Below are 121,896 nucleotides of genomic sequence, written 5' to 3' on the forward strand. Positions count from 1 at the left end.
AACGTTATAAATAAATTTATTGGTGTGCTGGGATGGCGTGTTACTGGTTACTTAAACAAAAATAAACTGTACTGAGTCATCCACTTACTCTCACTTCCTGTATCGTTTTGCTTCCTCTGGCATTATTTTTCTCTAGTGGTTTAATACTTCCTCCAAGAATGTTCCAACAAAGTATTTGTTTGGTAAACTTTGAAAGGTCTTGGATGCTAAGAATATTTTTATTTCAGTATCATTCAAATGATAGTTTATTGGTATAAAATTCTAGCTTCAGAGTTTCTTTTTTGCTTCCACACAACCACAGTATTACCCATTATCATCTCATATCTAATAATCCTGTTGAAAGACCTTTAATAATATGGTCTTCGTACTTTTGTGGTTCTGCTTGTCTTCTAACAATGTGTTTCAGTTTTCTCTGTGTATCTGATCATCTGACGTTTCGTGACAATGTGATTAAATGTGATTTCATTTTTCATATCTCTCCCGCTTAGTGCTTTATGCACCTTAATTTTGAATCTCCCATCTTCCTTTAGTTCTAGAAAATGTCAGTTAATATTTCTTCAGATATTCCCTCCCTTCCTTTTGTTTTGTCCTGCCTAAGAGGGCCTATTCTATTATATGGACACTTCTTTTTTAATCTTCCAAGCCTCTCAAATTTTTAAAAATTTATTCTTATCTGTTTATTATTTTCTGGGGCTTTGTGGGTGGTTCCCTGATTGGACTAACGGGTTTCCTAGTTCATTTCTCAGCAGAACTCTTTCAGTCATCCAGCCCCTGTGTGGGGTTCTTTAACTATTCAGTCTTTTATTACCTCAACTCCCTAATTGGCTCTTTTTCTATTTTATATTTCTAATATGTCTTATTTTCTCTTTGCCTATTATAATTTTTATTATGTTTAATCTATTAATTCTTATTCCCCTGGAATGACTGTGCAGTTGTCATTCATTTCTAAAACTTGCACTCTGCAGAATATTTCTACGTTTCCCTCTGATCTCACAGTGTCATGACTTGTAGGGAGTACCTGGGGGGTTGGGAGGAGGGGAAAAGCCCAGGTCCTAGCCTATGCTCTTTGCAGAGGTATGGGTGGGTAGAGGGTAGAGAAGGCTCTGGGACTGGCCTGCCCATCTCTTCCTAAATCAGGCTGTAGTGCTGCCTTGATGTTTCTCTGCCACTGCCTATTCCAGGGGCCCTGCGGTTTTTACTGTCCCATGTATTTTGCAGGAAAGAGAAAGCAGTATAACTGAAACATTCCTTGCAGTCTAACATGAGCTTTCCTTTCTAACCTATCCTCTTTCCATAGCTGTCTTCCCATTACACATGGCTGTGTGCTGCTTGAGTGTGCATTCCTCTTACCTCCTCCAAAACCAATCCCCTAGCCACCTTCTGCTGCTTCAAGAGTTTCTCAAAGGTGTGTTTCTTTTTTTTTTCTTACTATTTTTGGTGTATGCATCAGTACTGGGATTATTTGAAATGCATGTCAAATCTGTAACATCTCTAGGTTTGGCTTTAAGAGAGGAAGACAGGCCCTCATGCCAAGCTGCCATCTTATCTGACACTTGCAATTCTGCTTTAGTTGTGTATCTTAAGACCGAGCTCGTGGCTGTGAAAATGGGATCCAGGAATGGGTGTGGAGTGTGCTCCAGACAACCCCAGAATGTTCAAGGGGCGGGTCTCATGTTTTCTATTTTGATGTCTCAGAAACTGCCATGAGCTACTAGAGGCTTCTGTTCTCTTTTCTCTAATTTTCTCCACTGTCAGCTGTAACCCTGTTGATTTCTATGGATATCTACATTGTCCTATCCAGAGTGACTCTAGAACTACCCATGTGTGACAAATACATCACATAAGCAGTAGGAGTCTCCTCTGGGTGTGCATAGGTCCTCTTTTGACACCAACTTTCTCTTTAGCTTCTCAATTAAGAGCATCAAATGTATGGCATTCAGGTCATGATCATTCTAAAACTTGTGTTCATTGAACGCCATCAGTACTTAACCTTCGATTCTTGCTAGATTTTTCTATATCATGAAAAAGAAGCTAATGAATGCTAATGAAGCTAATTAATGAATTAAAAGAGGAATGAATAAGTGCATTAATAAAATGCTATTTGCAGTAGTATTTCTTCCCAGAGGATTATATCATTATATGAATCGTTGGTTATAACCTTAAAACCCAAGGAAAATTTCACTCTCATCCTGGAACATGCTCCTCCAAGATGGTCCATAAGTTGCCCGTGGAGCATCTGCACCCTTTTCTTGATTTTAAAATGTTTAGTTCATTTAATCATGAATTCAGTATTCAGCATTTTCTCAGTGAACATATAATGATGGCAACTCTTTATGTTTTTGTTCACTCCATTCTCTTTATTTGGGTCCCCCTCTACTTCTCAGAGTTCATCCAGAATCCCCCATTTTCTGAGGCTGGCACATAATCCCCTTGGGGCGAGATGTTCAGTAACACAGGGGACTGTCGAGTCCCCAAGCCGCTCTGTGTTCCCAGGAGCCCTCCATATGCCAGGGCAGGAGTGGAGAGCTGGCCACGTCCTCTTCTCTGTTATTCTTTGCTTTAAGCACACAAAAACAGTTCTGCTTCGTCTATTTCTTGCTGGGAGTTCAGAGCCATATATTCCCATTTAACATCTCTCAGCCTCCTTATAATTCAGATAAATCCAAGTGAGAGTCATCGTGCTATACTCCATTCATCCATTTATCCATTCCAGAAACCACTTACTGAACCTTCTAGATGTTAGCCATTGGGTCAGCTCTATAGGATACAATGATGATACAGTAGACAGTGTCAAAAATAAATAAATAAATAAAAAAGACAAAGACAAAAGAGAGCGATACAGAGAGCAGATGAGGGCTGCCCAGCCTTGGAAGGGGGGAATTTGTCCTGGACAGAGCTCTGTGTATCTATGGTGAGGAGGCCAGACCTGGAGCAGCTTTTCCACAGGGTTTATTTAGATGATAGATGGGTATGAGTGACAGGATTGAAATGAGACCCCAAGGAACACATATGGCACTCCAAAATATCAACAGTACTATAAATATATGTATGTGTGTGTGTTAACTAGAATTAAAGCATTAAAATTAATTAAAATTAAAACTTCTAATGAACTATTTCAAAATTCTAAAGGAAGGAGTGTGGTAGTAATAGCCATTGAGGTATCTACAAGTATCAAATGCTGTGTTTATATAAATGAGAGAGGGCATGGGTATTGACAAGATATGCATTGATAATAATTATCCATTGAGAGCTAGGAATTGAAAAAATAATGTGAAACTTTCTTGAGAATCTCAAAAAAGCAATAATTCCTAAAGAATTGTTGAGGTGACATTTTTTTAAAAAGATAGTTTTGTGTAGCTGGGGACCTGTAAGGCTCAATGAAATATACAAGACAATCATGATATCACTAAGGAAAACATGAGTTCAGAGTCCTTCTGCCCTCTCTCCTTCCTTCCTTTCTTTTGTACATGATAGAATTAGTGAATTGGAGAATTCAATCCACGCTTTGGGAAGTACTTTTTATAAATGTGTTAATTAAATAGTGGGTAAAGGCACGTATAGAACTAAGTAAACGTTGTCGTGTGGACTTTTAACACTCTCGCCATGCTGGTCATGTTCAGCACTGGCCACGCTCTGACCAATACCCACATGGTATCTTTGTTGCTCCCTTTCCTAATCAGAATCCCGTTACATTGCTGAATATATTTGTTGGACAAATGGAGTCCATCTTTTCATTGTATCACTCTTATAAAAAGCAGCCTGGTTCTACAACAACATTCTAAACATAATTAACATAATAATTATGGCAACAATATAGTCGAATGAGAATTGATCCTGTATAAGGTCATTTTCAGCGCTTCTTTTTATTAATTTTTTGTAGCCCTTCTCTTGCTGTATCTCTCCTGAGTCCCTCATTCTTCAAGAGCTATGACTGTGTTGTCTGCTCACTCTAGTGTCTCCTCCAAACAATTTACAACATTGTCCTGAGACACAAAAACAACAAGCCCTGTTGAGGACCTCAGGGTTGCTGTTTATGAAGCAGCTCCAGCAGCCCTGGGCCTTTCTCTCTTGCTTGCTTCCTCACATCTCATCAAGACTCACCCGTGGGCCAGGCGCGGTGGCTCACGCCTGTAATCCCAGCACTCTGGGAGGCCAAGGCAGGCGGATCATGAGGTCAGGAGATTGAGACCATCCTGGCTAACACGGCGAAACCTCATCTCTACTAAAATACAAAAAATTATCTGGGCGTGGTGGCACACGCCTGTAGTTCCAGCTACTCGGGAGGCTGAGGCAGGAGAATCACTTGAACCTGGGAGGTAGAGGTTGCAGTGAGCCGAGATTGCACCACCATACTCCAGCCTGGGTGATACAGCAAGACTCTGTCAAAAACCAACCAAACAAACAAACTCACTTGCTGTCTGTCTATGTCTTGATGGGCAGCAAAATGACTAAAGACAATCTCACAAATTAGTCCATAGTGGGGAGATAGTGATTGCATCTGTCACACTTCTTTCACAATGAAAGTATACTTTACTTTTAAATAAAGTCCTTCTATGCTTTCAGTGAGAAGTGGTGGGGATTTTAAGCAATTCCAAAGTTCACTGGGGGCACTCAGATCCCACCCCTTAGGCTGCCATATGCTCACTGGAAGGATCACATTGAGGACCCCGAAGAGCCTGAAGAGGAATTGCATACCTTCTATTATTGCTGTTCGCTGTGGATTGAAGTGCGTCTCTCCAAAATCCGTATGTTGAAGCACTAACCCCCAATGTGACTGTATTTGGAGATCAGCCCTTTAAGATGGTAAGTAAGTTTAAATAAGATCACAAGAGTGGAGCCCTAATCCAAAAGGACTGGTGTCTTTTTTTTTTGGTAGGTTTTGCCATGTTGCCCAGGCTGGTCTCAAACTCCTGGCCCCAAGGGATCCATTTGCCTAGGCCTCCCAAAGTGCTAAGATGACAGGCATGAGCCACTGCACCCGCCTTAGGATTGGCGTCTTTATAAGAAGAAGAAAAGGACACCAGTAGTGTGCATGCACAGAAGAAAGCCATGTGATGACACAGTAAGAAGGTGGCTGACCACAATCCAGGAAGAGACGGAAGAGAGGCTTCCCCAGATTTCAACCTTGCCCACACATTGATCTTGGACTTCCAGCCTTCACAGCTTGTTAGAAAATGAATGTCTGTTGTTCAAGCTACCCGGTCCGTGGTACTCCACTATGGCAGCCTGAGCAGACTAATATACTCGCCATTTTGAAAACAAACTTTCACGTAGATTAAAAATGTATTTTAAAAGTTTAGATCATTAAATTAATTCAAATTATTAATTAATTAATTAATTTTAAGCTTTTACATTTATATAGGGAAATTTGGGGGTTTAAGTCTCTCACAAAAAGCCCTTTAGAAAACTTGTTATCACAAACTGCTAAGAGTGATCCGGGCCTCGGGAATAATTGGCAATGATTGATTTATCATTAATTAGGTTGTTGAATCAACAGGCAATGACTTGGTGTTTTCTTTTTTGTGTAAGACTGGAGCTGACATTCACACCGTAGGCTGGGTCTCCCAGTTATGACTGCTTTGCTGTCCCACTTACTGCACATTGTCCCATCCTTCTGGATGTGTGGCAATCCTCTCCACGTGGCAAGGGCACAGCTGGCTAAACTGGCAGCTATGCTTTGGAGCTCATAACAGATGTCTATTGAGAGTAAAGATGCGGAGATTTATTAGAAAACTATCAAGATTTTGGAGTATGTTGGTCACTTTGGGAAGCCTTGAAAGGTCTAGCCTGACTCTCCCTCCCCAGGGTCAGAAGCAGAGCCCTAGAGAAAAGCCAGCGAGCCTAAGCGGGGCGGGTGTTAATGGTAGAAGCCCTCACATCTGTGCCAGGCTCAGGTTCAGAGACCAAGACACAAAATGCTATAGGCTTTTTATACTTTCCCTAGAAATTAAAGCCAAAATGTTTAGCAGCCCAGTTGGGTTTCAAGGAAGCTGCTTTGCTGAAGAACCTTGTATTAGTCTGTTCTCACACTGCCAATAAAGACATACCTGAGACTGGGTAATTTAAAAAGGAAAGAGGTTTGATGGACTCACATTTCCATATGTCTGGGGAGGCCTCACAATCATGGCGGAAGGTGAAAGGCATGCCTTACATGGTGGCAGCAGGCAAAGAGAGAATGAGAGATAAGTAAAAAGGGAAAGCCCTTATAAAACCATCAGATCTCGTGAGACCTATTCACTAACATAAGAACAGTATGGGGGAACCACCCCCATGATTTAATTATCTCCCACCAGGTCCCTCTCACAATGCATGGGAATTAAGAAAGCTACAATTCAAGATGAGATTTGGGTGGGGACACAGCCAAACCATATCAAACATTTACTAGGCCTGAGAAAAAGTGGCTTATATTTGCTGACTCCCTCATGTGGGTCCTGATCACACAAGCTACCAACAACAGAGAATGGGCTTCCAAGCCTGCGCAAGCTTCAAAAGAGAAAAACCTCCTGAGTGCTGTTCCCACACATGACCATGGCAGGAATATGTAAGGCACAGACTTCTCGGGCTGCTAGATGGGTTAACCAGGATGCTCGTCCACATGCCTGGATCGGGGACCTCCCAACTCTATTCCTGTCTTTGACATCAGATCAATGTGGGTAGAAATTAAGAAGTCTCCATGCAAAACAAAATGTATACATTTGAAATTAAAACATTAAATCATAAATGAGTGTAATTTATTGAAAGAATAGCACAATATGAGGGAATCTATTAATATGATTTGAAATATTAAAAAAAAGGCAATCATATAATCCTCTCTTTGGTCCCTTAAATAATGCATCTGAAGAAATTCAATATCCATTCATAATTAAAGCACTTTTCTGGGAATTTAAATATAGGAGGAATATTTCTTTTTAAATTTTTTTTTTTTTGAGATAGAGTCCCGCTCTGTCACCCAGGCTGTAGTGCAGTGGTGCCATCTCAGCTCACTGCAACCTCCACCTCCTGGGTTCAAGCAATTCTCTTGTCTCAGCCTCCCAAGTAGCTGAGATTACACACATGCACCACCATGCCGGGCTAATTTTTAGTCTGTATTTTTAGTAGAGATGGAGTCTCACCACGTTGCCCAGGCTGGTCTCAAACCCCAGAGCTCAGGCGATCCACTCACCTTGGCCTCCCAAAGTGCTAGGATTACAGGTGTGCGCCACTGCACCCAACAGGGATGAATATTAATCTTAAGTATGCCTTACTCACTTTCTACCAGAGAAACAGAACCGACAGGACGCACACACACACATACACACACACACACACACACACACACACACACTGAAAAACCTTTGGATTATGTGATTGCTGGGGGTGACTGGGCATATCTGGTACGTCTGAGCCAGGGAACGGAAGGCTGGAAACTCTTGGGCAGGATCGGATCCTGCAATCCACAGGCAGAATTTTGTCTTCCTTGGGGAAACTTCAGTTTTGCCCATAAGATCTTTCAATTTATTGGATGAGTCCTATTCCAGTTATCAACAATAACCTCTTTTACTTAATATCAACTGATTGTGGATGTTGATCACATCTGCAAAACATCTTCTTAGCAACATGAAGGTTAGTATTTGTATGAATAGCTGGGTAGTATGGCCTAGCCTGTCATCAAAATGTGAGGCACTTTGAGCTTTAAATAACAAAGGACTTTCAAAATATCTTTTCCTTTTGCTGAACTGAGAAGCCTAAAGAGGCTCATTCTGCCTAAGAAAACAGCAGTCAGAGCCTGAGTGATCTCAGGTGAGAGAAGAGGTATGATTATGGGGCCAGAAAGCTGCAGTGGCTGTGGTCAATGCTAGAGGTAGGAAAAAGGAGAAAATGTTGCACCTGCCTTGGGAGGGTTTTGAGACAGGGATTTTAACAAGGAGTTTGAAGAAGCTTTGCTATGTGATAAGTGAGGCACCATCTCTGCTCCAGCTTCACAAAAAAACCTTTCAAGTTGGGCATGGTGGCTCACGCCTGTAATCTGAGCACTTTGGGAGGCCAGGGCGGGTGGATCACTTGAGGTCAGGAGATCGAGACCAGGCTGGCCAACATGGTGAAACCCCGTCTCTACTAAAATTACAAAAAAATTTAGCCAGGCGTGGTGGCATGCGCCTATAATCCCAGCTACTTGGGAGGCTGAGGCAGGAGAATCACTTGAACCCGGGAGGTGAAGGTTATAGTGAGCCGAGATCGTTCCACTCCACTCCAGTCTGGGAGTCACAGTGAGATTCTGTCTCAAAAAAAAAAAATAAAATAAAAGTAAAAATAAAAAAACCAAAAACTTCAGTACGCATCTCTCATAGTCTCCAGCACTCTTGGAGTGGGACTTCACTGTTCATTTACTGACAGTCTGGTTGTGTGTCACTGTGGTAAGGCAAGATCGGGGTAGCCCCAGGGCAATTACATTAGAGTTGCACAGGTTTATAGGAGTCAATGAATGAAGACCAGTATTGGAAACACTCATGATTGCTATGTCTGGATTGCTGTATTATAGTCAAGTTTAGGTGGCAGTAAATTGAGAGGATGCTGATACCAGGGTACACACAGTCTGGAACAAAGACTAACAGCAAATAATAGATGCTTTTCCTTAAGGGATGATCCAGAGTCTTGGTCACTTGACCTGAAGGTTCCAATTCAATCCTAATTATATTACCTCCTTCAGCACCTATAATTTTATTTTTACAATTCCCCAATAGTAGAACACAGAAGTATATATTGTCTTGATTCTTAAAGCAAAACTTTCTTAAAGTTAATTTTGAAGCAAAATAGGATGATCCTTTTGTTCATCTTATTTTCAGAATGACATAAATTTGGATTTGTTAACTTTAAAATTGCCAAACCAGCTGGGGATGTGAATGTATTTTCACTTCCATGCAGCACTGAGAAGCAAAATACTAACAGTAGGGTCAGAGTCCTCCGGGTCAGACTCCTCTGGCCTCCAGTCAATGTTAATTAGGGACTTTCAACAGCTGCAGGAAGTCAACAATTTAATAAGAAACATCACAAATACCTAATTTGCTCAGCATGACCACAACACTAAATTCCCACATCAACAGAGAGACAAATACTGATTCAAGCAATGTGAATCAAAGCAGATGCTAGCTGGCCTCCTCCTATTAAATTGATTCAGAAATGTAGGACATAGTTCTAAGACGAGGCTACTCTTGGTCGCATATCAATTTAGTTAGGTGTTAAGAGGGAAATTTATGGCACTAAATGCCCACATCAGAAAGTGGGAAAGATCTGAAATCAACAGCCTAACATCACAATCAAAAGAACTAGAGAAGCAAGAGCAAACAAATCCAAAAGCTAGCAGAAGACAAGAAATAACTAAGATCAGAGCAGAACTGAAAGAGATAGAGATACAAAAAACCCTTCAAAAAATCAATGAATTCAGGAGCTTTTTTTTTTGAAAAAAATTAACAAAATAGATAGACCACTAGCTCGACTAATAAAGAAGAAAAGAGAGAAGAATCAAATAGACACAATAAAAAATGCTCAAGGGGATATCACCACTGACCCCATAGAAATACAAACTACCATCAGAGAATGCTATAAACACCTCTATGAAATAAACTAGAAAATCTAGAAGAAATGGATAAATTCCTGGACACACACACTTTCCCCAGACTAAACCAGGAAGAAGTCGAATCCCTGAATAGACCAATAACAAGTTCTGAAATTGAATCAGTAATTAATAGCTTACCAACCAAAAAAAGCCCAGGACCAGATGGATTCACAGCCAAATTCAACCAGAGGTACAAAGAGGAGCTGGTACCATTCCTTCTGAAACTATTCCAAACAATTGAAATTGTTCCTTTCTAACTCATTTTATGAGGCCAGCATCATCCTGATACCAAAACCTGGCAGAGACACAACAAAAAAAGGAAACTTCAGGCCAATATCCCTGATGAACATTGATGAGAAAATCCTCAATGAAATACTGGCAAACCAAATCTAGTAGCACATCAAAAAGCTTATCCACCACGATCAAGTCAGCTTCATCCCTGGGATGCAAGGCTGGCTCAACATATGCAAATCACTAAACGTAATCCATCACGTAAACAGGACCAATGACAAAAACCACACGATTATCTCAATATATGCAGAAAAGGCCTTCAATAAAATTCAACATTCCCTCATGTTAAAAACTCTCAATAAACTAGATATTGATGGAACATATCTCAAAATAATAAGAGCTATTTACGACAAACCTATAGCCAATATCATATTGAATGGGCAAAAGCTGGAAGCATTCCCTTTGAAAACCGGCACAAGACAAGGATGCCCTCTCTCACCACTCCTATTCAACATAGTATTGGAAGTTCTGGCCAGCACAATTAGGCAAGAGAAAAAAATACAGGGTATTCGAATAGGAAGAGAGGAAGTAAAATTGCCTCTGTCTGCAGATGACATGATTCTGTATTTAGAAAACCCCATTTTCTCAGCCCCAAAACTCTTTAACCTGATAAGCAACTTCAGCAAGATCTCAGGATACAAAATCAACGTGCAAAAATCACAAGCATTCCTATACACCAACAGTCAACAAGCAAAGAGCCAAATCATGAATGAACTCCTATTCACAATTGCTATAAAGAGAATAAAATACCTAAGAATACAGCTTACAAAGGAACTGAAGAACCTCTTCAACGAGAACTACAAACCACTGCTCAAGGAAATAAGAAAAGACAGAAACAAATGGAAAAACATTCCATGTTCATGGATAGGAAGAATCAATATCATGAAAATGGTCATACTGCCCAAAGTAATTTATAGATTCAATGCCATTCCCATCAAGCTACTATTGACATTCTTCACAGAACTAGAAAAAAGTACTTTAAATTTCATATGGAACCAAAAAAGAGCCTGTATAGCCAAGACAATCCTAAGCAAAAGAACAAAGCTGGAGGCATCACACTACCTGACTTAAAACTATACTACAAGGCTATGGTAACTAAACCAGCATGGTACTGGTACCAAAACAGAAATACGGACCAATGGAACAGAACAGAAACCTCAGAAATAACACCACACTTCTAAACCATCTGATCATCAACAAACCTGACAAAATCAACCCATGGGGAAAGGAGTCCCTATTTAATAAATGGTGCTGGGAAAACCAGCTAGTCATATGCAGAAAATTGAAACTGGACCCCTTCCTTACACCTTATACAAAAATTAACTCAAGATAGATTGAAGACTTAAATATAAAACCCCAAACCATGAAAACCCTAGAAGAAAACCTAGGCAATGCCATTCAGGACATAGGTATGGGCAAAGAATTCATGACCGAAACACCAAAAGCAATTGCGACAGAAGCCAAAATTGACAAATGGGATCTAGTTAAAACAAAGAGCTTCTGCACAGCAAAAGAAACTATCAGAGTGAACAGACAACCTAGAGAATTGGAAAACATTTTTGCAATCTACCCATCTGACAAAGGTCTAATATCCAGAATCTACAAGGAACTTAAACAAATTTACAAGAAAAAAACAAACAACCCCATCAAAAAGCAGGCAAAGGATATGAACAGACACTTCTCAAAAGAAGACATTTATGTGCCAACAAACATATAAAAAAAACTCGTCATCACTGATCATTAGAGAAATTCAAATCAAAACCACAATGAGATACCATCTCATGCCAGTCAGAATGGCAATTATTAAAAAGTCAAGAAACAATAGATGCTGGCGAGGCTATGGAGAAATAAGAACACTTTTACAGTGTTGGTGGGAATGTAAATTCCTTCAACCACTGTGGAAGATAGTGTGGTGATTCCTCTAGGATCTAGAACTAGAAATACCATTTGACCCAGCAATCCCATTACTGGATATATACTCAAAGGAATATAAATCCTTCTACTATGAAGACACATGCATTTGTGTGTTTATTGCAGCACTATTTACAATAGCAAACACTTGAAACCAACCAAAATGCCCATCAATAATAGACTGGATAAAGAAAATGTGGTACATATACACCATGGAATACTATGCAGCCATAAAAAAGAATGAGTTCATGTCCTTTGCAGGGACATGGATGAAGCTGGAAGGCATCATCCTTAGCAAACTAACACAGGAATAGAAACCCAAACACCGCATGTTCTCACTCATAAGTGGGAGTTGAACAATGAGAAAACCTTGACACAGGGAGGGGAACAACACACTCCAGGACCTGTCTGGGGGTGGGGGGCACGGGGATGGAGAGCATTAGGACAAATACCTAATGCACGTGGGGCTTAAAGCCTAGATGACAGGTTGATAGGTACAGCAAACCACCATGGCACATGTATGCCTTTGTAACAAACCTGCACATTCTCCACATGTATCCTGGAACTTAAAGTAAAATAAAATTTTTAAAAAAGGACATCAACAACAGACATTGCTAAGAACAAAAATAAGTATGTGAATTTCTTGATTGGTAGAAATGGATTTTTTGGAATTCTATATAATTGTTAACAACAGATTCCTTTCATAAAAAATATTCAAGTAGAAAGGGAATAATCAATCTTTTCCACTTTATCATTATTCAAGAATTGCTAGAAAGGTTCACATGCATATCAAAGATGATGAAATAAAATATTATTTGCCTCTATATTGATTCTCTGATTGGGGAACATTGTGGTTTTTTTTGAAACAGGCTATTTCTGTTTCATGTTATATATCTGAGTTCCTCACACTTTACTTAGATCCAAGGAGGGAAAAACAAGTACAAATTATTACAAGGACATTTCTTCCACAGATTAAAGGCATGCCTACAAGCTGTATCATGCCAGCTCTGGAGATCTTTCTCATGATTATATTAGATACCTAAAATATCTATATTATCATAGCTGTCTAGGAATAGCTGTCTAGGAAATGTGTTATAAATGGCACATATGTAATCTCAATTAATTTATCTGGAGGGGAGTGTAGTTAGGAGGGAAAAAATCGCTTGATAAATTATAAAATTCTTCTTTAACTTTGTATCTCTTTTCTGTTTCTTTTTCACAGTTTGTTCTTACCAGATGAATTAGTAAAGATCACACACACACAAATGCACACACACACACACACACACACACACACACACACACAAACACATCTGTGTTTATCTCCTGGCATGTACACATGTAATATGTAATGTTACTTCTGTGAACCAAGTGTCAAATTTCACTCACTGGGTACTCTTCACTGTTATGGGTCATATTCTATTTTAGAAAGAAGAATTTATTAAAGAAGTGACTTTTGCTACAGTACACCTGTTGGCTGCCCATTCTCACATAGGCCTTTCTTTCCAATTGCTACTCCCAAAATAGCCTCATCTAATGTAATGCAGTATCCTGTGTACAACTGAAGCTCTCTGATCTCTGCTTGGCTCTGCATACTAACTCCATTTCCTAAAATTGCCTTTCTTTCTGACTCTGGAGCCATATCTGTGGACAACTCCAAGCTTTCACCTCCTTAGCTTAACTATCACAAAGGAAATGGAATCCTGCTTCAATTCTTAATACCGGAGTGCTGAATCTAGGTATCCTTTCTTGGGTCACAGGCTCACTGCTTTGGACCAACTCCTGGAGAGAGAGGGATGAAGTTCATGATTGTCTCATCTTGCCAGGATCAAATAGAACACCACAGTTGTCATGGAGGAGATGAAATTCCTTCTAGAAAAAGGGCATGGTTAAAGAATAAAGGGGAGGCTGGATGTGGTAGCTCATGCCTGTAATCCCAGCACTTTCGGATGTTGAGGCGGGAGGATGGCTTCAGCCTGAAAGTTCAAGACCAGCCTGGGCAACATAGTGAGACCCTGTCTCTATAAAAAAAGAAAAGAATAAAGGGAAAAGAGATGCTAAGAAACTAAAAGTAACAGCTGTCTACTACTGAATATTTGTCTTACTTAAGTTTCAAATATCTTAAACTTAAGCCATTGCAAAAAAATGGTAAATATTCATGACCTAAAAGACAAAATCATAATACTCTTTTAGGAAGGAACCTAGAAATTTTTAATGGGTTTTAAATACTTAACTAAATAATAGATGTCGATAGTTTAATACCTAGATTTATATTTTACCGAAAAATAAAGTTTTTCTATAAACCACTAACACAGTCTAGGACAAAACCATTAAAACCAAAAGAACTAGTTTAACACTTGATCATGCTAATGTGAACACATTATTCCAAAATAAATGAAAGGCCAAATTCTTGATGAAGCTGACACAATACTTAAGTCATGTAAGTGTAGACAAAGATCAAAAGTTTAATTAGAAAAAAGAAAATACACGCAATTTATCCCTAGCACCTCTAATGTCTAAAATATGTCCCCCAGTGATCAGGGTTCATTGACGTTCATGCTCTCAGGAAAACCAGCTATTAAAACTGTTCTTTGTCTAATTACATCATAGTATGGGTTATGCTTATTATGAGCCTTAGACTGTTTCAATTTCAATCTACATTTTAAATGTCATAATTCAAACAAGTAGTAATCGAAGTGACTGTGTTGTATCAAAACGCGATGTCTGTAGAGGAAAGAGAGAGATGAATAGGTGGAGCATAGAGGATTCTTAGGGCAGTGAAACTATTCCGTATGATATTGTAATGGGGAATATACACTTAAAAACATAGAATGTACAACACCAAGAGTGAACCCTAATGTAAACTATGGACTCTGGTGATCATGAGGTGTCAATGTCAGTTCATCAGTTGTAAAAAATGGGCCACTCTGGTGGGGGATGTGGATGATGGGGGAGGCTGTGCATGTGTGGGGAAGGGAGGGGAAAGGGAAATTTCTTACCTTTCTGCATAATTTTGCTGTGAACCTAAAACGGCCCTTAAAAATATGGTTTATCAAAACATAAAAATAAAACAGTAAAACTGTCCACTATATCTGGTTTGGAAGGGATTATTTTCAAAGGTACACACAGTTTGCAAATTATATCCACTGGTACAGTTAACAGGAGATGCTGCACTCCTGGGTCACCCTAGCTAATTTCTCTCTCATCTGTATATCCCAATAGACGCCATGTTTAAATTTGTGCCCATGTATTGCTGAAGTCCTTTAGGCCTGAAGAATTCCAGTGATGGGGAATTCCCTATAAATTTGCATTTTGGGAGTAGAAGGTAGGGGTCTACACATGGCAGAGGGTGTGAGCCATTGGGGATATCAGGGCCGGAGATGCTGGCAGGTAAAGATTGGCAACATGCCAGGTCAACATGCCCAGACAGGAAGTGATGCTGCTTGAGCTGCCTTTTCAGAGCAGTCAAGACTGGAATATCCCCAACTAACCAAACAACCCTGAAAAATCACATCAGACTTACCTAAAGAGGCTAGGAAGAAGAATGAATGGCAAAGCTTAATGACGTCAGTGGTAAGAATTTATCACTAAGAAGCAGAAGCAAACCACTCATGTGGAGAACAGATGTTGTGGACTTGATTTAAGTGGTACCAAGTGAGGGTGAAAGCTTGCAGGAAGACATATTCAGGACCAGTCTATTACAAATGCAGTTTTAGTCCCAATACATCCCTTCACTTGTCTTGCCTTTTTCTCTCTGTTATTCCCCAGCCACATTGCATGAACATTAGTGGTCCAAACAAGGGGTGTTGTGAAGGGTCAACCCACTGACCAAAAATTGTCCTGTTATTTGCCTTGCCCCCTGCCCCAAAGTGTTAAGCTGAGTGTGGAGAACCATTCTAGGCCAAGTTTCCTTTTCAAATGTGCTCTTGTTAGCTCTTTTTTTTTTTTTCAGGAATTCTTCAGTTTCTGGTACACCATGCTCACTATACGGCTGTTTTGCCATAATCTCTGAAGATTAGAGTGGGTGGGGGGAGGATGCATTTATCTTGAAACATAAATCTTCTATTTAATTTGAGATAGTAAATAACAAGGGAATGAAGAATCAGCCTCTTATTTCTCTTCTTTGCTCTCCATGCTCAAAAGACTCACTGCCAACTGAAGTAGCTTCTCTGCAGGGATTCTCTTGCTTTCTGCTCCAGGCTCATTGTGGACAACTCCATACTTTGCTCATGACTTAGAATTCTACCTTGTTATATTATGCTTCCTCATTACAAGCTTTAGGGGAGATGCACATTGGTTACGGGCAGATCACATATTTCTTACTTTTCTTCTCTTTATTCCCCCAAAGACTCCTCATAAAGACTTTACTGAACAGTAGGGGTAACCAAGGAAAAAGGCCCCATTATCCTGTGTAAGCAAAATCCTGAGCATGCGTAGGAAAGATTCTTCAAGTCATCCCAGGATAGGGTGGTGAAAACTGGATTTACTACATGACAAAGTCTCAAAACAAGCAAAGGATAAAATGCATTTAATTGCTTTTTTTAAAGCTAGTTTATGTAAGAATCCAAGTGATTTATTTTTCTTTCAGCACTTATCAAAGATGTTTTATAGTTCAAATCTGAGCTTTTTCTGATGTATAAAGGCACAAAATAAGTTATATCAAGTCCTTAATGACATGACTACTGAGTTTCCCAGTTGAAATAAGTTAAAAGCAAATACTGTTGTGAAGATTTTCTTTCATTTGTTTATAATATTTAATCCAAAGTTGGTGAAACCTTAGATCTCCCTCTTGACCTTGACCTTAGCTCTACTTGGCAAATTATTCAAATTGTAGAGTATTTCTTTTTGAGGAAAGCATTCAATGTTTGGCTCAAAAATGTACAGGCACTGCAACATTTGGACTTAAAAGAGAAAAGCTCCAGAATACAGCTTAAATAGAAACATGGAATCCAATCACATTTTTGGTGTTCTGGAGAGTCTCAACTCTGTATCACTGTTGTCATTAAGAGAGGCTCAGGACTAGAAGAACAAGGTGGCCATCAACCTTGTCAACATACAGGAAGTTATTTGAAATATTTGTAATGTCTCAAAAGCAACCAACAAAATGGTTTATGAATAAAACAAAGTAGATAAAACCCATTATTTCCAGAGGCCTTTGGTCATGATGTTGGGAACTTTCAATTAATCTAAGGAATTGGTCACCAGCATATGATTTTTAAAATTCTTCTTTCTATCATTAAAAAAATAAGAGTATTAAACTAGAAAAGTTTCTGAGATGAGAATCCTATAGCAAGTGGCTTTGTTTTGGTTCAGGATATGTTTTTGGGTAAGAAAGAAAATCTTTCATGCAGTCTGAATATTTAAATATTTAAATTTAAGATTGATAATAATTGATGCATACCAAGAAGAGTATGGAGATCCTGGAGTAGTGACCAAAACAAACAAACAAATAAACAAATAAACACACAGAAAAGAACAAGAAACTCCTATGATAAATTTGATTCTGTTTGTCATCGAGCGATTTTTCTCTTCTATACACTTCCACAGCTGTTCATCTTCCAGATGTTCTCTCTTGTGAAGCCTTGTCTTTTAACGGGTTCATGTTCCTTCAAGATAAATCATTCTTTTCCATTCCCCAAAGTATTACTTGCTCAAAACAAGCCATTCTTCTAATCCTCATTTAAACTTTTGTAAATTTAGCACAACTCTTTTGGACACTAAACTGAACAATTTATGAACTTGAAGTCTTGGTGGAGGGCAAAAACTGTCCACTTTGGCAGCCAAATGGAAGGAAGCCAGTCTTCTTTCTTGCCTTCCCCTGTTAACCTGGAGTCAGGCAGGTTACTCAAGCCCAACTAATAAGATGCTCCTGCTCAAGTCTTTGGAACCAGAGGAGGGGAGCCAAAGATAAAAGATGGTAGAGATTATTCACAATAGCAAAGAAATGGAATCAACCCAAATGCCCATCAATGATAGACTGGATAAAGAAAATGTGGTACATATACACCATGGAATACTATGCAGCCATAAAAGGAATGAGATCATGTCCTTTGCAGGGACATGGATGGAGCTGGAAGCCAGTATCCTCAGCAAACTAACACAGGAACAGAAAACTAAACACCACATGTTCTCACTTATAAGTGGGAACTGAACAATGAGAACACATGAACACAGGGTGGGGAACATCACACACTCGGGCCTGTCAGGGAGTTGGGTGGGAGGAGGAAGAGCATTGGGAAAAATAGCTAATGAATACTGGGCTTAATATCTAGGTGATGGGTTGATAGGTACAGCAAACCACCATGGCATATATCTACCTATGTAACAAACATGCACATCCTGCACATGTATCCTGGAATGTAAAATTAAAAAAACAAAAAATGGTAGAGATACCATTTCATGGTGTCCATATTGAGAGCCCAGCAGCAATGACAGCTTTGAGAATTCAGTGGCCGCATTCAACGCTGTTGGCGTTGACAATCCTGCGGTAGTTGTCTGGCACTCTGACTGTGAAACAGATTGTCCCTGCAGTGTGACATGAGTTGTATTTTCCCAATTATCTGGATTCTAGTAGTTCTTGACCACGTTTTGAGGCTAAGCCTATAGCTTTCCCAACATTCCTGTGAACTCTCCATTTCTTTACAATAAAGCCTTTAACAGCTGGCAGATTTGACTCCTATTATTTCAACCAAGATTGTTACACTATCTAGAAAGTAGTTCTTCGAGGCTTTGGCTTATGAGTGGGACCCTTCTTGTGTTTCTGGCTTTGGCACAGAGGCATATATGTATGTATTCATGGGTCATTATGTAGAATAGTTGGCTTCTTTTTGCAGAAAGTTGGCAGAGAGAAAAGGAGATTCAACGTGTCAGTGCACTTTGCTTTCTTGATTCAGATTCTTTTTCTATAAACTGCACTATGTAGATTAAGGGAATCAGGAAGGCAGAGGGTTATGTGTGCCCACCGACCCTTGTTGGTGCCTGTCTCCAACGAGGAACTCTTCTGATTTAGACATTCTTGTGCTTTTCTTTTCCCAATGGGTATATTTTCATACCATGTGCTGTTCCAAATTCCTGAGTTCCTGGTGAGAACCACATGTTGCCTTGTTCTGTGTGTCTTCACTGGGTGTATTTTTACGGTGCATGCCCATCACTATCCAACCCTTTGCTCCTGTTGCTCAGACAGTCATGATTTGTAATAAGCAACTCTGTTCCTCAATCCCAATTGCCCCAGAGCGACATGAAAAACAAGGTTGAGTTGGAGCTGAGGGAGAGAGAAAACCCTAGGTAATGAGTCATGGGATAGGGCAAAACAGGCACGCAGATTATCGCTGGCTTCTTAGGGGCTTCTTCTTCAGATGCTAGGCTGCTGCTTCTTCTCCCCAGCATCTTTTTGCTTTGGAGGTCAGATGGCAATTTTGGTGGAGATTATACTCTGGATACTGTGCTTGTAAGACTCCTTCCTTCTCCTGCATGAGCTATGTGTGAGTTGAGAAATGCCTTCATGGAACCGGCAAGTTCTCAAATAGCTCACATTTTTCTAGGCTATCATGGGTATCTCCCATGCATTCATAGGTTTGTAGACAGTCAGGTATGTATGGAGAGTTAAGTTTCTCAGATTTTCTATGCTTGTGGACATCCATGTTTCCTCCATTAAATTTCTTACTGGTCTGCTTACTGCTCTGAATTGCATTCCCTGCCTCCAGTTGTAGAGCTGTGGGTCTTTGCTGCCAGCTTCAATCTGGCATTACCATCTCTCCCCACCTGTAATGATGCAGGTTCTGAAGACTGAGTGTGTTGGAAAGGACGAGAACAGCTCCAGGAAAGAAGACCACATACTCACCACTACTATACCAGATACAGCAGCACCATTTCAAGAGGAAAATCTTCACAATTTCTTGTCTCTCATTTTTTTTTTTTGTTGGTCATTTTTTTCAGTACCTCAAAATAATTGTTTTAAATAATTTAGTCCAGTTTTGTGCTTGTTTTCTAGGAATAGGAATTATCTGACCTCATGCTGCCTTTACTGGAAATAGTCTTATAATTGTTCTGGGAAAGAAGACAAATGAATTTTTATGGGACTCTCAGTTCTCATATATGAGTGTTTATTTCTCACGGAAAAAATAAAGTTGCTTTTGATAGCATGTCACCACTATGGAGTTATTTTCTGGCCTACCTACAGGGGCTGTTTTTTAAAATTTCTTTTTTGTTTTGTGGAATGTTCCAGACTGATACAGCTCTCTCTCTAGAGGTCTTTTGCAGCTGTAGTATTTTCAAGGGTTCATTTGTTATTAAATCTGGCTGGCCAGAGTAGGTTAATTCCTTTGAGATACAGCTGCAGCCATTTTTAATGGCAAAAGACACTATTTTCTTTTAAAATCATTTGTACAAATGGAGTATCATTTTATATGTTCCTAAATTTTTCTCCATCCGTTTCCTCCTCTCATTATGTGTTTTCTTGGTATTGTTGCTGTTTTAGTTTTTTTTTTTTTTTTGTCATTTTACCGTTGTCCCAATAGTTTGGTTGTATTTTTTTTAAATAAGCTATTTGAACTTCTTTTTATCAATATGAGAGGGTGTGAATAAAAAAATGAGAACACTATATTTAATAATTCAATCATTTTCTTTTGAAATTCTTCCACGTTTACGCTAAAAGGCACATTCATTATATGGGGCAACTAAGAGCTGTGGAATAACCCACAATCTGCTTTCTGCATCTGATACTTACAAAAATCTCAGGAGAGTAATGGAGAAGGAGCAAATAAACCCCTCAACCTGTGTTTCCCAGTCTTTTAAAATCTGAGATCCCTTTAAATGAGAAAACATACTCTAATTGTGCTATTGGTGTTATGTGAAATGTACAACAAAATATAACAACCTCAGTTAATTTGAGAATACCCTAATCTATAAGTTTAACAGTTTAACCTTTGTTTTTTTTTATTGACAATGTCTTACTCTGTTGTGCAGGCTGGAGTGCAATGGTGCAATCTCAGCTCACTGTAGCCTCAAACTCCTGGGCTCAATCCATTCTCCCACCTCAGCCTCCTCAGTAGCTGGGACCACAAGCATGCACCACTATGCCCAGCTAATTCTTGTTATTTTTTGTAGAGATGTGGTTTTGCCATGTTGCCCAGGCTCATCTCAAACTCCTGAGCTCAAGTCGTCTGCCCACCTTGGCATCCCAAAGTGCGGGGATTATAAGCATGAGCCACCATGCCTGGCCCAGCTTAATATCTTTGAACCCCAATGGAGGAGGAGGTTAGAGTTCTAATATTGCCTCTTGGAACGTTGCTCTACTTCTATTTTAATTCACAAATGTAATTAGATGTTCTGAAAAAGAAATGTAGCTAATTTGATTTAATGGCATCAAAGTCTCAAATGCAACATGAATGCATTGGGAGGGGCTAAGAACCCAGATCCTTACCTGCTCAAGTGACCTGTTAGATTACTACCAACTCTAGGCTGGGCACGGTGGCTTATGCCTGTAATTTCAGCACTTCGGGAGGCCGAGGCGGGCGGATCACCTGAGGGCAGGAGTTCGAGGCCAGTCTGGCCAACATGGTGAAACTTCGTCTCTACTAAAAATACAAAATTAGCCAGGCGTGGTGGCGTGTGCCTGTAATCAGCTACTTGGGAGGCTGAGGCAGGAGAATCACTTGAACCCCGGAGGCAGAAGTTGCAGTGAGCCGAGATTGTGCCCTTTAACTCCAGCCTGGGCAAAAAGAGTGAAACTCCGTCTCGAAAAAACAAAAAAACAAACAACAACAACAAAAAACAACCAAAAAACCAAAAGATCACTACCAGCTCTATACTTACCAATACTCTATACTCTATACTTACTTACTTACTGTTATTGCCATCAAAAAGTAAGGAAACGATTTCAGACTAAGTGCTTACCAATTCCTTATCCAGAAACCTTTGGAGTATACACTTAAGCAGCATGGTTTAATAAAAACACAAATAAAAGCAGCATTACTTTTGGAGTCTGGGTCATCAGAAGTAACTTGCATAGTGGTTTTGAGTGGAGAAGAAATAATGCTATTGTGGTTTTACCTTAAATTGGAATATTTATGTTAATTGCATCATTAGCTGTTCGTCGGTAGCATTAGAGCTTCTAATAGCTTAATAGGTTTTTCCTGCTTCTTTAAATTCAAACTTCTCAAACTTTTGTTCTTCTAGAGAGCTCTGGCAAGTTTTTGTTGTGACTCAAAATGGCAGCCAGTCAGCTCCTTCCCTCTCCAGCCTGGGATCCTTTAGCCCCATCCTGTCATCCCAGGGCTCATTTTCTTCCTTTCTGGGTTCTTTGCCAACATTCTTTTTCTGCCCTGCTGGGATTTCTTAAAGGAGCCAGGTTTTTTCACCTTTCTGAACTGCAGAATCCCTATTTCCTGAGACACAACAATATTGAGATTAGACCAGATAATAACCCAAATAATAATCTTATAGGGTGCAAGATTGGATTCAGGAACAACAGGGTGGAGGCTAATGCAGAAATCTGGGTGCCAGATGATGGCAGTTTGGACTAGGGTGGTAGCAGCAGATAAAAAGAAGTAAATATGTTTAGGATACCTCTTGAAAGCAGTCAACAGTACCATTGGATCACCCGAGGGGAATGGGGGAGAGAGAAGTAAAGAAGAGTCCGTAGCTTGACAACTAGGGTGTTTCTATTTACTGAGATGGAGAAGACAAAGAAATGTTAAGATTTCTATTTTTGACGCATTTTCTTTGAGATGCCAACTAGATATTCAACAGGAAAAAACATCCAAGTGGTTGGATATATGAGCGAGGCTCGAAAGAAAGGTCTGTCTGGTATTTGAAAGTTTTGCTTTAAGAGATTGGATTTCAACATTTCTCCCGCCCCCTCTTCCTGTGTGCTTTCCAGTATTGCAGAGGCCTGGAATTTAAGGTGCTACAAAGCCTCCTTTCCTTAGTTTCAGAACCACCACAACCATTCCAGGGAGTCAGGTTTCAAATCAAAGCCAAAATAATCAGAACTTCTAGCATTTGCTATGTTTTACCCTCAGTAGTTCTCTGACTGGTGGTAGCAAAACAACTTCAGCCAAGTTAGAACTTGGATACATGCAGCCGGGCATGGTGGCTCACGTCTGTAATCCCAACACTTTGGAAGACCAAGGTGGGCGGATCACCTGAGGTCATGAGTTCGAGACAAGTTTGGACAACATGGTGAAACTCTGTCTCTACTACAAATACAAAAATTAGCTGGGCGTGGTGGTGCATGCCTGTAGTCCCAGCTACTCGGGAGGCTGAGGCAGGTGAATTGCTTGAACCCAGGAGGCAGAAGTTGCAGTGAGCCAAGATTGTGCCAGTGCACTCCAGCCTGGGTGACAGACTGAGACCCTCATCAAAAAAAAAAAAGGACTTGGATACACGCTACCTCTCAATCCCAGCAGCAAGACTTCAATCACTCAGGCTCCCAAAGGCTAAACTCTCAACTCCAGAACGTCTATTTAGTTTATGGGTAGACCTTGTTTTATTGCACTTCCCAGATACTGTTTTTTACAAATTGAAGTTTTGTGGCAACTCTGTGTAGAGCAAGTCTATCAACACCATTTTTCCAATTGCGTAGGCTCACTTCATGTCTCTGTCTCACATTTTGGTAATTCTAGCAATATTTTAAACTTTTAAATTATTATTATATCTGTTATGATGATCTGTGAAGAGTGATCTTTGGTGTTACTATTGCAATTGTTTTGGGCCACTATAGACCATAGCCATGTAAGATAGCAAACTTAATGAATAAATTTGTGTATTCTGACTGCTCCACTGACAGGCTGTTTCCCTATCTCTCTCCTTCTCGTTGGGCCTCCCCATTCCCTGAGACACAACAATATTGGGAGTAGGCCAGATAATAACCCTACATGACATCTAAGTGTTTAAGTTAATGGAAAAGTCACACGTTTCTCATTTTAATCATAAGATTAGTGAAGAAGTCATATTGAAAGCTGAGACAGGTTGAAAGCTAGGCCTCTTGTGCCAAACAGCAAATTTGTGAATGCAAAGGAAAAGTTCTTGAAGGAAATTGAAAGTGCTACTTCACTGAACGTATGAATATGTAAGCAAAACAGCCTTATTACCAATATGGAGAAGGTTTTAGGGGTCTGGATAGAAGACAAAACCAGCCACAACATACTCTGAAACCAAAGCCTAATCCAGAGCAAGGCCCTAATTCTCTGTAGTTCTGTGAAGGCTGAGACAGGTGAGGAAGCTACAGAAGTAAAATTGGAAGCTAGCAGAAGTTGGTTCATGAGGTTTAAGGAAAGAAGCCATCTCCATAACATAAAAGTGCAAGGTGAAACAGCAAGTGCTGACATAGAAGCTGCAGCAAGTTATCCAGAAGATCTAGCTAAGATAATTGATGAAGATAGCTACACTAAACAATAGTTTTTCAATGTAGATGAAACAGCCTTATATTGGAAGAAGCTGCCATCTAGGACTTTTCCCACAGCTAGAGAATAAAAGCTATTACCTGGCTTCAAAGTTTCAGAGGACAGGCTGACTCTCTTTTTAGGTGATAAAAATGTCGCTGGTAGCTTAAGTTGAAGCCAGTGTTCAATTACCATTCAAAAAAATCCTCAGGCCCTCAAGAATGATGCTAAATTTACTCTGCCTGTACTCCATAAATGGAAAAAGAAAGCCTGCATGGCAGAACATCTGTTGACGGCACGGTTCACTGAATATTTTAAGCCCACTGTTGAGATCTACTACTCAGAAAAAAAAGATTCTTTTCAAAATACTGCTGCTGATTGGCAATGCACTTAGTCAGTCAAGAGCTCTGTTTGAGATACACAAAAAGATGAATGTTGTTTCCATGCCTGCTAACACAGCATCTATTTGGCAGCCCATGGATCAAGAAGAATTTCAGCTTCATGTCTTGTTAGTTAAGAAAGACATTTCGTAATGCTATAGCTACCATAGATAATTTTTCTTCTGAGGGAGCTTGGCAAAGTAAATGAAAACCTTCTGGAAAGGACCCATCATTCTAGATTAATTACATTTACTAATTACATTAATAATATTTGTGATTCATGGGAGGAGGTCAAAATATCAACATTATCAGGAGCTTAGAAGAAGTTGATTCCAACTGTCATGGATGACTTTGAGGCGGTTCAAGACTTTGGTGGAGGAAGTTACTGCAGATGTGGTGAAAATAGCAAGAGAACTAGAATTATAAGTGAAGCCTGAGGATGTGACTGAATTGCTGCAATATCATGATAAAGCTTGAATGGACAAGGAGAGTTGCTTCTTATAGATGATGAAGAAGTGGTTTCTTGAAGAGGAATTTACTCCTGTTGAGGATATTGTGAATGTAGTTGAAGTGACACAAAGATTTAGAATATTATATAAATGTAACTGACAAAACAGCAGCAGGGTTGGAGATGATTGAGTCTAATTTTGAAAGAAATTCTACTGTGGGTAAAATGCTATCAAACGTTACTGTATGAGACAGAGAAATCTTCTGTGAAAGGAAGAGTCAATTGATGCAGCAAATTTCATTGTTGTCTTATTTTAAGAAATTGCAACAGCTCCCCAATCTTCAGCAATCATCACCCTGATCAGTCATAGCCATAAATATTGAGGCAAGGCCTCCTACCAGCAAAAAGATTATGATTTGCGAAAGGATCAGATGATTGTTAGCGTTTTCTTTTTAGCAATAAAGTGCTTTTTCATTAGGATATGTGCATTTTTTTGCACATAATGCTATTGCACACTCAATAAACTAGAGTGTGAACATAACTTTCATATGCACTGGGAAACAAAAGAAATTGTGTGACTTGCTTTATTTTGATATTAACTTTATTGAGGTGATCTGGAATGAAACCTACAGTATCTTCGAGGTCTGCCTGTAGGTCTCATCTATGTTTTTCTTAGTTGTGAGGAGAAGGATCAGGACACAAATTTTAAATTATAAAAAAAAAAAAGAGTAAGGATATTCTGGAATTTATAGAAAGAACATTAAGCCTCTCATCTTTCAAAATCTTGCTATTTGTCCTCTACTGTGTGGTGGTGATGGTTTAATTTCTTTCCTCAATCCTTTCACAGCTGGGAATGGTCTCTTTATTGAGGGAGAAAAAGGATGTCTCTTGAGACACTCAGTTCCCACCATTTAAAGACACTGCTTATCTTCCCTGTTCTCTTTAGCATCTCTTGTTCAAGGTATTTCTTGGCCTCTCTGGGATCTTAGATGATTATACATATTTTTTTAATTGCAGGAAAAATCCTCCCCTATAGTTTTAATTCAATAAAGTCTTTAAAAGACTTCGTTGAAATTTGAAATTTGCATAGGCCTAGAGAGAAGGAGAGGTAAGAAAGCAGAAAAGCAGGTTTAAAGCACAGAAACTGGAATAAGCAGGAGCCCAGGACAGAGAGACAGAAACCATATTTCCTTGACCCTAGTTTACCTGGTCGAAAAGTGAAGAGTTGGCCAGGCACAGTGGCTCATGCTTGTAATCCCAGCACTTTGGGAGGCTGAGGCGGGCTGATCACCTGAGGTCAGGAGTTGGAGACCAGCCTGACCAAAATGGAGAAACCCTGTTTCTACTAAAAATACAAAAAAAATGAGCTGGGTGTGGTGGCACATGCCTTTAATCCCAGCTACTCGGGAGGCTGAGGCAGGAGGCGGAAGTTGCGGTGAGCAGAGATCGCGCCATTGCACTCCAGCCTGGGCAACAAGAGCGAAACTCCGTCTCAAAAAAAAAAAAAAAAAAAAAGAAAAAGAAAAGAAAAAAGAAAAGTGAAGAGTTGGTTCATTAGGCATCAGAATTGTTTCTTCCATGCCAATAAATTAATTTTAATTGAATGTCTTTCAAATACAATTTAGTATAGTGTCTACACAACCAGAGTAAAAAGAAAACAAAGAAAAGTTAAAATAATTTTATAGACTATGAGAAGAAAAAGAAGGATGGTATAAGATTGGCTATAAGAAGCAAAAGGAATTACCTTTCATGCAGCAATATGTTTCCTGCCTTTTGTGGCCTATAAATATAGCTAGTTACGACATGTTGGGAGTAATATAATGTTTTCAGTTCCAGGTTTTCTCACTGGCCTCTGAAATGTAAATATCTGCCGGTCAGTCATCAACTTTTTACAGTTCACCATGCTCTGTGTGGTTCTAGGTTTGTAATAATGGATTTCGTTTGCAGATATATCAGGTGACATCAGCACCAGATCTTGGACTCACATAAAGCCACGTGAAGAGTTGGGCAGGCTTTTCCTTGCAAAAGAGCAGGTACAAAACATAAGCTCATTTGACACAGTTGTCAGTCTCATTTTCCCAAAAATGTGGTTGTCTGTGGTATCGATGCTAGTTGGATCCATAGGCTGAATAAAAATCCTTTTTGGTGCTGAAACTCTGCCTGCCCTGGGATGTCTCTCCCACTGACCTCCCAAGTACTTTCAGATAACGAAGATTGAGCTAGTTTGTACTGTTTCTTTGGATGACAGCATGGATTCTTCTATTGAAATAAATTTGTTTAGTGCATTATTTGCAGACATCTCAGTTGGTCCTTGGGAAATGAAGTAAAAAAAAAAAAGAAAGAAAAAACAGGTACATTTTGATATGTCACTGAAGAATTGAGGGAATAGAAGCAGGAAGGGAACCATCCAGGATGTGAGAGAACTTGGAGTTCTGAGAACAGCCAGGCAGCTGCTTGGTGCTGGTATTGCTTTTGTCATTTTTGGTTGCTATGGTCACCCTCTGAAGTGGGTACTGATATTTCCATTTTCCGGGTAATGAAACAAAGTCTATGTAGATGATAAATGGCAGATCCCAGATTAAATTTAGGTCAAGATCTTAATCACTGTGCCATTCAGCAGCGTTTACTGTAGGAAGAAAGTGAATTTTAGTCATCTATTGTTTCCCAGAAGGAAAGGTGTGCACAAAACTGGCAAAACTGGCAGAGAGAAAGCTCAGACAATCATCTCCCTGACTCAGAAAATCTTGCTTAATTATATTTTACACATGTAGATAATCATGTATCTTGTACTTTTAGAGGATTGTTCTAAGAAGTGTTTCGGCTTTCCACCACTTTTTACTGCCTTAATCATGATGTGGTGTTTTCTTTGTTTACATTTTGGTAGAAGATTGATTAAACCGGCAAGCTAGCTCTAATTGTGTACTTATAAATATTCTTTAATCTTCCCAAGTGTTTACATTTTCTCTTCCTAATTTGATTACAAGCATTTCAAAAAGCAGAACTATATCCAATTCATATTGAGTTCTCTAAAAAGTGTTTAATAAATGCTTGGAAGCAAAATGGGCTAATGGAAACTTTATGAACTTCAGGCTTAAGAGAGAATCCACTTGGTTCTGCCTCTTAGAGAATGTATATGGCAATGATATAATTTTACTATTATTGATCCTAAATAACCTCAAGATACAGTAGAAACTGTGGTCTTATTTTTACAAAGAATAGTCAATGCAAATTTCAAAATTTGACAGACTCAAATACACACCAGTGTTAAATGCTAGTTTAACACACACCACACACACACACACACACGTATAGTATTTTAAGATTCACTGTCCATATGATATCCATACTATTCAAGATAGTGATATTAGAATTTAAACCAGTAAAAGTTTAGCTCTTTTGAAATAGGTATAAATCTTATCAGTATATAAGAAGGATTTATGACTCTGGGATAACATATTCGAAGTGCTGAAAGAAAAAAAAGAAACTGTGAATCAGACACTTGATATCCAACCTACCTACTATTCAAATGTGAAATTGGAAAAAACTACATTTTCAGATAAATGGAAACTGAAATAATAATTTATTGCCAGTAGACCTGCTATAAAACAAAACAAAAACTTAAAGGACATTATTTCATCTGAAGGTAAATGAGACTAGATGGCATTTCAGTTCTTTAGGGAGAAACAAAGAACACCAGGCATTGTAAAAATATAAGCAAATAAAATAACTGATGCATATTTTCTTTGTTTTCTTAATTTTGTTGATATAATATGGCTTTTTAAAGCAAAACATATAACATTATATTGATGGTTTTTATAATGTACATAGTTGAGATATGTAACAAAATGTGGTTCAAGGATGGGAATAAATTGAAATATACTATCTTAGAGGTTCTTTATTATGCAAGAAGAAAGTCACTATCAACTCTATATAGATTAGCATAAATTTAATATGTGTTGTAATTCCCAGAGCAACCACTAAAATGTATGCGAAGAGAAGCTGCTAGAAAGCCAATAGAAAAATTAAAATTGAATGCCAGTAAAAGGCAAGATAGGAAAAAAACAAGGCACTAGTAATAACTACAATATCTGAAAAAAGAGACACAAATATTAAATGATACAATCCTGTCAATAACTACATTAAATGTAAATGAACTTAACATTCAGATCAGGACATGTTAAAGCCTCATACTTGATACAAAAGCAAGAACTAAGTATATGCTGTGTACAAGAGATACATTTGAACTATAAAGACACAAATAGACTAAAGGTAAACACATGGAAAAAGATATACCATGAACAAGATAGCCAGGAGAAAGCTGCAGTAACTATGTTAATATTAAAAATAGACTTCAAGATAAGGAGGGACACTACAGATGATAAAAGGGTCTGTGCATTAGGAAGATATAACAATTTTAAATGTATATTTGCCTAATAACATTGTGAAAATATGTGAGACACAATCTATGACAGAAAAATAAGGATAAGCAGATAAATCCACAAACGTGGATGGAGACTTTAACACACTCTCTAAGTAGCTGACAGAATAATCAGATCTAAAAAGAGATATAGAAAGTCCAAATGACTGTCAATGACTTTATCCCAATTGACATTTACAGAACACTAAAACAACAACAGCGGAACACACATTTTAAAAAGTGCATCTATATAGATACGCATAGTTAACACCCAGTATTTGCACTCTGAGATGCCTAGTGAGGTCTATTTACATACAAATTAAATAATGCAAACAATGGTGAGAGGACGGAATTATCAGCAAAGGGTGTGAGAGAACTTTTGTTGCAAATGGCAAAGTTGTATACCACAATTGCGGTATTGGATGATATATATATAAATTATATATATACACACACACAATTTGATGAGTTTTGACAAATGCATATATTTGTCAAGTGCATATATTTGTCAAAAAAATATATCTGTGTGTTTGTCAAAACTCATCAAATTATACATTTAAAATTGCTGACTTATTGTATATAAATTACACTGTAATAAAAATACTCATCCCCTAAAACCCAATGATGAACTCTTCTGAATGTTAAAAATGGCTACAATTTATTTCTACAAAAATATCATCATCCTTTATTTAGCACATAACGCATACATACATAGCTTCCATTTTCAATAATTGCTTTATAGATATTTTTAATGATACTGAGTAGCCATTACTCTTAACCTTCTCTCAATGTACTTTGCCATCAATAAGAATAGTCGTTCTTATTCTTAACAATTTTAAGAAGGTCGTATTGATTATAGAGTATTGCATTTTTACTTGATATTCACAAAAGGAGCTATGAGCTATAATCTAGTGGTTCTCAAATTTAGCATGCATCAGCGTTACCTGGAGGGCTTGTTAAATACAGATTGCTGGGTCCCATCTCCATAGTTACTAATTCAGTAATTCTGTGTGAACCTCTGGATTTTGCATTTTTAGCAAGTTCCCACATATGGTGATGATATTGGCACATGAACTATATTTTGAGAACCAATATTATGAAGACTATGGAGAATAAAGGTGATCATCAGTTTTTCACGTGCGTTCAAGAGAGCAATTTGAATCTATACATGGGGGGCAGCACACAAAGCACAGATAAATTTTTTTTTAGTCCAAGGAGCTCCAGAGTCACTCACTTATTTGAGAGAGACTGTTAGCCAAAATATATTGTTGTTACATTAAGTATTTAATTATGTGCCTTTTCCAGGAATGACTCAACAAAGGAATAAACTTCTTTGCTCAAGAAATACATGCAATTATATTAATTTCAACATTTTTTCATAGTCTGGATGAAAACCCCACTAACATAAAAACCATGTCTTCTTGTTTAGCTTAGTAATACAACTAGAGTAAGCAATCCTGACTATCAATGGTGAATTACCCTATATATTAATGCTCTTCAGTTTTTCTTACTTGGAATGTTGTTGTTCTTTTTTCCCCTTATGAATTCAATGTTTTCTTTAAAATGAAGGTTAAATTCCTTTTCACTCATAAAAATCTTCATTAGATAGCCTTAGTTCAAAATGGATCTTCTTAATTTTTGTAGACAGCGCCTTTGTTGATAGCATGCCATGTAACATTTGATTATCGTTATCTTTTTGCTTTCTACTAAGTATGTGTAATTTCACTTCTGATTAAATTGTAAGCACATCAAGAAGCTTCCGGGTTTTCTATGTCCACTGCCTTCTGAATTAAGTTATGAATAAGTGCTTGAGTCAGCTTGAGTTAGTGGGAAAAACATGGGCTTTGGTATCAGATGTTGTTGAATGCTGGATGGGCTAATTACCAGTTGAGTGATCTTGGTTAAGTTACTTATCCTCTTTGAACACAGATTTGCATATCTAAAAATGAGAGAGGTTTAATTCCTGTGAAATCCACCCCAACTAGCAGCAATGGAGTACACTAAGGCTTGACAGGGTTGTAGGATTTACTCCAAATGCATATCTAAAAAATAAGACCTATATTTCTTGGGATTCCAAATCCCAGCATATTTCTGTATAACACAAAAGTTGAATTAGATAGGCAAACTTAAGCCCAAGCAAATAGAAATATGATTATTCTTTTCTACGTTAACTGTCTGGTTTTATGGTTGTAAACATGAAGGAGTGCAGTACCAGGAAGTATGTGGAGTTGGTGTTTCATTATTATACTTGGTAAACAAGGATAATAATTATGCTAATATCACAAACTTGGCCTAAATATTAGTTTAGTAGAAAATCCTATTATGATGGTCTTAAAGTCCAGTAATTATGCTTATATTAGAAAATATCTTTAATGAAATTTAAAAGTAGGAGGCCACCGAGTTAAGAAAAAGACACATGAAATAGAAAACATATTTCAAAACTACATATATGAGATTTATTTCACATTTTCTACCTACTCAGTCATGTGACTTGTTGCTACATCTGTGAACTTTCTGAAACCAAGTGACAAATATCCACAAAAGATTTTTACAATGTAGACATCACTAAAGTCTAGATTTAAAAGTCCAATGAAAATGGCACACAGTTGGCTTACAGAAATAAAAACGTACAATATATTTGAAATAGGTTTTTGGTTTTCCATTTATGCCTACATCATGGTGTTACCTGTGGATATGTTATCAACTATATTGATATCGGATACTATGACCTATGACATTTAGTATTTTTAGCAATAAGAAGCACACTTAAATCTATTTCAAAAAGTATGACATGTTAAATTCTTAGGAAAATATCAACTTTACAAAGTGTAAAACACCCAGAAGAGTAAACATATGAATTTCTCAGTCTAGGTTAGAAAAAAAGTGTTTTAAGATTTTTATTAAAAAATTTAAACAAAATTTGTTTATCATATCTAGAAACTTATACGATCATATAAAAGTTAATTTATTTATTCGGTATTATACAGAACAATGGAACCAGGGTGGCCTGCAGAGATACAGAGGCTGTGAGAGGAGGTTGGCTTAGTCAAATGCCTCTGTCCACACTGACATGGCACTTACCCAGCACCTGCACCTTCTCCTCCCACCACACGAAGAACCATTTCTGTACTTATAATATAGTTTCTAAAAATAGAACATTGATGCTATAAAAATAAAAGTATTAAAAAAAAAACCACGGGTTTAAAAAGGAACACAGAATTTGGGGTTTTAAGGCTCTTCCTGGGGGAGGAGCTTCCACTTCACCGAGGGATCAAAATCCTCCTCAAAATCACCCAGCTGCTGCTCCTTGGAGAGCTCCAGGAAAACCTGAAAGGGAGGAAAGAAATAAAGAGAGGAGAACAATGCCATACTGCCTCTGCAGCTCCAAGGGAATGCATTATACACATATATCATGGATGATACGAATCACTAAAAATGACCCACCTGCTCCAGGGTAGACTGTGAGAGGCTGTACTCCTCTAGGTCAAAGCTCTGTTTAACTGCATAGGGATGAACACGTATTAGTTCATATATTTCATATCTAGAGGTCTCATAAATCAGCATATAGTACAAATGATATATTTTAAAAAAATCTTAAATAGGTTAAGGTAATATTCATTCATGTCTTAAGTACATCGTTCAGTTAAGAATACACCAATGCATTTACTTAGGTTTGGGAAAAAAAGTGCTTGAATTATGCTTGTATGTTGTGCAGTTTTTGCGAACTGTATTTAAAGGAGAAAATGGTACTGAGTAAGCTTCCTTTCTTGCCTGTGAGCCAGTGGGTTTTGCACATTCAACACAGAAAGAGGTGGAAGACAGACACATTTTGAAAAGGCTTGCATCAGAAGATTATAGGGAAGGATTTGTGAGCTTTTTTAGAGAGCAGGTATCTTCACGGACCTCTATCCAAAAACCATTGCAGCTTCCCCTAATTGGGTTAGAAACTGTTCTTATTGACCAAAATAGACTGGGAGAGGCAGTTAGAGCTCTAATAGGAGCTCAGCAGATTGGAAATATGCCACCAAAAGTTTCAGGTCAGTACTGGGCTTGATGCCAACCTGAAGAGTGCTGTGAATGACCACATGGCCCAGAAAGTTGGAGAGTTCAGTTATATCAGAGAATGAAAAGGAGATGCATTACTGTGACCACAGATGCTCTCAAGGAGAGAATCAGACAATTCCTGATGCTCTAGGAAGTTAGACAATTCCTCTAGAACCAGAAGATCTGAATCTCTTCCTTAGGGCAAGGGATAAACAAGCAAAGATATATCACTGAGCAGTGACAATGAAAACAGTATAGCGAGGGAGTTCTGACCAGCACAGTTCAGAGTAGCAGAGTTAATGAGCTAAAATTGCAAGGAAAACATGAACCTGTGAAGACAGATGCAGGGCAGTTAGTTTTAAAATGTGACAGATGCGAGGAGATTGTTTCAACGACGAGACAGGAGTCAGTTTCTTAATATACAGCCTAAGACAGTAAAAATATGCCAGTCCATGGAAAATTTAATTTTAAATATGTATGCGTAGATGTTTCAAAAGAAAATTTTCTTAAATGCATATATAACTGAGTTTTCACTTAGGTTGTACCAACATATGTGCAAAAATACATGACAAAACCCCACAAACCAAAAGTGAAAAAAATCACTCTCATTATCCCCTTGCACAGACACAGAGAATCCCTCTATCTCCTTGGTTTGGGTCTTCCTAAAATTCAATTTGAGACTGTAACTTTAAAATGTAATGCATTTTGTCACATTTCATTTTTGTCATAAAGATGATTATTTTATGATTTGAAATTATCTTCTTTCCAGGGTCTTACTTCAAAGTCATACTTCTTACCCTTCTCTAATTTGAAGAAAGCTTGGGCTAAAGGTTGCACATCTTCCACTGGCAACTTATAAACCATCAGAGAGGAGTACCTGAGAGAAAAGGAGAGGAAAGAAGAGTGATACCACCTGTGCCAGATGTGAACTGATGGCGATCATCTCTCTGGTCTTTTTTTTTCTTTTAAAAAATGGTGTTAGGAACATTTAACATGAGATCTACCCTGTTAAATTTTTAAGTGAACAATCCAGTACTGTTGACTATGAGTATGTAGGGTCCCCCAGTTTCCTTCACATTTTTCTGTGTTCTGACCAAAAATCAGAGGGTCTTGACTGCTCTGTGATCTGGCCAACAGAAGGTCTTTCCCAGCTGGTTTGAACCCAAGCTAGGGCCTTGAACATTCCCAGGAACTGATAAAGCTATTCGGATTGTTGTCCAAAACAACTAACCCCTACCCTGTGCCAAATTCCTTAAACCTTCATAAAAACTCCATAACCTGACCCCTCACTGTAGACATGCCTAGGTAGAACACCCCTTTTCTCTCACCGTTCATCTCGAAAATTGCTGCAGCCCACTCTGTAAGGAAGTTCCCCTGATAAATGATTTGGACTGATCACCATGGATTTAGTTCTCTTTTTGGAATCCCAACTGGCCCCATCTTGGGACAGTTTGGGGAACCGTCTTGTGGAAACTCCCCTGCCACTGCTTTTGGGGTGATTCCAGCTGCAGGTTCAGTGGGACAAAAGAGAGTATAACGATGTACAGAAGATCTCTAGAGCTTATTCGTCTTGCTTAACTAAAATTTTACATCTATGATGAGTAACTTTTTATATTCATCTCTCCCCAGCCCCTAGTACTCTTTGATTCTACGAATTTGACTATTTTAGATATCTTATAAGTAGAAACATGCAGAGTTTGTCTTTATGTGACTGATTTCCTTCACTCAGCATAAAGTCCTCAGGGTTCATCTGTGCTGTCACATGTTGCAGAATTTCTTTTTCAAAGTCAGATAGTATTTCATTCCATGTACCTAATACATTTACTTTATCCATTTATCTCTCAGTCAACACTTAGATTGTTTATACATCTTGGCTATTAAGAATAGTGCTGCAATGAAAATGTGGGTGCAGGTATCTCTTTGAGATCCTGATTTCAGTTCTTTCGGATATATACCCAGAAATGCAATTGCTAGGACATAAGATAGTTCTATTTTTGATATTTTGAGAATCTACCATATTGTTTTCCATAGTGGCTGCACCATTTTGCGTTTCTGCCAACAGTGTGCAAGCATTCCAATTTCTCCACCTCCTTAGCAACAGTTATTTTTTTGTGGGGGGAATAGCCATCCACCTTAGTCCAGTTTTTTGTTGCTATGACACTATACCACAGACTGGGCAATTTATAACAAAAATAATTTATTTCTTATTATTCTGGATGCTGGGAAGTTCCAGATTGAGGGGATACATCTGGTGAGGGTTTTCTTGTTGTGTCATAACTTGGCAGATGGCATTATAGGGTGAGAGGGGCACTCAAGAGAGAGCCAAACTGACTTTTATAACAGACCCACTCCCAAGATAACTAACTTACTCCCGAGATAACCCATCAATCCTTGAATAGATTAATCCACTCATGAGGGCAGAGCTTTCATGACCTAATAATCTCTTAAAGGTCCCACCTGGTCCTACCTTTTAATACCATCAAAATGGTAATTAAATTCCGACATGAGTTTTGGAGGGGACACTCAAACCATAGCACCATCCTAACAGATGTGAGGTGATATCTTATTGTGGTTTTGATTTGCATTTCCCTGATGACTAATGACATATAACAGTTTTTCATATACATGTTCATTTGCATATCTTCTTTGGAGAAATGTCTATTCAAGTCCTTAGCCCATTCTTAATTGGGTTATTAGTTTTTTTTGCTACTGGAGTTTAGGAATTTCCTATATACAGTCATGGACCACATAATGATGTCATAATCAATAATGGACTACATATATGACAGTGACCCCGTAAGCTTATAATGGAGCTGAAAAATTCTATTGCTTAGAGATATCATAGCCATGATGACATTATAGCATAACATATTACTCATGTGTTTGTCGGGATGCTGGTGTAACCAAACTTACTGTGCTGCCAATCATAAAAAAGTATGCAATTATCTATAGTACATAATACTTGATAATGATAAATGACTATGTTACTAGTTTATGTATATACTATACTATACCATACTATACTTTTTATCATTATTTTAGAGTGTACTACTTCTACTTATAAAAAAAGTTAACTGTAAAAAAGACTCAGGCAGGTCCTTCAGGGGGTGTTTCAGAAGAAGGCATTGCTATCACAGGAGTTGACAGCTCCACATGTGTCATTGCCCCGAAGACCTTCCAGTGGGACAAGATGTAGAGATGGAAGACAGTGATGTTGATAATCCTGACTCTGTGTAGGCCTCGGCTAATGTGTGTGTTTGTGTCTTCGTTTTTAATAAAAAATATTAAGTAGAAAAAATAAACAAATGAATAATTTTAGAAATAGAAAATAGCTTATAGAATATGGATATGAAAAAAGAAAATATTTTTGTACAGCCATACAATGTGTTTGTATTTTAAGTTATGTGTTATTATAAAAAAGTTAAAAAGTTGAAAAAATTTTAGAAGTTTATAAAGTTACAGAACACTAAGGTTAATTTATTATTAAATAAATTTTAAAAGTAAATTTAGTGTAGCCTAAGTGTACAGTGTTTATAAAGTCATGTACAGTAATGTCCCAGGTCTTCACATTCACTCACCACTTTCTCACTGACAGTCACCCAGAGCTACATCCAGACTTGCAAGCTCCGTTCATGATAAGTGCCCTATATAGGTATATCATTTTTAATCTTTTATGCCTATTTTTACTCTATCTTTTGCTATGTTTAGATACACAAGTTCTTATTGTGTTACAATTGCCTACAGTATTCCCTGCAGTCACATGCTGTACAGGTTTGTAGCCTAGGAACAATAGGATATACCAGGTAGCCTAGGTTTGCAGTAAGCTACACCATCTAGGTTTGTGTAAGTTCACTCTGTGATATTCACACAATGATGAAATTGCTTAACGACCCATTTCTCTGAAAGTATCCCTGTTGTTCAGCAGTGCATGACTGTATTTTGGACATTAACCCTGTGTCATATATATAATTTGCAAATAATCCTCCCATTCCATAGGTTGCCTTTCACTTTGTCAATTGTTTCTTTTGCTGTATGGAAGCTTTCTAGTTTTATATCATCCCGCTTGTTTATTTTTGTTTTTATTGCCTATGCTTTTGTTGTCATATCCATGAACTCATTGCCAAGACCAGTGTCATGAAGCTTTCCTCCTATGTTTTCTTCTAGGAGTTCAACAATTTCAGGTCTTATGTTTATGTCTTTCATCCATTTTGAGTTGATTTTTGTGTATGGCATAAGATGGGGTCTAGTTTCATTCTTCTGCATGTGGATATCCTGTTTTCCCAACACAATTGGTTGAAGAGACTATCCCTTCCCCATCATGTATTCTTGGCAAGCTTTTTGAAGATCAATTGGCCATATATTCAGGGATTTATTTCTGGGCTGTCTATTCTGTTCCTTTGATCTATCTATATGTTGGTCTTTACACTAGTGCCATATTGTTTTGATTTGTGTAGCTTTGTATATGGGTTGTTATTTCTATAAATGAGAGTCAGTTTTGTGTAGGAAAAAAGGGTAGAGTGAATCGATAATAATCAAAAGGAAGCAGTTCACAAGAGAACTGGGGGAAGGGAGTGTAATACTAAGACAGTTTAGTATTGTTGGCCCCTTGGATGGAAGTGAGTCGGGGCTGTCCAGATGATATTTCAAGATTTGCCAAAGTCATGTTCCACCTTATTTTCTAACTGAATACTTATTTTCTAATCTTCAACTTCATCCTTCAAGAAGGAATTTATACTGCATAGTTTCTTAAAGTTCCTCAAATAGGGTAGAAATCTAGATATATTTCCCACAAGTCACATATCTCTCCTCCTCCATCCTACTCAAACTGCCTTCCTAATATAGGATAATGTAATTGAGCCTCTGGTTAGAAGAGCAGGAATTCAGCACCAAATAATGTAGGCAACAACATTTTTTAATATTTTGTTTCTCAGATAAATGTTTGTCTTTTCATCATTTGAAAATTAGGAAGATTTACATTTCATTTCACAAGACATCATTACATATATTTATGGTGCAGTCATTCTCACCTATTTCGCTTATTCCCTGTGGCTTCATGATGTATTTCTATACAGCCATGAGCTGGACATTGAATTATAGCATTGCTTTTCCATTTATATTACACTGTAGAAATATATTTTCCCACATTGTTATTATGACTTATTTCTCCTTGTTATCATTTTTCTCACCTAACTCCTGAATTATCTATCATCTGCTATAAATTCTAGGTGTTGAAAATGATCTTAAGGCTACTCTTTCATTTTTTTCTATCTATGAAAATAAATACATCAGGATGATGCTGTTACCAGAATTTACATAAAATTGGAAATGTTAATTGATTTGAAATAAAATAATTAGGTTTACCTCTTGGTTCTGCCACTTGTTAACTCCTCATGTGACCTAACCTGTCTCTTAGCCAATTTCTCTTCATAAAGATAATAATCAATTTCATTTACGAAGGATACTCACAATCCTTTTTTGAAGTCTACTCATTTTTTTACTGGAATAGCTATGTCTACACTGAAAAGTCTCTGTAAGTTTTGGATAGGATAACACAATACCAGGACAGCCCCTGGCGCATAGTGGAACCATGACATTTTCTATATCAGCTCTTACATCTGCTCTCTCTTCTCTAGTTTAATTCCTGCAGAATCCAACAAATAATCTCTTTCTTTTAGGTTTTCCTTTTGAATGACTATCACTCAACGCAAATGACAAGTAACAGTGAACATTTGGTACCATTTCCAAAATAGCAACCATGTTTACCTTTCCTGCCGAGCAGCCTGGGGGAAAACCCTCAGGATCTCTGCATGGAGGGGCTCCACTTGTGCCAGGTTCTTCACCTTCATCTCCAGCAGGTAATCTTTGCCAAATTTGCTTTTCAGGTGTTGGATGGAACCGATACATCTGGAGGATGAGGTCATATGAGAAAGGAGAAAAAAAAACCATTCAGTATATTGTTTGAGAACCTTGATTTGCTGCTAGCATTGTCTCAAGGTCCCTGTTGTTAGACCTAGGCACAGTCATTGCAGCTGTTTTCAGTAATCTCTCCCTGCCCACAGACAAAATTTCCAGCAATGCACCTTGGGCTCAAGTGTGGGTCCAGGACAGGCACTCACCTCAACCTCCCGGACACCATGATGGCCACTCGGTCACACACGGCCTCAGCCTCTGCCATGTAGTGGGTGGTCAGGAGGGCACCCCTTTCCGTGTTTCTAAAGGTGGCCCGGATGGCCTGCCTATAATGTCAAGAGATTATTTGCAATTTAGGAAATCCTCTAATTAATCAGAAAGAGATAGAGAAAAGAATTTTTAACTGGCAAGCATGTGAATAATTAGCAAAAAGAGATTAAGCAAAAGAGCGTTCTTAGTAGGACAGGTAGGATGAGGAAGGACAAGCTAGGTGAGAGCTGTTAAACTGGAATCATGCATTGCAAGAGGGACGTTTACAGAACACAACATTCATTATAGGGTTGTGTTCAAAGAGAAGTGATAAGCAAAGACAGGCTTGTTTATGAGAAGTCTGTGTGAAGGGGAACAGAATGACATAAAATTTAACAACAGCATCTCACAACCTAGTGAGAAGAAAATAAATGTACAGTAAACGCACACAATGACAACCAACCATGTTTACACCTTAATGAGAACTACTGTTCTCATGCTAAGTACGGAACACTACGTGATTATGGTCCAGAAATGCACCTAAAAGATAAACTGAGCACTTATGAAACTCAAGAGCGAGACCTATGGGCCCTAACAATGGTAATTCTTTCTTCAGTATGAAAGGGTTGTAAAATATCATCAGGGAAAGATTTTTTTTTTTTTTTTTGCAAAGTATTGGTTTTACAAGTGACATTGATAGTTTTTTTCGTTTTCCACAAAAGAGTTTAAGGGACAATTTTTACATAAGAAAAATGGTTCACAAACTCCATGCAAGTCATCCATGTTGTCCCTGACCGTGGTAATGTTCCTCACCACATTTGCTGCTGCCCCTCAGGGTCCATCCCGGTCGACGGCTCATCCAGAAGCACTACTGACGGGTTCCCCAGGATGCTCAGGACAAAGCACAGCTGCAACGGGAGGAACAGCCCATCTGGTTCCCATCTACGGCACTTGCAGAACAACACCAAGCCCTGCCCGTACCTTTCTCTTTATTCCCTCTGACAAGGTCTTCACAGGAGACTTCAGCTGGTCCTGCAGCTTGAGCGCATCCACTAACCTGAAGGAAACAGGAGAGCTGTACAGTCTTCTTGACAAGACGAAGTAGATAAGAGGATAATCCAAGCAAGGGTGGAGAAGCAGAACTCAAAAATGCAGTTCTGGAAATACATGTGGTGGGGGGGGCGGGGAAGGAGGGGTGATATTACTGGCTGACTTGCTCCCCAACAAAAGATAATGTTGCCTTTTGAAGAGATAGAAGGACATGACATGATATTCAAATAGTTGTTCTATGACAGTCCAAATTTTAGCATTTTCTATACATTTTAGCAATGAATAATTACTTTTTAAATTTTAAATTTTATTATTATTTTTTTTTTGAGACAAGGTCTGACTCTATCCCTGAGGCTGGAGTGCGGTGGTATAATCTTGGCTCACTGCAGCCTCTGCCTCCTGGCTCAAGCCATCCTCCCACCTCAGTCTCCCAAGTAGCTGGGACCACAGGTGTGCACCACCATGCCCGGCTAATTTTTGTATTTTTGTATTTTTTAATTTTTTATTTAGAGATGGGGTTTCACCAAGTTGCCTAGTCTGGTCTGAAACTCATGAGCTCAAGCGATGCGATCCACCAGCCTCAGCCTCCCAAAGTGCTGGGATTAGAGGCATGAGCCGCTGCGGCCAGCCTTTTAAAATTTTCTTATTTAATATGAGAAAGAAACTTAACACTTTGATATCCAGGAAAGGAGTTTCTAGTTATAAATCTACCCAGTGTGACCTGGGTCAGCATTTAGAGTCTCCCATCCTGAATTTCCTGTGAGGGTTGTCACTCCCAACCTTCTCCTCCACTCCTCCCTTGGGTATAGAACAGAGGTGGCTCCTCTGTGTACCGTGTGATGGCAACCTCAGCATCTCCTTTCCTCAGCCCTTTCACGGCGGCGTACACCTCCAGGTGCTGCCTCACTGTCAGGTTGGGCCACAGCGCGTTCTCCTGAGGGCAGTACCCCAGGAACTCCAGGGCATCCCCTCCACTGCTCCCTTTCAGTAGCACCTGCAGACGAAAGTTCTCTCTCAGAACCTACCTTTTGCACTGCTTCTTTGAGTATTTCCATGATATCATTCTCTTCACAAACCTAGAAAAACTAGAGAAACTCTAAACTTCATTGGGTTTAATAATCTGTAATCATTTTGCATTGGAGAAAGGTTGTCAGAGAGTAAGTACAGGAAAATAAGTGTGTCCACAGCCGACAATCCAATCTCAGCTGAAAAATCCAATATCCCATAAATGTGGTGCCTGTCCATACTGGCCAACAGTTTATATCAATTTTTTTAAAAATCACTGTCAAAATGAAGCATATTGATTGAATTACTATTTAACTTCACTCATGGATCAACATCTTTTGAGTACCTCCTAGGTAACAAGTGCTGTGTTGCCTGTGGCTACGGTGGAGGGTGGAATAACTAGTGCTTCGTTATCTGGAGTTTTCATTCTACTGAATGAATCAGGCAATAAACAAGTAAAGAAATGAATATGCGGAATAAAGATAGATCAAAAGTGGTGCTGTTATGGAAATTCAGGAGGCTGGGGTAAGAATAACTGGGGAAGTGGCAGTAGGTAGGGTAATTAGAAAGAGCCTGTCTGCTGAGGGGCCATTTCAACAAAGAGGAGAAGATGCTAGTCATGGAAAAAAGGCAAGAGGCAAAGAATCTGGGGCAGAGCAAGAGCGAGACCAAAGCCCTGTGTGGGGATGAAGCTTGATGTGGAAGCTTGACGGGGAGGACAAATATGTGGCAAGAGGGGCAGGGAAGCCAGTTCCTGCAGCTGCCTGCAAGACAAGGAGGGATGTGTCCTTCCAGCCATAGAGCAGCAAGCGTTCACTGAAAGTATTTAATCAGGAGAATGCATGGATTAAAAAAAACTCACACTGGCTGATCCAATTAAGCTTATTTTGTGACACCCAAATGGCTGGCTTTCTATTTCAGACCAGACTTACCTTTTAAAAGATTTCATTCCAATGTGTTAATGAGCAGTTATTTCCTTTCCTCCCATGCCTAATGAGAAATAAAATACTGACTTCGGGCCCAGGTGGTGACTGAGTTGGAGGGTGTCCATGATTGAAGTTAAGGACTAAATTAGAGTTGGCCAAGCCACCAGCAGAGAGGAACCTTCATGAACATCTGCTCTCACAGTGGCTACAGAGGGATTGTGAATGTCGGTTTTCTCTTCTTTCATTAGTGGAGTATTTTTCAATAGCATTCCGAGCTGTCTTTTCCTTTCTTGGCTTGACTACTAGCCCCTTTCCCACGGTACAGTTTCACAGGCATCTGCCTTATATTCTGTTCTGTACTTCCCTAGGACATTCTTTGTAAAAGAGTTCTTAAGGTTTTCTATCTTCTGCCATAGAATTTAGGAGAAAATGTTTGATCTCTACCCTATGATGTCTCTCTTAGATAAACCTGAGCTCTTTTTCTGTTTGCCTAGCCACCTTATACAACTAAATTACAAGTACAATTAAAGTCAATTTCACCTCCTTGTATCTCATTTTTGATCTGTTTCTTGAAAACACTCCCAAGAAATCGTTGCATTTGCACAAAAATGTATGTTCCAATAACTAAGCACTTTGTGAAGGACAACTGTCTAATACAGTTTTTTTAAAAACAGTTTTATTAAAGATTAAATATTATATACTGGAAAGACAATGCTCACTAAAAGTGCAAATCCATGTGACTGATGGCAGTATAAATAGGATGTGTGTGAATTCTGGCATTAATTTCAGCTCTGATGCTGGACATTCTGTCTTAATGCCTTTAATAATTACCCCTTGATGGTGGCTGCAGCCCATCTGCATCCGTTACAGCGAAGATGCCAGCTGCAGCAAGGGAGATGTCTTAATGCCTTTAATAATTACTCCTTGATGGCAGTGGCAGCCTGTCTGGAGCCACCACAGCAAAGATGCTGGCTGTAGCAGGGGAGGTGTGACTGGGGCTGTGTACTCTGGGGGACTGGCAGGGGCCAGAAACAGGTAAGAGCCCTGCCCTTTACTGAATTGGAGCATCCTTTACTGAATCTCAGGGGCTGTTGCATGCTCCAATTTTGGAGCAAAGTTGTGGCCAATCCCAGGTGCTGTTGCAACCCTGCTGGGTGTGTACGTGCCCAGGGTGGAACTGCCATGCCAGCCTCCTGCCACCTCAGCTCCCTCTGGATTTTGGGCCCTGACAAGTGTGGGAGGGAGTCCGGGGGGGTGCTGAGGGCAGCTCAGCACGGACTTTCAGGTGCACCTCAGCACAAACCACCTGGATGCCATAGATGGCATGTTGATGGCAGCAGGCAGACAGGTTCCTGGATAGAAAGGGGTGGTTCTCTGGTGAAACCCCACCTTCAAGCCAGGGACGGCCTGAAGCCTGGGTGCCAGTTTGCCGGTTCTAGGTGGAGTCTGTGACCCAGAGTGAGAACTTATGATGCTTTTTCCAGGCCTGCCCATGGCCACTCATGGACCAATTGGCACACACTTCCTCCTTTCTGAGCCCATAAAAATCCCAGACTCAGCCAGATTCACACAGACATAGGGACTACCAGCTGCAGAAAGGAGCTACCCACTTTGGGTCTCCTCTCCATTAAGGGCTGGACACTCATTGAGATGACCTGCCTGCAAATAGGAGACCCACTTTGGGTCTCCTGAGAGCTATTCTGTCACTCAGTGAAGATCCTCACCTCCAGTTGTTCACATACCTCATTCTTCCTGGACATGGGACAAGAGCTCAGGACCTGCCAAATGGTGGGACTAAAAAAGCTGTAACACAAACAGGGCTGAAACATGCCCCCCGCTTGCCATGTTGTAGGCAATGAGAAGCAGAGAAGAGCTTCAGCCCTTCGGGGATTCCAGACTTAGGGGCTCCCCGAGCCAGGGCTGTGACACCCTTTTTAGGGCTCTGTGGTTTCTGGCACCTCCAAGCTTCTGGGTGCCACCACGTTTTTTGGTGCCTGCAGTGGAAGCTGCTTGCAGTATGCCTGGTCCTGCCACAGCCTTACATGGAGCTGGTGCCTGTGCCAGTGCCTGGAGCTGCCTGCCCTGCCACAACCAGCATGCCTGGCTGTGTGCAGCAGCCAGACCCCATGCTTGCTCACACACCCATCACTGCTCTGCACCTGGCTCACTCTTGGCAGGCTTGGGATCCAGGCTGGTGGCATGAACAGAGTGCAGCCTGCTGAGCTGAGTGGACAGAAAGAGCCCAGCGGGTCTGAGCCAAACTTGGGCAAAGGCGCCACCAGCTCCAGAGGTTTTGACTGGAAAAGCGACACTCCAAGGATTCTGTGACACCCTTTCAGTGCTTAACTTTTGTGTGCATTTATGTGATAATTCGTGAATTTATTCTCTTGTGTAGTTCATTAATCACTTCAGTTATCTAAGGATTAAGTGACATTTGTTGTTTTTAAGGTCATCAAATCTTATAAATCTATTTCACCATTAGATAACATATCTTCCACATAATTCACCTACCTGTCCAGCAGTTGGTTTTGTGTCTCCAGTTATCATCTTAATGGATGTGCTTTTACCAGCTCCATTGTGTCCTAATAGTCCTAAAACTTCACCTGAAAAAAAGGTTGCACTTAATAATCTATTTTAATGGTAACATTAAGAGTAAAACATAGTTGAAGTCTCACTATGTGACAAGCATTTGCTATTAGTTGTCATTTAATTGTCACAACCACCCTGAGAAGTTGTTATTGTAGCCCCTTCTTTTGTAGTTGGGGCAGAAGCTCTCAATGATGGGGTTACCTGTGCAAAGTCACACTGATGGGAAGTGGCAAAACCACTCTTGGAAGCCAAGTGTGTCAGATTCTGTCTCCTGTGATCCTAACCTTGGTGCAATAGTGGCACAAACTGAGGTCATCTAACACTTGCTGGCCAAGCCTTCAGAGTGTGCTAGCACATCTTGTCAGTTCTCTTGTGAAAAACAATGAACATTAGGAAATCAATTGTGTTCATTTAACAGAAATGTTATTACTTAAAAGTTCATCTTATTAGAGAGCTTATGGTTTAATGTAGATGTGACTAGGCTCCTCTTCGTGAGGTGAGTTAATTTAAGTTAGAAATGAAACATATAAAGGAAGCTGTCATTGTCATTCTCCTCTGGGTCTGCATGTGAACCAAGAGGTGGTGTCCAGAATAATGCTTATTAGGAACCAGGAACCTCTAAGGAGGGCTCTGAGCCAGCAGTGGAAGATCCCCATGGCCAACCTTTTCTAACACAGAAGGAGACATTTCTCGTGGCTATCTTATTCTTCCTCTTGGAAAAACAGCCTTTCCTCTTCCCTGCATACTCCTTGCGTAGACAGCTGGCAATGATGACTGGCTTCTGTGAATGACAAGAAGTTATGTCAGACCTTAATTCTCTCCATTAGCTTTGAAACAAAATTCCATCTTCCCATTGGTTGGACCCTTTGTTGCCCCAGCCATGCATCAAAGAAGATCTTCTATTTGGTGACATGCACCTTGGCCATGCCCCTATCCTAACACTTGGTTTTAGAGAGGAGAGACTGTGATTTTCCTCTCCTACAAAGGCAGTTTTTTCAGGAGCACAGTATTTTATACAGCTTGCCTGTCCTTTCAGAACAAACAGGGGCAATGAAACTTAGAGAAGCACTGATTATCCTCAAACAACAAAACAAATGCTGTGGGCTGAACCTGACCCTGAATTTGTACTGTGCACTTTCTCCAACAAGCGATGATGTTTGCTGCTTAGCTCAGTTTCTGAAATTATTTCTTGGCTTTAATAATTTCTATTGCACTCTATTTTTAATTTATTCTAAGAACAAAAGAGTTAACATGACTTTTAGTCTGCTCATTTAATTGTAAAAATGGCGATTACCTACTAAAATAGTGATCCTCATTTGTAAGGAATAGAGAAACTCAAAATCATTAGAGAATTAGACTGGTAGGTTGACTAATAAAAAAAACCTTTGTGTTATGTTTTACCTCATCAAAATTAGTAGAATTCAAGGCATTTGCTGTTCTCACTCTTTCCATCTGAACATCTTCATCTTCTCCTTCTGGTTCTTCTGGATTTTGACACACATCACTACTTCTTGGAGAAATTCTAGAGTCAAAACCATCCATTAATATTGATTTCTGGCTTTCATCTTTGTATCAAAAGTTGCATTCTTTAATGCATATGTTTGAGTAGTAAGAGCAATTAACAAACCATCATAATCTCCCTTCACAACTCCCATCCCCTTACAACCCCCTTGCTTATCTTATCTATAGAAATATGTTTTTTTTGATATCAACTTGAAACCTAATAGCTGACAAAGAATTTTTATATCATAACTCAATGAAGTAATTTTTCTGGGAACCCTAGCTTTGACACCACCATGTTGACATCATTATGTTTTCATGCGGAAAATGGGCCAGAATATTTGTAATCAGGAGTTTCTAGCAAAATACAAGTTAAATGCTTGATCTCTCGTTTCTTTGGAATATGTGGCATATTGACTTTTCCTCTCCTTTCTAAGTCTGATCATATCCAGGATATACTTATTCTAGTCTCTCTTCCCTTGATTGCCTCCTTCATACTGATCTCAGAAGATTTATTAAAGGTCTGCTTTCATCTTGGCAGTCTCCCATCCAACTTTCAGTAATAGCAAAAGATGAAATTGATGTGGTATGGGAGACACAGAGGGAGCAAGATGCTTATGGTCACTCTTCTTTGTATGGTGCCAAAAATAGTCTCAGCTTTTAAGCCCCATTGACAACTGAACCAGTCTGTGATCCACACTGGCTGGGATGCTCATTACCAGGAAAAGAACACAGCTATTGCTGTCCTTGGCCAGTGGATCATTCTGTTCCTTCCTCCTGGATGAATGGCATTTATTCAACTGGCAATGTATTGTTTGTTAGATGGGACCGGCCACATTTAACTTTCCCCAGTGCTCCACTGTGGATAGTGTCAGATAGAGCCTTAATACTCCATGTTTCAGGTCTGTTTCTTCCACTAGATCATAATCTTCTTGGGTTTAGGTATCTGGATCTATATTATTTGTATGGGCACATGGTTCCTACTCCAGCCTATCCTAGCACAACGGCACCTCTTTGTTAATGAATTGATTTATGCATGAAAAATAATTTACAATATTGATCAACAAAATAAAAATCTGATTTGTTTTTTCCAACCTAAAGAAAGGATCCTTTCTCATTGATTTCTTTCCAAACTTCCATTCCAGACATCGAAGAGTAAAAAGAAAAATGATAAAATGAAGGAAAGGCTAGGAATAAAGAAAGATGCACAATTAGAAACATAGAAAGATAATTGTTCAATATCAGAGATGTACTAATAATAACTGAACTTCTACAAGAGTACATTCAGTGAAATAATTACAAACTCCTAATAACCTATCCAGCAAATTATGAAACTATCAAGTTCATTATTTTCTTTTTTTTCCTTTTTTTATTTTTTATTATACTTTAAGTTTTAGAGTACATGTGCACAATGTGCAGGTTAGTTACATATGTGTACATGTGCCATGTTGGTATGCTGTGCCCATTAACTCGTCATTTAACATTAGGTATATCTCCAAATGCTATCCCTCCACTCTCCCCCCACCCCACAACATGCCCCGGTGTGTGATGTTCCCCTTCCTGTGTCCATGTGTTCTCATTGTTCAATTCCCACCTATGAAGACTTGGAACCAACCCAAATGTCCAACAATGATAGACTGGATTAAGAAAAAGTGGCACATATACACCATGGAATACTATGCAGCCATAAAAAATTATGAGTTCATGTCCTTTGTAGGGACATGGATGAAGCTGGAAACCATCATTCTCAAGTTCATTTTCAATCTTTTTTATAGAAACATAGGAAACAACTATAGTTATGTGATATTATTACTTTCTCATCTCCTCTAACAGATGTACAGAATCCTTAAAATTTGGGAGGCACATTACCTAGTCATTTGATCTTTGTAAAAATAATTCTTCCAGATTTTACAAGCATTGTATCTCCTTGGGCTATAGATACCTATATCTCTACCTTAATAAAAAAAATTTTCACAGTGTGTACAGAAACAAAAATTATTAAATTTAGTAAAAAGTGATAATTTTTAAAGAAGAGTGTGTTCTTACAATTAGGAATACCAGAAATGGCTGTACATCCATTCGTTCTTCAGAAAAGAGAGAAGAAAAGAGAAGCTGCAAAAGAAAAGACAATTGCTAAACAGGGAGTTTGTTGTTTCCTGAGTTTTGTCCACATATGTGTGAATTGGCCCTAAACAGCCCTGCTAACATTTGACCATGAATATCACCTAAGTGTCCTTTCTAAAGTGTATAGCAAGAGGCTGTCTTCCTTCCTCCCAAGGTCTATGAGCTTTTGTTTGAAGCAACAGGATTTATCAATTACTAATCACCTGGCGAGAGAATCCTGGAGATCCGTGCTAACCTCCCCAAACAGTGAGAGACAGCGTTTATTCTTCTCACACAGAACTTCACACACCTTCCTCTGCCCATTGTTTCTCTTTGTGGGGCCCCTTCTCTTCCTTTCCCCTTCCCATAGATACCTCTTCACTCATGTACTGTAGCTTCCTTCCTTTTGCAGAACTATAGGTATCAGTCAGCCAGAAAAAAGGACTTTGTTTATATTGGGTGCTTCTTTAGAACTCTGAAATCCCAAAGATTAGGGAAATTTCGTTTGCTTCCTTCTAAAGCCGAGCATATCAAGGAGGAAATAAGGCCCCACATGAGTATAAGGACTACTCTGTTTCCCATCACCCCTTACCCTTCCTTCCCATATATTAACCAGGACCAAATTTTCCATTACCAGTCAGCTGGAACATATTGGTTTATCTGGAAGAAAATCAACTGGATTCCATGAGGTAGAAATCTTTGAACCCCATGCACTTTAAACATGTTATAGTAGACCTTCAACATTGGGCAAAGCTTCACAATTGGTCATGAGTTTCAGGGGACTGAGACAAACTGTGTCATTACTTACATGAGAAGATAAGAACAAACAGCCAATCATTGTGGCAGGTGGTATTAAAAAAGTGAAGATAAATGGAATATCACTTTCAAAGATATTGAACGCAAATCCAGCTACAGAGAATACAGTGATCTAAAAAAAGCAAATATGAAGGTTAATCACTCTGAATTTCAGTGTAAGTTCCAAATCGAGATGGCTCATCTTGAAGATATTACTAATTTCAACTCCAGTCTCGCAAACCAAACTGAAATCATCTCCACTAACAATTTATTTTAGTGACTCAGCCAAATTCCTTTGGCCTAGAGTTTCACAAATGAGGTATCACTTGATAAATCTAGGATGGGATAGTATAATTTTTTTCTCTGTTTTTTTTTTTTTTCTTTTTTGAGATGGAGTCTTGCTCTGTTGCCCAGGTAGAAGTGCAGTAGCGTGATCATGGCTCACTGCAGCCTCAAACTCCTGGGCTCAAGTGATCTTCCTCCCTCAGACTCTCGGATATCTGGGGCTACAGGTGCATGCCAACATACCCAGCTAATATTTTTGTATTTTTAGTAGAGATGGGGTTTCACCATGTTGCTCAGGCTGGTCTTGAACTCTTGGACTCAAGTAATCCACTGACCTAGGCCTTCCAAAGTGCTAGGTTACAGGTATAAGACACACCCAGCACCCATAGATATAATATTTTAATTAAAGTAAATAAACTTTAAAAAATAAAAGTAGATGAGCAAAAATCAAAGAAAAAATTGAAATTGATATCTAACAGAAATAAAACAACAAAAATGAAAGGTAAGACTTTTGGTAACTATACCAATGGGGAAATAGAAGCATTTAACAACATGGAATGGCTTAAGCAGAAGTACTAAAATACAAAATTCAGGGATAACAGAAAGTGACAGGTACACTGGAAGCCCTCATATTTTACCTTCTAATACACTGCAATGACTGCTTTAAAGTTTTTGTACTTCTAATTTCTCTGTCTTCCAAACCAACATTTTTATGGCTATCAAAGTATTCTTCCTGCAAGTTTATCTCCAATCCTATTTCTGTTCTGCACTATAAGCTTTTAAATTCTTGAGAACATCATTTAAGGGCAGCCATGATTTTATTTTTTGCCATAACTAGGACCATGGCCATTGTGCACCTTGTTTTTTGTCTATATCTAGGAGAGATTATTACCAGTTCCTAGGATCAGCTCGGACTTTTCCTCTGCTAGGTCGCTGTTCGTTATCTCTATTTGCACCTCATACTTCTCTCAGCTGAAATCTTACTCTTTTTCAGATTTCATCTTTTAAAAGAAATCTCTGCTTTCATTTTCACAAATCAATCTCTCCCTTATCTGTTTTTCATGGATCTCTTTATTATTCAGTTGTATAATAGACTCTTAAGATGGAAAATAACTCGTGACTGTTTAAATAAGTGGCTGCTTACTCATCTGTTTGTCTTTTGAGAGCTCTTTCAGGATTGAAACTGTCCATTTAATCTGTTTCCTCCCATTATCAGTCTTAACTTGGACACACTGCAGAAGTCAACAATTATTTATTGAATTAATAATTTACTTTTTGGCATCCTGAAATCATAGGAAATTAGAATAGACACTCTTAAATTATACACATGTTTCCTCCTAATTTAGACAAAAGAAGAGAGGCTTTATGGAATTAATTCTTATTAAGGAGTTTGGTGAAGTAATTTCTAGTTTTAACCATGTCAGTAACTGAATTTGTAATCTTGTGTTTATTATAGACCATAATATTATCATCCTACAGAAGGCAAAATTTAAAGGATTAGCTCAGAATTGTATATTAAATATATACAGTATACATCCACAAGAAATATACTTACAACATAGAAACAAAATGACCAAATGCCACTATTTTTTCTCCCCTTGCGAAAGATGAAGGAAATCACGTATGTCATGAAGATGAGGGAAAAGGAATAACCAACAGCACATGGGATCTAAAATCAACAGGAATGTGAAGCTTAGTTAAATATAAATGCAATCAAGGAAAACATTTAGGATTCAAAAGATTGTCATAGCCCAGGATTTTATAGTTCTTTAATTTATGACCATATAAATATTGATAGAAATGTTTCAAAATTTCAAATTAAATCACACAATGATATTGTGAATATTGTCACTTACTTGAATATTGTCACTTACTTGAATAATATGAATTATTGTAAGTAGCATGTCTTCGAAGTTCGAAATGTAGCTCATTAAATATATAAAAACGAAGACCAAGAAGTACAGGGAAACATCCACCAGCGCCTGCCCAAACCAGTAAGCAGATGGCGAGAGTCCGGAAATCCGTAGCTGGGATCGAGCTCTGTTCTAATTAGGAGACAACAAAGATACAAAGTTTGTGGCTTAAGAAAATGTGGATTATGCAAGGAACTATTCAAGCAAAATCTTTATTTGTAACAATTCTAGATTATGTCTACAAATGTAATCTGGACTAAGGGATGTGGATAGTTACAAACATAAATAACCAGTCTGCTGCTTTAATGAACTACATTGATGTTCATCACACACCTGGAAGAAATATGTAAAAGAAGACCTTAGAATGATCAAAGCATGAACACTGCAGCAAACAAAACAGTGATTTCATGACTTACAGGGGGGTAGGGGTGAATGGGATGGACAGTTTATTCCCTTAAACAACTACCTTCTCATCACAGTGATTCCTCTCTCTCTCTTTTCTCTCCTCCATATATATATATATATATATATATATATATATATATATATATGGATATATATACACACACGTATATGGATATATATATGGAGTGTGTATACATGTGTGTTTATTTTATATATACACATATATACACACATATATACACACTCCATATATATATACACACACACATATATAATTGCTTTATCCTTTAATTGGAATAAAAGAAATTGGGTTGTTCTGCCATAGTCCAAATTCAAATATTTATCACTGATTCAAATATTTATGTGTATCTACATAAATATAAATACATTTATAAATGTAAATGTATTTTACATTATTTGTCATTCCCTAAATAAACATACCAAATTACATGTTTTAAAACTACTTATGAAGTGATGTGGTTTTCAGTATAATCAATAGGTTTGTATATTAAACTATTCTAACAGTTGTGAATTTTTTTCTTTTTAAAAATACTTAAATTCATTTGTTGATGGGCTTTGATGAGCTAAATGATGCTCCTGCCTGAGACATAATTTGACCTAAAGATTCATATCAGAGCCTCACAACATCAGACACAGGTCTATGCAGGTAGTTGAATTGGTAAGGAATTGATGATTGACTAAACATATTAGAGGCAAGAGAAGAATTGAGGATGATTTTTGGATCTTTAGGAAATGACTGAGCATGTGGTGCTGCTATATATGGAGAAAGTAGCGAGGGGGGAATACATTCAAGTAGCTCTACGTTCAGTTCAGTTTTGGAAGCATGAAACTTGAGACATCTGTGCTGCTTACTGTGGAAATGCTGAGAAGGGAGTTTGTATCAACATTGGAGGTCAAATTAGATACAATTAGAGATCTGGGGTAGAGTCAGATCTGGGAGTGACTAGCTGGTAGAGGGGATTCAAAGCCATAGAGCTAGATGGGTTTGACTAAGACAGAATGGTATCTAACATGAGAAGACAGCCAACGGCCAATATCTCAGGACTTCCGAAATTTAAATATTCCATAGAGGAATGAGAATCTCCAAAGGAGACAAACAATGGACAGTCTTAGGATAAACATGGTGAAATTGTGGCATCACAAAAGCCAAAGTAAGTGTTCATGTTTCCCGCAGAGGAAGTTTTAAAGTTTGGATTATGTTAACACCAGAAAGACTTAGAGTTACATCAAACTAGTAAATAGAATTTCTTGAGATTCCTGCATGTTCCACATGAAAAGGGAACATTACATAAATCATACACTCTTTTTGTGGGCAATAGAGAGAGAGAAAAAATGAAACAGATGAAGATGACACAGTAGAGATGCTTACACAAGGTTTCATAGACTTTTCCCATAAAGTCACAAAAATGGGAGTTGGCCTGGGTTATTAATCATATAAATTCACTGCCTAAGATTGCCACTCAAAATCTGGCTCCACTGCAGAACTACTGAATTGGAATCATCTTTTAAACAAGACGCTAAGGTAATTTGTAAACACATTACAGATTTGTTTGGATTAATGAGTGTCTGTAAATAAACATTTGTAAGTTGTCAGTTCAATATTGAATTTTTCTCTTTATCTTTTCAAGATCTTGCATTTCTAAAAATATCATTTCCTTTTATTTCTTTTTTTATGTTTAAATTTTATTTAAAAATAAGAACATCATAATTCTTTTTTTAATTATTTATTTTTTTAATTTTTATTTTATTTATTTATTTATTTATTTATTTATTATTATTATACTTTAGGTTTTAGGGTACATGTGTGCAATGTGCAGGTTAGTTACATATGTATACATGTGCCATGCTGGTGCGCTGCACCCACTAACTCGTCATCTAGCATTAGGTATATCTCCCAATGCTATCCCTCCCCCCTCCCCCCACCCCACAACAGTCCCCAGAGTGTGATGTTCCCCTTCAATATCTTTTTAATTTTGGGGGGTATAATTCTCAAACAAGAAAAAGTACCCATATTAAGTATATAGTTGAATGAGGTCTGATGAATGCATATGTTTCTGTACCACAATCACAAGCAAGGTGTAGAACAACCCCTGAAGTTTCCCATGATCCTTTGCAGTCAATAGCCTTTACCACTGGTTACAAGTGACCCCCCACACCCCGAGCCTGCCTTCTGTCACTATAGATTAATTTTACCTTTCTAAGAATTTTACATAAATTAAATCATCCTAATTAAAAGTACCTAATTATTTGTGGTTATCATTCCCTCAGTGTAATGGTTCTGAGACTCACCTGTGTTGGTGCATTTATTAGTTGTTCCTTCTGTTATACTGCTGAATAGTATTCCATTGTATGGCTATATCAGAATTTGTTTATCAATTCACTGATACTTGGGGGGACACTTGGGTTGTTTCAAGTTGTTGGCTGTTATGATTAATGCTATTCAGAACATTAATGCTCAAGTGTTTATGTGGAAAGATGTTTTTTCTTCTTTTGAGTAAATACTTAGAAGAAGAATTGCTAGGTTATAACAATAAGCATATTTTTAACTTTATAAGAAACAGCCAAATTATTTTGCAAAGTGATTGTACAATTTACAATCCCACCCACAATGCATGAGAGTTCCGGTTTCTCCACATCCTCATAAACTCTTGATAGTGTTGGTCATTCTAACATTATTAGTTTTATTGAGTATGTAGAGCTCTCACTGAGGCTATTTTCCTGATTGCTCATGACATTAACCATCTTTTCATGGGAGTATTTTCCATCTGTACATCTTCTTTGGTAAAGTATATATACAAATACTTTGTCCATTTTAAAAATTAGGTTATCCTCTATTACAGAGGAATGAGAGTTCTTTACATATTCTTGATACAAATCTTTGTCACATATATAAGTGTAGTTAATATTTTTCTCCCAGCCTGTGGCTTGCCTTTTATTTTATTTTTAAATTAGTTAATTAATTTATTTTTTGAGATGGAGTCTCGGTCTCTTGCCCAGGCTGGAGTGCAGTGGCGCAATCTCAGCTCACTGCAACCTCAGCAGTCCAGGTTCAAGCGATTCTCCTGCCTCAGCCTCCTGAGTAGCTGAGATCACAGGCATGCACCACCACACCCATCTAATTTTTGTATTTTTAGTAGAGACGGGTTTTTGCCATGTTGGCCAGGCTGGTGTCAAACTCCTGATCTCAGGTGATCCGCCCACCTCGGTTTCCCAAAGTGCTGAGATTACAGGTGTGAGCCACCAAGCTCGGCCGCCTTTTATTTTTTATTGGTGTTTTACAAAGAGCAGAAGCTTTTAACTTTGATGAAGTTCAAGTTATCTTTTTTAAAATAGCATATGCTTCTTCTTCCCCATCTGAAAAATATTGCCTATCACAAGATCTGTGATTCATTACAAATTAATTTTGTGCATGTGACAGATGTTAAGAACATTTTTCTTTTCAGAATGATACCAACTTGTTCCACCACAATTTGTTGAAAAGTCTTATCTTACCCCCATTTAAGTTATTTGGTAATTTTATTGAAAATCAGTTGATATATGTGTGGGTTTATTTCTGAAATGTCTGTTTCTTTTAAAATATCTACATAATTATTCTTAATTAATACAACACATTCTTAATTACTACAAGTTTGTAGTGAGCCTTGAAGTCAGAAGCATATTTTCCAGCTTTGCTTTTTTTTTTCAGAGTTGGTTTGTCTATTCTAGCTTGTTGGAATATCCAGATAAAGTTCAGAATAATTCTCTATTACCTATTTATCTATATATTTCAACTTATAAAACTTTCTTTTATTTTTATAACTTAGAATTTATGTCTGAATTGGCTGTTCAATTAAGCATGTAGAAATATTCTTATGAAAAATCCTGTAAAATTATCTTCTGCTTTCAATTATGCAAAATAATGGAAGTTGCAGTTACTCATTATTACCTTATAATCATCGATGCTGCTCATGGCAATGTAAGGTGGGCAACTCGATGTTAAAACCAGCCAGAACATGACATATGCCAGGAATCCGATTGGATTGTCCTGTCCATTCTGAAAAACCCAAAGAATACAATGAACTGAATGATGAAATTTAAAGTTAATTTTCCAGAATACATTTTTTAAATTTTAGACTAAGTTTACATAATTCTGCCTTAGGTCCCTTTTGAGATTCCCAGACTCCTTCATTATCCTTCCAGTTTTGACACTTTACTTTTGGCTTTATACTCAAATTTACAGATAAGTGATTGAAAAGACGAATGCACTGATAACATTTGGAAAATAAGAAGAACAAGATTTTTCTCTTTTCTTGCCTTATGATTCTAAAATTTATTTTGGTGCTAAATAATAAATTATAATTCACAGTTGACACATTCAATTTCTTAGCTGATCTTTATCTCAAATGTGACAGCTTGACTCAAAAAATATCCGACATTTTATGGGTACAGTGATAATAAGTTAGTTTTTTAGGTACATCATGAGACCAGATAAATATTGGTTGAGGATGCAAAAGTAGAGATGAAGTACTAGAAGGGAGAGCAAAATCACCAAGAAAATCTTTGCCCTAGTTCCATCAGTTGTTACTCCTGTTTGTAAAAATCTTTAAGGATAAAAGATCACAAACTCTCTTGAAAGCCAGTCCCATGTTATTTTCATGATTCACATAGTTGCTTCTTTGATTAAACACGTTACTGAAGAAAGTTCTAACCAGAGCCTGGTGGTCTTCAGCTTGGTCACCAGAAAGACACTTGCTAACCATAGATGGTAAGGTTATAGCTTATTGTCTGGATGCTTCCAGAATGTCCTGAGTATTGGGTAGGGTCAATACTTAGTGGCCAATCTATTGACTTTGGGCAGGATAGAAGCAAGTTGTGAAAATCTGGGAAACTCTGACTTTGGGGGCAATGAGCAGGTAAAGTAGAATAGAGAACAAAATGAGTTTCTGGGGATATTGGTTAAAGTGACTGCACTGGGCACATAAATACAAAGTCAGCTGAGCTGGTTGGTATCTAATTCTAGTTGAAACAGGATATCTTGATAGATAGAAGTCTGAGGCAATTTTCCCAATTATTGTATACTGCTCTCAGAAACCAGAAAATTAAAAGGTCTTCACAGTCACAAAATGTTAATGAAGTGAACCATAGCATATATTCCAAAATTAATTAATACTTGCTGGGTCCCTAAAATCATTTACTTTAATGATTCAGTTTCTCGCACATCCTTAATGAAAGGAAGTTTTACTTCCTGAGTACACAGTGAGATATGGTGTGAGAAGGAAACTGCAGATCTTGCTGGACCATATGAAAATAATAATGGCAGCTGGGTGCAGTGACTCACACCTGTAATCCCAGCACTTTGGGAGGCCAACATCGGAAGATCTCTTGAGCCCTGGAGTTCGAGGTTACAGTGAGCTATGATCCCGCCACTGCACTCCGGCCGGGTGGCAGAGCGAGACCCTGACTCTAAAAATAAATTTAAAAGAATGACAGATACGTGATATATTTTATGTATACATGAGTATATGATTATTGGCCATATATATTATTATAAAACCCTAAAATGAGATGTAGATAATTTGATGACCCTAACACTCACTTATGTATTTAACATTAAGTTGTTTCATGTTTATCATGTTACAGGTTTTTTCCTACGTACAAAGTATTTATAAAGTGTTAAAAATACATGATCTATGTGCTCAAAGAACTCTCTGAAAGGGAGAAATGTATGTATTCAATAATTAAAAAGGAATCATTACAATAGTTATTCTGGTTCTAAACTTAAAGGGCTGTATACATTCCGATCACTTGGACCTTTGTTTAAGAATAGACTCCCTCCTTTCACCACCCCCATGAGGAAAAGTGGTTTGATTGGTCTGGAGTAGGCCAGGGGGATTAATATTTTTGACAAGAATCTGCAGTAATTCTAATGTAGACAGTCTGAAATTCTAGCCTGAACTTTGTCTTGAATTTCTTTTGTAAAATTTCTAAAAGTAATAATAAAGCCCTTCCCTTCATTTGTTCTTTCCTTCCTTCATTCCTTCCTTCCTTCCTTCCTTCATTCTTTCCTTCCTTTCTCCTCTGTTTCATTTGCTCACTATTCTTGTGCTGGTCACAGTGCTGTAAGATTTCATTTTTATTGCTTCATATTCTCTTTGAAAAATGTTTTGTTCGTTTTATTTTACTTTAAACAAATTGAAGCTCTGAAAAGGTATTGATTTTCCAAAGTCACAGAACTAGAATGAGTCCAAATGTTAATTTATTATGCAGTGGTTTACTCAATAAAAACAAGATTCCAGCACTTAAAAGGGTGATCTGGGAGATTCCTCATAGAGGAGAGTCAGGAATTGTAAGATTATATATATTTACCTCCAAAAATGTACTTCTTTCAGTTCGGATATGTACTGATGGTTTAACCATTCCAAGTAGCCCATTACTAACAACGTCCATAAGAACTGGGAAGCAATTCAATCTTTTGGCATTGCATGCTAACGAAAAGCTGTAATTCTAAAATATAACAAGTAGGATATAAGTTCTCAAATATCTTCATTTTGTTCTCTAAAAAAGTCAAAATTTGACGGTTTAATTTAAGAGGTTATGTTTTTTATATGGTGTTAAATAATCAAAATCAAAAGCCAAACACTGTGTAAGTAAAATCAAATACTCTATAAGTAAATCAAAACATGTATATAGTAAAACTAAATCAAGTATCTGATATTTAGGACACCAGATGTCTTGCTTGAGGCTAGAATCATATGTTCAGTGTTTATTGTTTAAGAACAAAACACAAGTTTTGGAATACATGTGTTATAAAATCCTTGAGGGGAAACATGAAATTTTTGAACTTACATATAGTTTTGATAGTAGGTATTCTACAGTATGTATTTCGCTAATAGTTTGTGCCAGTAGACAATGATGGATATATGAATTATTTATGCCAGTGAATACAATTCACTAAGTAATAAATGAAAACAGTATTTGCTTTTCATTTTTATTTCTTAAGTTGGAAGCCTGAGTATACTGATATTATGTTAGCTTTTCACATTTTTCAGAAAGATTATTAGAGACCTGCATACCTTTACATTACCACAGACCGTGATGGCTCCATTATAAGATGGGTCATCTGTGCCATTTCTAGTTCCAAATGCATCCACTTCTAAAGCTATGTTCTGGTGCTCCACAGAATGTATGAAGTCATCAATGCTTGCCCCTAAGGTGTAGTTAAAGATATTAGGTATCATAAAACTAAAAAAATTAATGTCAAGTTGTGTAGTCAAATTACAGTTAATGTCATTATGTGATGCAGTAATACAGACTGTCAAGATATTTTCTACATAACATACATAACATCTATTATTTCTCATGGAATTCCTTCATGATATTTTTATTTGCTTATGATTATTATTAATGTAAAAGATTTTTTTAGTTCCAAATGTCTTTCAAAATAGATTTCTTTTTAGAATCTTGCAATGAATGGCCATAACCAATAAGGCTTTAATGATACTGATAACTTCTATTGATTAACCACCAAATTTGCTAAAAGTCATTTTACCACTGCTAGATTATTAATTAATTTTCAAAATTTTCTTGATACAGGAAGACAACATGTAGACTAGCAATGTGAGGAGCTCTGTAGACCTTCTCCCCAGAAAAACAGTCATAACTTATAAAAATTCCTAAAAAACCAACAAATTAAAATGTTTTGAAATTGTTCTAAGAGCATACAGAAAATGATGACACATTTATTTAATAAAATGTATTAAATCTCAGTAAGAACACTGAGAAATTGTGGCATTTGAGCCACAGCCTGATCCCTCTGCTCCCCACTTCCTTCCCAGATCTGTGTAATAGAAGCTTCACTCTGAAAGGCTGTAGGCAAGAACAGGGATCCTTATTCCCCAAGCCCAGTTCAGGGCTATAGTATCTTCATGGGAGGGGCTTCCCATCAACTTTTCTCATTTCCACACATCTGTGTTGCAGAAGATCAACACCAGGCAAGAGTGGCTAAGAGATCTGGAGTTCTCTTCCTCCACCCATTCCCTGATCCTAAGATGGAAGCTCTACCCTAGGAATAAGAGGCCAAAAACACCGGGACACAATCATCCTTGTCCCATCTCACGTGTAGGGCAGAGTTTCCATGACAGGAGAGGCAAGCTGAGAAGACCAGAGGCCACCACCCCTGCCAAGTACCCTGCTTACAAATCAGGGGCTCCACACCAAGAGAATCAGGCATGATCCATGCTTCCAGCTCTGAAGTAATAGTGAGATTCTTGTTTCAGGAGCAGCGGCAAGCTATAAGAACAGTATGTGCTGAAACTCTCCCTAAATAAACTGACTTTAGTTGAAACAGAGTTTGGGGAAGTTCAGGCCTAAGAGTGCACTAAAAACCATCAAGATTTTGTTGGTAAGCAATTGACAGGAGATTGCAATTCCCTCGGTTGAACCATACACCAGCTAAAAGTTTACTAGAGAGAGCAGCAAAACAGAGAGTTAAGAAGAGCCCTTCTGTGGGGAGACCAAACCTCAATAACTGGCCTCAAAGACTTTTCCTACAAACAAGACCATATTTATAGTAGTGCTCCCTTATCCATGGTTTCACTTTCTGCAGTTTTAGTTACTTTTAGTCCACTGCAACTTTAAAATACAAAGTGAAAAATTCCAGAAATAAACATTGTATAAGTTTTAAATTGCATGGTATTCTGAACAGATGGATGAAATCTCGTATCGTCCACTCTGTCCTGTGCAGGATATGAATCCTTGTCTTCTGTGTCCACACTGCATATGCTACCTACTCATTAGTCACTTAGTAGCCACCTCCGTTATCAGATCGACTGTCAAGACATCACAGTGCTTGCGTTCAGTTAACCCTTATTTTACTTAATAGTGGCCCCAAAGCACAAGAGGAGTAATGCTGGCAATTTGGATATGTCAAAGAGAAGCCATATATTGCTTCCTTTAAGTGGAAAGGTGAAAGTTATTGACTTAATAAGGAAAGGAAAAAAAAATTGTATGCTGAGGTTGTTAAGATCTACTCTGAAAGCAAATCTCTTCTGTAAATTGTGAAGAAGAAAAAAGAAACTCATGCTAGTCTTGCTGTTGCACCTCAAACTGTAAAAGTTATAGCCATAGTGCATGATAAGTGCTTAGTTAAGATGGAAAAGGCGATACATTTGTGGATAAAAAACATGAACAGAAACATGTTCTCATGGATGGCCATTAGGTTTTGTACTATCTGTGGTTTCAGGCATCTGCTGGGGATCTTGTAATGTTTCAGATGAGAGGGAATTACTTTAATTGGATCAAACTGTGGAGCAATTTATGCATATGGGCATTTTTTAAAACAATAGGCCAATCAGCTTCCTACTCGTGGTGCCTAACAACTGAATGTGATACCAGTAGAGTTAGTCAGTTTAATGGAGAGATCAGGGAAAGAGACAAAGAAAGGTCTGCTAAATCTATTGTCATCTCAGGGGAACAATGCACATGGCCAAAGTTATGCCTCTGAAGAATGGCATCAGAGTTGTATAAAGCAGGGGAAATGAATAAACAATAATAACAAGCTTCAAGACAAGTTGGCGATCATTATCCAAAGTTGTTACAATCTATTACTTTAAATATCCAGTTTTCAACCAATTATGAGACATGCTAAAAAATAAGAAAGTGTCACCCTTACACAGGAAAAAAAGTAGGCAACAAGAACTGCCTTTGGAAGGCTGAGGTAGCAAACTTAAAAAACAAAGACTTCAAGGCAGGTATTGTAAGTATGCTCAAAGAACTAAAAGAAAGCATGTTTAGAGAAGTGAAGAAAGGTATGATGACAATGTCTCATCAAATAGGTTATACCAATAAAAAGTTATTTTAAGTAATAAAGAACCAAATGGAAATTCTGGAGTTGAAAGTACAATAACTGAAATGAAAAATTCACTGAAGGAGCTCAACAGGTAGATTTGAATGATCAGCAGAAAGAATTAGCAGACCTGAAGATACATTAAATGGGATTATGTAACCTGAAGAACAACAACAATAAAAAAACAGAACCTCAGAAAAATGTGGGACATTATTAATCACATTATTTCATATGCAATGGAAGTACCAGAAGGAGAGGAGAGAGATAAAGGAAGAGAAAAACAACCACTGAAGAAATAATGACTGAAAACTTACCAAATTTAATTAAAAACTTTATACATCCAAGAAGTTCAACCAACTCCACGTAGGATGTATGCAAAGAGATCCAAACCCAGACACATCAGAGTAAAAATGGTGAGGACAAAGGCAAGGAGAATGTTTCCTTAGTGATGTGTAAGGAAACACCAATAAGAACCCAGCTGATTTCTCATCAGAAACAAAGAAAGCCAGAACACAGTAAAATGACATATTCAAAGTACTGAAAAAAATTCAGCCAAGTATCTTATACTTAGCAAAACTAGCTTTCAAAGATGAAGGCGGTAATAGGTATGATGTACACTATTTGAGTGATGGTTACACCAAAAGCCCAGACTTCACCGCTACACAATATATCCATGTAGCAAAACTGTACTTTTATCCTGTAAATCTATAAAAATAAAAATAATAAAGAATAAAAACTGAAGGTAGAATAGAACTTTTTTTCCAAGATAAACAAAAATGAAGAATTTGTTACTAGCAGACTTGCCTTATAAGAAATACTTAAAACTGAAAGCAAATAACCCCAGATGGCAATTTGAATCCAAGTGAAAAGGCCAAAGAGGATCAGCAAACACAACTATGTACTTATAATCGGTAGTATAATGCATATTTTTCCCTCTCTTGTATTAACTCATTTTAAAAGCAATTGTATAATGCAGTATGTATATAATTTTATTGTTGAGGCTGTAAAATATAGACATGTAAAATATTTGAAAACATTGGCACAAAGGAGGCAGGTGGAGGCCTAGCTGTGTCGGAGTAAGGACATCACATAAGACGATAACATGAATTCACAGGAACAAATGAAGAGAACAAGAAATGGTAAATACAAATTTCAATGAGCTACAGACTCTTTCCTCTTATATAGCTGTATTCACTCTTCCCCATTTTGATGTTATTATCACACATATCACATCTATATGTTTTTAAACCAGCAATACATTGGTACAATTATTACTCAATATGATTTCATATCTTTTAAAGAAGCTGAGAGAAGAAAGGAGAGTAAGTACATATTTGTAGACTTTGTTACATTAATCTTTAATCTATGTTAACTTTAAGTAGATTAAAATAAGTTAAGATGTATATTCTAGGCTCAAAAACAACCACCAAGAACATAATTCAAAAATATAATAAAAAATCATTAAAATAATTAAATCATTAAACTAGAAGATATTCAATGCCAAAGAAAACAGTAAAGAAGAAATAGAGGAACAAAAAAGACATGAGACATTCAGGAAACAAACAATAAACTGGCAGATATATATCCTACATTATTAGTAAAAATATGATTTGTGAATAAAATAATACACTCAAAAGGCATAGATTGTTAGATTGTATTTAAAAACACTATCCAACTATACGCTGTTATAGGAGACACATATCAAATTAAATTTACAGGAGACACATATTAAATTTCATTGATACAAATAGATTGAAAGCAGAAGGTGGAACAATACGTCATGCAAGATAAGACCATGGGAAAACTGGAGTGGCTCTTCTAATATCAGACAAAATAGATGAAAACAAAAAATGTTACTAGAAATAATGAGACATTTTCTAATGACACAAGGGTCAAAACAAGGTCAAAACAGCAGGAAGTTATAACATCTATAAACATATATGCACCTAACAGAGACTCAAAATACAAAATAGCACTGAAAAGTGAAATATACAAATTTTCACCCACAACAGCAGAATGCACATTCTTCTCAAGTGCACAAGGAACATTCTCCAAGATGAGCTAAGGACAAGGATATCAAACAAGCCTCAACATATCAAAAAAGGTTGAAATGTTATAAACTATGATCTCTGACCACAGGGGATGAATTTAGAATTCAACAACAAAAACTTAGAAAATCACAAATTTTTGGAAACTAAATAGTCCACTCCTAAATAACCAATGAGTCAGAAAAGAAATCACAAGGGAAATTCGAAAATATTTTGAGATAAATGAAAGTTAAAACATGATATACCGAAACTTACGCTATGCAGCGAAAGCATAGCTTAGAGGGAATTTTATAGCTGTAAACACCTATGTTAAATAAAAGAAGAAAAATCTCAAACCAGTAAGTGAAACTTCTGTGTTAAGATACTGAAAAGAGAGGAACAAGCTAAACACAAGGCAGACAGAAAGAAATGAAACCAAGAATATCGGTTTGGAGATGAGTGACATAGACAACAGAAAAACAATAGAGACAATTAAGCTAGTAGTTGGTACTTTGAAAGCATCAACAAAATTGATGAACCCTTTGCTAGGATGACCAAGAAAAATAAAATAACATGAAAATTACTAAGATCAGGAACAAAAAGAGGGCATGAATACCAGTCTTACAGATTAAAAGGATTAAAATGGAATATGTTTGTATAACAACAAATTAGATAATATAGTATAATGGAAAAATTCCTAGAAAGACAGAAACTATTAAACTGATACAAGAAGAAATATAAAATGTAAGGAGACCTGTAACAATTAAGAGATCAAATTGCTAATTACAAAACTTCACATAAAGAAAATCCCTCACCCAGATAGCTACACTAGTACATTTCTACCTAATAAACAAAAATTGTCAATCCTTCACAAAGTCTCAAAAAAAAAAAAAAAAAAGGAAGTGCAGGGAACATTTGCCAACTTATTATATGCAGCAAGTATTACCCTGATATCTAAAGACATTAGCATAAAATAAAACTGCAGACCAATATCCCTCATGAATACAGATGGAAAACATTATCAAGAAAACCCTAGAGGACCAAATCCGGGAGAAAATGGAAAGGATTATACACCATGACCAAGTAGAATTTATCCTATAAATGCAAGGTTGGTTTAATGTCTGAAAATAATATGGTATAAAACCCACATGATCATCTCAGTAGACACAGAGAAAACATTTGACAAATCCAACATCTGCCCATAATGAAAACACTAAAAAATAAAAACCAGAAAAAGACATGTCACAGCCTTCTTGCATTTAGAAACACTAGATGACACTTCAGCACTAGTCTTTGTGTCATTTTAAACAGCAAAATCACCACAAAAAAAACACAAAAATGTGAAAAATGTGGCATGAAATAGATTGCAAAAGGCATTTGTTTATAGTATGAGAGCTAAAACAAGAAAGCAGGGTCATTTTGTTCAATCTCAGTTGAAAATGTGTACATCAGGTGACTAAAAATGTTCACTTCTCTGAGCATATCTGTAAATATCATGAAATGCAACAGATATGTAATTGGGGGTTACCAATAAATTTCAGTGAATAGGCAAATTCTTAGATACAGAATCTGAATATGAGGACCTACTGTATCTGATAAAAGAATTTTATCTAGAATATAGATATAACACTTAGAACTCAATTAAAAATACAATCCATTTTTTCAAAAGAAAACAGACATTTCTACCAAGAAGATGTACAATTGATGAGTTATCACACGAAAAGATGCTCAACATTACTGGCCAATAGCACAATACAAATCAAAATCATAAGATACCACTTGACATACACTATGATGCATGTAATAGAAAAAACAAAAAATAAGTGTTGTCAAGCGAATGTAGAAACTGGAATCCTCAAAAATTGCTGATGTGGGGCTGGGCGCAGTGGCTCACGCCTGTAATCCCAACACTTTGGGAGGCCAAGGCAGGAGGATCACGAGGTCAAGAGATCGAGACCATCCTGGCCAACATGGTGAAACCCCGTCTCTACCAAAAATACAAAAAAATTAGCTGGGTGTGGTGGCAAGCTCCTGTAGTCCCAGCTACTTGGTAGGCTGAGGCAGGAGAATTCCTTGAATCTGGGAGGCTGAGGTTGCAGTGAGCCAAAATTGTGCCACTGGTCACCAGCCTGGTGACAGAGCGAGATTCCATCTCAAAAACAAAATGAAACAAAAAAACCACAAAAATTTCTGGTGTGAATATAAAGTGGTACAGTCACTTTGAAAAACAGTTTGGCAGGTCCTTCAAAGGGTAAACATAGTTACCACATGATCCAACAATTCTACTTTTAGGATTACACCCCAGAGAAATGAAAACATATGTTCAAACAAATACTTGTACATGAACATTCATAGCAGCATTTTTCATAATATCCAATTACTGGGAAAAGATATATCCATCTGCTAATGAATGATAAATAAATTGTGGTATAACCATCAATAAAACATTACTCAATAAAAATGAAGTATTAATACATAGATAAATGCTACAACATAGATCAACTTTGAAAACATGCTAAGTGAAAGAAGTCAGTCACCAAATATCACACATTGTATGAGTCCAGTGCTATTACATGTTCAGAGTAGACAGATCAATAGAAACAGAATGTAAATTTGTGATTGCTTAGGAGTTGGGGGACGGACTACATGGGAGTAATTGCTATTCGGTATGGGGTTTCTTTATGGGGTGATGAAAAAATTCTAAAATGGATTGTAGTGATGGCTTCACAATTCTGTGAATATACTAAAAACCATGGAATTGTGCATTTTAAAAGGATAAATTGTATGGCATGTGAAGCATATCTTAATGAACCTCTTAAAAATGCTATTTTGATACAAACTCTTTCATTTCGCAAGTTGCCACCAGATGTTTCTCCTTTAGAAAATACTTTACCTAATTCCTGCTTCTTTGGGGGCCTGTATTTATTATCTTTAAGTTTCATAAATTGATTTTTAACACATGCTGAATAAGTGAAAAGCTATTTTCTTTCTCATGATTGTGTTTTCTAAGCACTGCTCTGAATAGTAAATTTATTTGGAAACCAAGTATCCACCATTTTACCTGTTTTATTGATGATCAGTAATTGAGTGAGAGGGTCATGTGGTTGTTGTCCAGGAGCAAGGAAATACAAATGAGGAGAAAGTTCCCAGGTGTAACTGTTTTGATATATTTTCACCATGGTATACTCCACAATAAGAGGGCAAAATCCAGCCATTAGAATTAATAGCCTACACAAAAGAAAATTGCCAACATGAATGCAATGTCATTTCCTGATCTAATACTCTCTGAGCAGTTTGTAATGTAATGGGATAAAGAAATTATAAAAATTAAACACACAATTAACTGTCACATTTCTTGAGTATTTTGTCCTTTTGCTACCTCCAAATTCAAGATGATAAACCGTAGATTTGTCCTTTGTTCATTTCTCCTGTTGCTTTTTGGCCATTGGATATCCCATAAAATTTCATGCGATATTTGTCCTCCAAGATGTCAAGATTCTGCCTCTCTCCTGTGCTTCCACTGTGATGCTTTCTCTTTCTGCTGCCTAATTCATCATATCTTTGTGGTTTTTTGCGTGCCTTTATACCTTAGATTTGCTTTTTAACGCATTGACTTAAAAAAAAAAAGAACAAACCTATGGCAACTCTGATACTTACAGTGCTAAAAGAGCTTTTCTTTCATGCTTTAACTTTAACAAGCGAACCCTTGCAATTGCGCGGATTTGCTGTCGCCAGAGAGCCACACCACCTATTGTCTTTCTCATCTTGTTAAGTGAAGAGAGGACTTGTTCCATCTCAACAAGCCTTTCAGTGTCATCAGCTTTTTCCACTTGTACTTCTCCCAAAATAGCAATGTCTGCAAAACATAAAATAAGCAACTCATATGTACTTTATTGAGCTTACTATCGGGATTGGCTCTGCTAAGGATATCATGATTAGACTCTTCCGTGTTACTATAGGTATAATGTGGTTTTGCTGGTTACTGCCTTAAAATACAGAAATAGAAGAAATATTTATTTCTTGAACAAAAGGGATAGAAAGGAGACCTTAGGTAATTTGGATACAGACAATACATTACAGAGGTCAAGATAAATAGGCGAGGTCATCACAGTGCTTAGGAATGACTTGGAAAGTCAGTAAAGGAAACATATCTTACATGTTCAATTAAGCTACAAATTGACATGCTCTGAACAGGGAGTAAACTGTAAATGGCAAGCTACAAACTGGGAGTTAGTTATAAATTGTTACTGCAGCGATTTCAAAACTATTCACTTTTGAGTAGTTTCTGAGACTGCATTCTTTTGTGTGTTCTCTATAATCTCTGGATACCCAGGATGCTGTCCATTGTATAATGCGAAAATAAGCCTAATATGAAACCTCAAAAAGCACACACCTGTAAATGTGTAAGTACAATGACAGGACACAAAACACACTGTGAATGAAGATATAAGGATCTTAAGATAGTGGTCAAAAGTCTATTAAAAAAATTAGCTGGGCGTGGTGGCGGGCACCTGTAGTCCCAGCTACTCGGGAGGCTGAGAAAGGAGAATGGCGTGAACCCGGGAGGCAGAGCTTGCAGTGAGCCGAGATCATGCCACTGCACTCCAGCCTGGGTGACAGAGGGAGACTCTGCCTCAAAATAACAATAATAATAATAATAATAATAATCATAATAATTCAGGGATATTCTGCTTCTCGTTAGTTGCAAGAGACTGTCACCTGTCTTACCAAGGGAATAAATATTAGTTATTTTTAATCCATCAGATGGGCGAGAGCAAAAAGAAAGCTAAAAAAACTAACATGTATAAAGGAAGGAAACATTTCTAGGGGGAGAAGATTCCTGTGGAAGCTTTCATCTTTAGGGACACGGCAGAAAAAGAAAAAAGGAGAAAACCACCATAGGTAGGCAAAAAGAAAGCAGCCCAGATTAAACAAATTCTATGATTATATGTGGGCTGATATAACTGACTAGAATCATGTGGTACCTTAGTCACAAAACGAGTTTACAGCGTCTACCAACTTTTTTTCATGGAGCCTTTCCTAAGTGCATAGGAACAGTACAGCAGTAGCTGGGGGCAGATACTCAGAAAAATGGAGAGAGAAACACAAGAAGCTGCATAGTGTCTTGAGCAAGACATCATCAAGGTTCATGGGTCTTTCCTTTTGTGTAATACATTAGTCCACTAGGGTCCAGTCACTGAATGAGAGAGTGGAGAGATTTATACTAACAAATAAATAAACAAAAAGTGATGACAGGCTGAAAATCAGCGAGATATTTGATAGTAGGGCTATAGAGAAATATATAGAATTTGTCCAGTGCTATAATTCAAAGTCATGTCTAAGGGAAAGACCTGATTCTACCTTCAAAACATTCGAAGCTGGGAGTGGACTGAATCTAATAAAACCTTTGCAAAAGCCCAGGCACTTGCCAAGTACAAATTAGATCAGTTCTGCCATCTACATCAGTAGTCTGACAGAGGAAGAGTCATGCCATTTTCTGGCTATTGTTTACCTCAGTGTTCCTGTTTTGTTAAAGTAACATCCATGATAAAATACAAGCAGGGAAATATAACCCATAGGGAAGAGGAAAAAAAATCAGACTCAGTTACTGATAACGGTCATCAGTCACATGGTCCACATGTTAGAATTAAAATACACAAGTTTAAAAATAACTATGATAAATATGTTATAAGATCTACTGGAAAATATGGACAATATTGGGAGCAGATGAGAAATAGTAAAGAATTGAAACTCTAAAAAAGAACAAATTAAAACGTTAGAATGAAAAAGTGCAGTATCAGAAATAGAGAGTATATTACGTTCAGCTTCAGAACAGTCTGAACACAAGAGAATAAGTTATTTGTGACCTTGAAAATAGGTAGATAGATATTGTCCAATTTCTAACATAAAGGAAAAAAAAGAAAAATCTGACACCAGAGAATCTGAGATCTGTGGAACAGTACAGTATGTCTAATTAAGACTTTATTCTTTATTGCTGGCCTACAGGAATTTAATAGTTTCATTTTAAAGTATTGTTTGGGGTTCTTAAGTGTTTTAGATCTGTGGGTTCACGTTTTATATTAATTTATGATTTAGAATAAATGTTTTATCTGAAATTGCCCTTAGAAGCCTAGGGCTAATGTGAGTGCAGTGAGCCTTGGATGTAGAAAAATGGATTATTTTTAACTACAAAGCAATGTTGACAGGGATGCGTTTCATTTTTACGCAAGCTTGTCTAAGAAGAGCCTTAATCATGAACCCTACATTTTGTAATCACATCTTTGGAACACTGTGTTCTTGAAATATGTGCTTTCACATAATAATTTTCATGCATTTTATTTACCCGACTCATTAATTGTAGATTTTCCTTCTAGCTTCAGGAATACTTCATTCAAAGTTGTCATGGAAACACCATAATTCTCAATTCCTAGGTCAGGATAGCTATCAAGATCCTTGTAAAGTTCTAAAGAATACATACACAGCAGTGAATTAAAACAAGAATCACAAGTGACCTGAAGACAATTTTTCAAACTAATAAGCACAAATCTATGAAATTATACTTGTGATATGTCAAAGACATTTGAAAATTAACATTTCATAATAGATCATCTTATTCTGCAAATTCTATATATTATTTTCTATTTTAAATCATGTGTTACAACCCAAATATTACTTTATCAAACATTAATTTATATTCATTTGCATTTCTATTAAAGTTTAATCTAGTTTTTTCTGACTTCCTTTTAAAATTTAATTAATTGTGAAACTCTGGGTTTTTCAACTCTAAGCCTAATTAATTGAAAAGTCTTTTCTAGAGAGCAGATATAAATGGGAGCCATTTATGCTCTAACTAACAAAAGGAAAGGAAATAATTTTTTGAGAATTAATTGGATGGTGCAGAATCTTCTGTAGTTTAGAAAATATTTGTTAAAGAGATGACATAGAATATAAACCATTTAAAAATTTTCTGTTTCTCACAGTGAAAGAAAAAATTCACAAGACCTAACAGGCAGAGAATATGGAACTGAATCAGGGAATTTTCCCAGAATTGTGACAGTGATTATTCGCTCTAGCAATTTTATATCAATTCATTCTTTAGTTCATTCACCAAAATATACTTATGCATCCATCATTGTTCATGAAGCAATGAACAGTTTCCCTGCCTGCATGGATTTGAATTATAGTGGTTAAATCAAGCTTAAATAAAAACCTAATTCTAATACTAGGGTGATTACAGAAGTCCTGAGGCTTTGATCTGGAGCTCCTGCTTGGGCAAAAGGATAAGTTAAAAGCTTTTTGTCTTGACTACAATACCACATACAGAAAGGTAGAAAATAAGGAAGATTTAAGCTAATAATGAGTATTATGCGTCATTCTTCATTCTATCTAAAAGTCTACAAATTTTCTTTAAATTATAATTACTGTTAAAAAGTACTAATTAGAATTTGCTTAACACTTTACCTGATGATTCTAAGGAATGCTTGTGTTGTCACCATAAAATGTGTATTTGAATGAATGTATATGTCTTTGTTAACCACATATACAGCAAAGTTAATTGTTTCAACCACTAATGTGGGCCCTCATAGTGCCCCATTGTTAAGGAACAAGTTCCCTGAACAACAAACACAATTAGTAAACTTTTATGCGTTAGCCTGAAAAACCCAAAGTTATTGCAAAAGTCTCACCGAGACAGACAGCCACATCACAGGGCTGTTTAATGTAGTGCGTAAGCCAGAGGTTTTCAACCATTTGGGTTTGTGTACATTTATGAATACTGGAATATTATGTTACACACTACTAGGGAAGAAGGACTAAAAGGAGCCCTCTAAAATGCCCAGGCATTACAATACAACTATTAGAATATAATTCTATTTCCCACTATACAGAAAATAATTCCATTATTGTACTATTCTTTTGATTATGTTTCAGTACCTGAGCATACTGTAAGACCTTGATAAATGTTAGTTGTAATGATAATAATTATGATGATGATGACTATTATTTACATATTTTATTTCACAGTGTTCATGTACATTACCTGGAAATTTATTTGTTCTTTCTAAGGGTAATGTATAAACAAGTTTTCCTTCGCTTTTGGCTGATAATTTTGCATCAGGGATGTGCTGTTTAACAAGTGATGTTATGTTTTCCTCAACACATATTTCATTTAACTGCAAGCTGGCATTCAGAAAAAAAAGACATATGTTATTTGACATAGTCTCCAATAGCAAGAAAATAATTAACTAGTCTCTATAGGACAAAGAAAATCAATTAAAATCTAATGCCAGAAATAGGTCAGACAAACACGAAATAAGAGGACAAAAACTCAAGAAATAAGAGGACAAAAACCCAACCAAATCATATAAATGTGATGGACAAAAGAAAAGAATGAGCTAATGAGAGTTACTGGTGAGGTTACTCAGGGGTAGTGCCCAGAGAAGTTTGATATTGATTCAAGCTCCTGAAGTCAGGGTGGTCACAGACTGGAAAATACCAGGGTTGCAATACAGCAAAGGTCAGGACTATGCAAAATGGATAACGTTGCAGACGAATGTTCAGTTTTAAGCTGACTAAATAGAATTGTTGTATTGCTTCAAAAGAACAAGAGACTTGTGATAAGTATAGATGCCAAACAGTTTCAGTTATTCAACTTAGTCATCCAATGCAAATTTACTAAGTTCTTTTTTTTTTTTTTTTTAATACATTAGCCTAGGCCTACACAAGTTCAGGATCATCCATATCACTGTCTTCCACCTCCACATCTTGTCCTTCTGGAACATCTTTAGGTAAAAAACATGCATGGAGCTGTCATCTCCTAAGATTACAATGCCTTCTTTTGGAAGGACCTGCCCGAAGGACTTCCTGAGGCTGTTTTACAGTTAATTTTTTTCTTTTTTTTAAATTTATTATTATTATTATTATTATTATACTTTAGATTTTATGGTACATGTGTGCAATGTGCAGGTAAGTTACATATGTATACATGTGCCATGCTGGTGCGCTGCACCCACTAACTCGTCATCTAGCATTAGGTATATCTCCCAGTGCTATCCCTCCCCCCTCCCCCCACCCCACAACAGTCCCCGAAGTGTGATGTTCCCCTTCCTGTGTCCATGTGTTCTCATTGTTCAATTCCCACCTATGAGTGAGAATATGCGGTGTTTGGTTTTTTGTTCTTGCGATAGTTTACTGAGAACTAAGTTCTTAGTATGTGACAAACATCATACTCAGTGTGGAGGATACAATAGTGACTAAAACAGCATTATTCTGCTCTTATGGAGTTGATTGTCTAGTGTGGGAGCAGGAAGAAAACATGTAGACAACCAGATGAGTAAAATAATGATCAATAGTAGTAAATGTTATGAAGGAAACTGGATTATAGATAGAAACTAATAATGAATGAATGTGGTTTGCTTTTCTTGTAATGCTAAGCCCAGAACTTCGAATAAGAACAAAGTATCATTGAGAAAATCAGTCTATCCATGGAAAAATACCACAGCTATTTCTCCATTATAGAGAAACAGACAAACACAATATTCTATTAATTGAGGTTATAAATTATACAGTGGGCAAAATATCAGTAGTGACTTGGCTTTGAAATATTGTTTTGGCATCTAGAATGTGTTATTTAACTTATCTAAACAGTTACTTTATTAGAAAACTGGAATAATGATTCCTAGCCTCTAGGGTTATTCTAACAATGGAATAATAGTGATGTTTGCACTTAGCAAGCCCTTAGAAATGGTAGCAATTTTATTTGACCAAATGCATAAGCCAAAAATTATTCCACTGACACATAAGTTATGTATGAACTTAAAAGAATATATGCTATTTTTTTTAGAAGTAGTGAAATCCACTGAAGGAATGAAGCAAAAAATGTCATAGCTGTTTTCCATGATGCTGACTCCTGAAATGAAAACAATTTAAGAATTATTCCTTGGCCACTTGTAGGAATTTGTGCTGAGTGCTAGGGGGGGATGAATGAATCATGCAGAAAGTCATTCCTTGAGGAACTTGAAGCTTGAAAGTGGAGGTTATAAAACTTTTACTGTAAAAGGTATACTAGATAGTAAATTTTCTAGGCTTTGTAGGCTATTAGAACTCTGTTGAAACTCTTCCACTCTGCTGTTGTAATGTGGAGGCAGCCAGAGCAGTATGTAAAAGAATGGGCATGACTGGGCTCCAACCAAACTGTATTTACAGAAAGAGGAAGTAGGCTGGATGTGGCTCATGAGCTATAATTTGTTGACCCTTAGATTAGAAGAAAATAAGGCAATTGCACAAATAGGAGTCCATGAATGGACCCGCAAATTGGGCAGGGATCCTGACTAGCACTTTTTATTTTGAAAACATGTTATGTTTCCATGCAGTGTGCCAGGCAGTCTCTTATTTATTTTTCTATAACCTTTACTTGTAAGTAGGAATTGCTACTCTCACTTCGTAGGTGAAAACACTGACTTTCAGATAGTTTATTAATTTCCAAGAAGAGATTCAAACAAAGTGCTATAAGAAATAAAAAAAGTTGGGACATTACACAGAACTGGAAAAATATCTACATGAGATATTTTTCAAACAACTTTCTAGGACTTAAACAAGTGCAGATGAGTTAAGGAAACTGTCATCCTATTTTCTTTGTCTTGTTGTTATGATAGGTTTGTTTTCTTTCTTAAGTATAGATGGTATAAATTTACAAAAATGACCAATCACGTAACAAAAAAGTAGTTTAAAATATGGATTTGACTAGATTTAGAAGTTAAAAATATTCAGGTTCAATTTCTGGCTCCAGCACTTCTTAATCTAGGGAGTCTGTAATTTCATCTGTAAAGTAACAACACTTCTATTTTAAACAACAGAAGATTTAGGAGGGGAGGTAGAGCAAGATGGCCAGATAGAACCCTCCAGAAATCCTCCCATCCCCCAGGAACACCAAATTGAACAACTGTCCACACAAGGAAGCACTTTCATAAGAACAAAAAAAAATCAGGTGAGCGATGATAGTGGTTTTAACATCATATAAGGAAAGAAGCACTGGAGAGGATAGCAAAGAAAGTCTTGAATTGCTGACACAACTTCCCATCCCTGGCAGCTGCTGTGTGGAACAGAGAGAGAATGTTGTATGCTTGAGGGAGGGAGAGGACAGTGATTGTGGGACTTTGCACTGGAACTTAGTGTTGCCTGTCACAGTGAAAAGCAACATAGGGCAGAATTCAGCCAGTGCCCACAGAGGGAGCATTTAGACCAGACTTAGCCAGAGGGGAATCATTCATCCCACTAGCATGGACTAAAGTGCTCTGGGGATCTAAATAAACTTAGGACCACAGGGACTGAAATTCCTGGGCAAGTCCTGATGCTGTTCTGGACTCAAAGCCAATGGACTTGGGGTGCAAAAGACCTTGAGAGACACCAGCTGGAGCAGCCAAGGGAGTGCCTGTTTCACCCCCTCCCCCAACACCAGGCAGTGCAGCTCGCTGTTCCAAGAGAGACTCCCTCCTTCTGTTGAGGAGAGGAGAGAGGAGTAAATAGGATTTTGTTTTCCAACTTGCATACAAGCTCAGCCACAGCAGAATAGGACACCAGGCAGAGTTCTGAGGACCCCATTCCAGGCCCTTGCTCCAAGATGACATTTTTAGACATACCCTAGGCCAGAAGGGCACCTGCTGCCTTGAAGAAAAAGACCCATTTCTGGCAGAATTCATCACCTCCTGACTAAAGAACTTTTGGGCCTTGAATAAACACCAGCAGTAGCCAGGCAGTACTTGCCACAGGCCTTGGGTGGGGCCCAGTGCTCTGCTGGCTTCAGGTTTGACCTAGCACATTCCCAGATGTGATGGCCCTGGGGAGATACTTTCTGCCTGAGGAAAAGAGAGGGAAGAGTAAAGGGGACTTTGTCTTGCAGCTTAGATACCAGCTTAGCTATAGTGGAGTAGAGAGCACCAAGTGGACTCCTGGGGTCCTGGATTCTAGGCCTTGGCTCCTGGATGGCATTTCTGGACTTGCCCCAGGCCAGAGGGGAGCCCATTGCCCTGAAGGGAGCTACCCAGGCCTGGCAGCATGTACTACAAGCTGCCTGAAGGCCCTTGGGCCTTGAGTGAACATCAGTGGTAGCCAGGCAGTACTCGCTGCAGCCCTGGGGCAGTGGTGACTAGGGGGAGAGACTCCTTCTCCTTGAGGAGAGGAAAGAGTGGGAAGACTTTGTCTTCTGGTTTGGGTATCAGCTCAGCTGCAGCAGACTACAGCGCCATGTAGATTCCTAAGATTTCTGACTCCAGGTCCTTGCTCCCAGATGGCATTTCTGGACCCACCCTGGGCCAGTGGGAAGCTTGCCACCATAAAAGGAAGGACACAAGCCTGGCTGTATGTGCCACCTGCTGCCTGAAGAGCCCTTGGGCTTAGAGTGAACATTGGCGGTAGCCAGGCAGTGGTTGCTGCGGGTCTTGGGAAAGACCCAGTGTTGTATTGGCTTTAGATCTGACCCAGCATAATCCTAGTGGTGGTGGCCACAGGGGTGCTTGTGTCACCCCTCTGCCAGTTCCAGACAGCTCAATACACACACACACACACACACACACACACACACACACACACACACACACACACACTCCATTTGGAGAAAGTTAAGGGAAGGGAAAAAGAATCTCTGCCCGGTAACCCAAAGTATTCTCCAAGAACACCAAAGTGGTACGTCTAAGAGTCTGCAAGAATCACAATGTTACTGGATTTGAGGGTGCCCCCTAGTGCTGATACAGCTGCAGTGACCAAAGACTTAGACATAACATTCTATTCCCTTTGAATACTTGGAAAGCCTTCCCAAGAAGGATGGGTGCAAACAAGCCCAGACTGTGAAGACTACAATAAATACCTAACTCCTCAATGCCCAGACACTGATGAACATCCACAAGCATCAAGACTATCCAAAAAAACATGACCTCACCAAATGACTAAATAAGGTACCAGGGACCAATACCAGAGTGACAAAGATATGTGACTTTTCAGACAGATAATTCAAAATAGTTGTTTTGAGGAAGTTCAGATAAATTTAAGATAACACAGAGAAGGGACTCAGAATCCTATCAGATAAATTTAACAAAGAGATTGAAATAATGTTTAAAAATCAAGCAGAAATTCTGGAGCTAAAATATCAATTGACATACTGAAGAATGTATCAAAGTCTCCAATAGTAGAATTGATCAAGCAGAAGAATCAATGAGCTTGAAGACAGGCTATTTGAAAATACTCAGAAGAGACAAAAGACAAAATAATTGAAAAAGAACGAAGCACGCCTACAAGATCTAAAAAAGAGCCTCCAAAGGACAAGTATAAGAGTCACTGTCCTTAAGGAGGAGATAGAGAAAGAGATAAAGATAGAAAGTTTATTCAAGGCATAATAACAGAACATTCCATGCAAATAGAAAACAGAAAAGAGCAGAAATACATATCTTTATGTTAGACAAAATGAATTCCAAGACAAAAACCATAAAAAGAGAAAAAGAATGTCACTATATAATGATAAAAGGGTCAATTCAGCAAGAAGATATAACAATTATAAATATATATGCACCCAACACTGGAGCACCCAGATATGTAATGCAAATGTTATTAAGGGTAAAGACAGACACAGAGAGAGAGACGCAGTACAATAATAGCTGGAGACTTCAACACACTACTTTCAGCACTGGACAGATGATCCAGACAGAAAATCAAAAACATTGGACTTAACGTGCACTATAGACCAAATGGACCCAATAAATATTTATAGAACATTTTATCCAATGGCTGTGGAATACACAGTCTTCTCCTCAGCACATGGATCATTCTCAAGGATACACGATATGCTAGCCACAAAACAAGACTTAAATTTTTTTTTCAAATTGAAATTATACCAAATAGCTTCGCTGACCACAATAGAATAAAACTAGAAATCAATACAACAGGAACTTTGGAAACTATACAAACACATGGAAATTAAATAATATATGTTAGAATGACCAGTGGGCCAAGGAAGAAATTAAGAAGGAAATTGAAAAATTTATTGAAACAAATGAAAATGGAAACACAACATGCTAAAATCTATGGAATACAGTGGAAGCATTACTAAATGGAGAATTTATAGCAATAAGTGCTTACATCAAAAAGAGAAAAACTTCAGACAAACAACCTAATGACGCTTCTTAAGAACCAGAGAAGCAAGAGCAAACCAAAACCAAAAGTCGTAGAATAAAAGAAATAATAAACATCAGAGCAGAAATAAATAAAATTGAAATGAAATAAACAATACAAAAAGTTGAAAAATTTGAAAAGTTAAACAAAATGGACAAACTTTTAGCCAGACTAAAAAAAAGAAAAAAAAAAGAGCAAGACAAAAATAAATAAAATCAGAGATAAATAGGAGAAATAACAACTGATACTGCATAAATTCAAATGATCATTAGTGGCTACTATGAGCAACTGTATGTCAATAAATTAGAAAACCTAGAAGAAATGGACAAATTCCTAGACACGTACAATCTACCAAGATTGAACCATGAAGAAATCCAAAACCTGAACATACCAATAACAACTAATAAGATTAAAGCCATAATAAAAAGTCTTCCAGCAAAGAAAAGCAAGGGACCTAATAGCTTCACTGCTGAATTCTACCAAATACTTAAAGAATAACTACTACCAATCCTACTCAAAATTATTCTGAAAAATAGAGGAGGAGGGGATACTTTGAAACTCATTATGTGAGGCTAGTATTGCCCTGATCACCAAAGACACATCAAAGGAAGAAAACTACAGGCCGATATCACTGGAATATTGATGCGAAAATCCTCATCAAAATACTAGCAAACCGAATTCAACAACACAATAAAAAGATCATTCATCTTGGTCATGGTTGGATTTATCCCAGAGATTCAAGGATGGTTCAATGTATGGAAATCGATGTGATACATCATATCAACAGAATAAAGGGCAAAAAAGATATGATCACTTCAACTGATGCTGAAAAAGCAATTGATAAAATTCAACATCTCTTCATGATAAAACCCTCAAAAATCTGGGTGTAGAAGAAACATAGCTCAACAAAATAAAAGCCATATATGGCAAACCTACAGATAGTCTCATACTCAATGGGGGAAAGCCTTTTCTCTAAGATCTGGAACACAACAATGATGCCCACTTTCACCATTGTTATTTAACATAGTACTGGAAGTCCTAGCTGTGGCAATCAGATAAGAGGCAGAAAAAAGGGCATCCAAAATGGAAAGAAAGAAATAAAATCATCCTTGTGGGCAAATGATATGATCTTATATTTGAAAAATCCTAAAAACTACACCAAAAAGCTATTAGAACTGATAAACAAAGTCAGTAAAGTTGCAGTTACAAAATCAATATACAAAAATCAATAGCATTTCTATATGCTAACAGCAAGCAAGCTGAAAAAGAAATCAAGAAAGTAATCCCATTGACAATAGCTACAAATAAAATAAGATACCTAGTGATAAACAACCAAAGAAGTAAAAGATCTCTATAGCGAAAACCATAAAACATTGATGTAAGAAATTGAAGAGGATACAAAAAGGAAAGATATTCTATGCTCACGGGTTGGAAGAATCAATATTGTTAAAATGTTCACACTACCCAAAGCAATCTACTTATTCAACACAATCTCTATCAAAATACCAATGACATTCTTCACAGAATAAAAAACAAAAAAACTAGTATTTACATGGAACCACAAAAGACCCAGAATAGAAAAAGCCATTCTTAGCAAAAAGAACAAAACTGAAGGAATCACATCATCTGACTTCAAATTATACTACAGAGTTATAATAACCAAAACAGCATGGTACTGGCATAAAACCAGACACATAGACCAATGGAACAGAATAGAGAATGCAGAAATAAATCCATACATCTACAGTAAACTCATTTTCAACAAAGGACCAGGAACGTACATTGGAGAAAGTCTCTTCAATAAATGGTGCTAAGAAAACTGGATATCCATATGGAGAAGAATGAAACTAGACTCCTATCTCTCACTGTTTACAAATATCAAGTACAAAAGGATTAAAGATTTAATTATAAGTCCTCAACTTAGGAAACTACTACAAGAAAACATTGAGGAAACTTCCCAGGGCATTGGTCTGGGTAAAGATTTCTCTACCCCACAAGCAGAGGCGACTATAGCCAAAATGGACAAATGAAATTACATCAAATTAAAAAGCTTCTGCACAACGAAGCAAACAATCAATCAAGTAAAGGGACAACTCATAGAGTAGGAGAAAATATTTGCAAACTATCCATCTAACAAGTGATTAATAATCAGACTATATAAAGAGCTCAAACAACTTAATAGGAAAAAATCTAATAATCCATTTCAAAATGGGCAAAACATCTGAATAGATAGTTCTCAAAAGAAGACATATAAATGACAAACAGGCATATGAAAAAGGGCTCAACATCATTGATCATCAGAGAAATGCAAATCAAAACTACAATGAGGCATCATCTCACCCCAGTTAGAATGGCTTTTATCCAAAAGACAGGCAACAACAAACGCTGGCAAGGATGTGGAGAAAAGGGAATCATCGTACTCGGTGGGAATGTAAATTAGTACAGCCACTATAGACAACATTCGGAAGTTCCACAAAAATCTAAAAATAGAGCTACCATATGATCCAGCAATCCCACTACTAGGTATATACCCCAAAGAAAGGAAATCAATATGTCAAAGAAATATCTGCACTCTCATGTTTATTGATGTACCATTCACAAGAGCCAAGATTTGGAAGCAACCTAAGTGTCCATCAACAGATAATTGGGTAAAGAAAATGTGGTACACACATACAATGGAGTACTATTCAGCCATAAAAAGAATGAGATCCTGTCATTTGCAACAACATGGATGGAATGGAGATCATTATATTAAGTGAAATAAGCTAGGCACAGAAAGACAAACTTCATTTGTTCTCATTCATTTGCGAGAGCTAAAAATTGAAACAATTGATTTCACGGAGATAGAGAGTAGAAGGATGGTTACCAGAGGCTGAGAAGGGTGGTGGGGTGGTGGGGAAGTGGGGATGGTTAATGGGTACAATAATACTGTTAGTAGAATGAGAGCTAGTATTTGATAGCACATTCTTCACAGATTAGATTACTTGTGAATATAATTATATTATACTACTGTGACATTCTTCACAGATTTTATTACATGTACAATATATTAATGACTATACAGACTATATTAATATGTGAAATATATTGTTGACTATAGTCAATATATATTAAAACAACTAAAAGAGTATAACAGGAATGTTTGTAACACAAAGAAGTGATTAATGCTTGAGGCAATGAATACCCCATTTATCCGATGTTATTATCATGCACTGTATGTATCAAAATATCTCATGTGCCCCATAAATATATACACCTACTATGTACTCATTAAAATTAAAAGTTAAAAGATAGAAGATTTAAGTAAAATAATGTTAAGTATCATATCTGAGTCACTCAGTAAATTACAGTTAGAATGTGCTGCTCTTCAAAATAAAGATAATAAAATGAAGAGGATGGACAGGAGGAGAAGAACAAGAAAGAAGGGGAAGATCTAGGAGGAGTGGAAGCAAGTAGCTGACTTAAGAATATATTAACACCCTGGGAAGATGAGAGATGATAAAGGTGTAAAATACAAGTGTGTCAGTTGAAAAGGTTCCCATAATACATACCTCCATTAATAAAAACTGTGTTGAAGATATATATTTTTTAATCATATTTATCTAAACTTTTGTTGTTATATTCTCAATATCTAAAATCTCCAGATCAATATCTCTTACATATGCATACTAACTAGGTAGACACAAATACGTGTACATGTTTGTACAAACACCTGTGTATAATAATACAAATTCTTCAAGACTCTGTCTCAAAATAATAATAATAATAATAATAATAATAATAATAATAATAATACAAATTCTTGGCTGGGTGCGGTGGCTTATGCCTGTAATCCCAGCACTTTGGGAGGCCGAGGCGGGCGGATCACGAGAGTAGGAGATCGAGACCATCCTGGCCAACACAGTGAAACCCCGACTCTACTAAAAATACAAAAAAACTTAGCCAGGCGTGGTGGCGGGCGCCTGTAGTTCCAGCTACTTGGGAGGCTGAGGCAGGAGAATGGCGTGAACCCGGGAGGCCCTCGGAACTTGCAGTGAGCCGAGATCGCACCACTGCACTCCAGCCTGGGCGACAGAGCAAGACTCCATCTCAAAAAAATAATAATAATAATACAAATTCTTCTTATATGTTGTAATGTTTTGCTTCAAGCGTCAAGCCTTACACTAGACCAGTTCTCATCTACTCACAGCCTTCTTAAGTGACCTTACCTTAAGTGATATCCAATCCCCCATTTCTTCTTTAGAAACAAAGAAGAGCCCGCACACTTTAGCTTCCCTTGGGAGAGAAATACTTTCCTGTCTGAAAAAGAAGAAGAGCAAAGATGAAAGTTTGTCAAAAAGTGGCCCATTCATTTCCAAGAAAAGACAGGTAATCATCTCTATAATCAAACTTTAATTCAGGAGCTTCTAAGGTTTTAAATGCAGGACTTGATAAGGACTCAATGAAATAGACACATTTTAATCTCGTTTACGTACCGTTTTGCAATCCATCCCATCAGGGAGGTTAAATTTTGTGGATATATGTTCTAATATAGAAAATTATCCCATTATACATTTTAACAGATGAAACATTAAAATCATTTGAATATTTCAAGTGGATTTCCCTCAATTCTGAGTAAAAGGATTGATCTCTTAGAAACTCAACTTCACTTATTTTGCAATAAGCGAGTTTCCTGGCAGATCATGCTTCTATGTGACCAAATTATACAAAATTCTGCAAGATACACTGAAATGGTTGCAAGAGGCTTTGCGTCCAGTTCAAATTACCACCAGCCATTCAGTTTACCAGATACAGCTAGATTACTGAATTACAAAATATAACTGTTCGGAGACCAATCCATATTTTTTAGATCTCTTAAAATCTTCCTCAGGATACTTAACAGAAACCAGTGATTACCTGCCAGGATGTCGGCCTCATCCATGAACTGGGTACTGAAGAGGATCACGCGGTCTGTTTTGCGTTCTTTCAGAAGGTTCCATACTTGGTGTCTTGAAAAGGGATCCAATCCAGCAGTTGGTTCATCCAACAGGAAAATCTATGAACGAGGAAAGTGTATAAAGCGGTTTTCCACAAAGGTGAAGTTCTTCCAGAAAACAATGCAAAAGCCATATTGATTATATTTAACAGAGTATTATGGTTAGGATTTAGATACTCCATTTAATGTTCTATTATGAATATTTTATAACACATGTCCTTTGCAAATAAAATATTTGAATTATTACCAAAAGTTCCATTTTTTAAACTTTGAATTCACCTGCAAATTCAATGTGACTCACCTGAGGATCTCCTAAAATGGCAATCCCAAAGGTTAGCTTTCTTTTCTGTCCACCACTTAAGTTTTGAGCAAGAGCATCCTGAATATTTTTCATTTCCAATTCCAGCAAAACTCTTTGTATCTAACCAAAAGACAGTATTTATGTCATACACCAAAGTTTATTCCTTTTTTTAAAATTTATAAATACAAGGCTGTAAAGTGCAAATGGTTAAAAGCACAAACACTGGGCCAGGCGCGGTGGCTCACGCCTGTAGTCCCAGCACTTTGGGAGGCCGAGGCGGGCAGATCATGAGGTGAGGAGTTCGAGACCAGCCTGGCCCACATGGTGAAACCTTGTCTCTACTAAAAATACAAAAATTAGCCAAGCGTGGTGGTACGCTCCTGTAATCCCAGCTACTCAGGAGGCTGAGACAGGAGAATCGCTTGAACCTGGGAGGCAAAGGTTTCAGTGAGCCGGGATAAGGCCATTGCACTCCAGCCTGGGTGACAAGAGCAAAACTCTGTCTCAAAAAATCAAACAAAAAAAAAGCACAAACACTGGAGCCAAACTTCCCAGGTTTGAATGTCATGACCAACTAGTAAGTTGGTCAAGTTACTTGCTCTCTTGAACCACATGTATAAAATAGGGATAATAATAGCACCTATCTCATAGGGTTGCCATGAAGAATAAATGATTTATTAGATTTAAAGTTAAGGATATGCTTGGCACATTGTAAATTATATGCAATGTTAGCTATTGTTTAAATTGGATTTTCTTGTCCAACAATTGTACAATGATTTGCGCACAAATAATTTAAAATTAAAACTCAGTGCAAATGGTTTTAATAATCTCATTTTGACCAACACATTAACTCTAATGTATTTTTGTACCTCTTTATCCACTTCTCGTGGCAGAATCCCTTTTATTTTAGCAAAGAGTCTGAGGTTTTCTCTTACAGTGAGGAAGTCAAATTGCACATTGGATTGTGGACAAACTCCAGTCAGCTTGCTGAGATTTTCTAGGTCAGCCACTTCTGAAAGCTTATTGTTATAGATGGTGACTGAACCTGTAACAAAGGAAAAGTTAATATCAAGATAAGGCTTAAGATATTTCTTAATAAAATCGCTGTTAATTAAATGTTGTATGTATGACTTTATCTTCACAGTTTATACAATTCAGGCATTAGAAACTTCTACTTTAGTTGCATATTATATTCAAAATATGTTCCCATCTGCAGCTTTTCCCATCAAGGTGTAGTCTCTTTGTCTACCCCTCATGTTTAGCTTTGCCTATATACCCCATAGGATCCTAGCAAATGTGATACAAGCAGAATCTGATGAAGAGCTTCCACCTAGTGATTGGTCTTTGCTTGCTGCTGGGATCATGGGGATCATTGGGTGAAGAATCCCAGCAGGCCTTCTGAAAGATATATTTCCATGTGGGAAGAGACATGCAGCTGTCCTAACTGAAGCTCCACATATGTGAGTGAGGCCGTGTGAAATCATCCAGCCCCAGTCACTTTGGTCCAGAATAGAAAAACTGCCCAGTCAACCCACAGAATCATGAGGAGCAGTAAGACATGAAGTCAACTTAAATGCCTATCAAAGACAGACTAGATAAAGAAAATGGGGGTGCATATACACATGGAACATTATGCAGCTATAAAAAAGAATGAGATTATATCTTTTGTGGGAGCATGGATGGAGCTAGAGGCTATCATCTTTAGTAACTAATGCAGGAACAGAAAATGAAATACCATATATTCTCACTTATAAGGGGGAGCTAAATGATAAGAACTTATGAACACAAAAAGGCAAATCACAGACACTGGCATCTACTTGATGGGGGAGGGTTGCAGGAGGGAGAGGAGCAGAAAAGATAACTATTGTGTACTGGGCTTAATACATGGATCATGTAATAATATGTGCAACAAATCCCCATGACATGATGTTTATCTATGTAACAAAGCTTCACATGCACCCCCAAACCAAAAATAAAAATTTAAAAAAATAAAAAAAAATACCTTATTGCTTAAAAAAAAAAAGAGCTGACAGATAGAAGCTGGAATGCCAAATGGCAACTAATGACCATGAAAATAGTTATTATGAAATACTCAGATTCCATATGCAGTATACCAATTAAATATTACACACTTCTACAGAATATTACTATTAAATAAAATTCCATTTTTCCCCAGGTATGTGTGTTTGTGATTAACACTTGAAAGAACTTCATATTAACAGCTGATTTATTTGTCAATTGACTTTGAAAATAAACTAGTTTGCACCTTTGGTGGGAACAGACAATCCACTAAGAATGTTCAGCAGTGTTGACTTTCCAGCTCCACTGTGACCAAGTATTGCAGTGATTTGGCCTTCGTAAATGTCAAATACCAGATCTAGGAAGAAAAAAAGAAAGGAAAGAAAGATAAGATAAAGGGATGAAAAACAATTAAAACCACAAATAATATTCTATTATGGAGCCAATGAATTGTTATTAATTCTCTTGAATGGTTGTCTTTTCTATATATAAATATAGTGGGTTGTTAAATTCAAAATAAAACATTAAAAGTTCCCTCTATAAACTTATTTCTCAAAATAGCTTCTTTTGAAATTTTGAAATTACTTAGTTTAAATGAATGAAACATGTCTATATAATAGGGTTCATTGACATTGCCTGCATATGGTAGGTCAATGTTAATATTTATTAAATGGAAGAATAGATTAATAGTAAATTATTACATGGCTAAAACTCCTTTGAGGTAAGTGACATTTTCACACAAAAGAAAAACATACAGTATCTACTAATAGCTTTTGGATTACAGAAGAAAAATTTGAGTTTGTAGAAAAAAAAAACCAGAATATCCTTAGACTACCTCAATATTACCCAGTATAGATTCTAAATACATCTATTTCTAAAACATATTCATTTTTTTCTAGCTTTTATAAAGTAGAAGCAATATGTTAGAAAAAAAATGTCTTATGTAGCTCAAATAACTCTTTTCAAGTCTAAAATACCACCACTAATTACTCACCAAAAGCAAAACTGAATTAAAATCAGGAAATCAATATTAATATAACAAATATTTTCTCTCTTTTTTTTTTTTTTTTACCTTTCAAGGCTTCTATTTTATCAGGCTTTCCTTTATATTCTTTTGTAACATTTCTGATTCTGAAAAAAAGAAAAGATACTTCAAAGTGACAATTTTCTTCAGTTTGTAATTTCCAGTTTGGTAGACGGGATTGGATGAATCTTATCTTCAGGGTACATGAAGATCTAGGTCTTCACTCTCACAGTCATAGCTGTGTGACAGAATCAGCCAGAATACCGCTTGCCAACCCTGTCTGCACACTAGTGTCATGTGAGGACTTATATGTGAGGAGTTATAAGAATTTCACTGTGCTTGGGACCCATAAGCAAAGGTTCCATAGATTGGGGTATAAGCCAATATTAGTATTGGAGAACGGGATCACCTCTGAACAGCAAAGCTAAGGAAGCAAGGCCAAGAGATGACAAGGACATTCGATACCCACAGGCTCCTGTGAACCAGTGGCACAGGTTGGAAAGATCTTTGGCTATCCTGATTCAAGGTCTCCCAAGGTTCATTAAGAACTACAGTAAGAAAGACAATCAATGTATCATAATGGCAAGAGCATGGGGTTCACAGTACTGCCCACCTAAGCTTATCCCATTACAACCACTTAGTGCTCTGTTACCTTAACCAACGTACTTATTCCAGATCAGCTTCAGGTTTCACAACCTGAAAATTTTTGCAGGGCTTTAGGGCTGTGTTGGAAGGCAAGTAAAATATTTCATCTTGTGTGTACAGTGTATATAAGATGATATTGGTTACATGGAGATGATGGCTATAGAAAGGAATTAAATTAACTTATGCTTAGTACTATTATAGGTCTGGAATTCTAGGCGCTTAACCTGCATGGTTTTATTCTACCAGGTAAGTATATAATCCATAAGCCAAATCAAACTTATGTTTCTTATTTTATCATCTACTATTCATAAAATATTCAGTCTCTATTCATATAAAGCTGTTTAATTAGATATTATTATTATTATTATTATTTTTTGAGGGAGAGTCTTGCTCTATCACCCAGGCTGGAGTGCAGTGGCACAATATTGGCTCACTGCAACCTCTGCCTCCTGGGTTCAAGCGATTCTTGTGCCTCAGTCTCCCAAGTAGCTGGGATTACTGATGTGCAGCACCATGCTTGGCTAATTTTTGTATTTTTAGTAGAGATGGGGTTTTGCCATGTGGCTCAAGCTGGTCTCAAACTCCTGAGCTGAAGTGATCCACTCGCCTCAAGAAAGAAGGAAGGAAGGAAAGAAAGAAAGAAAGAAAGAAAGAAGGAAAGAAAGAAAGAAAGAAAGAAAGAAAGAAAGAAAGAAAGAAAGAAAGAAAGAAAGAAAGAAAGAAAGAGAGAAAGAAATCCCAAAGTGTTGGGATTACAGATGTGAGCCACCACTCCGGGCCTAAGCTGTTTAATTAGATATTCTTGTTTTAAATTCCATTTTACCCTCATTCCACAGCACTTATAATTGGGCAAGGTGTTAAAGAGCTCAAAGAGGAACAAAAAGAAACACACAAACAGATCAAATAAAGCCACTGTTTTGCTCTGAGCTGCTCTGCTAGAGTAAACCTAGCTTAGTTGTGGGACAAATAAAAATATGGAAGATAAATATGGAACAGGCTAAAATAACACAATGAAATGGGCTCTTTAGAAGTTCAGCAACCTGGGATAATCTGAGACATTTCACAGGGACTGACACAGGCTGGTGGACATTGATGATGAGTATGACTTGGAAAGTCAGGGATCTTAAGGACTTTCTTCCTATTTTCTCATATCTAGAAATAAAAGTCACCAGCACCGAACAAAATGGACATTTTGTTGTCACACAGAATGAGATATGCTTAACTCTGAAGGGCACCTCTCCCTGAATTCCCTTTGTATCTACCTCTAGGCCTTTTCTTTGTCCTTCTTTCTTACTCTTTCATCTTCTTTTAAAGGACAAAAAATAGAAGAAAAACGAGAAGTATAAAAAGTGGAGAGAAAAAGCCAGGTGCAGTGGCTCATGCTTGTAATCCCAGCACTTTGTGAGGCCGAGTGAAGTCGGGTGTTAGAGACCAGCCTGACCAACATGGAGAAACCCCATCTCTATTCAAAATACAAAATTAGCCGGGCGTGGTGGCGGGTGCCTGTAATTCCAACTACTTGGGAGCCTGAGGCAGGAGAATCGCTTGAACCTGGGAGGCGGAAGTTGCGGTGAGCTGAGATCACACCATTGCACTCCAGCCTGGGCAACAAGAGCAAAATTCCATCAAAAAAAAAAAGAAAAAGGATATAGATGAGGTGGGGACAAAGAGTGAATAACTGAGACCTAGAAAGCAATGAGGGAGACTGAGGATGAAGAGAAACAACAAGTAAAAGACTGAATCTTTCTTATCAGCTTAAAGAAGCTGATAAAATTTAAGCTTTTATTTGTGTAAATGTTGACAATGTTAGGCTGTAAGGAGTTGGTAAAGGGATCTTTCTTTGAACTTGAGGTGGAAAGTGACAGAAGCAGCGTAGGTGAGGACAGGTGGGAACTGTCTACAGAGCACAAAAGGGAACACTGCTTGCCTCAGGTGCTAACTCTTAGCTTCCTGCCTTTTTTGCCCTGTTCTCCACCTGCAGCCTTATTACCTGATGGCTTCTTTCCCTTGGAATTCTGGAGGCACTGGTTCAAAAGAGTCATGAGATGAAGGATCGGCATCCATTTCACCTTCAAGGGCCACGTGATCAGTCTTTTGTGTTTGAGACCAAAATGAGGACTTCAGGAAAAACAAAGGTGGACGTTGATGTCCATATTCATCTACATGGCCAGAAGACAATCAAATATTGGGTCAATTATCACGTTAGGGAGAGAGAGTCCCAGTAATGTAGCACGGCAATGCAGCCCCTTGTCGCTAGAACATGTGGTCAACAGCAGGTAATGCACGTTTTGACACATGTAGCTTCATAAGGAAAAAAAATACCAGATGTCTCTACTATAATAAATCCTATAGGAAGCAATGAAACTGTGATTTTTAAATATTTCAAAAGGAATTTAAACAAATGTTTTAGAATTTCTTAACCTCAAGAAAGACAGATTGAATTGCTAATGTAAGATATGCAGGCATGCTGAATTCTGTCTAGAAGACCAGGTGTCGTTACATAGGCAAAGAAAGAAGAAATTGAGAATGACTATTGGATACCTTATAAAAAATCCAAAAGAAGATAGAATAGGATTTAAGAAAAGTAAATGACACATTCGTAAGAAAGAAAAAGAACACGATAAAATAATTAGTTGAAACTTAACACAAAGTGAATACTTTAAAAGCTATTTTGTATTTTGCTTTATTTCATCCCCAAACCACAATTTTCCTCTTAAGCAAATTGATGGTCTGCTTTAAAGACATAGTACTCATAAACATCTTGCTAGAAACGAATCCAGCTGTATTAGTATTCTATGATCCCTTCTGTTTTTCTTCATATTAGGAAACATGAAGTGGAAGAATCGTACTTCACTAACATTCTGCAACTACCCCCACTGTAAGGTTATGGGTTTTCAAACTTCTGTGTACTTCTCACATGTTCAGTCCTTCATTCATGCAATAAATGTCTTACATTCTCTGTATACCTGCCACATGGTATGTTGTTAGTACCTATCTCTCCCTTTTGACAAAAGAAAAATCTAGCAAATAAAAGCATGCCGCCATAACTGGATACCTTCTGCCACCAGATTTACCATGAAATAATTCTGTCATTTTGTCCAGTTAATTTTTCTGTCATTCATATTTATTATCTTTAAAAGCATTTTGAACAAAGTCACCTCTGGTCTTAAATTCAAGCTTAGTGAGCAGATAATAATTAGGAAGAAAATTGAACAACTCACTTATTGGGATGAAATAAATTTTCTAGTTATAATAATAAAATACTATGCTTTTGAAATCGGAAAAAGTGTGGATGTGAAAGATATTTTTGTGATATAATGTTAAGTAAAAAATAAAATGCAGACATGAAAATGTAACGATATGTGATATAACTTGATAAAACATATACAAAGAGAATATTTAAAGTAATATCATTAGAATATGTTTGAAACAAGGACAAAAAAAGATGGAATATATCACACAGTGCACACCAAAATAAATTTAAATTAGTTAGAGAAAACAATTACCTAACAGGATACTAATAAGCAATTGTAAACACAGGGACATCTGTTTGTGGATCCACTGAGGATAAACACATTGGAAAAACAAAAATGAAAAATAATACAACCAGGATGTTTTAGTAAGTAGAAGGAGAAAGGGAAGAATTAGTAAGTACAAGGGTCACAAGAGTAAATTTCCTAACTACACACAGCACCCCAGGGATAAACAGTATGATAGAAACACAAAAAAAAGTCAATGAGATTTTGCCATAAGAACAAAAGTAGAACAGAGAAAATATATTTAAGTATGTGTCTTAAATAAGCAATGTTAACAAGGGGTAGAAAGGCTTAAAATATTAGTAGGCAGAAAAGTAATTTTTCTAATCAGTTATGTAATTTTTACCTCTACTGGAAAAAATCAAATGAAAACATACCATATTCAAACAATTCTAATTGTATAATAAGCGTGCTAGCCAACAATAGTGGATCCTGACATCTTTTGTTCTGGGTTCTTTTAAAAGGAAGACACAGTAATTCTTAAAAGATTATCTTAAAAACAGCAAAAACAAAACAGGATGAATTTCCTGCCTCAAGATGTGGCTTTCTGTCTTCCTGCTCACCCTTTCCCCTTCTTCCCTTTCCACAAGTGTGTATTCATTGCTTTTTGAATAAAGGGCCCTTGGCATTCTGTCTTGAATAGGAAACGCAGAAGGGAGAATCAGGGCCTGCCTTTGGTTATAAAAGGAGGGAGAAAAAAGTGAAGCAAGCTGGGCACTGTGGCTCATGCCTGTAATCCCAGCACTTTGGGAGGCTGAGGCGGGTGTATTACCTGAGGTCAGGAGTTTGAGACCAGCCTGATCAACATGGTGAAACCCTTGTCTCTATTAAAAATAGAAAAATTAGCCAGGCGTGTGGCACACGTCTGTAATCCCAGCTACTTGGGAGGCTGAGGCAGGAGAATTGCCTGAGCCGGGGAGGCGGAGGTTTCAGTGAGCCGAGATTGTGCCACTGCACTCCAACCTGGATGACAGAGCGAGACTCTGTCTCAAAAGGAAAAAAAAAAGTGAAGCACACAAGTATCTACTGAGTCTCTAGGGTGCATCAGACACTGTGGTGGGTGCTTAAATCTCATCTGTGAACAAAACGAATCCCTGCTTTTGTGAAACTCATATTCTTGTATGTTGCAAGGTGATACAAATGAAAATTTATGATATATTGGCTTTCCTATTGTGAACTTCTGGGGAGATTTTTTTTTAATGTAGATGCATTGCTTAATTAAATCAGAATCTCTTCAGGTTGAGCTGGGCTTAGACTTGCTTTAAAATTCTTCACATGATTCTGTTGTCCAGCCAGAGCTCAGAACCATTGAGCTAAACAGTTAGACATAAGCAGCTATAAATGACCATGATTACCAGAACTGTTTAGGAACTAGCTTTCTAAGAGGTCTAAAAAAAAATACCATATACTCAAAGTGAAGTTCAAATGAAGGTTAGTGATTCTATAAACAAAATTCAGGCTTTAGTTCTGACAAGTCAAGTAGTGAGAAAGAAATGAAGAAATAATTTGGCCAGTAGCGACGACTTTGTTTCTCTCTTTGCTGTTGATACACAAAGTAGTCCTTAAAATATTAATAGTGTATCCATTAGGAGATTTGTTTTCAGAAATAAAATTATTTAAATGGTATATGATTTTAATCATATCATTACTCACTTGGCAAAATTTTTTCAAAGTAAATCGCCAATGCCAGATAGAGGCAAGTATCAAATGCCAACATGAAATTTGTTGCTACAATGAGATTTGAGCCATCCGATGGATGAGGAAATGCATTAGAATTCAAATCATAGTCCAAGTGTAAAAGCTGAAAATTAAAAAGTAATTAATTAAGGGAAATTAGGTATAAGATACATATTAAACAGTTAGGTTTAGCATAGTAATAAAATGACTACTCATTGCCTCATACTGAGAATAGAGTTATATAGGGAGACTGCCTCCTTTATGGTTCTCAAATCTATGCCTTGGAAGGCATGGACATATGAGCAACTAGAATACAATTTAGTAATTGCTATGATAAAAATATGTTCCAAATGAAATTGAAACATTAGGAGGAAGTAGGGAAGTATGGGAAGAGATGACATTTGAGATCGAACTTAGATGAACTTTTACCAAATAGGACACAGTCAAAAGGTGTGGTGATCCGTGTAAACTGGTAGCATGAGGGAGAATTTCTGGGCAAAAGGCACTGGTGTGTTTAAGGAGAACCAGAAGTGGGCTCATCTATGATGTTCAAGTTAATGAGCTCTTTACAATTAACAATCCTTTTGTTAAACACTAAATAATGGATATTTAATGGTTGACATTTCCATTTAATTAGAGGGAAGGCAAGGGGAATTCAAGAAGAATCACATAAACAGAAAAGACATTTTATGAACAGAAACATAATTTACTAATGAATTTTCCAGATGTTTTAAATTTTTAATTTAATTTGATTTAATGGTTTTTAATCATGTATTCTCTTCAATTACTAGGTAAAAACATGAACTGGAATAGTTATTTATAATTAGATTTGCCACATGTCCATATTTAATTAATAGCCTAAGAAAATACTTTATATTGCCTTTAAATAATTGTATGTTGATCCTCTTTTTTTTCACTGTCTAAATGTCTTATTTTGCTGGGCTAAATAATTTCAAAGCTTTTAAAAGTTCTGTCTTTTCAACTTTATAATGGCCTTCACTAGAATTCTAAGCCTTACAATGCTAAGTTTGTAAATGATTATAGCCTATGAATTCCAGAGGGACAGGTGTTTCAGAAATGCCATTAATAGACATGCAGATGGCGTCTCACCTGGGCCATTCCAAGCATGAAGGCAAAGGGACTCAGCAAGCTTAAAATCCACTCCAAGGATGCAGGAAGGTGTCTGTACAGTGATGTGAACCCCAGACACCCCCAAAAGACAGTGAGGAGGAACACGACCAGGCCGGTGAGGAAAGATTTCTTTACCAAGATGCTCATTAAGAAAGCCAAAGCTACCTAAAATGAGAGAAGATCTAGTTGGTTTATGTTTCTCTAACATTATTACTAGAACAATAAAATAGATATACAAAATTATAGTTATTTTGTGTATGTAACACTTGTATATTATAGTTATTTTGTATATAACATACAAAACTATGTTCTGCAAATTGCACTAAAAATTGACATTACAAAACACCTCAAATCAAATTGTACCTGTTTATAGATTTTTCACATGCAAACAGAGTAGGCAGAGAAAAAAGGAGGCATATAGAGTAATCAGTCAGAAACAAACACTTAATTTTTAGGCTATAGGTGGATGGAAAGATATTTAATTCACTAACTCACCAAAGACAATCCATACAGGAGAAAGAGGCTGAAGACTACCATGAAGCCAGACAAAATGATAAACTGGGTAGATTTTATAACAAATGCCAAGAAAAGGGCCATAATGAAGATGAAACCAGCATAGAGCAAACCCCAGGAGAGCCTAATGTGGAAACAAAATGTTATTTTAGTATTTTATGTTCACTTGAAAAGGAAGACCTGAAATGGATTCTAACATAACTTTTCATTCACTTATTCATCCATTCATTCTCTCTTTCAACAGGTATTTATTGGATGTTCTAAGATACATAAATACAAGGTAAAAGTTTTGGGAAGAATTCTTCAGAATTAGGAATATTCTTTGGGAATTAGGAATTGTTTTTCCTAAAATTGATTTCAGAAATACATTCACACACATGCACACACACGTGCACATTGTTCTTGGGGGTGGGGGCGGTGGGGGGGAAATTAGGTTTCCAGTCTAATAGATTTTGGATCAAACATTTTATTTGCTGCATTCTTGCTCTGTAACCTTGGGCAACCTCTGTAACCCCTCTATCATTCCTTTATTTCTCTGGACACCAGGAATAATACTACCACTGAAGACTAAATAAGATGATGGCTATGTAGGGCACTGTCTTAATACAAGGTAGCCCCTCAGTGAACCTCAGACCCTTCTCTCCTCTCTGGAGTCTCTCCAAGTTCAGGACCATCACAAGTTTCCTCAGAGACAAGAAATTCTTCCTTATGTGTAATTCGGTCATGTCACTCCTTCCCCAAAAGCTATTGTCATCTTTCTCTGGATGTGTTCACTGAAAAGTCTACATACTTGCCTTTAATTCCATTCATTGTTTTTGTTAAGAAATATTTTTTTTTGAATCCCATTCTTTTATGTCAGAATAATTCACTTTCCTTTCCTCATCAATTTCTTTTCGTTTTACAATATTCTTTGAAAACTATAATGAAATAATAATTTTAAAAATCAAAAACAAAACAGCTGCAAAACCGAAACAATAATAACTCACACACATAGCAATTAATATGTGTTGAAGAATATTTTAAGAATTTAGCAAACATTAAATCATTTTATTCTCCCAATAGCCCTATTCAGAATACCATTATTTTTGATAGAGAACCTAATGAACAAGGGTGTTATGTAACTATGTTTCAAGTTCAGGGGTTTTGGCTCTAGAGTCTTTAGATTTCACTGCTCTGCTACATTTTCCTCCAGTATTAATTCAAACAAGAGGTCAATATTGATTTATAAGATGTTAATACTGGAAGGAACTCTTCCAGACTCCTAATTTGTTGCCCTATGCACAGCCCATCTGCCTCCCTAGCCTCTCTGTTATTTAATGTCCTGCTCCCTGTAAACATCACCTCCATGCCCTTTCAGTCAATTATTCATAAGTTCTCACACAGAACCTTGTCCATTCTTGGAATCGCCCAACCTCTGACATTTTAAACCCACACTACCCAGCCCCTATTCACCATCCTGTTTCGCCAGCTCATTCCCTCAGGCACATGCACCATGTTCTTCAGTCTCAAAGGAGCTCCTGGTCTTAGCTTCTTTTTCCCTTCCAATCCCCTCCTAGCTCACATCCCACCTCTGTCTGGCACAGACACCAATGTCTATCTTGTTTACACCTCTCTTGCTGCGGCCATTCCTCATTACGCATTCTTCACAATCACCCAACAACCTAACCCTAGTCTTCTTCCTTAACTCAGAGAAGCACAGTAACACGCAGCCTCAGCCTGGCAAACATTACACCAATGACAATTTATACCATTCATGGGGATAAAGGATTTTTGTATTTCTTTCCTTGTTACTAAAGAATGTTTAAAAGTGGTATTTTCTTATTCATGGCAACAAATTTTTTTAAATGGACATTGATGTGTGATAGTTGTGACATTATTTTTTCTGTAAAATTCTACATTTGGCTCCTTGTTTTCTCAAAGTTTTTTTATTTACTTTTTATGTTTCTTTAAAAGATTATCTTCCTCCTTTCTAAAAAAGTCAATATTATTCATAATGGAAGTTGTATTTTCTTAAATGTTAGCACATTCTGTCCCCTTTTATCTTATTTCCTATAGCAGTTCATTCACAGTACAGTGAATCTGAAATAGATTTAGATATAATGGGGTCAGAGATTGTTAAATAACCAGCCTCTCTACTTAGTCCTGTAAAATTAACCAGCCTCTCTATTTAGTCCTGTAAAATTTCCAGAGGCAAAATACATTTCCTTTTTTTTTTTTTTTTTTTTTGTGTCCATCACTGCAGAGCATTTCTCCCCATTGAAATTAACTAAGTGGAAATTTGTTTATGATCTGACATTATTCTGTGTAGGTATCTCTTATCTGTACCCCTTGGTTGTGGAGAAACAGGTTTTAATAAAGACGCATTGAAGAGGCTGGGCGTGGTGGCTCACGCCTGTAATCCCAGCACTTTGGGAGGCCGAGGTGGGTGGATCACGAGGTCAGGAGATCCAGACCATCCTGGCTAACACGGTGAAACCCCGTCTTTACAGAAAATACAAAAAAATTATCCAGGCATGGTGGCCGGCACCTATAGTCCCAGCTACTTGGGAGGCTGAGGCAGAAGAATGGCATGAACCTGTGAGGTGGAGCTTGCAGTGAGCTGAGATCACGCCACTGCACTCCAGCCTGGGCAACAGAGCGAGACTCCATTTAAAAAAAAAAAAAGATGCATTGAAGATTCCCAGTTTTGCTGAGTTCCTCCGTTTATTTGCGCTGCGTTTGACTCACCAGAATGCTGAATCCCGAAGACCCATCATTGTCATCAAGCCCTTCATCCTTTTCCTCTCTCTTGTGACATTAACAGATGCATAGTAAATGAATGAGGAAAATGAAATAATGCAGGAAAAAAGGTATAAATCAGTTATAACTCCTGATTGACCAATGAAGGAATGCATCTTCATATTTTTTCCAGTAATTGACATCAGCTCCTCCATCACTGAGTGATTTGTTGTGATCTGAAGAAAGGTATTAATAAGCAAAATTTGTATGTTAATGAATAGCGCGCTGTTTTCTTTCAACCATCTATTTTCCTGTGGATGTATAATTGGCCTATTGGGATTTGATACTAACCTAAATTTCCACTTCTATGTCCTGTCATTGACCTACTGGGAGCTTGGAGTCCAGGCATTCTGAGTTACTCACCACTCTCAGAATTTACTGCGTGTTTCATTACCTCCCTGCCTAACATTACTTTATGATTTGCTTGGCATGGCTTTTCTGAATTTATATATTCAGTAAGCCACCACTCATCTCAAGCTTCAAGCTGGAATGTTATTTCAATTAGGCATTCTTCCACGGCATTCTAAGGCTGAGAAGGTTTTTACTCATTTACTTATGAGGACTTGATTTATAGTTCTGTAATAGTCTACTTCTGTTCTAATAATTTTCTTATATGCCTGGCTTCCCAACAAAGTTGAGTCCATGAATGAGATACTTTTGCTTCTGTTTGTATCTACATTCCGTGGTATATAGTAACTTCAGTAAACTTCAGAATGAGCAAAGGAAATAACAAGGCTATCCACTTATATTTTGTTTCATGAAACTTTTGATGACTCTGGTATCATTAACTTGCATTAAACATTAGTTTGCTTTGAACATTTTGTACTCACTTCTATAATAGCGGCATTAATGGCAGCTTGAAGAGCCACAAAACCTTCCTTCCAGAATACTGAAACTTCACAGTAAACATCTTCATTTGTTTCATAACAATGAGCTTTGTGAAAAAACAAATCATAACTATCATTACATCACTATCTATATTATTGACATATGATTTTAATACTGATTATCGCCAACAGTGGACTTTACAATGACCCCAAATTCCAAATGTTCTTATTTTGACTCAAAGCTTATGAAAACATAAGTTATAATAATGATTCTCAAAATGAATCAGGCAGACTCATGAGGTGGAGCACTCTTAGGAAATGTTTTACATTAAATTATAACACTCGAAGCTTTCTCATACCATGTCCCGTGCTTTTCTGCTGATCAAGAATTTTGTTGGTCTCTTCTCTTTTCTGATTTGTATTGTGAAAACTACATATTTGAATGTTTTTCAAAAGTTCACAGAGCCTAACATGGATTGAGAAACACTAAACTAAAGCTTTTTCTAACACTGGATATAACACAGGCATAATAGGCACATGGAAGTTCAAGTAAGATTACTTACTACGCTTAAATCATGCCAGTCAGAATATCTTTTGAAGAAAAGCATTTATTTAAAAAGAGCTATCAGTCCATTTAATAGTAAACTATATTAAAAAGATATCCTTGAATAAGATGAATTAAAATTGAGTATAGGAATTAAATGCATATTACATGAAATCATCTTGAAATATTTCAGATATACAAATGACATAAAATACAATAAACACGCATGGACTCACTATAAATTTGCAAAATAAATGCATCATTTCAAATACAATTAGAATCTCTTGTGCACTTCCCCAGCACCAAGTTTCTAACTAGCTAACTGCTTTCCTGAATGTTATGTTTATATATATGCCACTATATATCTCTAAACTATATATGTAATTTAAAAAATTAAACTCTACTAATAATTATTATGAACTACGCTCATTTGCTCCATATTAGGATTTTGAAATGTAAATAAATGGCCTCATTTAATTTTTTTCTTCTTTTTTATGGTTATGGAATCCCATCGCAGGAATGTAAATCAATATATTTATCCATTCTCCTGTTGATAACAATTTGGTTAGTTCCTTTTTTCTTTTTGCAATTACCAGAAAAAAAAACCTGCTGCTATAAAAATCTGTATATATGTCTTTTTGTAAATATGTCTGTATTGGTCAGCATAGTCTCTTATATGTTACAGTAATAACCCCTAAATCTCAGTGATTTATCACAGTAAACGTGTATTTCTCACTCAGGCTACAAATTCAGCAGAGGTGTTTGGTAGGAGGGTTGAGTTGTACTGTCTGTATTGTACACAGCTCCTCAGTTGCAGAAGCAGGTGAGAAAAGGTGAAGAACTTATACCTGCGTTTAAATGCCTTGGGTCTAGCTATCTTATTATGACTACAAAAAGTAATTATTCTATGTCCTCAGGAAGAAGAGGCGAATAGGCTGCAAATTTTTAACACAGGTATGAGAGTTTCACTAATAAGATTTCTATGATGATGAGTTCTAGGTTATGTGCACATCAACTTTAAAATAAAATTTCTCAGTTTTTGTGGAATTTAAAAATTTGGTAAACTTGGATAGGTGTCCTCTTTGCTACATATCCTTGTCAATACTTCGAATTGTTCCATTTGCTAATTTTTGCAAATCTTATGAACATGAAGTGATATAACATGTGGTTTCAACATGCAGTTTCCTGGTTGCTAATGAGGAAAAACACCTCTCCTAGTGCTTATTCTTGATCTGTGTTGCTTTATGAAATTTCTATTAATGTCCTTTTGTTATTTTTCTATTTTTGATCTTTTTCCTATTTATTCAAAGTAAATATTTACATATTCTGGAATTAATTTTTTGTTAGATTTTTCTGTTATAAACACTTTATCATCTTTTTTTTTTTTTTTTTTTTTTTGGAGATGGAGTCTCACTCTGTCACTCAGGCTGGTGTACAGTGGAGTACAGTGGCACGATCTCGGCTCACTGCAAGCTCCGCCTCCCAGGTTCAAGCAATTCTCCTGCCTCAGCCTCCCGAGTAGCTGGGACTACAGGCAGACGCTGCCACACCTGGCTAATTGTGTGTGTGTGTGTGTGTGTGTGTGTATTTCAGTAGAGACGGGGTTTCACCATGTTGCCCAGGCTGATCTCGAACTCTTGAGCTCAGGCATGCCACCTGGCTTGGCCTCCCAAAGTTCTGGGATTACAGACATAAGACACCGCGCCCGGCCACTTTATCACAATTTTTGCCTTTATTTTTCATTATCTCTATGGTTCTTTTGATAAAGGGAAGTTCTTAAAATTTATATCTAGTCAAATTTATCAATATTTTAATTTATGGCTGAGTAGTATTCCATGATGTATATATCATATTTTCTTTATCCAGCCCTCTGTTGATGGACACTTATGTTAATTCTCTATCTTTGCTTTTGTGAATAGTGCTGCAATAGACATATGAGTGCAGGTATCTTTTTAAACATAATGATTTTTTTTCCTTTGGGTAGATACCCAGTAGTGAAGTTGCTGGATCAAACGGTAGTTTGTTTTTATTTCTTTGAGAAATCTCCATACTGTTGTCCATAAAGGTTGTACTAATTTATATTTCTACCAACAATGTATAAGTGTTATATTTTCTTTGCATCTTTGCCAACATCTGATTTTTTTCAGACTTTTTAATAATAGCCATTCCGACTAGGGTAAGATGGTTATCTCCTGGTTTTAATTTGCATTTTCTGATAATTAGTGATGTTGAGCATTTTTTTACATTGGTTGGTCGCTTGTATGTCTTCTTTTGAAAAAAGAAGAATTCAAACAACTCAAATAACCCCATTGAAAAATAAGCAAATGGGTTATTTGTTTTGCTTGTTGAGTTCTTTGAGTTCTTTGTTGAATGCATAGTTTGCTATTTTTTTTTCCATCTGTAGGTCATCTGTTTACTCTGTTGATTGTTTCTTTTGCTTTGGAGAAGTTTTTTTTTGGTTTAATTAAGTCTCGTTTTTCTATTTTTGTTTTTGTTGTATTTGCTTTTGAGGACTAAGTCATAAATTCTTTGCCTAGCCCAATGTCCAGAAGAGGTTATTCCTAGTTTTTTCTTCCTGAATTTTTATAGGTTCAGGTCTTATGTTTAGGTTTTAATCCATCTTGAGTTAATTTTTGTATATATTCAGAGATATGGGTCCAGTTCTATTTTTCTGCATAAGGCTATTCAATTTTCCCAGTACCGTTTATTGGAAAGGATTTTTCCCCCAGTGTATATTTTTGTTGACTTTGTCAAATATCATTTGATTGTAGGTATGTGGCTTCATTCGGTTTCTCTATTCTGTTCTATTTATGTATATGTCTATCTTTTATACCAGTATCATGCTGTTTTAGTTACTATAGCCTTGCAGTATAATTTGAACAACTGAGCTTATTTAAAGGAAAATTTGTTCTATCTTATCCATAAACTACCTTGTTTTCTTTTAACAATCATATATTCCATATAATGTCTATGTGTGTACATATGAATACATATTTAATTTACATATATACTATATATCTATGTAAATATATGTAGATAACTATATATAATGACCACTTATCAATATGTTCTTATGCCCAAAAATGAATTTTTTTTAAATGTTGAGGGACATGTGTACATCATGATGACAGATAGCGACGCTCTAATTTGTCATACTAACCTCTATTCCCACACATGACTTATGACATGATTGAAATAGAGAGAAGTGAAATTTTGGAGCCAGAAAATTACCTGTATGGTCCTTGTGCTCCTTCTTTGCTGGCATTCCATGTCCTAGCAAGAACTTCAAATGATATGAGTATGTATTAGTAAAGGTGACTCTTACTATTTCTTCAGGATAATTTGCTGTGAATTCTTTAATACTTTCCTCATCTGGCAGTCCCAAGACCTCTTTACCTTTTGTTACAAGAAGGGAATATTATTGTTAGTAAATTACTAGGAGACGCAACTTCAGGATGTCATGTTGAATTGCTTTTACTAGAGTTTTCTATGGAAGTAAAACATAATCAAGTATTAACTTTCAGAAAGTTAGACTAAAATGTTGAGTGGAAGAGAAATTTCTAAAGTTCCATCTAGATACAATCAGAAGAAATACATGAAAATTAGTTATTTTATTTTCATATGTTGTGATTACTGAGCCAATTTCAATCACATACAATGTCCTACTATACCAATCAAACTGTTCAAAAATAATTAACATTCCTATAAATTTGAAATGGTAAATATAGAGAGATAGATATTTAAATTGCCATTAGGCACTGTTTGTTTTATATCAGGTGGACATACCTATACACATTTATTTTTCTTTAATAATCCTGATGGTATGGTTAATAAGCTAAAAAAGGTGATAACTTTAAAAACATGTTAAGAAACTATGTTGACATCACTGAAAGAACCTCTCTTTTCTGTAGGTATTTTGTCCAAAGTCACATGGATGTTTTATTAATACTGAAAAATGAGACGAAATACAAGAAAAGTTCTGGATTGGGGTGGAAGTGTTGAAGACGAATGTAGAGGGAGCAAGAAGTTATGTATTTTGATAGATTTAATTTTATTCTCAAACTTATGTCATCATGAGCAAATTCCTTACCTTTCGTTACTCAATTTCTATATTTGTAAAATAAACTTAATAACCATTATTATTATTATAGAATATTAATAGAGTACAGAATATAGAATAATATCATTACAAAATATTCTCTTTTTACAGAATACGGTTTTTGTAGAAATATACCATATTGTAGCATTTAATGAATATTTATTATTATAATTGCATGTGGTTTTGAATGAGATAATGTCGAGAAGCACAAGTTCCTGACATTGGGTCTTGTTATGGACGTCTGTGAAACAGCAAGAACAGACACGTCTCAGGGCCGTTTAGGAGACTGGACCTTAGGTGGATAGTTCATATCACATTATAATCTTGAATCGGAAGTGGATTCAGTGTTGGTAGGTAAGATGCACAATACAGGCATTAAAATGTATGTGGAACTAATGGTGTGATGCTTGGTGAGGTGCCATTGGAAAGCATATTTTGGATACCTCACAGGAAGGAAAAGTCCAACATACTCTGGAAACTCTGGCCATAGACAGTCCAAATAGCAAGTGCATTAACTGGATTACTGGATACAGAATCCAGTGAAGGGGTCAGAATCCAGGCATAAGATTAATAATTACTTAAGCTGGAGTGGAATTTGGACAGAAGTTGACAAAGAAAGGAAAAAAAAGAGGTTACGCAGGCTTCCAGTGACTGGGTGGAGCAAGATGCATAGGTTCTCCTTAGAAGAACGCCTTTGGTGGGAATTATGCTGCTTAAAATGAATAGTCAGTACCTTCTAAGTCAAATTTTTATATTCTTTTAAAAATTGGGATGTAATGCACATACCATAAAATTCACCCTTTTAATAATTTCATAGTTTTTAGAATACTCACACAGTTGTACAAGCTCAAAGTCACTTTAAAATTATAACTCAACTCATAATAATTCAGCTTATCAAATAAAATCTCACTTTACATCCAACCATCATTTCTGATTTGAAGCTGCTGCCTGATACTGACATCCTGTAGATATAGTCTGACTGTTCCTGTACTTTTACCTCCATTTGTTAATGGGAATCTTCTTTTAGTATTAGCATAGTTGGCTTTCAATCAGTTAGGTTTGGTATAAAAACAGAATAACTAACCTCCTATTAACTTTATTGACAAATACATTGCTAGCATTATTTTTTGTAGTTATTCTGATTATAACAACTAAATATTTATACAGAAAAATCACGCCCATATGAATGTGGATCTGATCCAATAGGACACACCTATTTGCCATTCTCTACAAAATTCTTAGTAGCCATTACATTTTTACTAGCTGATCTAGAAATTATCCTCCTGTTACCATTGCCATGAGCATCTCAGATAAACAATTTAAAACTTATACTCACTGTAGCACTAATTTTAATCTTTACCTTAGCCCTCGACCTAGCTTATGAATGAATGACAGGGCAATCACTACAGATTTCCCTTTGAAGTATGCATTTATAGTTGTAAAGGACATATGTTGTTTTTATCTGTTGACAGCCAGTTCTTCTAGTAAAAACACACTATGATCCATTTGGGATGCTTCCCTTCCTCCGCTCACATATCCTGTGGTTTCAATGTGGTTCATGACCCGGGAACTCAACAACTGGGCAATGAAAATACCGCATATCCCCTATCCAAAGAGATTAGTTCTTGGTGAACCAAGATCAACACTAACCCAAAGTCACCTATTTGTTCCTGTGGATAAAATCCTTGAAGTTATTGTGAACTATCAGAAATTATCTGTAATCTTTTCACTGGAGTTGCTAATCTGGGAGGGCTTAAATCTGGAGAGTCTGCAGACCAACTCTGCCTCTGGGAGAACCAACCTGTGAATGAAGCCAGCACACAAAGCTATAGATCTGAGGGGCAGAGACTTACTTCTGTTGATGATAAACCTCTATCCTGCCTTGCATTAATACTCTGCTCCTTTAAGCTAGACAAAGGATTCTTTTTCTTAAGACAGATTTAATTGGGCCTCTTACTCTCAACTGAAATATTTATGAAAAATAGAGTATTATTTTTTATAGATTATTGTTAACTAGTCACCCTACTGATCTATCAAACACAAGGTCTTATTTCTTCGAGCTGTGAGAGTTTATTGTTGCATAAATTGTTAATCTTATTCTGCATTTGCTAATAATAAGGCTAAGAGAAGCTGATGGCTTTCAAAATGCACTCCAGATGCATATGTATTACAGCAGTTCTGAGTGGACTCTTAGAACTACTTTTAATCAAATGTCCTCTGACTCTAAGTCTAGTTCTCTTGCCTTTGTACCAGGCTGCATCTCCTCTAATTCCAGAATATTGTTGTAAAAATGATTGCTACAAAAATGATCTTTACCCTTCAGCTTTAAGGTACTCGTTGAGTAACCTTAACCTTAACTCAACTTAACAACTACTTAACCTTAACTCGTTAAGTACCTTAATGCTGAAGGATGAAAATCTGAAATACAGAATACTCAAAGGAATATTCAAATAGAGCAAGGACATGTTTTTGGTGTTAAAAGGTAAGGTTAAAATTCCTATAATCAAATTTAGGAAAGGAAGAGACTGGTTGTTCTTTGTCTATAAGAACAAGAAAACACTACAGCAACGATTTCATTTTGGTGACAATGCTTTCAGAGTCACATGTCAACATATCCCTAAACACTACTGCTCTAAATGTGCACCAGTCTGTATAATTTCATGCTTCCTCAAATCCTATACCAGATCAACAAGTTTCTTTTTGAGAGACTGTGCACCCCAAATGGTAAACCCTTGTTTGGCAAGCAATACATTTAGTTTTAACTTAGATACTGAGTGGTGAGACGTTACTTCCAATAAAGGGAAGATGCATTCCCAATTCATGTACTCCAGAAAGTTTGACAATTATCAAACTGAAATACAAATTAAATGTATAAATCTGCGGTCAAATAAACCAAATATTCACACCAGACATTCTTCTTAAGTAACTAGAAAACTTACCTGCCAGGAAGGGAGTAGAGGCTACTTTATTCATTATCTGTTGGGTTGTGTTGGTGACAGGTGTGTATGCAACAGAAAATCTGGATTCATTAAATGTATCTACCCGTCCCAGGTCCATGGTAAGCAGTGAAGAAAAATCATTTACTTGATGACTATGAGGATATATATACAAACAAAGTAGTAGGAGCAATGAATTCAGCCATTCCTATATAATACAGGAAAAAGGATAAAGAAAAGTCTTATTTAAAATTAGTCATCCACAATCATTTTGTTATAAAGTTTGTCTCTTTTTTACTTTTCTAACTTCAATATATCCCATGTTATAAACTATTTAAAGTCTGCTGAAAGTCTATGTGTTTTAAGAGATAGTTCCAAGGCATTGCTAGCTTAGTAATGATATACTGGTTACATGCCAAGATTCTGGAGTTTCAGACTCCACAGTATACCAGTTTGTAAGGGCATTCTGATAATTCTAATAATAAGATAGTATCAGAGGGATAGTATCTTAATTAGTTATAAATCCTGATCACATGTGAACTCCCAATAAGAAATCACTTTATTTCCAAAATGCATGATCTTAGGGGAAAACACTTTACAATGTATGTATAGTGGAATTCCAATTTAGTTAAAAATGCTACCTAGCTATATCTATCTGATTTTTAAAATATACCAAAGTTTAATCAAGATTTTTTATATGGTAAGATTATAAGAGCTAATGCTAATTTTCTTCTTGGAATTTAATACAATTTCAACTTTTCTACTTTTTTGAAGAAAACTAATTGTTTCAAGTAGAGAAAAAGATCTCAAAGAGAAAATGCCAGGTACCCATTGTGGTAGGTTGGTTTGTTTACCATATCTTTGGAATGTCAGTATTTTAACCCTAGTCTCCATGACTGGGGACACTAGTAACAAATGTGACCATTGGCTTTTAAAACATGTATTGGTTTCTCAATTGCTACCAGGTTCAGTGGTTTCAGACCTCAATTTATGAGCCCATGTCAACTGAAATGTCTTCAAACAGATTCATGGCCTGAAGAATAGTGTTTTCTGTTGTATAAACGTGCTGTATTTTAGTGTTTTTGGTGTATGTGTCGGGGGAGATACACATGGCATATATACCTCCCAGGCAACACGTATTTTCCTATCATAAATAGAGAATAACACGGATATTGAGTCATACCATTAAGGACTCTCTTTTCATTCTCCATTTTTTAAGAAAGTTCTTGCATAATAAAGCCCAAGTTTGTTGACACACACTGATCTTTCTCTTCCTCATCTTGTCTTGTTCAATGAAAAAGAAAGAAGATAAAATTAATATGAAGTTCTTAATAAGAAGAAATATCCTGCAAACAACAAAAAAGCGTAGCCTAATACTCCAATGTTCCAAATGAGTGCAAAGAGTCTGAGTGTTCCCAAGTCAGCATTCTGTTACTGCCATGCTCTCCATCCTTCCCCACTTGCAGACTCTGTTTCATCATTTATTTGTGATGCCCTGTGCCAGTTATCAATTTACTGTCTCCCAGCCCTAAATTCACTCTGCATAGCCTGCTCTATAAAAATGGATCTGAATCCTTTAAGTACTTTCCTTTGCCAGCTGGCATGATATTATGCTGTTTCAGCAGAGAGGATAGTAGAGACACTGCAGGCATCTGATGCCATCCAGGTATCAGAATAGTTCATTTGCCGAGTTGCTATAGAATGTATTTTTCCCCACTGAGTAAATTGTTTTCTCCAGTGCAAAGTACCTAGAGTGTGCAGGATTCACTGTGTATTTCCTCTAGCTCTTGACTTGGGTAGCAGTAGTATATCTGGGAGCCCAAGATAGCTACATCCCTTTCCTCAAAGCTCTGTTTCCTTTGGCCGTCCTGTTGCAAAAAGAGTGCACTCCAGTACTGGTGTCCACAGCTTGCCATTCAGACTTCTCTGCCATTCAGTGGGTTTCAACCACTTCTTATCCAATTGTCAATACCTTATCTCCTCATGTTTATTCTTCTTTGGATATTCTCCCTCAGCCCTAGGAAGCCCTCTTCAGCTCTCAGTCCATCTTTATAGTTATTCTCCTGTCACTATTCAATAGTTCTGTATATTAAACTTACTTCATTTAATTACTATGTAGTTTCTGTCACCGGATTGCACCCAGACCAACACCTACACATACACTACTCTTAATTTCAATAAATATATCCTTGAACACCCAATTTAATGACTCTATAATATTTAGCTTAAGAACCTGAATAAGTAGTCTGTTTTAGGAATTGATCTATCTAAGATAATTTAATGGGATCTTTGTTATTTCTGGCAGAAATAATTGCTCTCTACTAATTTGTTGTGGGATGAAAGAAAATTTTCTTTCCCTAGTGAAAGAAATTGTACTTTTTACTATCTTTCTTTGAAGAATTAAAATCTTAATATAGGATAATCACCATAGTTTGGCCTGGAGGAGAGCTTTACATTGTCTTTTTAAAATGTCATTTTAATCGAATGTCATTTTAAAGTGACATTTATTTATTGTTTCCATCTTTAAGAATTTATTTATGTTTATTATGCAGAGTCATCAGGAAAAATACACACACATATTTGCATATATATAATCTCCATGTATGTGCATAGATATACTTTTTTCTAAAATCATTGTAGCAATTTGTACTATGATAAGAAGTATTTCAAATTCATCTTTTCCACGTTCTCATCTATAATGATATTGTCATTCTCTATAAGATTTCCTGGATTTTTCTTTCACTTACAATGCACAAATTCTCAAGAGAATGTTGATACTTTCCTAATAATGAAACAAAGTCAGATAATATATGAAATTATAACTTTTCTTGGGTCTACCAAAGAGCTGAGTTCACAGGTCACTAGGTAAACTAAAGTCCAAAGGGTAAAAGCCTTCTCCAGGGATAAAAGGGACCCATGAACAGTTTCAGAATTGGTAGAGTATTAGAGAAAGACATGGCTACTATAAAAGCAGGTAGGGAGAAAGCAGCTGAAATGTTAAATTTTTAATGGCTGAGTGTGGACGCTAGTCCTGGTACCCACAGCTTGCGTGTTTGTTTACAATTACCAGGACCCCAGCACTTATTTGTCAACTCTTTTTTTATAGGCTTCACCTAGTATTCATTAAAAAAAATTACAATAGCAAAGACTTGGAACCAACCCAAATCCCCATCAATGATAGACTGCATAAAGAAAATGTGGCATATATACACCATGGAATACTATGCAACCATGAAAAAGAATGAGATCATGTACTTTGCAGGGACGTGGATGAAGCTGGAAGCCATCATCCTCAGCAAAATAACACAGGAACAGAAAACCAAACACCTCATGTTCTCACTCATAAGTGGGAGTTGAACAAGGAGAACACATGGACACAGGGAGGGGAACATCACACACTGGGGCCTGTTGGGGGGTGAGAGGAAAGGGAATGGAGAGCATTAGGACAAATACCTAATGCATGTGGGGCTTAAAACCTAGATGATGGGTTGACTGGGGCAGCAAACCACCATGACTTATGTATATCTATGTAACAAACCTGCACGTTCAGCACATGTAGCCCAGAACTTAAAGTTATATATCTATATCTATATATAGATATCTATATAGATATATAGATCTATATATCTATATATAGAGATAGATATAGATATATATATAGCATATATAGATATATATGCTATATCTATCTATATATATGATATATATATCTATATCTATCTATATATATGCTATATATATATATCTATATCTATCTATATATATATGCTATATATATAGATCTCTCTATCTATCTATCTATCTATCTATCTATGCAAACAAGAGAACTGAAAGACCCCCAGTAGCTCACAGGCCACAAAATCTACCCATGTCTCAGAATATTTTTTCCAAAGGGCAAATCTAGAAGCCTTGGTAGAAGGACAGGAATCCCTGTCAGCCCCACAAAACAACCTGTTGTTGCATCTTGGGGAGGAGTTAAAGCAAAAATCAGCAGCTAATGAGGGGCAATCTGTAAACCACCAACCACCCCTTCCCCCAACCTTTACTCCTGTTCCAGGTGAACTTCTGCTGCTAAGTTATGGGTAGAAGCAAACAGCCACTTTGTGGAGGGAGAGGAAGGAAACCACGTCGCTCTATGATAAGCCTTGCACCTAGTAAAAAGCAACAGCCTGCTACCACTGCAGGTGGGGCGGGAAACTTCCAGATCCCATTCCCAAGCAAAGATAAGTTACAGCTGAGATTTGCAACAAGGACCCAGCATGGATACAAAGCAGAGACAGGCTCTCACCACAGCCGGGGAGAGGAAGCTCTCACAGGTCCAGAACCTCTCAACAGATTCAAGGTGGGAACTGGCTGGTATGTAGAGGAAGCCCCATCTCAAGGGCCAGATCTATAGTACCTAATACTGAGGCTGGAGCAAGAAATCTAGAGTTCCTCCTACCCATGTCTCAAGCACTGCTCTGAGCAAAAAGCTATAGCAGTCTATGGATGGGGGAAGGGTAAAATAATGGAGAGGGTCTCCTTTATGGCTTGGGTGCACAAGGCCTTTGAAAGTTGAGGGTGGAACAGGAACACAGAGAAAACAACTTACAGCTTCCCAGAGCCAAATTATACACAAACATAGAGTGTGTAGGGTATCTCATTATTAGAATTGGTGTTGTCTTGTTTTTCATAGAATTTGAGCATCTTCTTATATGTTGAATGGCTACTTAGACTTCTGGAAACAGCTTTTTGTACTCAGTTGATTTGTCTTGTTTGGTCATACCTATTTGTAGGAGTTCATTATGTATTCTAGATATTTGTTTGCTGCTAGTTATTAATTTTGTCAATCTCTAATTTTCTTTTATTGTATTCAAGTTTAAGTTTTGTTGTAGTCAAATTAAACAACCTTTTCCTTTGTGATTGTGTATTTTGTGTGTGTGTCCTGTTTAGAAAGCACTTTCCTTTTCAGAAGTCATAAATGCACATTCCTTCATATTCTTCTAATAATCTCAAGTATTTGTCAAGAGTACATGAAAGATGTACTCTTACATACATCTGAGTTTATTTTTGTGTAAGACCTAAGAGAGTGACCTAAGTCGTTGGTGATGAGTTTTTTTCTTTCTGCATTTCTCAAGCATATTGTTCCAACGTGAACTACTTTCTGTTTCCTTCTTTCCGTATTCATTTGTTATTCCTTCTCTCTCAAATAGCAGATAAGTTTGTGTTTGTGTGTGTGTGTATATGTGTGTGTCTGCATATGTATATATATTATGTGTGTATGTACTTTGAAGTATTCTAGTTTTCAATTAATCTCTTTGTATATTTCTTGCACATAGTCTAGTTACTAGCAGTTACTAGAACTTCATAATAAGCCTTCATAAATACTAGAACAGGTTCTTCATCTTATTTATTTTTTTCAAAATTGTCTTGGCTCTTCTGGGAGCTTACTATTTGTGACAGAAACTGCTAGCTTTTTACCATAATTAATTAATTAATTAATTAATTAATTTTTGAGATGGAGTCTCACTGTGTGGCCCAGGCTAGAGTGCAGTGGCGCCATCTTGGCTCACTGCAACCTCCGCCTCCCAGGTTCAAGCGATTCTCCTGCCTCAGCCTCCTGAGTAGCAGGGACTACAGGCGCCCACCACCATGCCCAGCTAATTTTTGTATTTTTAGTAGAGATGGGGTTTCGCCATATTGGCCAGGCTGGTCTCGAACTCCTGACCTCATGATCTGCCCACGTTGGCCTCCCAAAGTGCTGGGATTACAGGCGTGAGCCACCGTGCCCGGCCGCTTTTTACCAAAATTTATTACTTTTTCTTTCTGAGCACAGAGCTATACTCCATTCACAATAACATAAGATTGCTTTCTAGTCAATGGAATATAAGCAGAAGAAATAATGTGCCATTTCTAAGTCATAATATTAGGAAGTAGGTGAGTCTGTCTATATCCTCTTTTCCCTTCTGATAGGTAGATGCCTTAGAAGACAGCCGGCCAAAAGACGGATGGAATTCAGTTTCCTAGATTATCATGGGAAGAAAAACAGTGAATAGAAGCTGATATATTAGTTTAGTGAGCAAGAAATTATATTGTATTGGCCAGGCATGGTGGCTCATGCCTGTAATCCCAGCAGTTTGGGAGGCTGAGGCAGGCGGATAACCTGAGCTCAGGAGTTTGATACCAGCCTGTGCAACATGGTGAAACCCTGTCCCTACTAAAAATACAAAAAAATTAGGTGGGCATGGTGGCATGCACCTGCAATCCCCGCCACTCACGAGGCTGGGGCAGGGGAATCGCTTGAACCCAGGAGGCAGAGGCTGCAGTGAGCCAAGATGGCGCCACTGCACTCCAGCCTGGGCGACAGAGTGAGACTCCATCAAGAGAGAGAGAGAGAGAGAGAGAGACAGAGAGAGAGAAAGAAAGAAAATAAATTGTACTGTATTGTAGTTATTGTAGTTGAGCCATTAAATAATTTTTGTTAGATTTATTCTACAGTTCAATTTATATTAGCTACTTATACTCTTCTAAATGCGTATTGGAAACATTTTGACAAGTTTCATGATAAATAAAGGTCTGATTACTATTGCATTAAATTTATTGATTCATTCAGATATAATTAAAATGTTTACGGTATTGAGTTTTCTTCTACATGGACATTAGATATTTTCTTATATTCTTCTGTGATTATGATTATATCTAATATAATCTACTAACATGTAAATTAGACTGATGTTTTCTCTCATGTTTTCCAGCAAATACTATAATTTGTCATAAGGTATTTTTTAATACTACTTAATTGAATTTGCCAATATTTTACTTGGGATTGTTTATAATCATAAATTACAGTGTACTATAATTTAATTGTTTATACAGTGTGCTTGTCTGCTTTTAGCCTCAGTGTTATGTTAGGTTTATTATGGCTAGCATTTTCTCTTTTTCTGTTCTCCAAGGCAGTTTGTAACACATGGAAGATCTGATCTTAGAACGCTAGTAAACTTGCTGATAAAACCTTATGAGCCTGTTGTTTCTGGGATAAGGATGGGCTAGATTATCATTGCTGTTAACGAAGGTTCAATTAATTAAATATGACTGGTCTATTCAAGTTGTCTGTTTCAACTTGATCCAATTTTGGTAATTTTCACTGAAAAGTATTCATTATATTTAGATTATTTATTTACTTATTTATTTTTATTTTACTTTATGTTCCGGGATCATGTGCGGAATGTGCAGGTTTGTTACATAGGTATACATGTAACCACAGTGGTTTGCTGCACCTATCAACCTGTCATCTAGGTTTTAAGCCCCGCATGCATTAGGTATTTGTTCTAATGCTCTTCATCCCCTTGCCCTCTACCCCTCAACAGGCCCTGGTGTGCGTTGTTCCCCTTGATGTGTCCATGTGTTCTCATTGTTCAACTCCCACTTATGAGTAAGAACATGTGGTGTTTGGTTTTCTGTTCCTGTGTTAGTTTGCTGAGAATGATGGCTTCCAGCTGCAACCATGTCCCTGCTAAGGATGTGATCTCATTCTTTTTTATGGCTGCATAGTATTCCATGGTGTATATGTGCCACATTTTCTTTAGCCAGTCTAACATTGTTGGGCATTTGGGTTGGTTCCAAGTCTTTGCTATTGTAAATAGTGCTGCAATAAACATTATGTGTGCATGTGTCTTTATAGTAGAATGATTTATATTCCTTTGGGTATATACCCAGTAATGGGATTGCTGGGTCAAATTGTATTTCTGATCCTAGATCCTGAGGAATCACCACAATGTCTTCCACAATTGCTGAACAAATTTACACTCCCACTAACAGTGTAAAAGTGTTCCTATTTCTTCACAGCTTTGTCAGCATCTATTGTTTCCTGACTTTTTAATAATTGCCATTCTGACTGGCATGAAATGATATCTCATTGTGGTTTTGATATGCATTGCTCTAGTGATCAGTGGTGATGAGTTTTTTTTATTTGTTTGTTGGCCACATAAATGTCTTCTTTTGAGAAGTGTCCGTTCATATCTTGTGTCCACTTTTTGATGGGATTGTTTGTTTTTTTCTTGTAAATTTGTTTACTTTCCTTGTAGATTCTGGATATTAGCCCTTTGTCAGATGGGTAGATTGCAAAAATTTTCTCCCATTCTGTAGGTTGCCTCTTTACTCTGATGATAGTTTATTTTGCTGTGCAGACACTCTTTAGTTTAATGAGATCCCATTTGTCAATTTTGGCTTTTGTTGCAATTGCTTTTGGTATTTTAGTCATGAAGTCTTTGCCCATGCCTATGTCCTGAATGGTACTGCCTAGGTTTTTTTCTAGGGTTTTTATGGTTTTGGGTTTTACATTTAAGTCTTTAAAACATTTTGAGTTAATTTTTGTATAAGGTGTAAGGAAGGGATCCTGTTTCAGTTTTCTACATATGACTAACCAGCTTTCCCAGCACCATTTACTTAACAGGGAATCCTTTCCACATTGTTTGTTTTTGTCAGGTTTGTCAAAGATTAGATGGTTGTAGAGGCGTGGTGTAATTTCTGAGGCCTCTGTCCTGTTTCATTGGTCTATATATCTGTTTCGGTACCAGTATTATGGTGTTTTGGTTACTGTAGCCTTGTAGTATAGTTTGAAGTCAGATAGCATGGTAAACTAGAAAATCTAGAAGAAATGGATAAATTCCATGACACATACACCCTCCTAAGACTAAACCAGGAAAAAGTCAAATCCCTGAATAGGCCGATAACAAGTTCTGAGATTGAAGGAGTAATAAATAGCTTACCAATCAAAAAAAGCCCAGGACCAGACAGATTCACAGCTGAATTCTACCAGTGGTACAAAGAGGAGCTGGTAGCATTCCTTCTGAAACAATTCCAAACAATCGAAAAAGAGGGACTCCTCTCTAACTCATATTATGAGGCCAACATCATCCTGCTACCAAAACCTGGCAGAGACACAACAAAAAAGGAAAATTTCAGGCCAATATCCCTGATTAATATCGATGTGAAAATCCTCAATAAAATACTGGCAAACCAAATCCAGCAGCACATCAAAAAGCTTATCCACCATGATCAAGTCGCTTCATCCCTGGGATGCAAGGCTATTTCAATATACGCAAATCAATGAATGTAATCCATCACATAAACAGAACCAATGACAAAAACCACATGATTATCTCAATAGATGCAGAAATGGCCTTTCATAAAATTCAACATCCCTTCATGTTAAAACCTCTCAATAAACTAGGCATTGATGGGACATATCTCAAAGTAACAAGAGCTCTTTAATGCAGAGCCATAGCCAATATCATACTGAATGGGTAAAAGCTGGAAGCATTCCCTTTGAAAACTGGCACAAGACAAGGATGCCCTCTCTCACCACTCCTATTCAACATAGTATTGGAAGTTCTGGCCAGTGCAATGAGGCAACAGAAAGAAATAAAGGTATTCAAATAGGAAGAGAGGAAGTCAAATTGTCACTGTTTGCTGATGACATGATTCTATATTTAGAAAACCCCATCGTCTCAGCCCCAAAACTCCTTAAGCTGGTAAGCAACTTCAGCAAAATCTCAGAATACAAAATCAATGTGCAAAAATCACAGGCATTCCTATACACCAACAATAGACAAGCAAAAAGCCAAATCATGAATGAACTCCCATTCAAAATTGCTACAAAGAGAATAAAATACCTAGGAATACACCTTACAAGGGATGTGAAGGACCTCTTCAAGGAGAACTACAAACCACTGCTCAAGGAAATAAGAAAGGACACAAACAAATGGAAAAACATTCTGTGCTCATAGATAGGAAAAATCAATATCATGAAAATGGCCATACTTCCCGAAGTAATTTATAAATTCAATGCTATTCCCATCAAGCTACCATTGACTTTCTTTGCAGAGTAGAAAAAAACTACTTTAAATTTTATGTGGAACCAAAAAAGAGCCCGCATAGCCAAAACAATCCTAAGCAAAAAGAACAAAGCTAGAGGCATCATGCTACCTGGCTTCAAACTATATTTAGATTTATTAGCATGAATTTAAAATATCTATAACTAAAAATACTTTTGAAAACCTGATTATATATGGATGTATTTTTTCTTCTATTTTTAAGCTTCTTTTTATTTTTATTCATTAGTCTTGCTAGAATTTTGAATGTATTAATGGCCTTTTAAACAAAACATCAGTGTTACTGTTTCGTCATTTTGATTGTTTACTATGTTTTCTAATTTATTAATTTATCTTCTTACTTTTTACGGTTTTATTTCTACTCTTTTGGGGGTTGGTTTTGCTGCTGTTTCCTTTGGCTTCTTGGCTGAAATAATGAACTAATGTTAGCAGAGTGGCTGAGAAAATGGATTCTGGAGTTGGGGGATTGATTGCATCAGTGACCCAATTATCCATCTCTGTCTGTGTCCACCCTTTGTCTGGTAATTTTGGAGTTTTTGTCATCAAGGCAGGCTAGTACTTGGGCCAAGAGAAGAAGGAAGGTGTGATGACGCACCAGTTCTGAACCTCAGCCTCCTGAGACCTTGAGTGTATCTGCTTGCTTTTTTGTTTCTTGCATTGCTGTGAGAGCAAACTTGGCCCAGCCTACTGCGGAATGAAACCAAGCTGAGTCCTCTCAGTCATCCAGTTGAGAGTGCTAGCCAGTCCCCTCCCAGAGATACCATCAAGCCTATCCAAGATCAGCAGTTTCTTAGGAACCACTGCAGACTCCGCAACTACAAATGCTTACTGCTGCGTGTTATTATTTGGGTTTATTTCCTTTTTGCTATGTAACATAAACGTGACAATAGACCATACATATGTTACTTAGGATTACCTCTTTAGCATTCACCATATTGAAGTTTCTTTGTTTTTAGTGACCTTTTATTTTTGATTTCTAACAATTATATTGTGATCAAAGAAATGACTTCTCAGTAAGATACTGCTTCTTTAAAATTCCTTAAGACTTCCTTGGTGGTGCAGCATATTTTAATATTTGAAAGTGTTCCACGTGCACCTAACATACCTGTAACTCACCATTTAGGTGAAGTGTTTTGTACATATCTATTCAATCTTTTTCATTGTGTTCTTCAAATCTTCAGCATCTTTTCTAATGTTATATTTCCTAGATCAATCATTTCATAATAGAGTTCAATTAAAAATTTCCACTCTAATAATAGGTTTGGCAATTTCTTATCATATCTCTGTTAGTTTTCAGCATGTGCATTTAAAGCCTAGGTAGCTAGGTGCATAAAACATTGCTTTTTTATGTTTCAGTAATAGGTTGCTTCTATTTCTGATAATAACATGGAGACACTAGGTTTCTGTAGGTTAATATTTGCCTAATGTATCTGTTTCTATCTCTTTGTTGTTAACCTTTGCTGCATTTTTAAATATTTGGTTAATGTATAAAAAACTCATCAATGCATTATGTTTAGAAATCTAAACTGATAGATAACTATATTTTAAGAGATGCATTAAACCATGTATGAATTTTTGTTTTGGATGATCTCTCATTCTATCTTATTCTCATGTTAAACCTACTTTTCCTTTGCTTCTAGTTTTGTCTACATCTTTACCTTCTACTGAATTGAAAATGTTTTTCTGCCCTTCTCCATTTCTTCTCCTGTGCCAGAGATATAAAAGGTGGTTATATGTCTTTTATGGTTACTCTTAAATACTTTTCTAAGGAACTATAACTTATTTTATGAAAACTCAAAAGTATTTATTATCTCTGTTCTCTTTTTACAAACAAATGCCTTCTAGATATTTTAACACTCTGCTGAATTCCAGCCTAATTATCCTGGTTATTTATTCATTTATTTATTTATTTTTGAGATGGAGTCTCGCTCTGTTGCCCAGGCCGGAGTGCAGTGGCGCGATCTCGGCTCACTGCAAGCTCCGCATCCCGGGTTCACGCCATTCTCCTGCCTCAGCCTCCCGAGTAGCTGGGATTGCAAGCGCCTGCCACCATGCCCGGCTAATTTTTTGTATTTTTAGTAGAGATGGGGTTTCACCGTGTTAGCTAGGATGGTCTCGATCTCCTGACCTTGTGATCCGCCTGTTATTGTGTAGAAATGTGATTCAATTTTCAATTTAAAGAACATACAAAGTAGATTCATTTTTTACCATCAAATGTCTATTAACTTGGCCAGTGAATTACGAATTTCTGTAGAAAGGCTGAGATATATTTGGGCTTGTGCATGAGGTGGAGTGTAGAAATTCCTCCTGTACAGGGCTTGCATTGGCTGCAGCTGCTTTAAGAACCCAGAAATTTTGCCCTCTCTGTAGGCTAGCTCACTGTGAAAATATCCCATGGATTTTACCTAAAATTGCTTACTGAGAGCGGCATTATATTTCTATAGATAATTGCATCAGTAACCAGAGAGGAGACGTACAGCAGTAGACTACCCTCTACCCGCTAGTAGGAGTAGTAGCACATCACAGTTTCAGCATGTTCAGTCTTGAGCAAAGAACATGATGTGATTGTTTGTGGATATGTCTGTATATGGGGGGTGATTTTGTAGGGGAATTTATACATACAGTTTATTGCAGCAGGCACATAAGATACTTCCCAGAAGAAGATAATTCAGTGCATAATAAGAGCACCACATCTTTCCATAACTTCAATCAACCACTGCTACACAAATACGATTTGCTAAGCCACTCCTGAAAACTGTAGGACTAGAGTGCTTTCAAGTAGTATTTGCTGTGGGAGAAAACAGGCTACCTAAGCTGAATTATAGAAAGTAAAGAGATTCTGGAAGGTACCATCATCACTTTTCTGGGAAGCATGTGAAGGACATGACTTGGAAGAATGGGTCCAGACTTTTGAGCACAAAGCCAGTAGCTCCACCCTGAAGACCATCATTTGGCTCATAAGTCCTGACTTCTGAAGCAACTGATCTCCCTCCATATGCGTGCCATGTTGGCCATACAGTTTCTATGAACTCCTCCATAGTGATGAGAAGTGAACGAGCCCCAACTGAAGCCATCATCTCATTTATGAGTCAGGATCACACACAGGGTGGTGCTACTTTCTAGAGCCAAAGCTCAAGTAAGGTGTCCAGGGGTCAGTTGCAACAGAAGGCACATTAGCCACAGCAGTCTCAGAGAACACTGCTAGAAGAAGAACCTACACATGGCCATGTAATGAGGCTGAGGGGCAAGGCCAAGTGGAAGCAGACCAAGTAAAGAGGTCAGAAAGCCCATGGAGAGAGAAGAGGGAAAGACAGTTCCAAGAGTAAAGCAGCCTAGGTTAAGGTGCAGAAAATTCAGCATGGATACTTTTAAGAGAGCTGTGCAAGGCTCTCTTTACCTAAAATCACCCCCCGTATACAGACATACCCACAAACAATCACATCATGTTCTTTGCTCAAGACTGAACATGCTGAAACTGTGATGTGCTACTACTCCTACTAGGGGGTAGAGGGTAGTCTACTGCTGTACTTCTCCTCTCTGGTTACTGATGCAATTATCTATAGAAATATAATGCTGCTCTCTGTAAGGAATTTTAGGTAAAATCCATGGGATATTTTCACAGTGAGCTAGCCTACAGAGAGGGCAAAAGTTTCTGGGTTCTTAAAGCAGCTGCAGCCAATGCAAGCTCTGTATAGGAGGAATTTCTACACTCCACCTCGTGCACAAGCCCAAATATATCACAGCTTCTCTACAGAAATGCATAATTCATTGGTGAAGTTAATAGACATTGGCCAAGAGGATGATCTCCTCACTATGGAATCAGCTACAGTCTTAGGTAGCACGCAAACTCCAGTCTGACTCCAATCCCTTATATCTTCCATCGTAAAGTATTATTGCCAACTTTGTTTCTTTCCAATTTTTGTGTGTTCTGCAGTTTATGTAAAGGCTAGCAAAAACACGAATTCTTTATTATACATATGGCAAATAGCCTCAAATTGTAATGACTCATTTTTATCCTCCTATACTGTTGAAAAATTCAGAACAAAATGTATTCACTATAGGAGCATGAAAATTCTTTTTACCAATGTACATTTTAAATAACATTGTGATAAAGAGAAGCTAATATTTCACATTCCGATTCTACTCACTGTATCCAATAAGTAAAAGATCCTAGAAAGAATCTTACATTTCTAAAATTCTTATAGCCTAAGAGTGAGCGATAGGAACAATGAAAATATTTCTGTAAGTGCTCTTGGTAAACAGTCTCAAAGTCAGAAGAACACTTATCCAAAAGGCCCTATATGATTGTGCAATGAAAGCAGATAACTTTAACTTCAAAAACAGCTCAGTCTTCCAACACAATTCTTAAAACTCTAAGATCTTCACAAAAATTTTTTAGCCAATTTAAACTTATTTCTACACTCAGTTATGTTTAGAACAATGTAATCGTTGCATAATTTTTTAAAAAACATTCTAACTCTATTTTTATCTATCTAATATTAATTACCAGATATAAAATCTTCAAAATAGCCCAATATTTTTCAAAATAATTTCTCCATAGATGACTGTCATTCAGTTTATAAAGGTTTATTTATAATTTTGTGATAGGAATAAGAAAAGACAAAACCTCTGAAACAGACACACACAAAAGAACAAAATACAAAACAAAACAAAAAATACAATGAACTTACTTCTGGGAAAATTGAAGCAAGGAATCTAGAGATATGGTTTATCCACTGAGCTCCTTGTTTAGAAGAAAATTATTCATATTTTCTCCTGTTCTCTACCATGTATCTAGAATTTGCTTTAACTGTTTGACTTCTGTGAAAAGTTTCTGTGAAGACTGCTTTCAGAGTGGAGGTTATGATCTCAATTCTGTTGGCCCTGCCAAACATCACATTCACGTCATCATGCTTGGACTGTTTGTGTTCTCATTGATATTCGGCCAGTTCCTGTGGAGCAGTGGCATTTATACTGGGTTGCCTGGCTATATCATATTATAGGGAGCAATTTCTCTTTTACGTCCAAGATTATTGTGGCTGATATCAAAATTTAAAGTGCTGTCTTTAAGCCATGAGAAAGTAAACAGCTTAATCAGAGAAAAGCTCTTCTCTCTATGCAGAGCTCTAGTCTGCTTAATTGACAGCTTTACCTAGATAATCAAAATTTTCATTCCTCTGCTTCCCAGCTTCATTTTCACTCAGTTCAGACTATTTTCCAATTTATTTGACCCATGGATTAATCAGAAATGTGCTTAATTTCCAAGTGTCTGAAGATTTTCTTATCTTTTGGTTATTGATTTCTAGTTTAATTCAATTATACTCAGAAAAAATATTTTGTATGTCAAATTTGTTAAGCCTTATTTGATGACCCAGGATATGATCTATCTTGGCAAATATTCCATAGGCACTTGAAAAGTTGTATATTTTTTTGGTGTTGAGTGGAATACTATATAATATCTATTACATTTGGTTGGTTGATGATATTGTTCAGTTTTTTCTATACTTTTCCTAATTTTCTGTCTCCTAGTTCTGTTGATTACTAAGAGAGGAATGTTGAAGATTTTAACAAAAATTAGGGACTTTCAAATTTCTCCCTTTAAAACTATCATGTTTTGCCTGATGTATTTTGCAACATTTGGAATTGTTATGTCTTTTGGTGAATTGACCCTTTTATCATTATGTAATATTAATCTTTATCTCTAGTAACTTTTGTGTTCTAAAGTCTACTTTGTTTCATGTTAATAATATAGCCATTCTTACTTTCTGTGATTATTGTTTTCATGGTATTTTGTTTTCATCCTTTTATTTTTATCTATACACACATACACACACACACACACACACACTATATGCTTTCAGAGTGGCAGTTATGATCTCAATTCTGTTGGCCCTGCCAAACATCACATTCATATTATATGTGTATGCATGTGTGTGTATGTGTTTGTGTGTGTGTGTGTGTGTCTGTGTTTGTTATTATTATTATTATTTTTTTGAAGATGGCAGTCTTGCTATGTTGCCAAGGCTGGACTTGAACTCCTGGGCTCAAGCAATCTTTCCATCTCAGACTCCTGAGTAGCTGAAACTACAGATACATGCCACTATACCCAGCTTTAAATTGTATTTCAAGTGAGTTTCTTGTAAACGGCATATAATAGAATCATGTGTTTGGTTTTTAAAATCCAATTTGACAATGCATGTCTTCTAATGGGTGTGTTTAAATTATTTTCATTTTATGTAGCTGTTGATTTTTAAAATTCAGGTCTGCTATTTTGTTATTTGCTCTCTTTTCTCTCTGGTTTTAATTCTCCTATTTCCCATTTTCTGCTTTCTTGTTGGTTATTTGAAATTATGTTTTAGTATTGCATTTCAACGTATCTATTATGTTTCTTAACTATATCTATTTGTATAGTTATTTTAGTGGTCACTCTCAGGATTACAAAAGACATACTTAATTTGACATACTTTACCCAAAATTAATATTTCTTCATTTTAAGTGGAATATATAAACCTTACTATTATATATAGACGAAGTAGGAAGGAGGCCAACAAGGGGAACTCAGTAACCAGAAGGGGAAGAAATAGAGGAGTAAGAGGCTCAACATGGTCTCCATCACCCCAATAAAAAGTCATGATCTCTTGCTCAGCTCCTAGTCCTAAGCTACTTTTCAGATACAGAACCTATTGATTAAAAAACTAGTGAGACCCCTAGCAGAAAAGATATTGCAACATCTTGACAAGTATATACTGTGGTGATTATACTTCCTAGTCCTCCCTCAAAGGGACCTACAGCCAT

At 37.0% G+C, this 121,896-nt stretch overlaps 1 protein-coding gene across 3 annotated transcripts; it reads right to left on the reverse strand.

Annotated features, from left to right (window-relative positions):
• Positions 1-31,855: 31,855 nt before the first annotated feature.
• Positions 31,856-119,996, reverse strand: ABCA8 (ATP binding cassette subfamily A member 8). 3 transcript variants are annotated; one of them, XM_024234770.3, is made up of 39 exons: positions 119,793-119,996; positions 106,413-106,513; positions 105,233-105,437; positions 101,426-101,590; positions 97,654-97,757; positions 96,773-96,999; positions 94,028-94,169; positions 93,512-93,697; positions 92,378-92,525; positions 89,179-89,347; positions 86,592-86,650; positions 85,767-85,877; positions 84,370-84,545; positions 83,501-83,620; positions 83,121-83,259; positions 82,433-82,523; positions 72,106-72,245; positions 70,411-70,530; positions 67,725-67,923; positions 67,129-67,295; positions 59,270-59,403; positions 58,563-58,700; positions 56,143-56,250; positions 51,753-51,923; positions 51,434-51,547; positions 49,607-49,726; positions 48,742-48,807; positions 47,791-47,882; positions 46,597-46,717; positions 45,859-45,976; positions 45,118-45,209; positions 41,509-41,669; positions 40,607-40,682; positions 40,439-40,533; positions 39,583-39,702; positions 39,230-39,370; positions 34,264-34,343; positions 32,867-32,922; positions 31,856-32,749 (listed from the first exon to the last, which is right to left on the reverse strand). In XM_024234770.3, the coding sequence occupies exons 2-39, from the start codon at positions 106,506-106,508 to the stop codon at positions 32,651-32,653; spliced, it is 4,866 nt and encodes a 1,621-aa protein (XP_024090538.2). In that variant the 5' UTR covers positions 106,509-106,513; positions 119,793-119,996; the 3' UTR covers positions 31,856-32,650. The 3 variants fall into 3 exon arrangements, with proteins under 3 accessions (XP_024090538.2, XP_054393292.1, XP_054393293.1); XM_054537317.2 differs by having other exon boundaries at positions 106,413-106,508; positions 119,793-119,979; XM_054537318.2 differs by lacking the exon at positions 106,413-106,513 and having other exon boundaries at positions 119,793-119,978.
• Positions 119,997-121,896: the final 1,900 nt, after the last annotated feature.

Source organism: Pongo abelii, chromosome 19 (genome assembly GCF_028885655.2).
Source record: "Pongo abelii isolate AG06213 chromosome 19, NHGRI_mPonAbe1-v2.0_pri, whole genome shotgun sequence".
NCBI lineage: Eukaryota > Metazoa > Chordata > Mammalia > Primates > Hominidae > Pongo > Pongo abelii.

Coding starts and splice junctions, on each gene's coding strand:
- ABCA8 (XM_024234770.3), bottom strand. CDS start 106,508: ATGAGGAAGAGAAAGATCAGTGTGTGTCAACAAACTTGGGCTTTATTA. Junction 46,718..47,790: donor AGAAAGGATCCTTTCTTTAG/GTTGGAAAAAAC, acceptor TTTTGACTCTAG/AATTTCTCCAAGAAGTAGTG. Junction 45,210..45,858: donor CTCCTTCTGTGTTAGAAAAG/GTTGGCCATGGG, acceptor CCTTTTTTTCAG/GTGAAGTTTTAGGACTATTA.